General features: G+C 45.0%; 2 long non-coding RNA genes and 1 pseudogene across 3 annotated transcripts; 2 read left to right on the top strand and 1 right to left on the bottom strand.

The window, feature by feature from the left end:
- Window positions 1-27,667: 27,667 nt before the first annotated feature.
- LOC131515867 (G1/S-specific cyclin-D2-like) lies at window positions 27,668-28,823 on the bottom strand (annotated as a pseudogene).
- A 15,314-nt stretch (window positions 28,824-44,137) lies between these two features.
- Window positions 44,138-47,453, top strand: LOC131515868 (uncharacterized). The gene is made up of 2 exons (XR_009263717.1): window positions 44,138-46,510; window positions 46,564-47,453. It is a non-coding gene; the product is annotated as an uncharacterized LOC131515868 (long non-coding RNA).
- A 23,256-nt stretch (window positions 47,454-70,709) lies between these two features.
- LOC131515866 (uncharacterized) lies at window positions 70,710-98,568 on the top strand. Of its 2 annotated transcripts, XR_009263716.1 has the most exons (4): window positions 70,710-72,913; window positions 76,009-76,098; window positions 97,908-98,065; window positions 98,394-98,568. It is a non-coding gene; the product is annotated as an uncharacterized LOC131515866 (long non-coding RNA). The 2 variants fall into 2 exon arrangements; XR_009263715.1 differs by having other exon boundaries at window positions 97,908-98,568.
- Window positions 98,569-144,179: the final 45,611 nt, after the last annotated feature.

Genomic DNA, 144,179 nt, shown 5'->3' with positions numbered 1-144,179 from the left:
TCGGGCTCTGTGCTGACAGCTCGGAGCCTGGAGCCTGCTTCGGATTCTGTGTCTCCCTCTCTCTCTGCCCCTCCTGTGTTCATGCTCTGTCTCTCTCTGTCTCAAAAATAAATAAACGTTTCAAAAAAAAAGAAGCTCTGTGACTTCTGAGAGTCCCTGACTCTCTTTGGGCCTCAGCATCTCCATCTTGAGGCACAGAAGTTGGACCCCATCAATGACCTCCAGGCCCCTGCACCTCTCATCTAGCGCCCTCACGGAAGTCCATTGACCCAGCCCTGTGCGGGGGGGGGGGGGGGGGGGGATCCTAGGGGCCAGATGCTAGGAGGAAGCAGGAATGGGGAGCGGGAACCGCTGAGGGCTCCAGGCCCGGCCTGCTTGGCCACCGTTCAGCCCTGAGCCAACCCCATCCACATCAGCTTCCTGGCTGGTCCCAAAGCCCAGCCATCTCCTGTCGTAAGGCCTGCTCCGGGTGAGCCTTCCGGGGGCCTCCAGCAGTGGTCTACCTGGGCAAGGCAACACAGGGAATGCCTGAGGGGGCACAGGGAGGCACAGTAGTCAGGGCATGGCTGGGCTGCAGAATGGGGTGCCAAGGTCCTCATCAAAGGCTCCCTGGCCCTCCTTGCTTGTCCCTGCGCTCTCCCCCCAGGAGCCGGTCCTGGATCTTTGCAGGACCAGGCGGGGCTCGGTGCTGCCTGTGTAAAAAGGATCTTCAAGGAAGACAGTTACAACCATGTATCTATAGTCACCAACCCCCCCCCCCCCCCCGCCCCCAGCCCCTCTCTAAAGGAGGGTCCCTTGTGGGCTTTTGGTCACCTGGGAAAGTTGTGTAATGAAGGGAGAAGGGTCCAGAGGCAGAGTCATGGATGCACATGAGGAAAGATGGGGAAGCCCCTGGAGGGAGGAGGGGGCTCCCTGGGAGGGGGAGGGGAAGGGCAGGCTTCAGCCTCAGGGTGTGGAAGGAGCAAGAGAAAACTGGAACAGGGATTTGGGCAAGGACAGGAGGGACACATTGCAGGGACAAGTGCTTGGAGGGTGCTTGGGGACATTTGTCCTATGATGTAAGGGCTGCGTAAGCCCCTTCTCCACAGCCCCAAGATACCACCACTAATGGTTCATGTTCCATTTCAGGGCTTTTGCAGTGAGATTTTGTCTTTTTTTTTAAGTAATGTGTTGGCCTGGTTCCATTTGAATTACTCAGGGACAGACGTCTTTGGCAGGTTTTGTCTCTGCTTTATTAGCTGAATATTTGGTTTCCTGTTTTGTGGGTTGACTTGACCACTTTATAAGACCTTCTACAGTGGGAGGCTCTCGAATCACTTCTCTGACCTGCAGCTCTGTTCTCCTAGCCCTGGGGTCTCCTGGATGGGTGGCCCCATTCAGAGGGTCCTGTTTGAAGTTGGGTCCTGATCCTCCAGCTGAGGCAGCCAGCCTTCAACAGAGGCTCTCCTCACACCCCTCCCCTTGGGCTCTGCGGGGGCTGAGCTCCTACATCTTCTCGAAGTCTGCCTTGCACACACTGGAAAGTGGGCCTGATCCTTGAAGCCAGCGTGATGATCGCAGGGTATGGCCAGTGAAAGTGCTGTCAGGCCCAGCGCGGGAGAAGCACTTGGTACAAAAGTCCCTCCAAAGGGAAGTTTCCGGCAAGGGCGCAGAACCCGGGGAGGGCGTGTGATTGTGTGTCCACTCTTCCAGCTCTGGCCCATGGTGGCTTCTTGGATGCTGGTTGGTGCTGCCCTTGGAGGAGGGAGGGAGGGAGGCTCTCAGAACAGGTCCTTGGCCTGATCCCAGCCCAGCCTCCAGCTCCAGGTGCCTGCTTCTCCTTCGTCATCGTCACCTCACTGTGGCCTTGGACCCATCTGTGCCATGGGGGCTGCTGGGAGGACTAAGAATGGATGTGAAGCTCTTCACACGAGGCCCTGGTCCCAGTAGGTGCTCCCCAATGGGCCTTGAATCCCAGTCCAGGTCTCAGGTGCTCAAGAGTATCACTGGCCTTTATCTTCTCAAAGGCAGCCTTTGAGTTCTACAGCTCAACTTCCCATCCCTGTCTTGAGGTCTGTTGTGAGGTCAGGGGGCTTGGTTGGGGAGACACCTATCTATCCTTAGTCACCTTTCCACCCGGTTTGCCACCGAGACCTGCATTTTCTCTATCCATCGTTTCTGTGCGTGGCAAGCCCAGTGTGGCTGTGGAAGAGGCAAGTTGGGGGCTCGTCCTCCACTCTGCCAGACCCCTCCCATGGATGATGGGGGAATAGGGGAGACAGAAACATGAGTCAACATCTCGAAATGTGCTCCCTGCCACAGTCGTCTGTGCGTCTGCGTGTGGATCCTTCCTGGTGCTGCCCTTCTGCCACGGCAGCCGAGTCCGCAGGAGGCCGGAGGCATTTAGAAAGAGAGGAGTTCCCCGTGGGGAGAGAGATGAGGGCACCATCAGAGCCCGTCTGCCCAGTGTGCTCCCATGTCCCTGTGAGGACACAGGTGTGCGGCCCCCTCCCTAATTACTTTGCTGCCTTGAAGCCAATTAGCTGAATGGGGTAATGGGATTCCACAGCGGGGCTCCCCGGCCAGATGGCTCAGAGCCTCCCCGGGTGCCCTTTGGGAAGCTGGGGGCGACAGATGCCGTTGGTGACATTCAGGAAATGATGTAGACCTGCTGACTTGTGAACCCGGGCCCTGTTCCCAGGGGGCACGGGGAAGGCTGGGGCTGGGCGGATGGACAAGCGCGGATCAGCGATCCCAGGTGTGTGCTCTGCCCTCTGGCTTTGGACTCAAGGACCCTTTCAGTAAAGCAGAGGACAGATGTGTTTCCAGAGGGTTCACCACTCGGAGCTGCCTTGCCAAGGAAGTGGAGGAGAAACGGCCCTGGACGCGGGGTCAGAAGGTGTAGAGTGGAGCTGCTCTGTCACCTGCTTGGGCAGATCACTTCTCCGACTATGAGATGGAGAGAAAACTGCCTCCCCTGGCCGTGCGGGTTAAGTGCGATCCTGCGTGTAAATGCACCTGGCCATCACCTGGAACAAGCGTAAATGTTTAATATATGTTGGCTGCCGCTGTTGCCCTCGCTGCCCAGGGCAATGAAAGACACTCTGAAATGGAGACACCGGCGAGGGGCGATGGCAGGAGGAACCCGCTGCCCCTCACCCCTCAGGGCACTGTGCTGCAGGAGGTGGTGTTGCACAGCCTGGAACAGTGGGTGTCAAGAGGAAGAGAGTCGGGGAAGGCGGGCCTAGTGTCTGGAGCAGTCGGGCTGAGGTCCAGGGAATGGGCTTCTTGTACGTTGTGCGTGCGATTAGAACAAGCCCTTGGAGGGGCGCCTGGGTGGCTCAGTGAATTAAGCGTCTGAATCTTGATCTCGGGGTTGTGAGTTCAAGCCCTGAGTTGGGCTCCATGTTGGGCGTGAAGCGTACTTAAAAACAAAACAAATGAGCAAACAAACCCAAATACAAGTCCCGGGAGCCTCGTTAAGAAGGCAGACTTTATGTATGGGGTGCCTGGGAGGCTCGGTCGGTTAAACTTCTGACTCCTGCTCAGGTCATGATCTCATGGTTCATGAGTTCAAGCCCCGTGTTGGGTTCTGTGCTGACAGCTCAGAGCCTGGAGCCTGCTTTGGATTCAGTGTCCCCCTGTCTCTGCCCCTCCCCTGTTCATACTCTCTCAAAAATAAATAAACTTTAAAAAAAAAGTGGACTTTATTCTGTAGGCAATGGGGAAGTTTTTGAGGTGAAAGTAGGTGATCTGTGTGTGAGAAGCACACGTCTGGTGACATGTGGAGAGAGAGAAGCTGGAGAACGGAGTCAGGAAGGACATTCATGCGGGAGGGATGGCGGGATAGGAGAGGGGTCATGAGACACGTGGTGACAGGATCAGTGGGTCTTAAGCAGTGGGCCTGGCATAGGGTGAGAGGGGCTGGCTCGGGCAGCAGTTGGGCAGCTGGTGGGGTGGGTTTGGGGGGCTGTCATAGGTGGGATGCAGGTGACAGGGAGCGGCCTGTAGACGCAAGGTGCTGAGTTCGTATGTGGACATGGTGAGCTTGAGAAGGTAGTGGGCCAGCCAGGCAGTTACCAGCAGCAAATGTGGGTCTGCATCCGGGACATGTGTTCCGTTACCTGTTCGAGCCCCCACCTTCCTCGAGGGCAGGTGGTGGGGAGTGGGCATGCTGCTCCGTGGTCTTGGCCCCGGAGGCACCGGGGCAGCCCGGTCTGAAAGCTGCGTCCCCTGGCTGGGCTCCTTCCCCTTGCCTCCCAAGCTGGGTGTGGGGTGGGCTAGACAGGCAGCAGGGGATTTCCGAGGGGTGAGCTCAGCTCTCACCCTACTCTGTCACCCGCCAGGGCCTGGCACTGTTGCTGTGTTCCCTGAGACTCTGTGCTCTCACCCAGCCAGGGGCTCTCTGAGCTGCAGAGAGTATCCCTCAGGGGGTTTGGTCCCTACATTCTCATAAAAAAAAAAAAGCCCAATACTTTCAAATTTCAATTTCTTCCTCATTTCCATTAAGCAAAACAAAAGTCATTTAAAGGTAAATTTAATAATCTTTATTGAAGCCAGTTGGTAAAAAATGGAACTGGACTTTTGATTTTCATGGTCCCTGCTGACGTGAGTTGTGCAGAGTGTGGTGCAGAGTGGGGGGCGGCCTTCAGGCTTCCACCGGTGTTCCTGGCAGAAGCAAGCTGTTCTCTGGGAAAGGTGCAGGCCAACATCTGTAATTTGTGATTTTACTGAAGGGAGAATCTGGGAAATTACCACTTCCTGGGCAACCATTCAGAGAACGGTGACCCTTTTTTTTAAAAAAATGTTTATTTATTTTTGAGAAAGAGAGCGGGGGAGGGGCAGAGACAGAGGGGGACACAGAATCTGGAACAGGCTCCAGGCTCCGAGCTGTCAGCACAGAGCCCGATATGGGGCTCGAACTCACGGACCATGAGATCATGACCTGAGCCGAAGTCGGACGCTTAAGCCACTGGCCACCCAGGCGCCCCTGACCCGTTTTAACCACACACAACTGTCTCCTTCGGTTTTATAACCTCACTCACCTGTCCTCTTCCCTCCACAAGCTCTCACTGAGCACCCCTTGTGTCAAATGTACCAGGCTTTGGGGACATAAGTATGAAGAAGGCAGGATCCGACATGGGTGAGCCTAGACCTTAGGGTACTGAAGGGAATCACACCCTTCTGCCACCTGGGCCCAGGCCAGTCAGGGCAGAGTCTCTAGCCACAGCGATTATTTGGAAGTGGGTATTTGATCTCAAGTGTTATCATCAGAGTAAAATATAGGACTCTTGTTTGATGGTCAAAGAAAGAGAAACTTTCTTCCTCTGGAGGCTGTGAGGGTAGCTGTGAGATCTGGGACACAAGCAGTCATTTTATAGCCATGAGGGATGATGGACAGAAAAGGGAATCACACAGATGAGAGCAGAGCCTGGGGAATGCCAAGAGACAGTGCCAGGACCCTGATCAAACTCTGCCTGAAGTCTGACTGATTGCCAGACTTTGCCAGTCTGTCAGCCTACACATTCCTTTTATTTAAACCTATTTATGGACAAAAGAGTTCTCACTGAAATGGGCAGGCATTTTGTGCCTGCCATTTACATGACTAACTTAGTACCCACAGCAACCCTTTACCATACAGAATTGTAGCCCCACTTTACGGATGAAAGTAATGGAGCCAATGGTTGAGTGAGTTCCCGAGGTCACCCCATTAGCAAGTGAGGGAGTTTGTGTTCCAGCTCAAGAAGTTTGAGTCCAGAACCTCTTCTCTGCAAAACAAGGTTGACTGCTGTGCTGCAGGGGAAATGTCCTCAACTTCTCTCTCCCTCTCTGGGATCCTTTTGGAGCTGTTTTTCTGGCCTGTTTTTTTTTTTTTTTTTCCCCCTAGAAGTAGGGGTCTCTCAGCTGAGAGACTCAGCTGGGTCTCTCAGCTAATTGACCAAATCCAAAGGGGAGGCAGGTTTTAGGAGGAGAGGCCATGAGCTGCAGCCGTCAGACCTCTGTAGACCGCTTGGGAAAGGCTTTGGAGGGTGTGCAGGTGCAGGGCTGGAACCACGTCTGGCTAGACCTGAAGAGGCAGGGGGCCCAGATGGGCTCTGAGCTTTGTAGATGAGATGTCTGCCCCTTGTCACGGGGACAGGCTTTCTGCAATGATGAACATCCTCATTGTTGCTTACAGAGCAGGCTTGACATTTATATAGACTAATTCTAACTTGACATTTTGACCAAAGGAACTATTAACCACCCCCGCCCCCCAGGGGAAAACAGCTTGTGGAGCCTGACCGGCAGGTGACCCCGTCAGGCTGTCCCAGCCCGTTCTCTGGCTCAACATCTGGTGGGGGTATGGACGGACGGCTTCTCCGTGATTCTGGGAGTTACGGCCAACAGGAAGCACGGTTGGTCTTTCCTGGGCTCATTTGCAATCAGAGTTAAATCTCTATTTGTTGGGCAGGAGGGGCAGCTGGTGGCCAGCCTGCATCTGGGCTGTTAGATAAACCCCCACAGGGACTTTGGAAGCCAAATTCACATCTTAAAAGGCAAGAGCTAAATTTTGTTGACAATTGCTTTAGGATCCACTTAATAAAATGCTTTCCCTTTGTACAGAGCTTTGCACTTTCCCTCTCTTGTTCATCTGCTCCTGTCTACGGCCCTGCATGGGGACGGACACTGGCCATGATTTTCATCTCACACTGGGGATATGAAGCACAGAGAGGTGAGGTCAGTAGCCTTGGCACACAGCCGGTCCGTGGTCACATCAGTGCTCTCAGCCCCTGACAGCCAAGTGTCTTCCTACTACTCATTTTATAGCCGTGAGGCTATAGGGGGGCTCAGAGTCAGGGGGAGGCTTAAGGAATCTACCCGGCTTAAAATGTCACATGTCACACCGCCTGTCCTCTCCTCCCCCAGAAGCTCTGAATGCGCCCCCTGCTGCCTTACCACTCGCCCCTCTCCCCCCTAGGACCGTGGGCTGGTCTGGGAGGCAGGGTGTAGAGCAGGGCTGCCCCATGGGTCACTACTGATGTTCGCATTGGATCATCTTCTGTTTTATTGGCTGCCCTGCCCACTGCAGGACCCTAAACTGCTGTGGTGTCTGTCCGTTCAGTAATGTCACCCCCTCGACACTCCCCAGACATTTCAAATCTCCCAGGTAGGAGTGAGGACTGGGGAAGGGGTGGGCAGTACCTGGATGAGAACACAGCTTTTGGAATAAGATGGCCAAGTCTTGCCTCTGCTCCCCCTGGCACAATGAACTTAGGCCTGGCTTCCTGATCTGGAACATTCGCCCCAGAGAGTCATCACGAGCATGAAATGAGCTAATGGGCCAAATGCACAAAACTCTACGCCAACATGAGATATTTTTGTTAAGTAATTAATAAAAATAAGAAAATGATGTCTTGTCCTTTAAAGACCCAGCCCTACTGTGTGCATAGGAGGTGCTAAGTTAATGTGAGCTCCTTCTGCATTCTTATCTCAACAACCACATCAACCACAACGAACACTGGCTGCTTATTATGGGTAAGGCACGTGACACAGTAACCCACTTAACTCCCACAACAACCCTATCAGGTAGGTACAGCTATTGTCTCCAACTTACAAACGAAGGAACTAAGAACCGCAGAACGGAGGCTGGCAGATAACAGTGGGTCAAATCAGGCTGGCCTCTGCCATGAGAGCAGTCCATATCCCACCATGTCAGTAAAATCTCCTATGGACCCCCAAGCTAGTTTCTGCTTTCTTGATGTAACCCCCTGGCCATGGGACCACAGAGTCTGGAAGAGCTGGGGTGGAGAGACCCGATAATGAAGGTTAAGCCAAAGAACTTCCCTTTCGGGGTTGCTTGGGCAGCACTTGGAACTGGCCACCTCTCCTCTCCTGGGGCCGCCAGACCCTCTGGGGCAGGGTCTGGGTGGGAGTCAGGGAAGAGCCTTCTAAAGCGCCAGCTTCCAGCGAGTTGGGCCCTTTTCTGAGGGGAGTGAATTTGGACGGGCATTCACATTTATTTTTCTCTCCACGTTTTCCTTCATGGCCAGATCATTTGGTAAAAGCAAAGTTATTCCCGGTCCTTCCAAAAGGAGCTTTATCATGTAAATCGGGCGCCTGCAATTCGGTCTTGTGATGACTCATTTAGTCCTGGGATGGCTCCGCCTTTAACCCCGCTTCTCTCTCACTGCCTGGTGCCAGCAAACCCCCCACAGACCCCTCCCCGGCCTGGAGGGGTTCCCCTCGCTGTCACTGTCCCCTGTGCCCTCACCCACGGGCCCTGCTGCCTTCTGGGTGGTGGGGAGGGTTTGGCCCAGACCCTTCTGCGGAGGAACCAGGAGATGCTTCCCTAGGCAGTGCCTAGGAAGGCCCCACTGCGTTCGTTCACTGCGTTGTTCGTTCATTCACTCATCCAGTTTGTGTAGTGTCAGTGCTCTTCACGAGCCAGGCATTTCTCTTCTCGCTAGCACCTCGCAGTGGCTCTTTATGATCTAACAATAGGCGCTATTATTAGTCCCCATTTTGTGGATGCGGAAATTGGGGCTCCGAGGGATTAAGTAGCTGGGCCCGAGACTCATGGTTTGTGCTGTACCGAGACCTGGAGTCAGAATCCAGGCAAGCAGCTTCCCTGGCCACGCTCACACTGTGGGGCCGGTGCAGCCCCCAGGTCCACACTGAAAGCAGAGGAAGCTGGATTACGCGAACGCCGAGGGCTTCCTGGGGGTGCTATGTGATGCCAGGCCAGGAAGGCCCAGGAAGGAGGGCACCAACCGCCGACGGTCTGTGTGTTGGCCTCAGATCTTCAGCATCAGTATGACAGGAGGCTCTTCAGTGACCCCGGGGGGGTCTGGCTGCACTGTTGATTTTTGATCTCTTCCCACATGCCAGGTACAGCCCCGTCCTGATGTCCCTCCCTGTCCCCGGCTGCCACCGTGTGCCGTGTGGTCTGTGTGTCTGGGGCCCTTGGCTTGGGCTGCGCTGGCGTTGGTGGCCCATTTGGAGAGTCCCGGAGTCCCTGGGATGGCCAGCCACAAGACCGCAGTTGGGAGGGTCTCCCCTTCCCCTGCTCCCAGTCCCCGCCAGGATGGCTTCTGTTCACCTGGGTGTCCCCCTGTGCTCAGCTGAGGGCCAGCCCGGCGAGCTCTGAATGATACATCAAAGCCCTTCTCAGAGGATGGATCTGCTGAGGGGGCGGAGGAATCAGTGTGTTCCAGGAAGGGCATCAGAGACTCCTACAGGCTTTCCCAACCCTGGGTATGCATGGGGGTCCCGGAGGGCTCGGGGCCCAACGGTCCACAGGGCGGTGTGACCCAGTAAACGGTTGAACCAAGGCAGGCTTAGGGTAACTGCAAAACCAGTAAACCCTCCAAGAAAGGGCAAAGACGTTTAGCTTTCAACTATTTCTTCAGACTTTTGCAGTTGGAAAATTTAGAAGGAAGCCATTTTGTTTTCAGCATACATATAAATTGTGTGTTTTATGGTTTATAGTTTTGTTTTTTTATTTTGAATTCCTTCCTGGAGAGAAGTACCATAATACCTTCACTCTTTGGACCACTGAAGGTTGAAATTCAGCCTGGAGATCCAGTCACAACTATAGAACACGGAAGGGCAGGCAGAGCTGGGAGGGCCTGCAGAGGTGACCCCTTCCCCCCACCCCACGGCCCCACAGTCTGGACAATCCAGGCCAACTCAGGTACCCCTTTCTGATCTGTAGGGAAAGCTTCAAAGAGGGGGTGGAGAGCCTGAGCTTGAAGAAGAGAGAGGGGGTGAGTGGATGGCCAGGCCCAGGGAACTTTCGGCCCCTCCTGGAGCCATGGCCCCTCCCCCTGGGCCTGACCGGTCCCTCCCAGACCACCTGTGTGACTCAGCGACTGGCTCTCTGTGCTGGTTGTGCAGACACTGGGGGTCCTGGTTCTCTGCCTGTCTATACAGCTGCTCCTGCCCTTGTGAGCCTTTCTCCCTGTGGTCTGCAAGCTCTCAGCCCCCTATCCTTGGCCATCTTGTTCTTTCTCCTCACACCCCCTGGAATAAGCTTTTTCCCTCCTTTGGTGCCTGTTCCTGTCTGTGGCAATGGGTCTCAACCTCGGCAGGACCCTGCAGAGATTTTGAGTAATTGGTCTGGGGCACAGCCTGAGTAGTGAGCATTCTGAGAGCCCTCCAGGACATTCTAATATAGGCCACTGGGCAGGAAGGGCTCAGTGGGTCTGGGGTGCTCAGACTGCACATTCCAAAGAAGGCCTGGCCCTTGACCACCTCTGGGGAGGAAGCCTCTCTGAGCCTTGGAATATCCTGCTTGTTAAGGGTGCTTGTATGGCTGGGGCCCTGGGCCGTGCTGGACCAGTTGGACTTGTCCAGGGGCTGGAGATGGAGTAGTTAACGTTAGTCACCCAGGAGCCTTGTGCTCACATGACCCCCGCCCCCTACCCTGGCTGTCACAGCGCTTAGCCTGTGCATCACTGCTGGGAGAAGAATTCTCGTCCTTGTGATTGTGCTGGGAGGAAGGGGTACCTGGTTTCTCCTTTCGTCCCATGCTGCCTTCCCCGTTGCTGCTTTCAATCTGTATGTTTTTATTGTAATAAGCCGTGACCATGGGGATTATAGCTTTTCTGAGTCCTTTGAATCATGCTGGCAAATCACTGAACCTGTGGCTGGTCTCGGGGACCCCAACACGACCCCCAAAGCTGGAAATACCGACTACAGCATATTCACTGGTGGGCCCCACTCCCAGGTGTTCTGATGCAGGGAGCCTGTGTGCTTAATAAGCTCCCCCAAGAGGCTGGAACAGGCAGCCCGGACCGAGAAATGTGGATTATGTACTGGGGATTTCCGGTTGGTGTCTCAGGTTTTGGTCGGCCTGCTGTGCATGTCTGGTTGGGTTACCCCCATCCGCCCCCCCCCCCCCCCCCCCGCTAACCCTGCCCAGGCCCCTCTGCACATTTCAGTGAACACTCACTGCCATAGCTGTCTGTTCCCTTCGTTCCTCCCTCGTTCTTCGTTTTACCCCCAGTCCAGGCCACTTGCCATGTAGCAACCAAGTTGATCTTTCCTTTCTGCAAAGGCACTCAGTGGCTCCCTGTGTCCGTGGAGCCCGGAGTGTTGGCGGCTCTCAGGGTTTTTCTCGGCCTTTTCTGCCTCCCCTCTGGGTTCACAGAATTCCTTGTAGCCCCAGAGCAGGAGGCCTCTGTCTGTAATGCCCTTTGCCTCCCTCTGCACCCAGGGCACCCCGTGCAATCCCGTCCCTGTGTCCAGTCCCTTGTTGCCCACCTGCGCCCCTCCATCCTGGGCCATCTCAGGGCCTGGCATCTTCACATAAGTCCTTCAACAACTGTTTGCTTAAGCAGCGATGAGAATCTTGTTCACCTGAGTCCCAGGGCCCGCTGTGGTGCTTGGTGCACAGTAGGCTCAATTAACCAGAGCCGAAGGAGTGGATTCTGCCCTCCTCCGTTCCTTCTTTCCCCTCCTTCCTGTCCTTCTCCATTACTGAGAACCCTAGCTGTTGTTCATGCCCCATAATTCTGCGACCCAGGCCCCAGCTGCTTCCTGGTTGTTCTTTCATCTCTGGCCCCAGGAGCTGAGGAGCTGAGAGGCAGTAAGTGGAACTTTCTAGAGTTGGACTTTCATACGACCCTCCCCCAAGCCCAGAGAGGATGGTGGCCTTCTCTCCAACTTATACATGAGGAAACTGAGGTTCAGAGAGGTTGAATGATTTGCCCAGAGTCACACAGCAGCATGGTGGTAGTGTCGCCACGGGAACACAGCCCTTCATTCCTAAATCTTTGTACTGTCTCTGTCAGTCAGACACCAGGGACCTCCAAGGCCTCAAAAAGGACCTCGGTCTTTGCATGGGTCAGTGCTACATCCCCTCTGCCAGCCTTTCCTTCGTAAAGTGCTGTTTCTCTCTGCTGGCTGATCGCTGTGAGAGGAATGCAGTTTTATCGTTTGTAAAGGCAGAGACAAGCTCAGAGCTGGGAGAGGAAGTCAAAGTCTCCTCGGAAAAGGCCTGATGGGAGGTGGTCCTCTCAGCCCACCCGGATGTGGGAAGGAGGCCCTCTCCTCGGCCACCTGCCACAGGTCAGCTCCCTCACCAGCAGCTGGAGCTTCTCCAGGCCCTGCCTTCCTCTTCTCTCCAAAGACTTCCCTCTGTCTCAGGTCCAGCTCCCGGCAGGCATTCAAGGATTCTATGATGCCCACTGTGACCGTGGGTCAGATACACTCGAGATGGACAGAATGTAGCTGAAACCACCTCGAGTGTTTGTCGGGACTGTGGGGTTTGTGTCATGACCCTGTGGGAAAAGACCAAGGAAGCCGGTCCTGCCCCCTGCCGCCCCCAGACAAAGCAGTTAGCAGGGAGGCATGCGTCTCAGGAGCTCTGAGCCCTGGTCCTTCCTCCACTGTTGAGTTGCCTTCCCTTCTCTTGGCCTCAGTTGCTCCTTATGCCAGACAAGATGGTTGGACCAGATCACTTCACATTGTCTTATGTTGTGTTGTGTTGTATTGTAATGTACTGTATTTCATTTTAATTTTTCCTTTATTTTTTTTAAATAATAGCTTTTTAAAAAATGTTTATTTATTTTTGAGAGACAGAGACAGAATGTGAGTGGGTTAGGGGCAGAGAGAGAGGGAGACAGAATCTGAACCGGGCTCCAGGCTCCGAGCTGTCAGCACAGAGCCCAACACAGGGCTCAAACTCACGAGCTGTGAGACCATGACCTGAGCCAAAGTGGGACGCTCAACCGACTGAGCCACCCAAGCGCCCCTAAATAATAGCTTTATTGAGATATAATTCACGTGCCATAAGCACACTTTTCTTTCTGTCTTATTTCCTTTTTAAAAACATTTTTAATGCATTTATTTTTTAATTTACATCCAAGTTAGTTAGCATATAGTGCAACAATGATTTCAGGAGTAGATTCCTTAATGCCCCTTCCCCATTTAGCCCATCCCCCCTCCCACCACCCCTCCAGCAACCCTCAGTTTGTTCTTCATATTTAAGAGTCTCTTATGTTTTTGTCTCCCTCCCTGTTTTTATTTGCTCCCTGTTTTCTTTTTGCTTCACTTCCCTTGTGTTCATCTGTTTTGTATCTTAAAGTCCTCATATGAGTGAAGTCATAGGATATGTCTTTCTCTGACTGACTAATTTCGCTTAGCATAATGTCCTCTATTGCCATCCATATAGTTGCAAATGGCAAGATTTCATTCTTTTTGATTGCTGAGTAATACTTCATTGTGTGTGTGTGTATATATGTATATATATGTATGTATATATACGTATGTATATATATGTATATATATGTATATATATACATACACCACATCTTCTTTATCCATTCATCCATCGATGGACATTTGGGCTCTTTCCATATTTTAGCTATTGTTGATAGTGCTGCTATAAACATTGGGGTGCATGTGCCTGTTCAAAACAGGCACATACCTGTATCCTTGGATGTATCCCTTGGATAAATACTTAGTAGTGCAATTGCTGGGTCGTAGGTTAGTTCTCTTTTTAATTTTTTGAGGAACCTCCATACTGTTTTCCAGAGCGGCTGCACCAGCTTGCATTCCCACCAGCAGTGCAAAAGATCCTGTTTCTCCGCATCTTCGCCAATATCTATTGTTGCCTAAGTTGTTGATGTTAATGAGTTGTAGGGCTTAACCTACAATGAGTTGTAGGTTAATGTAATAATCATCTGTACTTCGTGACAGTGTCTTAAGGGTTCAGTAATATACATGACTCACATGACTCCTTGTGTCCCATCATGCTTTTTGACCCATGGAGCTGCCCTGGAGGTTTCGTTGTAAAGGCTTGGTTCTTACTATCAGTTTTGAATCATTATGTCGAAAGGTTACCAAGACCATCCTCTGCCTTTGGGACTGGCAATAGCAAATCTTCTCTCCAGTTTGCAAATATGGTCTTTTCTTGTTTTTCTGGGGAACCTCTGCTTTGGCCAGACTGGCTTTCTCATCACCCCCAACGTGCCTTTATGATCTCACTTCTGGGATCTTTTCTTTCCTTCCTTCTTTCTTTTTCTTTCTTCCTTCATTTCTTTCTTTCTTTCTTTCTTTCTTTCTTTCTTTCTTTCTTTCTTTCTTTCTTTCTTTCGTTTAATTTTTTATATTTAGAGAGAGAGAGCATGAGTGGGGGAGAGGGGAAGAGAGAGAGAGAATCCCAAGCAGGCCCCATGCTCAGCACGGAGCCTGATGTGGGGCTCAATCCCATGACCTTGGAATCATAACCTGAACTGAAATCAAGAGTTGGATGCTCAACCTACTGAACCACCCAGGCACCCTTGGGATCTTTCTAATCCCTCCCTTGCCTGTTCTGACCCTCCCTGTCTTCAAGGATTTCCATAACCATGGACACCAGGAGTGGGTCCTCTCCTCTGATCTCTCATGGCATTTATTATCTGTTTAACTCCATCCAGAAAGAGAGAGAGAGAGAGAGAGAGAGAGAGAAGAAGAAGAAGAAGAAGAAGAAGAAGAAGAAGAAGAAGAAGAAGAAGAAGGAGGAGGAGGAAGGAGGGGAGGAGGGGGAGGAGAAGGTCTTCTTTTAGGAGACAAAGTATTTATACCTGGTCCTTGGAGGATGGATATAGTTTGGTCTTGTAGAGAGGGAGGAAGAACGCATTTAGGGGAAAGTTGCAGTGTAAGTAAAGGCACTGGGGTGGTGAAGCCCAGTTTGCATGTGGGAAAAATTGGTCCAGTGTAGCAGGGCCAAGGGGAGGTGTAGTGGACTAGTGAGAGGTGAGGCTACATCAGGAAGAGCCTTGAATGCCAGGCTGAGCCTGGAGATATTTCCTGCAGAGTGGAAAGTGCCTTGGGTGGGAAGGGGGTTCCACAATGGAAAGGATATCTGGGGGAATGAATCTGGTGTCAGTGTGGGTAGGGGTGAGGAATGAGCAGGGCTGGAGGCTGAAATAAGCCAGGAAAATGGACATACGGCCCAGAGTGTGGTCTTGAGGCTGCTCAAGGGGCAGTCTGCACCCTGAGTTCTAACGTGGAGCATGGCATGGGGCGGACGATTTAAAAGATAAAAATACCCCTCCCCATTATGGCAGTGTTTCCCAACTGAGCTCGAAGCCAGAGTTCTAGAAGTGGGGCAGCCGGCTTGCCTCTGTCTCTTGTCTTAGCATCAGAAGGAAACTCAAAGACAGTTTCAGCTACTGAACGCTGATAATTTTTGTGAGAAAACTGTCGATTGCTTATGTTAATTCCTAAAGCTCACATGACTCCATGTATCCCAATCTAGGGAGAAAACCATCTTTCTTAAACTGAGTGTGCTGTAAGTGGCCTTCAACTCTGTCTTAGCCAGTTAGAACCCCACAAGCTTGTCTCCAGTTTTCCAGAGGAAGAAGGAAACCAGAATGAAATTTGATGATAAATTGTGCCTCTCACTGAGCCCATCTCCTCTCATTGAAGAGAAGGAAATGGGATTGGGCCTATTGCTGCCCTGTCAGCAAAAGTCACAAAGTAAGCAAATAATTACTGTTTGAAACCAGAGAGTCTTATAATTTATTCATGAATGGCACACATTACACATTAGGTCTCCCACTTCAATTTAGTTGTATTCTTTGAAACAAATTGATAAGATTTGAATTATTCAGAAACGCTACCAGGCTAATTAGAAGAAAATTTTCTCCAACTACAGGAAATATTCTACTACACACTGTGGTGTGGTGGGGAAGTGTGAGGGCCCTGAAACAGGGCCACCCGGCTTCGAGTCTTGGCTCTATGGCCTAGGGAAACTGATTTGGCCTATCTGTGACTCAACTTCCCCATCTGAAAAGTGGGGATGATAATAATCATCTGTACTTCATGATGGTGTCTTAAGGGTTCAATAATATACGTAAAGCACTTTGGATAATAGCAAGTGCTATATATTTGCTATATCTTGTTATTTCAACCCTTCAGGTTGTAAATGTTCTATTGTGTTGTCCAAGTGACAAACATCCCTGAGGTGGTGACACAATGAAGAACTTTAAAGTCCCTTAACCTTCTATCAACTTTGGGAGGAGGAGGGCCACAGATAGGAGATAGACTGAAACAGGCATGAGGAGGAAGCTTGCTTTAAGACTGGTTGGTTTAGGGTTCTTAGGTTTGTTTTGTCTTCTAAAGACTTCCTAAATTCCATTGAAAAGAAGGTTTTAAATATCAGTCTAGCCAAAAAGGACCGATAAACCCCACAAAGCATTACGTTAGACATAATGGGAGAGTAATGAACAAAACAGGGAAAGCTAGAGCAATGAAAAGTGACAACATGGATAAATCTCACACACATGCGGAGTGAAAGCAGCTAGCCACAAAAGGGCACATACAGTGTGATTTCAAATATGTGGAATCATAGATATCTCAAGAACAGGTAAAACTATGACAATAGAAGTCAGAATATTAGTTACGGAATGTTACTGGAAGGGGACATGAGGGAGCCTTCTAAAGGGTGATGGAAACTTTCTATATTCTGATTGGGGTGGTATTTTGCATGGGTTCATACACATGTAAAAAGTAACAGAGTTGTACACTTAAGATATGTGTGCCTTGCCCTATGTCAAACGGACTTCACTAATAAAGAAAAAAATAAACTGGACAATCATGTCACTGAAAATTACAGCTTAAGATTTTATATATTTAAAGACTAATTTTCCTGTTGCTAACACACATATGTGACCATGAATGAGATTCCTAGCTGAGAAAAGTTCCATGGAAACAATTTTATCTCTCACATTATCTACTCCATTTGGATAAATCCAAATTTCTAACTTCGATTTTAGGTGAGGACTGAAATTCGTAGCCTTTTGCAGCCAATGTGAATGGTCTAGAGAGCTCCATTAATAACTAGTAGAATGAATCGAACTATAAAAATAAATTTAAGGGCACGATTCTTTACTAATGACTTCCCCAGACAAATCCTATTACTTGGATGTCAATGAATCAACTGAAAACGGAAGCGAGGAAAATTTGAGCCCTTTTTGCAATGGAAGGATGTCTATGAGGCTAAGAAATAGGGATAAATGGCATGCTAACTTGGGGTTGAATGTAAAGGGATGATCTTGGAAATGTAAGAATACTGGGACTAATGGGACTGTTTGCAATTTAATAAACCAACACACTTAAAGTCAAACAGATAAAGGACATGGGCACTCAGAACAATGAGGGCCGCCGCTTTGGGCGGAGGTCCCCCGTCCCCGTCCGAGTCCTGGGAAGGGTGAGTCCTGGGAAGGGTATCTAGGGAAACACAGCATTTGATTGGAAGCTAAAGCCAGTGGTTGCAGCGGGTTCACAGAGGCTCCCGCTCACACTGGAGAAGCTAAAGCAGATGCTGCAACGTGTAAAATAAACCCGGTCCAGGGGCATCCTCCAAAACTGGTGCTCGGGAACAGAGAATAGCATGTTTGACACAAAAACGAATAAAAAAAAGAACGAAAACAACGAAGAGAAAATGGCCTGAAGATGCGGTGACAGAAGGTTCAGGTTTGCGGGGGTGGGTGAGTTTCAGCCTGTGGTCCCATGCGGTGAGTGACAGTGACCCCGTCACCCCACCATAGAGAGGGCATTAGCCAGAGGCCCCCTGTGCTGTTTCCGAAGGGTATGGATTTGCCCCCCCCCCCCCCCCCCGGCCCCCCAGTGTTGGAGTTGACCTGCACTACCCCCCTCCAGCCGCCCTGCTGAGCGGAGACCACCGCCCCCCTCCCCCCCACCCGCCAGCCACTTTGCTGAGCAGACAGCACCCCCCCCCCCCCCACCCCGCCTCCCACCCGGCACTCCACTCCCGCGCTGCTCTGCTGCCACCTGCAGGCCGTCTGGGGGACAGGCCTTGTCCTCCGTCGCAGCCTGGACTGCATCGTAGGCCACGGGGCGGGCTTGGACCCGGCAGCGAAGCCCAGTTACGGAATCACACGGGGCGCAGCTGCAACCAACAGAGCCAAGCTCCTCCTCTTACCCACCCCTGCCTGCGTGCCTGCCTGCCTAATTTGATAAAGTGGAGCCTGAGATCTAATTTAGAGACGGGATTGGATAGGGCTGTGAAGCATGTAGCTGGAGCCTTCCCATACTACTTTCCCCATCCCATTCCCCTTTAACAAATACTTTAGGATAGTGAGGAAGGAAGGGGTTTAAACTACTAAACTCCTGGGGCGCCTGGGTGGCGCAGTCGGTTAAGCGTCCGACTTCAGCCAGGTCACGATCTCGCGGTCCGTGAGTTCGAGCCCCGCGTCAGGCTCTGGGCTGATGGCTCAGAGCCTGGAGCCTGTTTCCGATTCTGTGTCTCCCTCTCTCTCTGCCCCTCCCCCGTTCATGCTCTGTCTCTCTCTGTCCCAGAAATAAATTAAAAATGTTGAAAAAAAAATTAAAAAAAAAACTACTAAACTCCTGTTATGTGCTGGGCATAGGGCAGGCACTTTACATACGTTACCGCCAGCCTCTCAAATCCTGGGAACCAGGTGATTATACAACAGAGACACAGGATCAGAGTGGGCTAGTCCCTTGCTCATGGGCCTTCAGCTGGAATTTGAAGGTAAGGATCTGGTACTCTATTCAGGTGTCTGAATCCAGCAATATCTGTAAAATTCACATTGTCCTATGGAAATCTAATATTGCTCCAGAGTAAGGCTGTATTGCAAACAGAAGCGTGGAGTGTCTCCTTAGGGCTGGAATGATCTCAACAAAAATTTTACTCGATGTAACATGGGATATCTCGTGGAAACTGAATGAAGCACGACTTTGAGAGCAGTTTGTTGGATAAACAAAATCTGTCCTTGTAGGTCCCGGGTAGTAGAGAAAAGAAACCATTTTGCTACACATTTTCTAAGATGATTTTTATTTTTAATTTAATTTTTTATTTTTTAAAATTTACATTCAAATTAGTTAGTATGTAGTGCAACGATTTCAGGAGTAGATTCCTTAGTGCCCCTTACCCATTTAGCCCATCCCCCCTCCCACACCCCCTCCAGCAACCCTCTGTTTGTTCTCCATATTTATGAGTCTCTTCTGTTTTGTCCCCCTCCCTGTTTTTATATTATTTTTGTTTCCCTTCCCTTATGTTCATCTGTTTTGTCTCTTAAAGTCCTCATATGAGTGAAGTCATATGATGTTTGTCTTTCGCTGACTAATTTCACTTAGCGTAATGCCCTCCAGTTCCATCCATATAGTTGCAAATGGCAGGATTTCATTCTTTTTGATTGCCGAGTAATACTCCATTGTATATACATACCACCTCTTCTTTATCCATTCATCCACAGATGGACATTTGGGCTCTTTCCATACTTTGGCTATTGTTGATAGTGCTGCTATAAACATTCGGGGGCATGTGCCTGTTCAAAACAGTACACCTGTATCCCTTGGATAAATACCTAGTGGTGCAATTGCTGGGTCATAGGGTAGTTCTATTTTTAGTTTTTTGAGGGACCTCCAAACTGTTTTTCCAGAGTGGCTGCACCAGTTTGCATTCCTACATCCCACCAGCAGTGCAAAAGAGATCCTCTTTCTCCACATCCTCGCCAACATGTGTTGTTGCCTGAGTTGTTAATGTTAGCCATTCTGACAGGTGTGAAGTGGTATCTCATTGTGGTTTTGATTTGTATTTCTCTGATGATGAGTGATGTTGAGCATTTTTTCATGTGTCAGTTGGCCATCTGGATGTCTTCTTTGGAGAAGTGTCTGTTCATGTCTTTTGCCCATTTCTTCACTGGATTATTTGTTTTTTGGGTGTTGAGTTTGATAAGTTCTTCATAGATTTTGGATACTAACCCTTTATCTGATATGTCATTTGCAAATATCTTCTCCCATTCTGTCGGTTGCCTTTTAGTTTTGCTGATTGTTTCTTTTGCTGTGCAGAAGCTTTTTATTTCAATGAGGGCCCAATAGTTCATTTTTGCTTTTGTTTCCCTTGCCTCCGGAGACGTGTTGAGTAAGAAGTTGCTGCGGCCAAAGTTAAAGAGGTTTTTGCCTGCTTTATTCTCTAGGATTTTTATGGCTTCCTGTCTTTCATCCATTTTGAATTTATTTTTGTGTATAGTGTAAGAAAGTGGTCCAGGTTCATTCTTCTGGATGTCGCTGTCCGGTTTTCCCAGCACCACTTGCTGAAGAGACTGTCTTTATTCCATTGGATATTCTTTCCTGCTTTGTCAAAGATTAGTTGGCCATATGTCTGTGGGTCCATTTCTGGGTTCTCTATTCTGTTCCACTGATCTGAGTTTTTATGCCAGTACCATACTGTCTTGATGATTACAGCTTTGTAATACAGCTTGGTGTCTGGGATTGTGATGCCTCCTGCTTTGGTCTTCTTTTTCAAGATTGCTTTGGCTATTTGGAGTCTTTTCTGGTTCCATACAAATTTTAGGATTATTTGTTCTAGCTCTGTGAAGAATGCTGGTGTTACTTTGATAGGTCTTGCATTGAATACGTAGATTGCTTTGGGTAGTATTGACATTTTAACAATATTTGTTCTTCCTGTCCAGGAGCATGGAATATTTTTCCATTTTTTTGTGTCTTCTTCGATTTCTCTCATAAGCTTTCTATAGTCTTCAGTGTATAGATTTTTCACCTCTTTAGTTAGATATATTCTTAGGTATTTTATGGTTTTTGGTGCAATTGTAAATGGGATCGATTCCTTGATTTCTCTTTCTGTTGCTTCATTGTTGGTGTATAGGAATGCAACCTATTTTTGTGCATTGATTTTATATCCTGCAACTTTGCTGAATTCATGAATCAGTTCTAGCAGTTTTTTGGTGGAATCTTTTGGGTTTTTCCATATAGAGTATCATGTCATCTGCGAAGAGTGAAAGTTTGACCTCCTCCTGGCTTATTTGGATGCCTTTTATTTCTTTGTGTTGTCTGATTGCAGAGGCTAAGACTTCCAATACTATGTTGAATAACAGTGGTGACAGTGTACATCCCTGTCTTGTTCCTGACCTCAGGGGGAAAGCTCTCAGTTTTTCCCCATTAAGGATGATACTAGCATCGGGTCGCTTGTATGTGGCTTTTATCATCTCACGATATGATTCTTCTATCCCTACCTTCTTGAGGGTTTTTATCAAGAAAGGATGCTGTATTTTGTCAAATCCTTTCTCTGCATCTATTGAGAGGATCATATGGTTCTCTTTTCTTTTATGGATGTGATGAATCACACTGATTGTTTTGCGGATATTGAACCAGCCCTGCATCCCAGGTATAAATCCCACTTGGTCGTGGTGAATAATTTTTTAAATGTATTGTTGGATCCAGTTGGTTAATATCTTATTGAGGATTTTTGCATCCATGTTCATCAATGAAATTGGTCTATAGTTCTCCTTTTTTGTGGGGTCTCTGTCTGGTTTTGGAATCAGGGTAATGCTGGCTTCATAGAAAAAATTTGGAAGTTTTCCTTCCATTTCTATTTTTTGGAACAGTTTCAAGGGAATAGGTATTAACTCTTCCTTAAATGCTTGGTAGAATTCCCCTGGAAAGCCATCTGTCCCTGGACTCTTGTTTTTTGGCCAATTTTTGATTACTAATTCAATTTCCTTACTGGTTATGGGTCTGTTCAAATGTTCTATTTCTTCCTGTTTCAGTTTTGGTAGTGTATATGTTTCTAGGAATTTGTCCATTTCTTCCAGATTGCTCATTTTGTTGGTGTATAATTGCTCATAATATTCTCTTATTATTGTTTTTATTTCTGTTGTGTTGGTTGTGATTTCTCCTTTTTCATTCTTGATTTTACTTATTTGGGTCCTTTCCTTTTTCTTCTTGATCAAACTGGCTAGCGGTTTATCAATTTTGTTAATTCTTTCAAAGAACCAGCTTCTGGTTTCATTGATCTGTTCTACTGTTTGTTTGTTTGTTTGTTTGTTTCAATAGCATTGGTTTCTGCTCTAATTTTTATTATTTCCTCTCTTCTGCTGTTTTTGGGTTTTATTTGCCGTTCTTTTTCCAGCTTTTTTTTTTTTTTTTTTTAAATTTTTTTTCAACATTTTTTATTTTATTTTTGGGACAGAGAGAGACAGAGCATGAACGGGGGAGGGGCAGAGAGAGAGGGAGACACAGAATCGGAAACAGGCTCCAGGCTCCGAGCCATCAGCCCAGAGCCTGACGTGGGGCTCGAACTCACGGACCGCGAGATCGTGACCTGGCTGAAGTCGGACGCTTAACCGACTGCGCCACCCAGGCGCCCCTTTTTCCAGCTTTTTAAGGAGTAAGGTTAGGTTGTGTATCTGAGATGTTTCTTCCTTCTTTAGGAAGGCCTGGATTGCTATATACTTTCCTCTTATGACCACCTTTGCTGCATCCCAGAGGTTTTGGGTTGTGGTGCTGTCATTTTCATTGACTTCCATATACTTTTTAATTTCTTCTTTAACTGCTTGGTTAGCCCATCCATTCTTTAGTAGGATGTTCTTCAGTCTCCAAGTCTTTGTTACCTTCCCAAATTTTTTCTTGTGGTTGATTTCGAGTTTCATAGCATTGTGGTCTGAATGCACGGTATGCATGGTATGATCTCGATCTTTTTGTACTTGTTGAGGGCTGATTTGTGTCCCAGTATGTGGTCTATTCTGGAGAACGTTCCATGTGCGCTGGAGAAGAATGTATGTTCTGCTGCTTTAGGATGAAATGTTCTGAATATATCTGTTAAGACCATCTGGTCCAATGTGTCATTCAAAGCCATTGTTTCCTTGTTGATTTTTTGATTAGATGATCTGTCCATTGTTGTGAGTGGGGTGTTGAAGTCTCCTACTATTATGGTATTACTATTGATGAGTTTCCTGATGTTCATGATTAATTGATGTATATATTTGGATGCTGCCACATTTGGCGAATAAATGTTTACAATTGTTAGGTCTTCTTGGTCTATAGACCCCTTGATTATGATATAATGCCCTTCTGCATCTCTTGATACAGTCTTTATTTTAAAGTCTAGATTGTCTGATATAAGTATGGGTACTCTGGCTTTCTTTTGTTGACCATTAGCATGATAGATGGTTCTCCATCCCCTTATTTTCAATCTGTAGGTATCTTTAGGTCTAAAGTGGGTCTCTTGTAAACAGCATATAGATGGGTCTTGTTTTCTTATCCATTCTGTTACCCTATGTCTTTTGATTGGAGCATTGAGTCCATTGACGTTTAAAGTGACTACTGAAAGATATGAATTTATTGGCATTGTGATGGTTGTAGAGTTGGAGTTTCTGGTGGTGTTCTCTGGTCCATTCTAATCTGTTGTTGCTTTTGGTGTGTGTGTGTGTGTGTGTATACACACATATATATATGTATGTATATATATATACACACACATATATATATATATATATATATATATATATATATATATATATATGTGTGTGTGTGTGTGTGTATATATATATTCATCTTTTCTCCCCTCAGAGAGTCCCCCTTAATATATTTCTTGAAGGGCTGGTTTAGTGGTCACAAACTCCTTTAATTTTTGTTTGTCTGGGAAACTTTTTATCTCTCCTTCTATTTTGAATGACAGCCTTGCTGGATAAAGAATTCTTGGCTGCATATTTTTCTGATTCAGCACACTGAATATATCCTGCCACTCCTTTCTGGCCTGCCAGGTTTCTGTAGATAGGTCTGCTGCAAACCTGATCTGTCTTCCCTTGTAGGTTAGGGACTTTTTTTCCCTTGCTGCTTTCATGATTGTCTTCTTGCCTGCGTATTTTGTGAATTTGACTATGATATGCCTTGTTGATGGCTGGTTTTTGTTGAATCTAATGGGAGTCCTCTGTGCTTCCTGGATTTTGATGTCTATGTCTTTCCCCAGGTTAGGAAAGATTTCTGCTATGATTTGCTCACATAACCCTTCTATCCCTATTTCTCTCTCTTCCTCCTCTGGGACCCCTATGATTCTGATGTTGTTCTTTTTTTTTTTTTTTTTCCAACGTTTTTAATTTATTTTTGGGACAGAGAGAGACAGAGCATGAACGGGGGAGGGGCAGAGAGAGAGGGAGACACAGAATCGGAAACAGGCTCCAGGCTCCGAGCCATCAGCCCAGAGCCTGACGCGGGGCTCGAACTCACGGACCGCGAGATCGTGACCTGGCTGAAGTCGGACGCTTAACCGACTGCGCCACCCAGGCGCCCCTGATGTTGTTCTTTTTTAATGAGTCACTGATTTCTCTAATTCTTAAATCGTGCTCTTTTGCCTTAATCTCCCTCTTTTTCTCTGCTTCATTAGTCTCTATAAGTTTGTCCTCTATATAGTTGATTCTCTGTTCTGCCTTGTCCATCCTTGCCACCGCTTCATCCATCCGTGATTGCAGCTTATTTGTAACATTTTAAATTTCATTCTGGCTATTTTTTACTTCTTTTATCTCTGCAGAAAGGGATTCAAATCTATTTTTGACTCCAGCTAGTATTCTTATTATTGTGATTCTAAATTCTGGTTCAGACGTCTTGCTTGTGTCTGTGTTGGTTAAGTCCCTGGCTGTCATTTCTTTGTGCTCTTTCTTTTGGTGTGAATTCTTTCATTTTGTCATTTTGAAGGGAGAAAAGGAATTAATGAGGTAGAAAAATTGAAATTAAAAACATTAAAATTAAAAAAATATTAAAATCAAAAATTAAAAACACACCCACACAAAAATTGAATAGATGATGCTAGATCCTAGGTGTGTTTTGGTCTGAGTGGAGGAAGTGGTTTGACAGATTAGGGAAACAAACAAAAAAAAAAGGGGGGAGGGAGAGAAAAAAAGGAAATTGTTTGAGAATTTGAAAAAATGAATGCACTAAAGTAGACTAAAATACACAAAAGTAGAGAATATAAAAAAAATTATAGAAAAATATTTTTAATAAAAATTAAAAAGAAATATGAATTTTTTCATTTTCTGTATTGAAGAAAAAAGAAAAGAAATGAAAAGGAGAAAAAAGATAAAAAGAGAAAAAAGGAAAAGACAAAAAGACCCAAATCGTTTGAAAATTTGAAAAAGTGAATACACTGTAGTAGACCGAAATAAAATGATGGGAGTAAGATAGAATTTGAAAAAATTTACATAAAAGTAAAAAATATAGTAATAAAAATTAAATAAAAATATTTTTAAAAGAAATTGAAAGTAAAAATGAAGTTTTTCTCTTTCTGCATTCAAGAAAAAGAAAAGAAATGAAAAAAAAAAGAAAAAGAAAGAAAAAAAGGAAATTGTTTGAAAATTTGAAAAGGTGAGTACACTGAAGTAGACTAAAATAAAATGATGGAAGTAAAGTAGAATTTGAAAAAATTTACACAAAAGTAAAAAATATAGTAATAAAAATTAAAGACAGATGTTTTTAATAAAAATTGAAAATAAAAATGAGTTTTTTCTCTTTCTGTATTCAAGAAAAAGAAAAGAATTGTAAAAGAGAAAAAGGAAAAAGAAAAAAAATTGAATAGATGAACCGGCTAACAGATTGAAGTAGGACTGAAATTGCTTTGTTTTCCCCTAGAGGCCAGTCCACGTAGCTCTTTATAGCCCATAGCTTAAGCCAGCGGTGAGGTTTGTGTTCTTGAAGAGCAAAGTTGGCCCAGTTGGGCAGGGCTCGGTGTAACAGCTCCACTCTCCCCTAGATGGCGCTGCTAGCCTACTGGGGTGGATTGTTGCGGTGCTCGTTGGTGCGCATGTGCATGTGCGGGAGCGGTGAAAAATGGCGCCATCCAGCCACCCAGTCTCTTCTCCTGGATCAGCAAATCGCGCTCCGTCCTCTGTCTTCACCTCTCATCCACTCCCCGCTTTTCGACTCTCCGTGACCAGGCCCCAGGCAGTACCTCTCTCCCGAGTTTTGTCTCAGATGCGGCTGTTTTCCCCGGCTCCTTTCTTCTGAGGGACTGAGGCTTTGACCCGCCCTGCCCTTTCTGCGGGAGGGTCTCACGAGCAATGGTGAATGAGCAATGGCTGAATGTTGGCTGCACCCAGGAACACCCGCTGGACCCTGCTGCTGCCGGTGCCCTGAGACTGCAGCCAGGTGCCAGCCTGCCTCCCAAAAAATCGCAAGACAGTGTAGCCTCAGTGTTTCAGGGACCATGGAAAATCGCAACACACATCTGGCACCAGGCTTCACCCTCAACAACCTTGCCCCAGCACCAGCGAATGTGTCTGCCTTCCGGAGTCTGCTGGGACCAGGTGGCTTCAACAGTCTCTACCAAATGTCCTTCCAGCAGTGGAACCGCTTTTCCCCGTGTGGCCCACGAACCTCCTGGACCCCACTCTGTTCCTGGGGATTCACCTTTCCCACCAGAGCACCTCCAGGTATCGAGCTGCGGAGTTGCAGCCTTTGTGCTCCCCTTGTTTACAGTCTTAATGGAATTTAAACCCTCTCCTTTCTCGTCTCTCCCTTTTTAGTTTAGTCCCTGAAGCTGTTTCCAATTTTCCACTTTCTCTCCAGCTGCTTTTGGGGAGGGGTGCTTTTCCCGTATGCTCCCCCCCCTCCCCAGTCTCTGTCCTCTCTCTTCCTGCAAAAGGGGTTCCCTACCTTTCAGGGCTTCTTGCTCCCCAAGTTCAGCTCTTCATGTTACATACCTGCTGAATTCTGTGGTTCAGGTTGTGCAGATTGTTGTGTTAATCTTCCAATCGGTTTTCTAGGTGTGTAGGATGGTTTAGTGTTGGTCTGGCTGTATTTCATGGATGTGAGACACACAAAAAGCTTCCATGCTGTTCCGCCATCTTGGCTCCTCCTGCATTCCTTTTTTTTTTTTTTTCAAACAAGAAAATAACAACAACAACAAAAGCAAGAGAACCAAAGCATGCACACAGGGGGAAAGGACAGCCCTGGGTGGCCACCACCCCCCTAGCTAGTTCTGGGTCGTGATGGCTCACACCTCCCTGTGCACCGCGTCTGCGCCTCCAAGCCAGCGCCTGGCACTTGTGGGACGACGTGGCACCTGCCCCAGAGGGGACCACTAGGCCTCCCTCACCTACTGCCCTGGGCTCCTCAGGCACTCCACCGGCAGCCCTAACCAGAGGGGTTCACTGGGAACGGGAAACACCATGACTGCTTAATCTGGGGCACCTGCGGAAGGACCTGGAGCCCTCCAGAGAGCCAGGGGTATGCATGGGAACAATTTTTTAAACTGCTTTTAGAATGGAATGGTTTATAACAATGCTAAGCTGTAGACGAGACATGCCAATCAGCACCAAAAATCAGTTTTTTTTTAAAAATAAAGGATGCCAAGATCACATCACCCTCTTCAATACATTAAGAGAAAAGATTCCATTCCAGATCCCACCCTTGGTCTCCATCTGCCTCCATTTATAGGAGTTTTGGTTATGGCCCAAAGCGAAACTGCCCCTTTTGATAAAAATATGGTGGTGTCTGCCATGAACCATGTTTGGAAGAAGAAGCATGATGTCAGAAAGACACGTGAAACCCAGGACCCAATCTCCTGTGTCCAGCCGACAAAATAAAACCTCTCTTTTAGGTAGCAGCTACCATAGACAGCAAGAGTTCGCAACTAGAGGTTCAGCTAAGCTCCTGACTTAGTAACAAACAGGTAGTCGAGAGCAAAGGTGCTTCCACATCCAAAATGGTTCAACCGCGTTGACAGATTGTTTCGTCCTCCCTCCCCCTTCACATCCCTTATTTCTAATTCTTTCTTGAGTTCATTGCTTCGCAATCTAACGATGCCATAAATGGCATATGCAGTTCCTTGAAATTATCCTAAAAGGGGTGTGTACATGCTAGTCATAACATGAAAAAAAAGCCTCCTCTAATTTGTTCCCATATTTGCAGCGTACATTTTCTTTAGCTAGTCTGCAGGGTCTCCTGTAAGCATTTTACTATTACTTTTAACATACTCAAACAATAACTGTTTGCATAGAGAAGGGATTCCCTTCCGTTGTACTTCAAATAGCCACCAAATGCTTTTAGTTATTCCATTTATATAGGACCTTTTTCTCTCTCTTCTAAAAGATCTTTCAATATGATCTAGGTGGGGGCAGAATTTTTTTTTTTTAAGTTTCATCCTAAAACACAAAGAACAAAACACAGCCAGAGAAAAGGAGAGAGCAAGTGTGAACACGTGCCTCCCATGCGGCCAGACTACATCCTCACAGGTCAATATCCCGCACGTCTGTAGGGGTGCTGGCCCGGCCCAGTTCATCCTCTGACGTGGACCCATCCCCCTGGTCCTGACGGAAATACTGCAGGCCGTTGAGCAGCACCACCTCGATCTGCTCCTGGCAGGCTTTGAGGCAGTCCACATCTGTGTTGGTGATCTTGACCAGCAGATCTACCAGGGCATCACTGGTGAGTGAGCTCACGTCCTCATCCTGCTGGAGCCCATAGATGGCAACTCCAACACTTCCAGTTACAATCATCGATGGCAGGTACATGGCGAGCTTAAAGTTGGTAGCACACAGAGCAACGGAAGTCTGCACATGCTTGCGGATCAGAGACAACTTCTCGCTGGGCTGGGGCAGCTTGCGAAGGATGTGCTAGATGAGGTCGTGAGGAGTGACAGCCGCCAGGTTTTACTTCAACTTCCCCAACACCACCAGCTCCCACTCCAGCAGCTCCTGAGGTTTGATGGAGTTGCTGGCGTAAATGCACAACTTCTCTGCTGTCAGAGGGGTGGTCTCTGAGCTTGGAGGCCAGGAACATGCAGACAGCACCCAGGAGTTGGGACCCCAGCCAAGAAGTGGTCCAGGCAATTCATGGCCAAAGGTAAGACCTCTTCTTCACACTTCTGTTCCTCACAGACCTCCAGCTCCAGGTGGCACCATCCTGCACATGTAGGGCTGGATGTCCTTCTGCACACATTTGAAGTAGGAACACTGGGAAGATAGTGCTCCTCGATGGTGAGCAAGTTCTGTAAAACGCAGTCACCGTAGAGCAGGTTGGCGTCCGGCATGGCCCTGAAGACGGGGTCCGCCTTGCAGCACAGCAGGTTCGTGGTCAGCTGGGTGCCCGCTCACTCCCTTGCTTTCTCTGGATTGGAAAAATTGGGGGGGAGTTCGGAGGGGGGAGGGGAGAGCGTTCCCCTTACCCCTTTCCTTTGGCTAAATAAGGGGTTTTCAGGAGAAAAGTTATGGGACAGAGAGAAAGAGGCTGGGGGAGAAGAGAAGAAAGGGATGAGCAGTGGGAGAGGAGAGCCTCGGGGGCTGCTAACTCTGCCTGCCCTCCCCTTCAAACTTTACAGTCTTTGTTTTAAAATCTAGTTTGTCTGATATAAATGTGGCTATTCCAGCTTTCCTTTGATGTCCATTAGCATGACAGATGATTTTCTGTTCCCTCACGTTCAATCTGCAGGTGTCTTTAGGTATAAAATGCGTCTTGTAGGAAGTATATGGATGGATCTAGGGTTGTTTTTTTTTTTTAAATCCATTCTGATATCCTATTTCTTTTGATTGGAGCTTTTAGTCCACTTACATTCAGGGTGATTATTGAAAGGTAGGAATTTAGTGCCATTGTATGACCTGAAGATTTGGTGTTTCTGGTGATGTCCTCTGGTCCTTTGTAGTCTTGTTGCTTTGGTCTTCCTGTTTTTTTTTTCCCCTCAGATCAGAGAGTCCCCTTTAAAATTTCTTGCAGGGCTGGTTGAGTGGTCACTAACTCCTTTAGATTTTGTTTGGGAAGCTCTTTTTCTGTCCTTCTATTCTGAACAACAGCCTTGCTGGATAAAGGATTCTTGGCTGCATATTTTCCCTATTCAGCACATTGAATATTTCCTGCCACTCCCTTCTGGCCTGCCAAGTTTCAGTGGACAGGTCTGCTGCAAACCTTATGTGTCTACCCTTATAGGGACCTTTTCTCCCTAGTTGCTTTCAGAGTTCTGTCTCTTTTAAAAATTTTTTTATTTAAAAATTTTTAATGTTTATTTATTTTTGAGAGAGAGAGAGAGAGAGAGAGAGAGAGAGAGAGAGAGAGGCAAAGGGAGATGGAGACACAGAATGTGAAGCAGGCTCCAGGCTCTGAGCTGTCAGCACAGAGCCTGACACAGGGCTCAAACTTATGAACTGTGAGATCATGACCTGAGCCGAAGTTGGATGCTTAACTGATTGAGCCACCCAGGCACCCTTCAGAGTTCTATCTTTATCTTTGTACTTTGCAAGTTTCTGTATGATATGTCATGATGTTGACCTGTTCTTGTTGATTTTGAGGGGAGTTCTCTGTGCCTCTTGGAGTTGAATGCCTGTTTCCTTCCCCAGATTAGGGACGTTCTCAGCTATAATTTGTTCAAATAAACCTTCTGCTCTTATTCCCTCTCTTCTTCTGAGACTCCTATGGTATGGATAGTGTTTCATTTCATGGAATCACTAAGTTCTCTAAGTTTCCCCTCATGATCTACTAACTGCCTTGCCCTCTTTTTTTTCAGCTTCATTATTTTCCATAATTTTATCTTCTATATCACCTACTCTCTCCTGTGCTTCTTCAATCCTCACTGTGACTGTATCCAGTTGGTTTTGCATCTCAGTTATAACATCTTTTATTTCAGCCTGACTAGTTTTTAGGTCTTTGATCTCTGCAGGAAAGGTTTCCCTTGTGCCTTCTATGCTTTTTGTTGAAGCACAGCTAGTAGTCTTATGACTGTTGTTATAAAGTCTTGTTCAGATATATGGCTTATATCTGTTTTGAGCAAATCTCTGGCTGTGATTTCTTCTTGACCTTTCTTTTGGGGAGAATTCCTCTGTCTTGTCATTTTGGCTAACTTTCTGCCTTTTGCATGTTTTAAAAGCATGTTATGTTTCCTGCCCCCAGGAGTACTGCTATATTAAAAAGGTGTCATACACTGTCCAGGGTCTGGCATTTCAGGAAGTGTTTCTGATGTATGCTGTGTGCACTCTGCTGTTGCATCCTGGCTGTCCTTCCCCACTGGTCAATTCTCTGCAGACTCCTCCTTGCTTGCCGTGGGGAGTGTTTGGACCTTTAAACTAGGTGTGCTTTGATTTGTTTGTTGAAGTAAGCCTGGAAAAAACAGTGGTGGGGTGGGGGAAGGCTGATCCCCAAAAAAGTGGAAAGAAAAGGGAACAACAATAAAAAAAACCCAAACAGAGAATCAAAAAACTGTAAGACTGACTCAAAAGAGAAAAGAAAGGATTTTTTTTCAAAGAAAAAAGAAAGAAAAAGAAATGACTTTTTTTTTTTTAATTTTTTTTTTTTTAACGTTTATTTATTTTTGAGACAGAGAGAGACAGAGCATGAATGGGGGAGGGTCAGAGAGAGGGAGACACAGAATCCGAAACAGGCTCCGGGCTCCGAGCCGTCAGCACAGGGGCCCGATGCGGGGCTCGAACTCACGGACCGCGAGATCGTGACCCGAGCCGAAGTCGGCGCTCAACCGACTGAGCCACCCAGGCGCCCCAGAAATGACTTTTTAAAAAGGCCTAATCCAAAAAAAAGAGAAAAGGAAAAAAAAAAAAAAAAAAGACAAGACACTGAGCCAGATTCCAAAAGAAAACAAGAAGAAGAAAATGAAAAAAACCGTAAGACTGGTCCTATTTCCAGCAGAACTGCAGGTGACACTTTGAAGCCCTGGATTTTCAGTGCATTTGGTGCATGGGGAGGTGCTGGGCATGCTGTTCTGGAGACCCAGAGCCAGTCTTGCCCCAGTAAATAAGCAGTTGCCAGGGATGGGGGGTTGGGTTTGGTGTGAGTGGGTCCCGCCTTCACTGGGGGCTGCTGTGTTGCTCTCTGAAGTCCCACTGTGTTGGTGTTGGGGGGAATATGGCACCTCCCCAGTCTCTTGTCCCTGGGCAGGGGATCTGACAACTTCACTGTTCAGGCAGCCCTCACAGAACAGCGAGGGCAGTCAGCTCATCCCGCACTACAACTCTTCCGTGTTTTTTCTTTGATGTGTGAGGGAGATTCTAAGCTTGAAATCTTTAAGGACCCGGCTCAGTGCAGATCTGCTCCCCTTCTCCAGAGTGGAGCCTCTTGACCTGTGTCTGAAGTCCTTTGTCCCTGAAATACAGTCTCATTCCTGCACAGTGCACAGAATCTGTGGTGTAGCGCCTCTAAAAGCAGCAAAGGTTATATTCCCTCTGGGGGTACCTCTGTCCCCTGCTGATGAAAGGCATTTGGCTGGTGCCTGCAAGGTCTTTTGTCCTTGGGGACGCAATATACCCTCTTCAAAAAGTGTCCAGGAAGGGGACTGTTCTCTCCCAGTGCACACCAGAGATCCCTACACCATGCTGTACAGTCAGAGGCCGGCTTCCTCCTCCCCAGGAGCCACGCCGTGGCTCTGCTCCAGAGAAAGTTGTGCACTTCCAAAACCTGAGAGTTCGAGCTCCAAACACTGTTTGCAAAAAAACTCCCTGCGACATTCAGTGTCTCTTGCTCCCCGGTCCATAGTCCAGAGAGATTTTCCTCCTGTGCAAACTCGATGCTGTGCTTTCTCAACCCCTCTCTTTCTCTGTCAGTCTTTGTGTGTCTTTAGTTCTGAAGTGAGTTGTTTTGTAGGCAGCATATAGATGAATCTTATATTTTAAAACTCTTCTTGTTTATCAAATTTGTGAGCATAGAATTATTTTTTTTTTCCAATGTTTTTTTTTTTTTTTTTTTTTTTTTTGGGACAGAGAGAGACAGAGCATGAACGGGGGAGGGGCAGAGAGAGAGAGGGAGACACAGAATCGGAAACAGGCTCCAGGCTCCGAGCCATCAGCCCAGAGCCTGACGCGGGGCTCGAACTCACGGACCGCGAGATCGTGACCTGGCTGAAGTCGGACGCTTAACCGACCGCGCCACCCAGGCGCCCCAAGCATAGAATTATTTAAAGTATTCCTTTATTATCTGTTTAATGTCTGTGTGATCTGTGTGTGTTGTCTCTTGTTTTATTCATATTAGTAATTTTTGTCTTCTCATTTTTTTTTCTTATTTAGCTTGGCTGGAGGCTTATCATTTTTATTGATCTTTCAAAAACCAACTTTTGGTTTTGTTCATTTTTTCCTCTTAATTTCCTGTTTATATTTTCATTGATCATACTCTCATTCTTTTTTCTCCCCTTTGAATACTGCTGATTTTTATTTGCTTTTACTTTTTAAAGTTGTCATAGGTATTTTCCCAGAATGCCTTACACCTAGCTTGGTAAAAAGATTTTATTTTTCATGCAAAGTATATGCAAACATTTGTTTGACCAAAGTTACACAGTAAATTATAACTGTAGTTGTGATAATACTACTAAGCTAACTTTTTCTTTTGTCTTGTTGTGTTAAAAATACACATAACGTAAAATTACCATCTTACCACTTTTTTAAAAAAATGTTTTTATTTATTTTTGAGAGATAGAAAGTCAGAGCACAAGCTAGGGAGGGAGAGAAAGAGGGAGACACAGAATCCGAAGCAGGCTCCAGGTTCTGAGCTGTCAGCACAGAGCCCAACATGGGATTTGAACTCACAAACCATGAGATCATGACCTGAGCTAAGTACCACACTTAACCAACTGAACCATCCAGATGCCCACATGTATATTTTATTTTAAAGCTACTGTTCTCTTGTAAATGTGTACCCAAGATAAAGTGTTCTTCACACTGAATATTTTAAGAAATGAGTGGTTGCCATTTATGAAAGTAGCAATTAAAATGAGATTTTTAATGAAACTTTTCAGAAAACATTTGTTCTTATGTCATGTTGAACATATGAGTCCAATGTTTTGATGAGCAGTGTGAAGAGGTAAATAAAAAACTCCATTTTAAGACAAATTCTTTCTTTCTGTATAAATCAGATCATAAAATATTTTCCTTGTGAAACTGCAAAATATATCTCCTCTTATAGTAATTTAATGCTTTAATATTATTATTAAAGAATCTTAAAGACAGTTTCCATCCCAGTAACATTTTTTTGCTTGATCTAAATATGTAGATTTTTAGGGGCGCCTGGGTGGCTCAGTCGGTTGAGCGTCTGACTTCGGCTCAGGTCATGATCTCACGGTCCGTGAATTCGAGCCCTGTGTCAGGCTCTGTGCTGACAGCTCAGAGCCTGGAGCCTGTTTCGGATTCTGTGTCTCCCTCTTTTTCTGACCCTCCCCTGTTCATGCTCTGTCTCTGTCTCAAAAAAATAAATAAACATTAAAAAAATTTTTTTAATTATGTAGATTTTTAAAGAGCATTAAAACATAATACTAATATGTCTTTCCTTTGACATAGGATTATTCTCTTTGCCAGGTCATAGACTGGATGTTTTGTTAACTGGATGTTTCCTAAATATGAGTAATTTATGCGGTTTCTAATTCTCTATTATTGCTTGGTTATTTAGGAAAATCCTTATCTCATACCCTCCAAAAAGATGTGCATGTGTATGTATGTGTGTTTTTCCTAAAGTGCTAAAGGTGTTCATATAAAATTAAAGATTTTGTATAATAATATTCTTACTCATTTAGTAATACTGTATATTAAACTGTCTCAATCTAAAAATGCTTGACATATCATGAATATTAAGGAATTAAATTACCATTTTCGACCCTATTTATATATTGAAGCTATTTCTTCTATGTTGAGAAGATTAGGCAGGGTTCAAAGAACTGATCAATTATTATACCAATATACATTTTGAGTCAAAAGTGTTTTCTTTGGGTTTTTAGTCTTCCTGCTCCAGAGAGTATTTCATTGTCTTTAGACTTATGGAATAAACTTGGATTAGATCCACATGATAAAATCTTAGAAAAGAAATTATCAGAATTTCCCAGATTTCCTAATCAGTGGTTATTAGTGAAGGCCTCCAGGCCTTGGTCATGGGCCCTAGGTCATCCAAGGCCCGTGAAGCAGAAGGGAGGCAGATATGCTGGACAGAGTCTGGGCTGTTTCCCAAATGTCTTTTCAGTATAAATGTTTAGAGTGGCCCATCAAGGGTGTCTTGTCTGATTCTTTTTGTCACCAAAGAAGAAACTAGTGGCTGAACCACACTGCTGTCTCTTAGGTTAATATTTTCTCATCTTATTTTTAAGACCTTATACCAAAATGAAATAATTTTTTAAAAAATGATTTCAGCTATGACTGAAAAACTGACAGGGTTATTGAAAATACCTGACAATTATAATATTAATAATAATTTTGTTTTGTGGTTAAATAGAAATTAATTCACTGGTTTAGGGTCAGTGTGTCTGTTATTTATTTTATGGCACAACATCCTCATCTTCTTGGTTTTTGCACTCTGCTTTTCCCTGAAAACTCCTTAAAAAATCAATATCCCTTACTTAGGAAACCATTAAATAAGAATCCAAATCCAAGTCCTAATAACCTGCATCCTGATGTCTTAAGATTTACTTTCAAGTGTTCACTGTGTATTTGCACATTAAACACACACACACACACACACACACAAATGACTGCAGTAGCCGAGGTTACTGTGAAAAGGTGCTTTTACAAAATTTTGGGCAGAAGTACTTGTGAGAGAGAGTTGGGGGTAAAGTTGCCATAAGTGAAGACATCATTTCCGTCAGAACCACCTGCCTTTGTTTCGGGAAGTTTACCTGGATGGATCTGATATTTTGCAATCCACCTTTTTGGTTTGTTTGTTTTGATTACGCTTATGCTCAAGGTGGGGTTGAACTCACAACCCAGAGATCAAGAGTCGCATGCTCTATGGACTGAGCCAGCCAGGCACCCCCACGATCTACCTTCCTTAGTAAAAACTTGGAGGTCTCCTAAAATCAGTGAGACTTTGCAGACTGAAATGACAAGTGCTTCATTTCTGTGCTCAGACATTGCTTCTGTCAAGTGGTCTTTCTGAGAGAGTTCTGTCAGGGCCTGTTGGGGTCTCCCTGGCTCATGCCAATGAGATTCAATGATATGATGCTGGTGCGATGTTTGGAAGAATGTGCTATTTACTAGCAAAATGCACACTGTAACCTTCCTCCTCCTGCCCTGTTTTTATTGGAGGAAATAGAGAAGCTACTTCAGCGTGGAAGGGGTCTCTCAGCTGACATGGTGAGGAACAGTAAATGGTCCCTGAGTTTCTCCCTCCAGGGCTGTCAGCTCGTCATCAGACTTCTGTTAGGCTGAGAGGTCACAGAAACCAAACGCTGGAGGTGAAAGTGTCCAGGCCTGAGAGTGGTTTTGGAAGCAATGTGGGAGAAGGGGGAAATGGAAGAAGAGGACAGGAGATGAAGGAAGGAGATGAATTTCAGAAAAACAACAGTCTGAAGGCGATATTAATGAAGTTCTGTGTTGGGTGTACCACAAACCTTTCTTCTCTTACCATGAAAACTGTAAAACCCGCCTCACTGGTTAGTGCATTGGAACTCTAATTTCAGGGTAGGATCAGACATCTTCTTCCTCAATAAGAAAGTTCAGAAATATCCTGGGCAGGTAACTGAGGTTCACACTTTAGGGAACACGGAACAGTTATGGTGGAATCACTTGATGTAGAAATTGGACAATGTGCAGCCCAACTGAATGTGCTCCCTTATGAATAATGAGTTGTCTGTCATTTGAGTTGGTGGCACAGAGACCAGATGGATTGCAGTGAAAACTCAAAGATCAAAAGAAAAGTTGTTCCTATTTAAGCTTGTAAATTGCAGGCATTTTGTGTTTTTATACTGTCTAAATACTGTCAGTAGTTTTGATAAACCTACCAGGTAGAAGCAAGCAAGTTAAAAAACATTGAAAGAAGATGCCTACTTTGTGCAAGGTGGTATATTAGCCCTTTCACACAGGTGTTGATACCCTAGGGAACTGAGGCACAGAAGCTGTAACTGATTTTTCCCAATTTACATAGTAAGAAGGTGCCAGAGCCAAGAGGTAAATTAACTTTTTTGACCTCAATCTAGTGCGTACTACGTAATATGCTGATTCTTAATCTGAAGCTATAGAAAGTAAACTTTCTGCTTTGAGTTGGCTGTGCATATTGCACAGGGAGATTGAAGATGGTGAATATGTTTGGATTTTTCTAGTTAATTCTCTGCTGTGTTGATTTACCATCTTCAAAACAGGGAGAGGGCCGTCCAAAAGCCATATTCATGACTCCAAATTCTGAGGCTCGTTCTGGAAAACACCATCTATGTGACCATTGCTGTCCTAGGTTATTGAGGCAGGGTGGTGAACAAAATAAGCAAGAGCTTTATACTCATGGAGCCTGCGTGCTAGCAGAGGAAAACAGAAAAGAGACATGGAGAAAGATAGGAAATACAATTTGAGATGATGGTAAGTGATGAGAAGAAAACAAGATAGTATAGTACAGTGAGCTAGGAAGTGAGTGAGGAAGGTGATGCTAAAACACTATGGAAATCATTATCATAAGTAGATGACTCATCTTCCCATTAACACTTTCCAGACCTCCTTGCCTTGATTTACCATTAATTTAACAACAGCTCTCTCTCTGGTGTGAGATATTTGCCTTGATAAGTTAAAATTTTCTTGGAAGATATATCTGTAAATATCTAAGTCATAAGTGAGATGATATATGGGGAAATTTTATAAATAAAATCCTATGCTTATGCTAAATAAAACACAATGTTGCTTTTTCCCTCCAGACTTTTATTGTGGCTTTCAACAATTAAAACCAATGTTATTAGATAGAGATACCCAGTCATAAAGGAAGAATGACTTTGACCCTGGGCAGCAACAGTATTTTCCAGTAGCACTTTATTCATTAGCTTCAACTGGATATTGCCTTTAGAAGGGGGATAATAAATGGTACTATCCCCATAGTCAGAGCAGGGACTAGTATTGGTTATTTTGTACTTCAATTAACACATATGTCTGTGATAAATATTTATGTATAGTGACCATTCACTTGGTAGTTATTCTTCAAAACCCTGTTAATTCTATGTATTCATACAGTATTGTAGAAGATTGCACTTTATACTCAATGGAAGAACACGTTTGTATCCTCCAAAGTCTTGCACAGGTTGGCTTTCAGTCAGTTATGTCTGTAGCCTGACACTAACCTCTTGATGATATTGCTTAGCTTTCCCATGCACAGGAAATTCTAGTATTTGCTAGCTTTGATTTGCTCTGATAGTAAGTCATTCAAATCAAAGAATTCAGCAAACCTCTTCCTAGAAGACTGTAACACTGACACATGTACTGGGAGTCTATGGTCTTAAGGGACGCTTTTCTTGTGCTATAGAGACAGGCTGTGTGCACTTCGATGATGAGTCGTCTGTTGAAGCAGTCTGTTGAAGTTTAGGCCTTTGGTAAGTACTGAACTGGATATCACAATATGTCAAACTTGTATACTGTATCATTTTCTCCTCCGTTTATTTTGCCCCATCCTGTGCAGAAAGCACTTAATCATTTTTGGTATGCCCCTAACATAACATGACTCTTTGAAAGAGTTTTGTGCTTTCCCCTCCTCCAGGAAGTTCTTTACTCAGTGAAATTAAATGGTGATTTCACTTCTGGCCGAATGTTAGAGTTAAAACCTGTCTGTGGGAGAACTTAACATAGGACGGTGGGTTGTGCTCTCTTGCTACTTCAGAATCTTCCTGGTGATAGAGATTAATTATAGTGAAAATACAAAATATCAGAACTTGTGGGATGGAGTGAAGGCAATACTTAGAGAAAAATTTATAGCTGTAAACCTCTACCTTAAAATAATGAGAAAGATCTCAAATCAATAACCTAACTGTTCACCTACCAGGAGGAAGGAAACATTGTAAGAGAGGCGAAGTATGCCTTTGATGGGCTAACCAGTAGGCTGAACTAAGCTAAGGAGAGAATCATGAGTCAGAAGAATAGTTAATAGAAAGTTTCAAAACTTAAATGCAAAAGACAAAAGAATTAAAACAGCAGAAGGGAATAGTCCCAAGAACCATGGGACAGTTTTGAAAGGTGTAATATATGCTCAATGGAAGCACCAGAAAGAGAAGAAAGAGAAAAAGAAAAATAAATATTTTAAGGTAATGCTTCGAATTGATTGACAATTTTCCAGGTTTAGTGATACTGTATTAGTTTGTTGGGTCTACCATAACAAAGTACTACAGGACAGAAACATGCAGAAGAATAAAACTTGACCACTTTATTATACCATATGCAAAAATAAATTCAAAATAGATGAAAGACCTAAATGTGAGACAAGAAATCATCAAAATCCTAGAGGAGAAAACAGGCAACAACCTCTTTGACCTCAGCCAGAGAAAATTCTTACTAGTCATGACACAAGAGGCAAGAGAAAAAAAGGAAACATGAACTATTGGGACTTCATCAAGATAAAATCTTCTGCACAGCAAAGAAAACAATCAACAAAACTAAAAGGCAACCTTCAGAATGGGAGAAGATATTTGCAAATGATATATCGGATAAAGGGTTAGTATTCAAAATATAGAAAGATCTTATAAAATTCCACACCCAGAAAACAAATAATGCAGTGAAGAAATGGACAGAAGACATTAATATATATATTTTCCCCCAAGAAGACATCCAGATGGCTAACAGACATGAAAAGATGCTCAACATTACTCATCATCAGGGAAGTATAAATCAAAGTCACGATGAGATACCACCTCACACCTATCAGAATGGCTAAAATTAACAACTCAGGAAACAACCGATTTTGGTGAGGATGTGGAAAACTCATCCTTGCACTGTTGCACGGGAACTCTTTTGCACTGTTGGTGGGAATGCAGACTTGTCAGAAACTGCGGAAAACAGTATGGAGGTGCCTCAAAAAGTTAAAAATAGAACTACCCCATGATCCAGCAATTATACTACTAGGCATTTACCCAAAGGATACAAAAATGCTGATTCGAAGGGGTACACGCACCTGGATGTTTATTGCAGTATTATCAACAATAGCCAAACTATGTAAAGAGCCCAAATGTCCATCAGCTGATGAATGGATAAAGAAGATGTGGTGTATATATACATTGAAATACTACTCAGCCATCAAAAACAATGAAATCTCGCCATTTGCAATGGCATGGATGGAGCTAGAATGTATTATGCTAAACGAAATGTCAGAGAAAGACAAATATGATTTCATTCATATGTGGAATTTAAGAAACAAAAGAGATGAACATATGGGAAAGGGGGAAAAAGAGGAGAGAGGGAAACAAACCGTAAGATATTCTTAATGATAGACTCTGATCCAGGCGAACAGCTTTATTATTCATGATGAGAACTTCCTGAAAGAACCCATTGACTCTTCAATGGAAGACACCCAGTTTGGATGCTAAGATTCTGAGGATCCTTCCGCTTGATGTTCCCTGGATCCCTCCCTTGATGTTCCTGGATCCCAGGAAGGGATTAGGGATCCAGTCCTAACCAAAGCCTCGTTTACCTGGATGTCTGATTCTCAGTGAAGTCTGACCTCACCGCCCCTTGGAGGCGCCTTTGAAGCTCTGGGGCAGCCTTCTCCAAGCAGGACACTTGGATCTCCCCACCCGCAGGTGGTGGTGGGACATCTGCGGGTCTGATCCTGACGCTCGCATGCATTTCAGGGGTGACCAAGCTTGTTTCAAATTTCGAAGTTTCTAGTAGATCAATATTACTTTTTAAATCATAAAACCACATGGATAAACATTACTAAGCACTGAAGTGCCCCCTAATGAAAATAAGTCAGAACATGGAGGCTGAGTTCCAGGAGCCATCAGAGAACAGAGATGCACCCAGAGAGCAGTGGCGAAATTGATTCCATAAATGTTCCGAAGGCAAAAAGCACACGAGGTTGGGAGGCTGTTAGGAATCGCTGGATGGAGTCATTTCAAGGGCCTGGCTCTGCCTCTGTTCCCCAATTTCCTCCCCTTGTTGGTTGTGTGGGGTTTTCTCTGAAACAAAGCTGCTGTTCCTGGCTGGATGGCTGTGTGTCATGCAAACCCCAGCCTGCCAGTGGAGGTACCACCATCAGAGGCCCAGCTGGCGCAGGGCTGCAGGATCCTTCCCACCCCCACCCTTCCAGGCACCAAGTCACAGACCCTCACTGAAGTGAAACCTACCTTGAGCATCTTATCAGCCTTCTGAGGTATCACCACTGATTTATCTGTCAGCATAGCAACTTGAAAGTTCTAGAAAAGCCAGCCTTGTGGTATCTCCCCATGCAAAGGCTCCATCTCCCAAATAGAGGTGCCTTACACTAACTATGCAGGCTACGGCTTGAAGGACCTGGGGATGCCACCAGCTGGCCGTGGCACCAGGGACGAGTTCCCTGGCCAGTCGGGCGACCCAGTGATGAAGATTAGACAGTGTCGCTTATGTCATGAGCAAGGAAAGGGACTGGCTGTGGCTGGCTGTCTTAGGATTCAGCATTGACACACTGGACTGCTGGGCATGGAGCATCGTGTACGCAACATGAAGGTGACCCACCCCACCCTCACACGCTGCATGGGGGTGGGACAGCCTCGGTGGTGCAGAGCAGCTCTTCTCTGATATCAGCTTTGCTAACAGCCCTCCGGGTATGTTCACGCCCATGGTAGGTGGTTGTGAAGATGATATGAACATGCCCACGCTCACAGCAAGCTTGTGTGCCAAACAAAATTCCGGGGTCAGAATTTGAATTATAAGTGCCTACCTATGCCACTAGCATTGTGACAAGTCAACCTGTGCCTTCTCAGTTCTTCCCCCAGCCCACTAAGATGGGCCATCACATTCTCCTCCCATGGACAACGGGATCCTGCCAGGAGCCCAGGCTCAGCCTGGACCTCCTCACCCATCCCCCGTGTTATCACCGTGACACGGAGCTCACGGAGCTCACGGAGCTCACGGAGCTCAGACAGGTGGGTGTTATCCTGCCCATTTTACAGACTGCAGATCTGAGTCTCAGGGTATTAGATCCTCCTTATTGGCAAGAAATAAAGTCTGGGACGATCCCAGGTCACCCCCTTTGCCAAAGACCATGACCAGAGACAGCAGACAGAAATCAGATCTCTGGGGATGTCCCACAGAGCACAGAGAAGAGCCACGCCAGCTTGCAGATCCCAGTGCTAGGGGCACAGTCTCATTGGCCAAATGTCTCCCCACCCCCACTGGGAGCCCAGCCCTCTACCTGCTTCTGGAGGCCAGGAGAGGCTGTTACCTCTGGGGCTGGGGAGTAACTGGACAGTGATCTGGCTGGTCGTCCAAACTAGTATGTGGAGACAGAATAATCACCCCAATAGGCATCTCTGGGGAGGACCTGCCGACCAGAGCTGGGGTGCACTTTGGATTTGGGGTGTGGGGGTGTAAGAGCTTCCTCTCTTGAGCTCTCCTACTTATAGTGGGGAGTTGGTAGTGATGGACAAAAGGGCACCAGCCTCCCCTTCATCTGGTCCTTAGGCTCTGTCATGTCCCTCCCACACAGAGCAGCACTGACCCGTGTCACAATAGGACCTTGCAGATGTGACTGTGCAGGTCACACACATCATCATAAAAGACATCATCCTGCCAGGCTGTCTCTGGGGGAAGCCAGCCACCACGCCCTGCGGATGCCCAAGCAGGCCTGCGAAGAGCCTCATATGGAGAGGAACCAGCTGTGGAGGGAGCCACCTGGGAAGAGAGTCCTCTGGCCCTTCAGATGAGACCACAGCCCAAACCACCCAGCCAACTTCTCCCAATTTGCAGACCCCCAGAAACACATGTTGATCATTGTATAACTGTAAGTCTCGGAGTACCTGGTTGCATAGGAGGAGGCAGCTAGTGGTTCTGCCCCCTGATGATGAGAAGGGACAATCCGTATTGTCACCTACGTGCACACACACACATGCAGAGGTTTTAAATGGGACTGTATGATGCCATGCATGTCATTTAAGCTGACACCAGCTGCTATCTTAAATAAATCCTAAAATCTGCACAGCTAAACAAGAGGGAGGACCTCGTGGAGGACACAATATGCCTGGTGGTTCTCCTCTAAGCAGGGATTCACTCGAGACCCCTGTCCTGCTGGCTCTCCAATTCACTTGGCCGGTGGGGACAGAGACCACGGGAGGGTCACACATACTTCTTGACCCTCCAGACCAGAAATGACACTTGCTGGACCCAGTCACATTCCACTGGCGAGAGGTGATTGCTGAGGACTGAGGTCCAGCTTTGGAGCCCCTGCTTGGCAACAGCAAGGTTCCATAGAATCTGTGTGGTCAGCTACCCATCTCTACTGTGTTCCTATTCTCTTGCTTCTGAAAATTAGAACCTATGCTATGGGCATTGTGGCAGACAGACCTCAAGGTGTGACTGGATCCCTGCCTCCTGATATCCATGGGAACACAACAGAGGTGATACACATATGTGATTATGTCCCGTGAGAGTGTCACAGCGTCTCCAGCAGACACATTCCCCCAGTTGGCCTGAGGAAGCCTGTGGCCATGTCGAGGAAGTCTGACTCACACAGGAACTGAGCAGCCAACAGGCCTGAGTGAGGAGGTAGGTCCTGCCTCGTGGGGGCCTCAATGGGCAGCCCAAGCTCACACCTTCCTCTCAGGGGACCCAGCTAAGCCTCACCTGGACTCCTGCCTACGGACACGATGAGATAGTAAATGTGCCTTGTTTCAAGATGCCTAGTCTGCTGTAATGTTGTTTATGCCAGGATCATGGAAGCCAGCGTCTGCCCATGTCTGGCCATATTTACATCCTTCTCTACGAAAGCCACGTGTGCCCCTGTGAAGAGGTGCCACATCGTGTATTGGTCCCTGTGGGCCACATGGAGACGGTCGCTGTGATTTCTCTGTCGCTCACAGCGGCCGAGCACATTCTATGAGGATCCTTGCAGGTGTTTGCAGGGATGACTCAACACAGGCTCAGTCACAGGCCTGCACCTGCACAATTCAGGTAGACAAACTGCCACACTGCTTCCCCAAAGGGGCATCGTGATGGGTAAAGTGTCAACAGTGGAGATGCCAAGAAGAACAGAAAGAGGATTTCACTGCCTTCACTCTGATCTGGATCTGTACTCTCTAATTGACTCATTCTTTTTTTTCCCAGCCAGCTGTGAAATCCAGCAAGAGACCCCGCAGCCAAAGCATCCCCTGCTGGAACCCACACCACACTCTCAAGCAGCAGGGACTGCCCTGAGCCAGCAAGACCTCTCCTGGGACTGACCCCAGGACAAGGATGGGCCTCACCTCAGTGCCCCCCCTACACACACCCACTGGCCTCCACTCCCCCCTGCACGCACCACCAGCCTCACTGCCTCCTTACATGCACCCCCTGCCCCCCTGCACGCACCCACCTGACCCCTGCATGCGACCCTCCCTGCAAGCACCTGTGGACCCCCGAGCACAAACCCACATGCTCCTGCATGCACCTCCCCCAGCATGCACCCACCTGACCCCCTGCATGCACCTGTGGACCTCCCTGCATGCACCCACCTGCCCCAATATATGCACCTGAGGGCCCTCTGGCACACACCCACCTGCCCCCTTGCCCCAATGCATGCACCTTTGTGGCCCCATGTATGCACCCACCTGCCCCCCTGCCTACCTTCACGCATCCACCTGGACTCCTGCATACACCCGCCTGCCCCCCTGGATGCAGTCACCCACCTTCACTCCCCCTGCACACACTCATCTGCCCCTCTGTATGCACCCATCTGCCCTCCTGCCCCTTCCACTCACCCACCTGTCCCCCTGCATGCATTCACTTGCCTTCATTCCCTCTGCAGGCACCCACCTACACCCTTGCACGGACCCACTTGTCCCCTGCTCACACCCACCTGCTCCTCTGCAAATACCCATCTGCCACCGCACACACCCACCTGGTCCCCTGCATGCACCCACCTTCCTCCGACCTTGCTGCACACACCCGCCTGTCCCAATACACCCATCCACCTGCCCTCTGCATGTACCCGCAAGCACCCCTGCAATCACCACATGCCCCTGCTCCCTTGCACACACCCACCTGCCCCATTGCACTCACCCAACAGTCCTCCTGCAGGTACCCAGCTGCCTTCATTCCCCCTGAAGGCACCCACCTTCCCCCTGCATGCAACCACCTGCCTCCCCTGGCCTTCTGTAAACACCCCTCCGCAAGCACACAACCGCTCCTGCACATATCCACCAGCCTCAATACACCCACCCACGCGCCCCCTGCATGCACTCAGGAGCCCCGCTGCAGTCACCCACCTGTCCCCTGCCCCAGTACACGTACTCACTCACTCCCTTGCATGCACCCACCTGCCCCCCTGTACTCATCAACCTGCTTCCCGGCATGCACCCACAAGCCTCCCTTGCCCCACTGCACACACGCACCTGCCCCCCTACATACACCCACCTGGCCCCCTATATGCACCCACCTACCCCCCTGGCCTCTGCACCACTCACCCTCCCCCTGCCTATCTTCATGCACCCACCTGCCCACCTGCAGCTACCCTCCTGACCCTCTGCATGCACCACCTGTCCCCCTGCATGCACTCACCCACCTTAACTTTCTGTGCACTCACCCACCTGCCCCCCTTGCATGATCTCACCTGTCTCCCTGACCCCTGCACCCACATGCCTGCCCCTTTGCCCCCCTGCATGCACCCATGAGCTCCTTGCACGCAGCCACCTGCCCCACTATACCTACCCACTGTCACTCCTCCCTTCACGCAGCCACCTGCCCCCTGCCCCTGGCAAGCACCCATGGGCACCCATGCACACACCTACATGCACCTCTCCATGCACCCACAGACCTTCACTCTCCCTGCACATACCCACTGGCCCCCCTTCACGCACCCTCCTGCCTCCGTACATGCACCCACTGGCCCCCTGCCCACACTCAGTTGCCCTCCTGCATGCACCCATCTGCCCCTCAGCATGCACTCACCCTCTTTCAACACCCCTGCACACACCCAGGGGCCGCTGTCCCACATCTTCCTCTGGGACCCCCTTGCCCTGGTTACAGGGTACTGCAGTTGGAGGGAAGAGACGAGGCTGAGCACTCCTGGGGAGACCAGGTGCACCTGCAGAAAAATTCTGGGGTGCCACTTCCCAGGGAGGATGGAGGGGAGCCCAGGCCTGCAGCAGGTGCAGCTGAGCCCCTGATGCCCTGAGAGGCTGCACGACAAGACTGGAGCCAGGGAAGCTCTCATCCAAGTTGGAACATGAAGAGGAGAGTTTCCCTTGGGATCTTTCTGGATTCAGATCCTACGTAGCTGGAAGTTTATCTCAGGGGAAAGCCCATGAGTGGAACTTTTGACTTATTGCCCTATAACATCCTCCCTGGAGGGAACGTCTGCATGGGTGGCAAGATGATTCTTCCACACGGCTGTGGACGGCTGTGGGCCTCCAGGCGGGGGCTGCTCTGCCCTCGGCAGTGTCCCTGCTCTGCTCTCACCCTGCATTCTCCCGGTGTCTGTGAAACAAGTAGAGAAATGGAAGAGAAAGTGAAACTTGGAAGAGGCTGCGTCCCCTTACGTGCTCAGGGCTGTCAGACCTGACATGCACGCAATCTACTGTGAGTGTGGACAGAGGAAACACCCACGGACACTCAAAGGCCATTGGCATGAGTCATTACTAACAGTCACAGCGGCTGCAGTTTCAAGGCCTGGATCAGGTCCTCCCGAGACACACCAACAGACCAGAGGGTCTAATGGCCCCTCTGCCCATAAACATTCACAGCAGCTGGGAAGGTGGTGGTCCCACATGATGGACTGTGACAGCGCCTCTGTGACCCTTCTGCTCAGAGTAGCCTGGGCTACAGGGACCCATTTCCAGCCTGGCCTCCTTGCCCTGCACAGCACCTTCTCTCCAGCATCTTCCCCGTTTCTGTGTCTCTCATCCCTTTCCGTCTGCCTTTCCGTCCCCTGTCCCTAACTTCCTGCGGAGTATTCCTACAAGCCAGCAGTTCAGGTTGGTGGAAAGTGGGTGGCCGGGAGAGGTTCGCCACACTCAATGAATTTCAGGACATTCTGGTTATTTCCTCCCAGGCTAAAAGACCACCCAGCTCCCCAGGTGCATCCTGGCTCTTTACTGGCAGTGAGGGCACTGTTGAAATCTTCATTATTTTAAAATAACAAGTGTTGGTGAGAATGTGGAGAAGAAGGAGCCCTCCTGAACTCTTGGTGGGAATGTAAACTGGTGCAGTCACTGTGGAGAACTGTATGGAGGTTCCTCAAAAAGTTAAAAATAGAACCACCCATAGATCCAGGAATTCCACTCCTGGGGATTTACCCAAGGGAAAGGAAATCACTGTCTGGAAGAGATCTCTGCACATCCACGTTCACGGCAGCATTGTTCACAGTGGCCAAGTCAGGAAAACAGGTTAAGTGTCCAACCAATGAGTGACGTATATACAAAGGAATATTGCTCAGCTGTAAAAAAGAATGGGCAGATCTGGAGGATGTTATGCTGAGTGAAATAAGCCAGCCACACAAAGAAGAGCCTGTGTGGTCCCACTTACATGTGGTATCTGAAGAACAGGCAGAAGCCAAGCACAGAACGGCGTGGGGTGGGGATGTGTCAGTCACAGGGCACACCGTGGCGGTGACGCAGGAGGAAGCCTGGAGACCTGGTGCCCAGCATGGTGACCTGCTGACAGCCCCAGACTGAGTGTGTGTGATCTCAGGTGCTACGGCACACACAGACGGTAACCGAGCAGGGAGAAGGCGGGTCCAGAGCTTGGCTCCAGCCATCATGTCACTGGTACGCGTGCCTCACATCACTGTGCTGAACACCCTAAGTAGATGCCGTTCTTACTAAAATGTTTTAAGTTTTAAAAGTAAAATAAAACAACCAGCCTGTGTGGAGATTTTAGGGACACTGGTGCAAAGTCCAAACATCAGGCCCACGAGAATCTGTCTCCAGTGCTCACTTTGATACCTAAAATGTCCCGAACCAATGGTGACATTGCCTGCCCTCCAGGGACTCCAGGTAGATGGATAGAGGTGGGTCAACAGAAGGGGCAGGGCCATCACCTCCTAGGACTGAAGCCCTCGTGAGCCTCTGTCTGCTAAGCTGGGGCCAATGGGAAGGAGTGGGCACCCCCATCCCATCCATCCAGGAGATCTCCCTGTGGTGGACCAGATGTGGACCAGATGTGCTGCAGATTCTGCCTCAGCTGGTATGTCACTTGTGCTCGTCTTTACACTGGCCTCTTCATTGGGAGGTGGCTGAGGTGACCCTGTCTGGACCCCTGGTGCTTGGGGAAGCTTGGAATTTGAGACCCTTTCTGGGGAGAGCCTTGGGATATCCCAACATGTGCAGAGCCTGTGGCACCCCACTCAGGCCTGCCGGGGCCCAGGGGAAATCAGGGGGGACCCACTTGCCACACACAGAATTGTGCAGAAACAATACATGTCTGTTGCTTCCATCTGGGCATTTTGGTGTTTTGGATAAAGTGGTGGGTGATCCTGCAGAGTTCACTTCGGTGGTTTGAGCTCAGCTGCCCTCAGCAGCATGCATCCCTCTGGCTCTCTCGCCAGCCCTGCCCTCCCCAGCCAGAGAAGCTTCTAGATGCTGGTTGGGCAGACTGAGGGCAGAGGGCCAGATGATGGGTCTGCTCTCTTTGCTCCACCAGGCCCCTAGACCTCCAACAGCCCAAGGTGATTCTCTGTACAGCTGCCTCAGTAGTCACCTGAGATGCAACGCAATGTCCCGGGTCAGCAGGGGCGGCCACCCTACTCCGAAGTGATCCAGTCTGGCCCCCCCACCCCTTGGCATGGCAGCCAAGATCCGGGCTGCAGAGGCTGGCAAATGGCCTCTGGATGACTTGAACACAGGTCAGGCTCTGTGTATCTCTTTCTCCCCATATGATCCCTCTGCTGGGTACCCTCAGAATCCAGCTTGTCACATGGATACTACCCAAGCAAGTATCCCATGAGAGGCAGGCACAGCAGCATGGCCTCCTCGATGAGAACCTCAGGAGTCTCATGGGCCACAGATCCCTTCTGGGGAGCTCTGGGGCCCCAGAAGAGATCGACTGTCCCAAGCCCCACTCCCTCTTTAGGACACAGCTGCCTGGCCATATCCTCCCCTGCCTGCACGCAGACTCCGTAATCCGCAGGACCAGGGGGCAGCTTCCCACCTCTCTCCCATCTGGAGCTGACACCCTCCAGCTCCCGTGCACCTGCTCTGTCTGCTGACAAATGACATTTACAGGGCAAAGGATGAAAAACACATCAGCCTGATTGGACAGGAATGAATGTGTCTGTGTGAAGTAATACCTACTCAGGCTGAGATTTGGTAAAGCTATTTCCAAACAGGAAGTATGGGCACATCCTGACCTTCTGTTTACATTCCCAGCACAAGGACTTTTAACCCTCATGCTTTCTGCTTCCTAGTTACAAAATAGCTACCAGCACTCCAGGCATGACACCAACATCCTGCACTCGAAGGAAGGGAAGTCTTGGGGATCTCCAGATTTCTGTTTTTTTTTTTTTTTTTTTTTTTTTTTTTTAGTACCTGTGTGTACTGTAAGGAATTGGCTCACACACTTATAGAGGCTGGGAACCCCCTGACTGCAGCCGGCCCGCTGCAGACCCGGGAACTGGTGGTGTGTGTGGTGTGTGTGTATGTGGTGTGTGGGTATGTGTGTGTGTGTGTACTATAAGGAATGGCTTGTGTGGCTGTGGAGGCTGGGAACCCCCTGACCTGCAGCCAGTCCACTGCAGTTGCAGGAGCTGGTGGTGGGGATCAGAACCCGAGCCAGGAGGCCAGAGACTCTGAGCACAGCAGGTGCACATTCTGGTCCAGGGGCAGAGAAGCCCGGGCACTGCTCAGCAGCCAGGTGGAGAGAGATTACTCCCCTTTCTGCTGTATTCAGGTCTGAGTGCACTGGATGAGGCCCACCCTCACTGGGGAGGGCAGATCAGGTGTGAACCTCACCCAGAAGCACCTCACAGATGCACCCAGAACTTGGTTTGGCACACAGCTTGGTGCCCGTGGTCCAGTCAAGCTGCCAGTGACATCAGCCCCTACAAGAGTCTCCCAACTCTCAGACTTCGGTGACACTGTCTTCAGCAGCCCTGTTTCCATAGGTGCCTCTGCTCTCGATTGACCAGAGGACTCTTCAGGCCTGGGATCCTCACAGTTTCAAAAGTTTTGTTCAGGAATGTTCTGATGTGGTGCCCACGTCTTCAGTTCAATAAAAAAGCTTGGTCACCCAGGGAATGTTTGTGGTGCTCTGCCCGGTCAGGGTGGGGTAGGCAGGATGGGGAACACATGCTGACTCAGGGCCCCCTCCATCTGCCAGGCCTGAGAAGATCGCACTCTCCCTGCAGCCTGCTCTTTGTGCCCCCCCACTGGGCCTGGGAGCCTGCACAATGGGGGTAGGAGTAAGTGGGCCCCCCTAACTTCTCGGCTGGGTTTGCTGGCTGCTCCTGTCCTGGGGCTGCCTGGCCTCCCCAGCTCCTGCCAGCTGAAATTCCTGGGGAGACTATCACCAAGGCCCTCCAGCTTCTCAGTCCCCAGTGCTGACCCCACAGTAGCCCTTGTACTTCCAACATTGCAGGGCCTGTGGGAGACTTAATGACCAGTTTGTACAGGGCATTGAAGGCCAGATGCCATGTGATGTGGGTGCTGTGGTTACAGGAGTCCTGAAGGTAGTACTTATCATTTTAGCAAATTCCCTTTTCCACTTGGCTAAATTCTATTTTTTTCCTTTGGATAGAGGTCAGGTCAAGCACTAACCACATGGTGGTTGGTTAGCAGCATTTAAATTCCAGGCTAACTTACTCAGAGTTTTCATGGCCTCTTCCTACAAGACTTCTTTCTGAGCTAGTTGCTTGTGTAGGCAATGTACATTCATTTAACTGTTTAGAAATATCAAGATACTAGTTAGAAATCTGGATAGAACAATCAGAAAATCTGCCCCTCGTGTCCAGTCAAATCACATCTTCTATTGCCTACTGTCTTACGTTATTCAGGGGCCTGCTCGCCTCTCTTTTAATGTATGTAATTAGGTTTTTATTTCTCCAACAGGTGAATAATTGCATTGTTAGCAGGATATGTAGTTGTGGTCTGGCTTGTTATGCAGTTGTGGAGATGGCTCAACCCCGATTTGATGTGTGTTGGTCACACTACATCTCGATGCAGGAAGTGGGTCATGAGCAGCTTTACTGTTCAACGAACCATGGCCTGGTCTTGCAGACATGTGTGCCAAAGCCCAAACGGGACCTGGGATTGCCCAGGCGTCTCTACTGTGTGCTCATCAACCATAACTCAAGCTTGTGTCCTTCTCACCTTCCGAGGAGCAAGGGGATCAGTGGTCCCTGCAAATTACATCCTAGATCCTCACAGTTGCAAAGGGGTGACACTGGGGACCTGGCTTCCCGATGCAATACTTTCAGACCTCAAGCTGTCTCCTCATTGGCAACCTGGTACATTTGGTAAATAGGGCCCATATTTGCTAATCTAGTTGCATCGAAGTTAAATAAGATCAAATAAGGTCCTTTTCTATTACATTAGTTGACATCAAATCCAATGAGATATTCCTGAAAATATGAGTTGCTGCCCCCACCACTGAATTTTCCAGAAAATGAGCTCTGACTCATAGAGCAGCAACTCAATGATTCGGCTTGTAGTTGAGACCCTCCTGTAAGCTCCCCTCCCATGGCTTGTGTCAGCTCTCCTGCTGCTGCCAAGCCCCAGGGTTGGCCACCTGTCCATGAACATTATACACGGTCTCAGCACAATCAGGTGGGCAGCTGGGATGGAGGCTGGAACCATGACCTGACAGCATCTGCTCCCGGATGTAACTTCTAAGGAGATCCAGTATGCTGAGCAGAGCCACCAGGTATGTGGTGCTGATGTAGAGAGATGTCCACGGTTGGAACAACCCCTGGAGAACACCCCACCCCCATCCCACCTCCTCCTGCCACCAGAAGATACTGAGAAATTCAATTACCAGGTGACTGAGGGACATCAGCCCAGGGACTTGGAGGGCAGCAAGTTGTCCCCAGCTCTGACTGCCCCCACCGTGGGCCCATCCATGGTGGCATTAAGACATCTTTGGCCCCAAAAACTGTTAGGAAAACACCTGAAAAAGCCAATCTAGCATTTACTTCCAAGGTTTCCAAGCCACAACTGAGGAAGTAAAGATCAACAACAATGCAAAGACAGCCTCTCAGCCCAGCCCAGCTCACCAGCCCTGAAGTCCAGGGATCCAGGGGTCCAGGGGTCCAGGGGCCTAGGGGTCCAGAGGGAAGTACTCATGGGGTTGGGGAAGACAGTCTCCTCAGCATTTCCCCCACCGGGGTGTCACTTTCTTGGCTTATCACTCTCCAGCTTGCAGATATCCAACAGAATATGTGGGCTTTCTGGAAACTTTAAGGCTGTACTGGGTGGTGGGGACACTCTAGGCCTGTGTTTTTCAGGAAAGATGCCCGTGGTTAAGACCCCAGGCCTGGGTTCTCTGGGGATGGGCTAGTTGTAGGTATGTTCAGAGGTCACAGGCAATGCTCAGGGCTCTGTGGTCAGTGGTGGGCTTGGGGTCAGTGGGCCCCCTGCAATGCCCCTCCTGCACAGAGTGGGGCTTTTCTGTCTCTGTAACCCCAGTGACTGACTGGGACCTGTGCCATGATAGGCACCAGGGAGATGTTAAAAATAGAATATTAGAACTAGTCCAGTCCAGTACCCTGCTCCCCTCTCCACCCTCCAACCCCCATGCTGCTCTGGTATTCCCCTTGAGGCCTGCTTGGCACCATGTATCTGGAGAACCAGTGCCTGGGAAGGAGCTGTGCCCACCAGTGGTCAACAAGTATTCCTTGAATGCCTGATGTGTTAAGGAACTTGTCTGATCCCAGTGTGAAGGCTGAGGAGACAGTTGCTGGGGTGGAGGGGTCAGGGTGAGCAGGGGAAGGGATTGAGTTCAGTTACTGGAACCCCCCAAGACTCTGACACTTGGAGAGGCCCAGAGATGGTATTTGTGGGTAGGGTGTGCACCTTCCCTCCCAGCCCATTTTATCCTTCTCTGGCACACCTCTCAGAAGTCTTCATGAGAGTGCCCCCTTGTAGGTAACCTTTGATGTGTCTGGTGACCAAAGTGTCATCTGGAGCACATGCTTGGGCAAGGGGTTCCCTATCAGGATTTTGACCCTAAACCATGAGATACATATGCAAACTTGGAACACCCCTCTCCAGGACAGCATCCTCAGTCAGGACTCAGAGAAGGAGCCCCTGGCATGCAAGCAGGTGCTTGGTCCTTGTGCCCTCACAATACGGCCTTTCCCATGTGCGAGGGAGGCACTTGGTGTGCTGTGTCCATCACTTCCCTGCTGTCTGGTCCTTGCTTCTCCCCACGGGGGCCCCTGCAGGATGAGGTCCTTGGGGTTCATCCCTTTCAATTTCCCTTGTCCTTCCTTCATTGAGGAAGGTTCTGAAGCACATTCTCTCATTCCCCTGTAAAGCCATTGTTTCAGAGTTGGAAACATCACCAGGAGACACTTGAGCCCAGTTTTGTCTTTGCTGGTACTTAATCAGGGATGCTTAGGAAGAAATCAGAACCACTGTAGATCCTGCCAATGTCTCAGATCCTGCCAATGTCCCCACTGGAAATGAATCCCATCAGGGCACCAGGGCTCACTGACTTCAGAGCAGCTCTGACCTCCATATGGGTGCTGCTCCTTCCTCCCAGCTGTTGTGGGTTTTTAGTTAGTTGTTGTGTGTGATGTGAGGTAGGGGTCTGGTGTTCTGCTTGGAGCTGTCCAGTTTTCCCAGCACCATTCATTGAAGAGACTGTCCTTTCACTATTGTGTATTCTTGGCTCCTTTCTTGTGAATTAATTGACCACGTATGTGTTGATTTGCTTCTGGGCTTTCCATTCTACTCCATTGGTTTTTCTGTCTCTTAGCCTGTAGCATCCTGTTTTGGTTACTATAGCTTTGTAATATAGTTTCAGATCAGGGAATTTGATGCCTCCTGGTTTGTTCTTTGTACAGATTCTTTTGCTCTTTGTGGTCCTCTGTGGTTTCATACAGCTTTAAGGATTTTTTTAGTTCTATGCAAAATGGTACTGGAATGTTGAACAGGAAGGATTACATTGAATCTGTACATCACGTTTTGGTAAAATGGATAATTTTATAATATTCATTTTTATAATACATGAGCACATAATATCTTTCCATTTATTTGTGTCTTTTTCAATTTCTTCATCAATGTCCTATCATTTTCAGGGTATAGTTTTTCCATGTCTGTGGTATAAAGTTTTTTCTCAATTGTTTTCTTAATTTCTCCTTGTGATGGTTCAGTATGAGTTTAACCAATGTAATAATTTTTGTATCTTGATTTTGTAGCCTACAATTTCGCTAAATTTGTTTATTTGTTTTAACTTTTTTTTTTTTTTTTTTTTTTGTGGAGTGATATGGTGGAAGAGTGGAAATCCAAAATGGCAAGTTTCTACCATATTCTCGGTCATCCACAACATCCACAGCATAGTGGCCACTAATATAATTCTACCACAGTGTCATTTAATAATATGTTGCATCTTGTGAACTGTGTCCAGGTAGGGTTTGGCCTCCATTGTGAAGTTTGATGTGTTCTATGCTTTTCTGGTGTGTTACTGATGTTTTGAGAAGTAATGCAGTTTCCATGAATTTCCAAAGTACAGAAATCCTGCAGTAGCAGTGGAAATCCTCTTGATCTCTATACTCAGCTTTACCAGCTGTTGTTTTACACAGTAGCCACTTCATATGACATGCTTGTTTGTTTTTTTACTCAAAGCCTTCCCCAGGAACTGTCATAGAACTCCTACACAGGGAAATCATTATGGTTTCCTCATTATAATGTAATCCAGAGACCACTTCAACTGTCATCACCTGCCCAAACTCTGTGACAATGACTTCTCCTGTTGTGACCCACTTTACTGTTCTCAAGACTTTCACTCACTTCACAACTGTGATGGATTTAAAGATCACAGAGGGCTCCAATCTGGGCAGCCTTTTCTGTGTCGCTTCTGTAATTTAGTATGTTTTCAATCTTCATTCATGGTATGACGTAGTACTTCAGTCATGACTTTAATTGTGGTTCAATTTACAAAACATAATAGTGACCATTTAAAAGCTTAAAAATTTTTTAAGTATTTATTTGAGAGAGAGAGAGAGAGAGCGAGAGAGAGCGCGCGGGTGCGTGAGAGTGAGCACATGAGTAGGGGAGGGGCAGAGAGAGGGAGACAGAATCTGAAGCAGGCTTCTGCCTCTGCGCTGTCAGCACAGAGCCCTACATGGGGCTGGAACCCAGGAACAATGAAATCATGACCTGAGCTGAAGTCGGACACTTGACCGACTGAGCTACCCAGGTGCCCCTAAAAGATTTTTTAAGTCTACAGTTGTATGCTACTAAATATATGCCCATTGTACACAAACCACCACCTTCCACGTTGAGAACGTTTAAAATTTGACTCAGTGAAAGTCTGTGTATATTAAACATTAAGTCCCCATTCCCTTTTCTCCTCTGCCTGACAACCATATTTTACTTTTTGTAGGTGAATTTGATTATTGTGGATACCTCAAACAAGTAGAATCTTATAATATTATTCTCTGTGATTGGATGAATTGCAGGTTCATCCATATTGTTATATGAATCAGTACTTGAGTCCTTTGCATGTCTGGGTAATATTCCTTTGTGTATACACCACCCATTCACCCTTCAATGGAAAATTTGGTCAGCTTACCCTCTGACTATTGTGCATGATGGTGCTATGAATTTGGGGGAAGAAATACAGAGTGAGTCCCTGCTTTCAAGTATTTAGGGTATATACCCTGAGGTACATTGTCTTTTTTGAAGATTTTGAGGAACCCCCATTCGGTTTCTCTCAGCAGCTACGCAAATTTATTTCATTTCTTGATATTTTGGAAGAACATTTCAGTTTATGCATGTATCCCATGTTGTATATTCATTTACCCTTTGTGGCATGTTTGCATATTTTGTACAATTTTCTGATTGTGAATAGAATTGCTATGAATATTTATGTTGGCTTTGGTTATGATTATGGTTCTGGTTCATGATGTGTGGATCATGATTATGGTTTATTCGTATGACTTACAGTATCTAGTTAGAGTTCATGGTGTATGGTTTATAGATTAAGGCATTAGGCTTGTATTGTTTAATGGTGTACAGTTTTGGGTTTATGGCATATGGCTTTTTCACACGCCCTTATGATTTGGGTGTTTTAGTGTGAGGAGGTGGGAAGAAGAGTGTTATTAGGTTTGAGACAAAAATATATTGGGGGGGGTGAGTGGATTAGGGGTTGAGTTGGTGGGTGTTTGTGGGGGGAGGGTTTAGGAGGTTCAGTGGGTGGTGTGTGAGGAGCTAGTGGGTTTAGAATTTGGAGGGTGATGGTTCAAGGTGAGTGAGTGAGGGTTTGGGAGGGTGATTGGTTAGGTGGTGAGGGGGTAACAGTATTGGGTGTGTGTTTAGAAGGCTTTGGGGATGATTATTAGTTGAGAGATTAGAGGTATCAGGTGGTAATGGTTTAGGTAATGAGGGTTTAGGAGATGAGGGTAGACATTAGGGTGAGCCTTGCGTCATTGGAGATAATGGTTAATGTGTTTAGGCTGGGGTGGTGGAAGATCCAAGGAGAACCCGGTTGTCCAGAGGACTCATTAGGGAGAGCACTTGACTGAGTAACTGGACTTTGTGGGTTCTAACCTAGAGGTAGAAGACCTTGAGAGAGCTAGGTTTAGGATCAGGGTACATTCTCAATACAGATCATTTATCAGATACATAGTTTGCAAATATTTTCTCCCAGTTTGTGGCTTGTATTTTGGTTCTTTGAACATTTATCAGAATACAAGTTTTAATTTTATAAAGTCTATATTATCAATTTTTCTCTTTTTTTGGATTGGTCTTTGTGTGTTTTATTTTTATTTTTTATGTTTATTTATTTTGAGAGACTGGTGCTATCTGCACAGAGCCCAACATGGGGCCACTCTCACAGATCTTGAGCAGAAATCAAGAATCAGATGCTTAACCGACTGAGCCACCCAGGCGCCCCTTGTGTTTGCATTTTATGTGGATTAATTAACTAATGCAAAAAGGTTATTTTATTAAAGCATGGGGACACGACCTGTGGACAGGGAGAGCTGCCCTGGGACCGAGAGGAAAGACTGCTTACATACTATGGAGTCGGGAGGTAAAGTCCAGGGGAAGTTTCCAGTGAGACTTTCATCTGCTAAAGAAGACTCACAGGATGTTGGAGGCCTAGCTGTTGTCAAGCTAAGGTTGTTTTCCCCCTAGCAAGGCATTAGCATTAAAACAGTAGGGAGTTCCTGGAGAAACATTTTACTCTGCCTGCCTCAAGTATTTGCCAATGGGCTTCAGGTTATAAGGAAATTTAATTGTATCTGCCATTTCCTTCTGCCTTTGTTTCCCACATCATTCCCCCCCTGAGCAATTTTGACCCACAAAATCTTTGAGGTTGGGGCACCTGGGTGGCTCAGTTGGCTAAGTGTCTGACTTCGGCTCAGGTCATAATCTTGAGGTCCGTGAGTTCGAGCCCCGCATCAGGCTCTGAGCTGTCAGCACTTAGCCTGTTTCGAATTCTGTGTCTCCCTTTCTCTCTGCCCCTCTCTCACTTGTGCTCTGTCTCTGTCTCTCAAAAAAATTTATACATTAAAAAAAATCTTTGAGGTTGCTGAGGGTGGAAGGTCTCATCTCTGTAACTTCTTCCTGCTGACTAGGGGCATAGAGATGTCCCTACCTGTGGGTCAACACTGGTCAGTTGGGGAATGTATTTATATATAGGAGTTACAGGCAGAGTATATAGGAGTATATATAGGAGTATACAGGCAGAGACAGGCAATCCAAGGTAGACAGCATATAAGAACCTCCTCGAGTAGAAAGGATCATCTGTCTCCTAGAAGTTATGGCTGTGGAGGAGCTTTGGCACCAGGCAGGAAGACACCAGAAAAGACAATAAAGTAAGTTTCGTATTATGGGAAAGAGAAGCCTAAATATAAAAAAACCTTTGGTAATTTTCCTTCAGTGCATTACTATCATTTGAAGAGAGATTCGAAGTCTTCCACTGGTTCACAGGAATTAGAACATGTGTCAGCTTGCATACTAGATTCCTGTGAGGAAGGTCCAGGTTTAATTCTTGATATGTGAGTCCATGAAGAATGACCTTCTAATTTTACTACAGTGGGAGTACATAATACAAACCAGTAAAGGGACCTTCCATTTTGGAGTTAAAACCCCTGCTGTATTAGACTTCCAATCCTTTAAGTACATCATGTCTCCTGAGTTTATATGGGGTGGGTTTCTAGTAACTGTCAGATCAGTTTCAGGAAAGCTATGACTTATATATTCATTTAGAGATGTATCAATTAACCCGGCATCAAGTGAATAATTAAGAAAACACTATCGTCTATCTATTGATAGGTCTACAGTGAGAAAAGACTTTCCATATGCAATTATTGATGGTGTCCAACCATTTTTAGTTGTTTGAACAATCATATGCCCATGGGGTCCTGTTACTATCTGCACAGAATAACAAGGAAGAAGATTGTCCATACCTGTGCTATTGTGACATTTTTTTTCCAAGTTTATCTCAAGTTGTCCAGCTTAGGGGCAAACAACATTTGTAGACTATCAGAATGAGAATTTTACATCCACAGAGGTGTGTTATTGAAACATAGTTTTTCTCTCTAAAAACCCTCATTTCTAGAGGAAGCCAAATCAAGACTAGTTTGTTTGTAAAACAAGTCCAGTTTTCACAAACTTGGCCTAATTATTTACATAAGCTCAGCAGGGCTAGTGATTGATTATATAAATCTTTGAAAGTTTGCTTTGCTGGAACCTTTCATAAGGAACCTCTAGATTGAAATTTTAGTAGCTTCTCTAGGCCAGAAGCCAAGCCAAATACTTGCCATCAGACCTGCCTGGAATACCTTCAGATTTGGGCACAATCCTCTTCATGATTACCCCAAGGTATCCTGAAGTTCCTGCAACTGCCAGGAAGTGACCTTTACGCACCTGGTAAGGCTGCTGGGAACTCTGTAAGCAAGGTGTCAGGCCAACATTTCTTTCTTTCTTTTTTAAACTGCTCAGAGTACTTTTAATGATCAAGAATGTGTTTCCATAGATAGTTTAGATATACTGCCTTAGATTACAGTCAGTAATTTTTTTCAATATATGAAGTTTATCGTCAAATTGGTTTCCATACAACACCCAGTGCTCATCCCAAAAGGTGCCCTCCTCAATACCCATCACCCACCCTCCCCTCCCTCCCACCCCCCATCAACCCTCAGTTTGTTCTCAGTTTTTAAGAATCTCTTATGCTTTGGCTCTCTCCCACTCTAACCTCTTTTTTTTTTTTTCTTCCCCTCCCCCATGGGTTTCTGTTAAGTTTCTCAGGATCCACATAAGAGTGAAAACATATGGTATCTGTCTTTATCTGTATGGCTTATTTCACTTAGCATAACACTCTCCAGTTCCATCCATGTTGCTACAAAGGGCCATATTTCATTCTTTCTCATTGCCACGTATACTCCATTGTGTATATAAACCACAATTTCTTTATCCATTCATCAGTTGATGGACATTTAGGCTCTTTCCATAATTTGGCTATTGTTGAGAGTGCTGCTATAAACATTGGGGTACAAGTGCCCCTATGCATCAGTACTCCCATATCCCTTGGGTAAATTCCTAGCAGTGCTATTGCTGGGTCATAGGGTAGGTCTATTTTTAATTTTCTGAGGAACCTCCACTGTTTTCCAGAGTGGCTGCACCAATTTGCATTCCCACCAACAGTGAAAGAGGGTTCCTGTTTCTCCACATCCTCTCCAGCATCTATAGTCTCCTGATTTCTTCATTTTGGCCACTCTGACTGGCGTGAGGTGATATCTGAGTGTGGTTTTGATTTGTATTTCCTGATGAGGAGCAACGTTGAGCATCTTTTCATGTGCCTGTTGGCCATCCGGATGTCTTCTTTAGAGAAGTGTCTATTCATGTTTTCTGCCCATTTCTTCACTGGGTTATTTGTTTTTTGGGTGTGGAGTTTGATGAGCTCTTTATAGATTTTGGATACTAGCCCTTTGTCCGATGTGTCATTTGCAAATATCTTTTCCCATTCCGTTGGTTGCCTTTTAGTTTTGTTGGTTGTTTCCTTTGCTGTGCAGAAGCTTTTTATCTTCATAAGGTCCCAGTAGTTCATTTTTGCTTTTAATTCCCTTGCCTTTGGGGATGTGTCGAGCAAGAGATTGCTACAGCTGAGGTCAGAGACGTCTTTTCCTGCTTTCTCCTCTAGGGTTTTGATGGTTTCCTGTCTCACATTCAGGTCCTTTATCCATTTTGAGTTTATTTTTGTGAATGGTGTGAGAAAGTGGTCTAGGCCAACATTTCTAAGGGGCTTTATTGGTGTCATGCTTCACAGTCAATCTTAGTTCCTCAAAGATGTTACCATCCTGGCCAGGGTACTAACTTCCAGCCATAAGGCAGGCTTTCTCTTCCCGGTAGAGTAGCCACAGTTGAAGGGATTGCAGCCTGAGTGATCGACATGAAAGTGTTCCACTAAGACCATACTTCTCAAAAGGCCCTGAAATGAGGGTAAAGGAAGGAAAGAGTACTCATCAAGTTTGCACCAGCTCAGAGTCCAGATGAAAAGACTCATCGCCCCACATGATGGGCGCCATATAAATGATGAAGTTTTTGGGGTGATAGTGGGGTTTGTGGGGTCCGGAGCCCACGCCAAGAAATGATTTTTGAAAACATTTTTGGAGCAAAAAGGTGATTTTATTAAAACACAGGGACAGGTCCCATGGGCCGGAAGAGCTGCCCCTTGTGTTTGCATTTTAAATTTATCTACAGTATCCAGTGAATTTTGGTGTAGGTTGTAAAGTTTGTGTGTACGTTCCACTTCATATGGTTTCCAATTAATTGTTCGTTAACTATTTTTGGCGAAGTTGGGGGATAGTGGGTTCCACTTCAGTTTCGATTTCCAAAATGTAATGGATTCAGCGGGCAGCCAGGAGGGGGCGCTGCCTCCACAGACCTGAGCCCAGCGTGTCCTGCACTACCGCCACCGTCTGCAGGGGGCGCCGGAGCTCCGCTCCCGGACGCCGGCGCGCGCACGCGCATTCAGCCCGCCTCCCGCGTGACAGGAGCTCCGCTTCCTCAGGCCCCGCGCGGTGGGGGATTCGGGAGGACGTGGGGCCGCGGCCACAGGGACAGGAATCGGGACCCCTGGGGACCCGCTGTGGGGGCTTCGGGAGGATGTGGAGCAGTGTCCACGCCGACAGGAGCCTCGTTTCCTCAGGACCCGCTGTGGGGGATTCTGGCGGACGCGGGCCCGTGTCCACACCGACAAGAACCCGGTCTCCTGAGGACCCGCTGTGGAGGCTTCGGGAGGATGTGGGGCCGCGTCCACGCCGACAAGAACCCGTCTCCTCAGGACCCGCCGCGGGAGGAGCAGGTGAGGAGGAGAAAGCGAGGCCCGCGGAGGAGGAGCTTCCGGAGCGGGGACGCTGAGGGGGTCGGTGTTCAGGGGACCCGGCGGGGGAAGGAACCGACGCCGCTTCGTGCGCGGTGACACCGTGTCCCCCGCGGGGCTGTGCGCGCGGCCGTCGGGTCTTCCCGCTCCAGGCTCCGGGGCGCGCTCGTCCGTGTTCCTGCTCCGCGCCGACTCCGTTCCCGCCGCGCCCTCACGCGGTTCGCGGTCTGGGAGCAGGTGCCCCGACGGTGCTCGCGCTCCCGCCGCTCCGGCCGCGCGCGGTCGGGGTGTCCGTCCCGTGTCTACGACGGCGTCGTGGGGAGTTCGGTGCGATGGCCCCGCGTCTGCAGATCGCTCCGGGCAGGACGGACGTGCTCGTGGTCGCAGTGTCGGTTCCTCTACGTCCAGGAGGCCCCGCCCCCGCCGCACGTCGTTCCTTCTGATGCGGTTGCAAGTGGGACCGTCTCTTCACTTCTTCCGACGGGTCGTCGGGAGTGTGTAGATGCGCACGTGGTGTTTGTGTGTTGATCTCGTGTCCTGCGGGTGTGCTTATTTATTACTTCTGCTGACCTGAGAAACAACACCGCCACTTTCTGCCGGCAGAAACGGGTGTGTTTGGCAGGAAGAGAGTATTCGTCCCCCTGTCACTGGCGTATTTCCCTGGGCACGAGGGCTGCAAGCTTCGGTCCGTGTCATAGCAGGTGTCAGAAGTCCCGCCCTTGGTGAGGCCGAGCCCATTCCGTCGCGTAGAGAGCGCATCTTGGTTATTTATTCGTCTGGCCGCGGTCGCTCCGGTTGCTTCCACGTGTGGGCTCCTGGGAAGAGGCCGCTATGAACCCGGAAACAGGAAATGTGGGCTCAAGGCTTCGCTTTCAATTTCCGGGCGTGTGTGCAGAGGTGGAGTCTGTGTCAGTTTCCTGAGGAACCGCGTACTGTTCTCTGCGGCCGCGCCGTGTTACTTCATTCCTTTGCAGGACAGAATGATACTGCCGTTCACGGGTCAGCCCCGGGTTGTTGATCCGTTCTCCCACCGCGGGGTTATTTGCGTAGTTTCTACCATTCGGCCGTTGTGAGCAGTGCTGCTGTGTATGTTTGTGCACACGCTGGTTTGTTAAACTACTGTTTGCAGTTCTTTGGGGTCTACATCCCGGGTCTACATCGAGGAGTAGAGTTGTTGACCCAAATGGTAATTCTGTGTTTTTATCTTTTTTTTTTTAGGTTTTTTTTTTTTTTTTAACATTTTTATTTATTTTTGAGACAGGGAGAGACACAGCATGAACAGGGGAGGGTCAGAGAGAGGGAGACACAGAATCCGAAACAGGCTCCAGGCTCTGAGCCGTCAGCACAGAGCCCAACGCGGGGCTCGAACTCACGGACCGGGAGATCGTGACCTGGCTGAAGTCGGCCGCTTAACCGACTGAACCACCCAGGCGCCCCCATGTGTTTTTATCTTTTTGAGGCAATGCCAAACTATTTTACACACAGGCTCCACCATTTTGCGTTTCCGCAAACACGTTTAAGGTTCCAATTTGTCAACATCTTTGCCAACAGTTGTTATTTTGTAGTTTTCTTGATGATAGCAATTTTAGTGTGTGTAAAAGGGTATCTAACTATGGTTTAAATCTTCGTTTCCGGGGCGCCTGGGTGGCGCAGTCGGTTAAGCGTCCGACTTCAGCCAGGTCACGATCTCGCGGTCCGTGAGTTCGAGCCCCGCGTCAGGCTCTGGGCCGATGGCTCGGAGCCTGGAGCCTGTTTCCGATTCTGTGTCTCCCTCTCTCTCTGCCCCTCCCCCATTCATGCTCTGTCTCTCTCTGTCCCAAAAATAAATAAAAAATGTTGAAAAAAAAAAAAATTAAATCTTCGTTTCCATAAGGACTAATGATGTTTAACACCTTTTCATGTCTAGTCACCATTGGTATGATCTCCCTGGGGAAAGGTATATCTGAATCCTTTGTCCATTTTAAAACTTGTTTTGTTGTTGTTGATGAGTTGTACAAGCCCTTTATATATTCTGTGTAACAGACTCTTACCAGACAAATAATGTGCAAATATTTTCTTCCATTCTGGGCATTGTCTTTTCACTTTTGGGATAGCACCTTTTGATCTACAAAGGTTTCTAATGTTGAGGAAACTAAATTTATCTATTTTTCCTTCCTTACTTGTGCTTTGGTGTCAGCTCTAAGAGCATTGTTAAACTCAATGCTCACGAAGATTTATCCCCATTTATGTCTTTTGGAGTTTACAAGTTTACCTCTTACATTGAAGCTTTTGATCCACTTTGAGTTAATGTTTGTATGTGGTGTGAGGGTAAGGGTTCACTTTCATTCCTCTGAGCATGAATTGTCTAGCACCCTTTGTTGCAAAGACCATTGTTTCCCCAATGTCGTGTTGTCCACCCTTGTCAAAATTCAGTTGACCGTTGATGAAAGGGTGTATTTCTGGGTTTTCAGTGAAATCCCACTGATCTGTATGTATATCTTTATGACAGTATCACAATGTTTATTTACTGTTGCATTGTTTGAAGATTTGAAATTGGGAAGTATGAGCTTCTACCTTTGATTTTTCCATTGTTTTGTTTATTTTGTGATCCCTTGACTTGCCATATGGCTGTTAGGATTAGCTTGTGCATTTCTTCTCAGAGGCCTTTGTGAATTTTCCTGGGAATCACATTGAATCTACATGTTGCATTGTGTACTATCACCACTTAGCTATAGTACATTTCAGATTGTCTTTAAGTTCTTTCAGCAGTGTTTTTTACATCTATTCCCAAGTATTTTATTGTTGTTGATGTTACCTAAAATGGAATCGTTTTCTTAAATTCTTCTTCATAAGATTCATTGCTAGGGTATACATATACGTGAGATATTTGTACATCAATATTTTGCCGTGTAACTTTCCAGAATTAGGTGACTAACTCCAATCATTTTTGTTGATTCTTTAGGAGATTCTTTACATAAGATGATGTCATCTTTGGTTTCTGAATAGATGTAGTTTTACCTTTTCCTTTTACACGTGTATGCCTTTTTCTTTCCTCATTGCTCAGGGTAGAACTTTCAGTACAATATTGACTAATGGTTGAAAAGCCTCCATCTTGGCCTTGTTGCCAAAATCAGGGGAAAGCCTGCAGTCTTCAGAATTGAGAATAATGTTTCCTATAGGTTTATTACATAAGTTACCCTTTATTCCTACTTTCTTGGGTGTATATCATGAACTAACATTGGATTTTGCTTAGAGCTTTTTCTGTGTCAATTAATATGATCACATGTTTTCACTTAAAAAATTGTGCTGCACAATACTGTTTGGTTTCAGTGTGTTGAATAATCCTTAAAAATCTGGAGGGAGATTTGCTTATGGTGCCCAGTACATTTATGTGCATTGGTTTTATATTGCTGTATTCTCTGGAGGATTCTTATATCTGTATTTAAAGGAATACAAGTAGGTTTTTTTCTGTTTTTAAGATATGGTGATGTGACATGAGTGGGAGAGGTATTAGAGTTAGGGTTTGGGGTTAGGGTTAGGGGTTGGGGTTAGGGTTAGGATTAGGGTTAGGGTTAAGGTTAGAGGGTTAGGGTTGGAAGGTTAGGGTTGCAGGGTTAGAGTTATAGGGTTAGGGTTAGGGTTAAATTAGTGTTAGGAGTAAGTTTTCGTCTGAGTAAGCCCTGGATCATAATCCCCAGAGGTGCAATAGTCCCCCCCCCGGAGGAATGCGTTGTGTTTCTATGGGAGACTTCCTGTCAGGATTAGCCTTTATCTTCCAGGGCCAGCCTCCGGTGTCAGCCACTCTCCTCTGTGCCTCAGGAACCCCCTCGTGCACTTCCATTTGGGCGTTGGAAATAATAGGGTGATGTTCCATGTTCTCTGCATAGTGATCATGCACCGCTACCTTTCCCCATGTGCATGGTGTTTTCAGAGTTAAGGACTGGGTCCTCACTGGGATACAGCCTTAGCTAGAGTTAGGGTTTAGTCCAGGGACGTCGGCACAGCCAAAGCATCTTCAGTCCTGTGATCTCCCTAGAGGGATGAAGTGAGGGCCCTTGTGAAGGTGCAGGTCAAGTGTACTGTTAGGTTTAGAGGTAGGATTAGGTTTAGGTTGAGGGTATGGTTAGGGTTACGGTATGGTTTCAGGTTGGGTGCCAGGAGGCTCCAGGTTCTGAACCCACAGCAGTGCAGTTAGGGTTAGGGTTACTGTTAGGGTTAGGGGTAGGGGTAGGGGTAGGGGTAGGTCTCAGGAGGCTCCTGGCACAGAATCGACAGCACTGCAGTTAGGGTTAGTGTTAGGGTTAGGGTTAGGTCCTAGGAGGCTCCAGGTGCTGAACCTGCAGTAATGCAGTTGTCTCCCTGAAGGGCTGAGTGGAGTGCACAATGGAGGCTGTCAGTCAGGATTAGTGTTTGGCTTCCAAGGCCACACAACTCTATGGGACACTTGTCGGGTAGGCCTGGGAATCCTATTGTGTAGCTGGCGGCGTGCTTTGTAAATCACATGGTGATGATCCTCGTTCCATGCCCAGCATTCTTGCACCACTTCTCATCCCCGTGTGCGTGCTGTTGTCAGACTTTGGAATTGGGTCCATATGGGGAGAGCCTTAGCCAGGTTTAGGGTTCAGTCCAGGGACATCTCTAGGGCCGACGTGACACAATTCCAGTGATCTCCCTGGATCGATGAAGTGAGGGCCCATGGGTGGTGTGGGTCAGGTGTAGAGTGAGGGTTATTGATGGGGTAAGGTTTAGGTTCACATTTATACTGAGGGTCACCGTTAAGATTACAGTTTGGTCACAGGAAGCTCCTGGCACTATACCCCCAGTAGGGCAGTGGTCTCCCTGCAGGGCTGAGCAGAGGGCTCTTGGGAGGGTCCCATTCAGGCTGAGTTTTGGGTGCTGGGGCCACTCCTCGGTTAGACCTCAAGAAGTCCCCTGTGGAGCTCCTTCTGGTCTTTGGAAATGACATGGTGATATTCCAGGTTCCAAGCCGAGTAATCCTACTCCGCTTCTGGGCCCCATGTCCGTGGTATCCTGAGACTTAGGAATTGGGTCCCCATTGGGAGAAAGCTTTAGCCAAAGTTCACGTTCAGTCCAGGGTCGTTGCCAGGGCTGAAGCGACAGCAGTGCTGTGATCACCCTGGAGGGCTGAATGAGGGTCCATGCATATGTGCAGGTCAGGTTGTAGTGTTAGGTTTAGGGTTGGGGTGAGGTTTAGTTTGAGCGGTATGCTTAGTGTCATGGTTAAGGTTAGGGTTAGGTCCCAGGAAGCTCCAAGCGCTGAACCTCCGCAGGGTAATGGTCTCCCCAGAGGATTGTGTGTGGGCCTCATCGGAATGGGCTGTTCAGGCTTAGTCTTTGTGAGCCAGGGCCAGCCTCGTGTATGTGCCATCTTCAGTTGGGCCTCAGCAACCCCCTGGTGCAGCGCCGTGCATTGGGCATTGGAAATGTCATGATGATGTTCCACGTTCCATGCTGAGTAATTCTGCAGCGCTTTGGGCCCTTTGTTTGTAGTGTTCGCAGAGGTAGGAATTGGGTCCCCATCCAAAGAGAGCCTTAACTAGGGTTAATGTTCAGTCCAGGGACTTAACCAGTGCTGAAGTGCCACCATTCCTGTGTGTTGTGAGCGTTGGGTTAGGGTTTGGGTTTGGGTTTGGTGTTAGGGGTTAGCGTTAGGGGTTAGACTTAGGTTTATGCATTAGGGTTGGGTTTAGGGTTATGGTTAGTGTTTAGGGTTATGGTTAGGGGTTAGGGTTGGAGTGAGATTTAGGTTTAGGCGTTAGGTTTGGGCTGGGGTTAGGTTTAGGTTTAGGGTTAGGGTTTGGGTTTAGGGTTATGGTAGAGGGCTAGGGTTAGGGTTAGGTGTTAGCATTAGTGCCAAGGTTTGCGTTAGGTTTAGGGTTAAGATAGGTCTAGGTCTGGGACTTGGGTTAGGGTTAGGGGTTAGGGGTGTGGATTAGGGATTATTGTTAGGGTTCATGTTAGAGTGTCATGGTTAGGGTTTGGGTTAGTTTTTGGTTGTATAGTTTTAGGGTTATCAGGTATAGTTAGAGCATTAAGGTTAGGGTTTTAGGGTTAGAGTTATAGGGTGAGGGTTAGTCCGTTAGGCTTAATGTTAGGGTTAGTTAGGATTAATTTTACCTTTATGGTTAGTTAGGGTTTGGTTTATGGGTAGGAATAGGTGCAGGGTTTAGCATTGTGGTTATGTTTGGGGTGCTCATGTGTGGGCACTGCCCTCCATCTGGGAGGGATTGTGTTCATGCTTTTGCCACGGTCTCTCTGCACTGGTGGTTGTTCTCACCTCGCCCCATTCCATCTTGGCTCTGTATTGTGTCCCATGTCGGCCCGCTCTCTCTTAGTGTGGTAGGATTTCACGTACCCCACTCCATCTGTTTTTGGTGCGTGGGGTGCGTTCACACATGCGACCTTCCACATCCTCTGCATGCGAGGGTATCTTCCATGGGCGTCGCCACTCCTTAGATTGGGATTGGTGATGCCTGTATTAAATGTGATGTTTCATGAATGGCTCTGTTCACTTTCACTTCTGAAGAAGCAGGGATCTCTTAAGGTAAGGGTTGTGGTTAGGATTAATATTAGGGTAAGTGCAAGGTTTAGGTCATGGTCAGAATCCCCCCTTGGTGCGGGAGGGCTTCATGAATGTGCCCCTTCTGCCCCCCTTTATCTGCAATGTAGTGGTGATATTCCTTTTAAATCAGATGTTTTCTTTGGCGCCTGGTGGCTCGTTGGGTTAAGCGTCCCACTTCGTCTTTGGTCATGGTTTCTCGGTTTCTGGTTTTGAGCCCTGGGTGGCCTCTGTGCTGATGGCTCTGAATCTGGAGACTGCTTCCACATACTGTCTGTATCTCTCTCTCTGCCCCTTCCCCACTTGTGTTCTGTCTTTGTCTCTTTCAAAAATTAATGTACCTAAAAGCATTTTCAATCAGGCATTTCTTGGATGGCTCTTTTCACTTTCATTCCTGAAGAAGCAGGCATCTGTCTCGTCCATTGTTCTTTTGTTATCTTTGGCATGGGTGACGACATATACGACATTTCCCCAGCCAGCATCGGGGATGTGCAGCATTTCTTCTACCAGCGGGACACCTCTCATCCACTGTAACACTGCATTCCTCTAGAGCATCCCACATGTTCCCGGAAACTGGACTATAACTGTGGACGGTAGCACTGTCCCATAGTCTTCTGATGGTATTTCAGGAGGCTCTTCATTCACATCTTTGGTTACCTGAGTGTCTTCTGACATCTCTCGTTTCCACTAGGCCGCTGCTACGACACCCAGCAGGGAACCCAAAGCAAAGAGGGATTCAGGAGCAGCCCAGCTACTGCTTGGTTCCCACAAAATGGTCACCTTGGAACTCTTTATGGAAGAGGAGAAAACACCACCACCACCACCACCACTGTTTCATAACCCTGCACTGAATGTGGACACAACAAGCAACCACCCCCAAAAGGAAACTCTGGCAGGGTACATGTATCAAACCTATGGCATTAGTCAGGTATTTTGGATCAGTAAGTGAGGTTGTACTTTTGACTGGTAAGTGTATATCTAAATCCCTCGGAGGGAATATGATTCTCTGAGGTCACCCCAACCTAAATTGTTGGCCCACGGGGATATGTGTTGTCCCTATTCGTTGTATTGATGTAGTCTCTTTGGGCCAGTGAAATAAAGCTCCATAGGGTCTTGTCCTATTCCCACCTCTTCACAGGAAAGTCCATTTCACCGATTGAAAGAGACAGTAAAACCCTCATGTGGCCATTCATGTGAGTCACTATTTAGGGAACAAGTGATTATGCTCCTTTGCACGGTCAGGAGACCACTGCCGTTTCACGAATGTCCCTGGGCAGGCAGGGGCTCTAAAACTAGAAATGCTAGAGGTAATTTTATTGATAAACAGTTGGGGCCTGTGTTCGCTGAGTTCCTTTTGCTTCTTTTCATCTTTCCTTGATTGCCTATCTTTGTTGGGTCAACAATTGGTTTGATATTGACTTTACAGTTAGGTTATTTTGATCTTATTGTTAACTATCCATGGTTATCTGCTCTGATAGAAGCTTATGCAAGGACAAATATTTCTTGCTGCACATACTAGCATTATTGCTTCTATTGTGAAATTCACCCAGTCGTAACTTAGGAGTTGGTTGTCTATTTTTGGTATTCTGGTCTTAAGGTCATGTACCAATGCCTGAGCCCTACTATGAACGCTCATCGCCACAGCCCTAACAGCCGCCTACAGTACACAAATCATATTGTTTTCCCTTCTAGGACAGCCTCGATACACCACCTCGGCGATGCAGGGCTGTAATGCTCGAACCCCTCACTGGCAATGGACAGGTGTCATGCTAGCACCCCCCATCGGCAAGGGAGTAGTGATGCCATCACTAAATCTGACATTTCGTGAATAGCTTTTTTCACTGTCAGAACTGAAGAAGAGTCTTATGTTACAGTTAGGGTTAGGGTTAGGATTAGAGTTAGAGTTAGGGGTTAGGGTAAAGGTTAGGTCATACTTACACCCCCCTCCCTCTTAGGTGCGGGAGGGAGGCACTCACGTACCTTGCCACCCCTCAGCATGGGAGGGGGTCATCCGTGTGCCGCCCCCCCCCCCTTTCACTGAGGGAGTGGTGATGCCACTATTAAATTTGACATGAATGGGTCTTTCACTTTCATAGCTGAAGAAGAAGCATCTCTTACGATAAGGGTTAGGGTTTGGAGCACCCTGAGTGTTAGGCTAAGGGTTAGGTCATGCTTGCAGCCCCCCGTTTGGCAAAGGAGGAAGGTCACACCTGACCCCCGCCACCCTCCTGAGGAAGGGTGTTCACGCGTGCACTCTGCTCCCCCTCCTGGAGGGAGTAGTGATGCCACTCTTTAATGTGTCGTTTTATGAATGGCTCTTTTCACTTTCACGGCTGAAGAAGCACGCATCTCTTAAGGAAGGGTTATGGTTAGCATTGCCGTTCGTGGTTAGGGTAAGGGTTAGGTCATGCTTGCACCCTCCCTTGAAGTGGGAGGGCGTTCACACATGCGCCATCCCCCCCCCCCCCCCCCGAGGGTGTTCACCATATGACCAGACCCCCTTCACCGGGGGTGCAGTTGACGTATGCGCCTGCACCCCTCTGCTGTGGGAGCGTGGTCACGCATGGGCACCACACCCCTGGGGGAGGGCGGGCATTTGCCCATGTGCCCTGCCCTCCTTGGCTCAGGAGGGTGTTCACGCATGCGCACAGTTCCTCCTCTGCTTGGGAGGGTGTTCATGTATGGCACGCACCCCCGCCCCCCCCAGGCTTGGGAGGTGGTTCACGCATGTGCCCTGCCCCCCTGCAGCGCTGGCGGCGGTCACCCGTGCACAGCGCCACCACTCAGCGAGGGAGTGGTGATGCCACTGTTAAATCTGACTTTCCATGGATGGCTGTTTTCACTTTCACAGCTGAAGAAGCATGCAACTCTTAAGGTAAGGGGTAGGGTTAGCATTACAGTTAGGGGTTAGGATAAGGGTTAGGTCATGCTTGCGCCTCCCCTCAGCACGGGAGGGTTTCACGCATTACCCGCCCCCCCCCCCCGCCCCCCCCCCCCCCCATCCTCAGCACAGGAGGGTGTTCACCCTTTCGCCCCACCCCGCCTCCTCAGCACGGTAAAATATTGAAGCTTGTGCCCTGCTGCACTTCTGCGGGGAGGGCATTCACACATGCGCAGATCCCCCACTTCAGGACGGAAGGTTGTTCACTCATGGGCACACCCCACCTCCGCAAGGGAGATTGTTCATGCATGTGTCCTGCCCACCTCAGCATGGGAGGGTGTTTACACATGCGCACAGCCCGCCCTTGGTGTGGGAGGAGGTTACCCATGCGGAGCGCCACCCTTCAATGAGGGAATAGTGATGCCCCTGTTAAATGTGATGTTTCATGAATGGTTCTTTTCACTTTCACAGCTGAAGTAGCAGATATAAGGGTTAGGGTTAGCATTACCGTTAACGGTTAAGGTAAGAGTTTGGTCATGCTTCCACACCCCCTCGTCACCAGAGTGTATTCACACAATAGCACCGCAGGAGAATATGCATGCATGTGCCCCGCCCTCTTCAGCCCGGGAGGGTGTCACACATGTGCCCTGTCCCCTTCCGCTTGGAAGTGCGTTCACGCATTCACACATTTGCACAGCGCCCTCCCCCGCATGGTGAGGGAGGGCGTTGGCACACGTGCCCTTGGCGTGGGAGGTGGTTCACACATGCTCCCCACCCACTCGGCGAGGGAGGGTGTCACCCATGAACAGCACCACCCCTGGGAGAGGGAGTAGTGTTGCCACTGTTAAATGTGACATTTCATGAGTGATTCTTTTCATTTTCACAGCTGAAGAAGCATGCATCACTTAAGGCAAGGGTTAGGGTTAGCATTCCATTTAGGGTTTAGGGTAAAGGTTGGGTCATGCTTGCTCCCCCTCTCTGCACGAGAGGTGTTTCACTCATGCTCCCTGCCCGCTCCGCACGTAAGGGTGTTCACCGATGCGCATAGCCCTCCCTGGGGGTGGAAGGGTGTTCTCACGCATAACCCTTCCCGGCGACGGAGGGCGTTTGCGGATGAACCCTGCCCCACTAGCGCGGGAGTTTGTTCACGTGTGTGTAAGGTCCCCCCTCCTGGCGGTAGGGCGTTCACCCATGTGCACCCCCCTTCCTCCCTCCCCCCTTTTGGCATGGGAAGGTGTTGACCTATGTGCCTTGACAGGTCAGCATGGGAGAATATTAACGCATGGACCCCGCCACCCTTGGGTGCAGGAGGGTGTTCGCGCATGCGCCCAATCCCCTTCTGCATAAGAGGTGGTTCCCGAATACGCTCCCCAACCTTCCGGAGTGGGTGGGTGTCCATGCACGTGGACAAATCCCCCTAGGTGAGGGAAGGCATTCGCCATGCGCACAGCCCCTCCTTGGTGTGGAAGGGTGTTCTCACTTACACAAAACCTCCCTCGCCAAGGCCTTTCATGCCTATGTCCCGCCCTCTTCAGCACATGAGGTGGTTCACGCATCTGTTCCGCCCCTCATGGTGCAGGAGGGTGTTCATGCACGCGCACAGCCCCAGGTCAGTGAGGGACGGTATTCACGCATGCACACAGCAGCCCCTCCATGAGGGAGGGCGTTCACGTATGTGCCATGCATCCCGCGGCAAGGGAGATGGTTCAAGCGTGTGCCCCATCCCCACTTTGGTATGGCAGTGTGTTGACCTATGCACTCCGCCCCCTCATCGTTGGAGGGTGTTCATAGATGTGCACAGCCCCCCTCATGGCCCAAGTGTGTTCATGCTTGGGAACACCCCCGGCTAAGGGAGGGATGGTGTTGGCGCATGGGCCCTGCGCCATACCGTGGGGGCCTGTTCATACATGTGCACAGCCCTTCCAACTGGAGGAAGTGTGTTCACGCATGCACACAACTCCTGCTCCCCGAAGTAGGACGTTTCACGTGCACACAACCCCCCTTGGCGAGGGAGGTCATTCATGCATGCTCCCTGCCCCCTACCGCAGGAGGCTGTACACGCATGCCCAACGGCCCCCTCTACTGGCAGGTGTCATGCATGCGCACAGCCCCCTTCAATGATGAAGTCATTTGCACATGCGCCCCAATCCCCTGGGAATAGAAGGGTGTGCAGGCATGCGCACAACCCCCACCTCAGTAAGGGAGGTTGGTTGCGCATGCGCCCTGCCCCACTTAGCAAAGGAGGTGGTCCAGGCTTCCCTTTGGCCCCCTGTCAACATGTGAGTGGGTCACCCATGCACAGTGCCACCCCTCAGGGAGGAAGTAGTGATGTCACTATTAAATGTGATGTTTCATGAATGGTTCTTTTCACTTTCACAGCTGGGGTATACGCAGGAAATAGGAGAGGTTGAAAGCAAGGGAAAAACATCAGAAAGCGTATGGTCTCATGAGGTGAGTATCTTGTGTTTGTCGCCAAGAGAAGCAGCTCCCCTGTGTGAGGAAAATAGTCTTACCCCACCCCCAGGACCCCTGGAGAAAAGGTTTCAATGGCTTCACCTAAGACAAACTGTCATGACCGAGAGCAGTGGTCTTCAGGCTCCACGTCTACCATCTGTGTTTACTTCCTGGAAAATAGCGCGATTCCAGTGTACTCCAAACGGAGGTGTGGGATCAGGTCCACGCATGATCAGGTGTCCATGCAGGGGAGTTGCAGGGTATTACCACTTCGCACTGGTAGGAGACGGGGGGACGAGTATGGGAGTGGGTTCAAAGAGTATTACACCCAAGAGGGTGACATACGATAGGCCAGACATGGATACACGGTTCTTCCTGCAGGAAATGTAATTCATTGTGTTGCCTGGAGAACTGGGAATGGTCGTAATAATGACTCAATGGCTGCCTGCAGTCAACTGGGTTGAAATGCCAGAGCTTCCCTGACTTTCTCAGAGTCCGAGGGAGATGGGAATGGGGACCTGTTGTGCGCACACCTGCTCTTTTACCACAAACTTGGTGGCTTATGAGAACAAAATCATGTTCTCTCACAGTTCTGGAGGCCAGGAACCCAAAATTCGCTTCACTGAGACTTAGTGTCAGTAGGGCTGTACTCCCTCTGGAGGCCCCAGGGCTCCAGGGGACAGTGTATCCCTTCCCTCTGGTAACTTCTGGTGGCCACCAACCTCCCTTGGCTTGTGACCACATCACCCCAGTCTGTCTCCATGGGCACAGTGCCTCGTCTTTTGTCAAGTCTCCCATTGCCTCTCTAAGGATGCTCATGATTCCATCTAGGGCTCACTCAGACAACTCAGAACTCAAGATCCTTAACTAGATCCCATCTATGGGAGTTAGACTCCAGGTATTAGGACTTGCTTTCTTTGAGGTCCATTGCCCAGCCTAGTACAACGTGTCCTTCCATAGGGAGACAGCCAAACCATGCTATCCCCATGTGGTGGGGTGCTCACCAGTGAGCTTTGCCAGGGCACGCACTGCTGACAGACACTGTAGCAGGACTGAATCTCTGGAGAATTATGCTCAGAGGGAAAAAGCGAATCCTAAAAAGATCACATGCTTTTCGATTCCATTTGTATAATATTCTCGACGTGACAAAATCATAGCAATGCAGAACGGATGAGGGATTGCCAGGCATCATAGAGGTGATGGGTGCAGGAAGGAGGTGGGAATGTCTGCTGTAAGAGCACAACATGGGAGTCCCTATGGAGGGCTCGATGCTCTGTTTTCTTGTGTGCATCAGTATTGAAATGCTGGCCATGATCTTGTTCTACAGGCAGAGAGAACGTAGGGCATATTTATCATGTTTCCCAATCACAGACCGTCCCGGCAACCTCACAGCCGCCCACCTTGCTACATCTATCCCCACGGCTCTGGCTGGTGTCCCGTTGCCACAGTTGAGTCGTGTTCCTAAGGGAGGAAGCCGTCTCTTGCCAATACGCCTCCCACACCGCTTCCCTCTCTCTTGCACACTGGGGGTTTCCTCGGGACCTGGCCATCTTGTGCACCCACAGCTGTTTCTCCCAGCCCAGAGGGAGCAATCGCTTCCCATCCAGCACCGCCTGTTTTGTCTTCCTACGCCTAGACTTACACGAGCTGGTGCCTGCAGACCTTCCTTCATTGTCTCTGTCAGCTGAGTCTGAGTGGGCTTCCTCTCCCACTCGTCCCTAGTTCTCATCTCATTAATGAATGACACTCACATCGCTGAAGCTCACAGTGAAGTCTCAACCCCCAGTATGTTGACTACGTGGCACCATTTTACAGACACATATGATTACTCCCTTTCTTTAAAAATTACTTCCTTTCTCCTCCCACCGTCCGGGCGCTGCTCACCAGTGTCTGTGTTGGTTGGTCCTCATCTTCTTCCTCCCCCCCTCCCCCATCTGCTTTCCGCCCGTCCTTACTCTGGGGTGACCTCCCCCAGCCTCAGGCTTCTGTATACCAGCAGCTGGAGCCTCCGAGTCATTATGCCCTGCCCCCAGCTCTTCATGTCTCCAGACGCCTGACTCCCAACTGTGTACCACACAGGTGCTACCCTCCCCAGCCTCTGCCACCTCCCTGAGGCCTCTCCTCTTCCCCTCCCCTTGTTTACTGGGATGCAGCCACACTGACCCCTCCTTGCTCCCTGAGCACGTCAGGCACATACTCCTGCTTCAGGTCTTTGCACTCACTTTGCCTCTCTTTGTCCGGAATGTTCTCCCACATGCCAACATGACATACTCCATCATTTTCGTCACCTCTTTGCTCTGACATCACCTGCCCAGTGGAGTCTCTTCTAGCTCTCTATCTAAAACTGAAAACTGCTCCTTCTCCGACCTGAACACCCGATATCCCTTCCCTGCATTCTTTTTCTTCCCGGCCCTTGGCATCATCTGTTTTTCTTACTTGATTGCTGTTTGTCGCCTGCTTCAGTCCCTGCCAGAATGTCGGCTCCATGGGGTCCAAGACCAAACTAGCTTTCTTTAGGGTTGTTTCCTTAGGGCCCTAGAACAGTGACTGACTCCTGCAAAGGCTCAAACACCATTTACTGAGTGAGTAAATGTTGAGATTTTGTCTTAATTTGCTGAGTCTGCCATCACAAAGTACCACAGACTGGGTGGCTTAAGCAACAGAAATTGATTGATTTATTTTCTCACACTTTAGATCAAGGTGTGGCCAGGGTGGGTCTGCTCTCCCCCTGACTGGTGGACGGCCACATTCCCACTGTCTTCAGGTGGTCTTCCTTCTGTGTGTGTAGGTGCCCACTCTCTTCCTATAGGACACCAGTTATCAGAGTAGGGTCCCTCCGCCAAATGAGCTCATTTGACCTCCACTTTACCTTTCAAGATCTGGTATCCACGTATAATCACATGGGTAGTTAGGACTTCAACGTGTGGATTTTGGGGGCAAATCCATTCCATAACAGGTTTCTGTCTGTTGTACCTAGTAACTACCTACATGGGTTTTTTTCCTTTATGCCCTTGTCCCCATATGTGCTCACACAGCGCTAATCCCAGTTTGCCCTTAGCCCAAGTTATAAGTCTGTTTATTTATTTGTATAGGCTTGCGTCTTCCCTCTACCTCTGTAGTCCAAGTTCATGGATGGCACTGGAAATACATCCTTAGCATGCGCATCATAACCTCCAGGTGAGGTAAGTATGATTAGTCTCATTTCTAAAATCTACAATCTGAAGCTTAAAAGAGAGTAGGTCATGTTTCTGAGATCACAGTACTAGTAAGTGCTGTCCTTTTGATAACTTTGTTCTCGTGGGCTCCAAAGCCCACTTTCTTTCATCTACCACACTGTCCCCAAGATGAACAGGGAAAAGCCATACTTCAGCCTGATATATTATAAGCAATGGTACCTGTAAGGCTGGTGTCACATTTCAGGAAATGGGATTAAGTTTAGAATCTGAGTAATGATACCCACAGGTTGAATTTGAATCTGACATCCTTTTATTTTTTACTGCTGCAATTTCTGTTATCCTTAATGATTTTCTAAATGTATTCTTCCCTTTGCAAAATTTAGCCACTAAGGATAGTAAGAGTTTGTTTCCTTTGTAAGAGGTCAGAATTATACAATGAATTCATAATGTCAAGGCAATAGCTGTTATTTTATTCTAAAATATAGAGGAAAGGGTATTGCCTTTATTGTAAGAGTTTGCCATGTGTTCTTGATAACATGCCTGAATTCTATTGGCGAAAAACTGTCGTAGACTTTGAAAGTCAGTTATTTATAGTTAAGAGAGTATCGTTCTCTCTTTGGGTGCCGCTGATTGTTTGAAATAGATCTTAGGATTTTTTCTCCATAGATTTTAAATTTTTTTTTTTTAAAGATTTAAAAATTTTTTTATTTATTTTTGAGACAGAGAGAGACAGAGCATGAACAGGGGAGGAGCAGAGAGAGAGGGAGACACAGAATCTGAAACAGGCTCCAGGCTCTGAGCTGTCAGCACAGAGCCCGACGCGGGGCTCGAACCCACGGACCGTGAGATCATGACCTGAGCCGAAGTCGGACGCTTAACCGACCAAGCCACCCAGGCGCCCCTCTCCATAGATTTTATATTTCAGAGTGAGCTTTGTTTTAAAAAGTATGTTATATATGCATTCATGCAAGCTGTGCAATCATTAAATTGACAGGAAAGCAGCTGTTAGTAGTTGTCATTTGGACATGTAGATGGAAATGCTAGAGGTCATCGTGTGACTCCTTACACGTGTTGAATTCTGGTTTCATTTGGCATTTCCAAACCATTGCCCTGAGCTTATGGATGTTGATCAAGTGGCCGTGTAATGGTTGTTTTAAATTCGTATCAGGGGTGTAGAGGTGATTCTTACGTTGTGTATGAGGAAGCTGTTGGTTTTCTGCTTCTATGTCTGTGTAGCTCCTAAAAAATAGAAGACTGGGGTATCTTATTGACATTAATTTTGTTCAAAGTAAATGCACCTTGTGAATTTGCTAAAGGCTTAGATAATAGTCAATACTTTTGGAGTCTGATACTAATTTGCGAGTTTAAAATAGGTCTAGGGACATCTGTGTGGCTCAGTTGGTTAAGCGTCTGACTTCAGCTCAGGTCATGATCTCACTGCTCATGACTTGGAGCTTTGTGTTGGGCTCTGTGCTGGCAGCTGGGAGCCTGGAGCCTGAAGCCTGTTTCAGATTCTGTGTCTCCCTCTCTCTGCCCCTCCCCGGCTCATTCTCTGTCTCTTTCTCTCTCAAATATAAACTAAAACATAGAAATTAGGTCTAGAATAAATCTGTAGACAGTAATATACTTATAATGACTGCTGATTAAAACAAAGAAATAGCCTGAATTTCCAAGCATAAATTACTGTTGTTTCCCTAGGAACCCATTATATATCAGGTTGAGGATTAAGCTGAATAATAGCATTAATCTTTTTTTTTTTTTTTTAACATTTTTTATTTATTTTTGGGACAGAGAGAGACAGAGCATGAACGGGGGAGGGGCAGAGAGAGAGGGAGACACAGAATCAGAAACAGGCTCCAGGCTCCGAGCCATCAGCCCAGAGCCTGACGCGGGGCTCGAACTCACGGACCGCGAGATCGTGACCTGGCTGAAGTCGGACGCTTAACCGACTGCGCCACCCAGGCGCCCCAATAGCATTAATCTTTTAGTAACTCGGAAGAGATAAGCATACTATGTTGGCTATATATAGGGTATATATAAGGCTATATATATAGGGTATATATATATAAGGTTTGGTATATATCATTGTGGTAGACCTATTTTCTTTAATGATCAAAAAATTAATTTGAGGTCTCTTTTATTTGGGTATTCAGCATTAAGGTAAGTAACTCAAGGCAAATGAATTAAGACCATTTTAGAACGCAGGTGGACTTAAAGAGCCAGAGACTGGAGTCATGATAAAGATAGTTTGAACATTCCAGCAATAAAAAAAATTACAGCTCCTGGATGGCAGTCAATCATATTGGAGGAGAGTTTCTGGGGTTCCCTACACAAATGGTACATGATTTTGAGTCAAGAATACAGCCTCACTGACTGTACTTTTACCGAAATGATGGTTCAGATACCAAAAATGTTGTCTGTTGGAATTGTCAGTTGCAAAACTGATATCCTTTCAGTTTTTGGCTTGGTTAATTTACTAAAGAGAAAAAAATGTTTCCCTCTTTCGGAAGCATAATCTCATTTGTATTTAGAATTATCATTAAACATAGTATTTCTAAAAATAGTTAATAAATTGGAAGTCAACATAAATTTGCTTGTGAAGTTATCAAATGGAAAACTTTTCCCAAAGCAGTTATTTTACATTTTATAGGAAAACTAATCTTTTATGTCCTTACTGTATTTATGTTATATCCTCTTCACTTTTGTTTCATGCTATTTGTGTGTGTGTGTGTGTGTGTGTGTGTGTTTGTGTGCGTGTGTGTTTTTGTGCATGTGTGTGACTAAGTGAAATGTGCAATATTTGGTCATTTAAAAAGTTTCACTAATTTAGGCAAAGTCAGCCTGAAACAAATGCAATACATTATGTCCATTGTAATCAAGCAGACTTTTAATCGTGTGTAATAGTTGATTTATCTCAAATGAATTTTCTTTCCTCTTTTCTTTTCTTTTTATCAAGCCAAGTCATAGGAGAATATTTTCTTTCTGCTAACCTTGAAGCAGGGCAAGAGCAGATTTGTGTCAGAGCACATTGTCTGTATTTGTGAGAAACTAGGGAAATTAAGAAATCCACTTAGGGGGCGCCTGGGTGGCGCAGTCGGTTAAGCATCCGACTTCAGTCAGGTCACGATCTCGCGGTCTGTGAGTTCGAGCCCCGCGTCAGGCTCTGGGCTGATGGCTCGGAGCCTGGAGCCTGTTTCCGATTCTGTGTCTCCCTCTCTCTCTGCCCCTCCCCCGTTCATGCTCTGTCTCTCTCTGTCCCAAAAATAAATAAAAAACGTTGAAAAAAATTAAAAAAAAAAAAAAAAAAAAAGAAAAAAGAAATCCACTTAGTTACAAAGCTTAGTGGGGACTCATGACTGACTTGGAATTTTCAACAGTATTCTGTTGGGATGTGTTTTATTTACTGGGTTAGTTTTTTTTTTTATTTTTACTTAATTTATTTTTCTAATTTACATCCAAATTAGTTAGCATAACGTGCAAAAATGATCTCAGGAGTAGATTCCTTAATGCCCCTTACCCATTTAGCACATCACCCCTCCCACAGTCCCTCCAATAACCCTCTGTTTGTTCTCCACATTTAAAAGTTTCTTATGGTTTTGTCCCCCTCCCTATTTTTGTATTTTTTTTGCTCCCCTTTCCTTATGTTCACCTGTTTTGTATCTTAAAGTCCTCATATGAGTGAGATCCTATGATATTTATCTTTCTCTGACTAATTTCGCTTAGAATAATACCCTCTAGTTCCATCCACGTAGTTTTAAATAGCAAGAATTCATTCTTTTTGATTGCTGAGTAATACTCCATGGTGTGTGTATGTATGTGTGTGTATGTGTGTGTGTGTGTGTGTGTGTGTGTGTGTATGTATATGTACCACATCTTCTTTATCCATTCATCCATCGATGGACATTTGGGCTTTTTCCATACTAGCTATTGTTGATAGTGCTGCTATAAACTTTGGGCTTCATGTGTCCCTTCAAAATAGCATATCTGTATCCCTTGGATAAATAACTAGTAGTGCAACTTCTGGGTTGTAAGGTAGTCCTCTTTTTCATTTTTTGAGGAACCTACACACTGTTTTCCAGAGTGGCTGCACCAGCTTCCATTCCACCACTCATTCTTTAGTAGGATGTTCTTTAGTCTTCAAGTATTTGTTATCTTTCCAAATTTTTTCTTGTGGTTGATTTCGAGTTTCATAGCATTGTGGTCTGAAAATATGCATGGTATGATCTCGATCTTTTTGTACTTGTTGAGGGCTGATTTGTGTTCCAGTATGTGATCAATTATGCAGAACATTCCATGTGCCTTGGAGAAGAATGTATATTCTGCTGCTTTAGGATGAAATGTTCTGAATATATCTGTTAAGTCCATCTGGTCCAGTGTCTCACTCAAAGCCATTGTTTGTTGATTTTCTGTTTAGATGATCTTTCCACTGCTATAAGTGGGGTGTTAAAGTCCCATACTATTATGGTTTTATTATCAGTGAGCTTGTTTATATTTGTGATTAATCGATTTATTTTTTTGGGTGCTCTCACGTTTGGAGCATAAATGTTTACAATTGTTAAGTCTTCTTGGTGGATAGACCCCCTTAATTATGATACAACAGCCTTCTTCGTCTCTTGTTAGAGTCTTTATTTTAATGCCTAGATTGTCTGATATGAGTATGGCTACTCTGGCTTTCTTTGTCGACCATTAGCATGATAGATGGTTCTCCATCCCCTTACTTTCAATCTGAAGGTGTCTTTAGGTCTAATGTGGGTTAATTGTAAACAGCATATAGATGGATCTTTTTTTTTTTCCCCCACTCTGTTACTCTGTGTCCTTTGATTGGAACATTTAGTCCATTGACGTTTAGAGTGAGTACTCAAAGATATAAGCTTATTGCCATTATGTGTCTTGTAGAGTTAGAGTTTGTGGTGGTGTTTTCTTGTCCTTTCCAGTCTTTGGTGCTTTGGTCTTTTTTTTCTTTTTTTTTTTAATCTTTTCTCCCCTCCGAGAGGCACCCTGAAAATTCTTTGAGGGCTTGTTTAGTGGCCACGAACTCCTTTAAATTTTGTCTGGGAAACTTTTAATCTCTCCTATTTTGAATGACAGACTTGCTGGATAAGGAATTCCTGGCTGCATATTTTTCTTATTCAGCACATTGAATATATCTTTCCACTCCTTTCTGGCTTGCCAAGTTTCTGTGGATAGGTCTGCTGCAAACCTGATCTGTCTTCCCTTGTAGGTTAAGGACTTTTTTCCCTTGCTGCTTTCATGATTCTTTCCTTGCCTGAGTATTTTGTGAATATGAATATGATATACCTTTTACTGGTCGGTTTTTGTTGAATCTTATGGGAGTCCTCTGTGCTTCCTGGATTTTGATGTCTGTGCTTTTCCCAGGTAAGGAAAGTTATCCACTATGATTTGCTGACATAACCCTTCTACCCCTTTTTCTCTCCCTTCATCTTCTGGGAACCCTATGATTCTGATGTTGTTCCTTTTTAATGAGTCACTGATTTCTCTAATTTTTAAATCATGCTCTTTTGCCTTAGTGTACCTCTTTTTTTCTGCTTCAGTATTCTCCATAAGTTTGTCCTGTCTATTGCTGATTTCCTGCTCTGCCTTATCCATCCTTGCTGCCGTGGCATTCATTCGAGATTGCATCTCAGTTATAGCATTTTTTGTTTCATCCCGACTAGCTTTTACTTCTTTTATCTCTGCAGAGAGGGATTCTAACCTATTCTCACCCCCAGCTGGTATTCTTATTATTGGGAATCTAAATTCTGGGTCAGACATCTTGCTTGTTCGTGTGTTGATTATGTTGCTGGCTGTCATTTGTTCCTGCTGTTTCTTTTAGGGTGAATTCCTGTTTCGTCATTTTGAAGGAAGAACAGGAATTAGTAAGGTAAGAAAGTAAAATAAAAAAAATTAAAAACAACACCCCTGCCCACACACACAAATCAAATAAATGATGCTAGATCCTAGGTGTGTTTTGGTCTGGCTATTAAAAAGAGCTTGATACATTAGATTAAAAATGGGGTGAAAAAGGAAAACGTTTGAAAATTTGAGAAAATAAATACAAGGAAATGGAATAAAATGAAATGAGGGATGTAACATAGAATTTGAAGAAAAACTACAAAAAATTTAAAAATATAGCAAAAAAAAACCAGAAAAACATTTTAATAAAAATTGACAATAAAAATAAATTTTTCTCTTTCTATATTCAAGAAAAATAAAAGAAATTAAAAAAAAAAGAAAATTGAATAGATGGACCAGTGAACAGACTGAAATATAAGTGAAATTCCATTGCTTTCCCCTAGAAGTCAATCAATGAAGCACTTTGTAGTCCATAAACTAAGCAGGCAGAGAGATTTGTGGTGTTCCTGAACAGCGAGTTTGGCCCAGTCAGGCGTGGCTTAGTGTAACGGCTCTGTTCTCCACTAGATGGTGCTGCTTATATTACTGGGGTGGAGTGCTGTAGTGCTTTGTGGTGTGTATGCACATGCAAGGGAATGGTGAAAATGGTGTCACTCAACTACTCAGTCTCTAGTATCAGAACTCTGTGCTCTCTCCGACCAGCAATCGCACACCCATCCTTTGTCTGGTTTCTGTCTACCTTAACACTGTCCATGACCAAGCCTTCAAGTTTCCAAGAGCCACCTCCCTGTTGAGTTTTATCTAACATGCGGCTGTGTTTCCCAACCCCTCACTTCTGAGGGACTGTGGCTTTGACCTGCTCAGATCCTCTGGGGGAGGGTCTCACTGATCAATTCCCGGGTTCCAGCCTCACCCAGGACCATGCTGCTACCAATGCTGAGAACTGAGGCTGGGTGCCAGCCCGCTGCAGAAAAAGTTTACCCGATCTTGCAGCAGTGGCATTTCAGGGATTATGGCAAATCACAACACACATCTGGTCCCAGACTTCATCCGCAATGACCTTGTTCCAGCACCAGCGAATGTGGTTTTTCTCTGGGGTCTGCTGGGACCAGTTGGCTCCACAGTCTCTACCAAATGTTCTTCCAGCAGTGGAACCACTTCTCCCTGGTGGCCCAAGGACCTCCCGGGCCCCACTCTGTTCCTGGGGGTTCGCATTCCCACCAGAACACTGCCAGGTATTGAGCTGTGGAGGTTCAGACTCTGTACTCCCCCTGTTGATAGAGTCGTAATGGAATTTAAGTCCCCTCCTTTCTCCCTTTATAGCTTAGTCCCTGCAACTGTTTCCAACTTTCCACTTTCTCTCTGGCTGCTTTTGAGGGGGCTGCTTTTCCCATACTGTCCCCCTACCTCTGTCCTCTCTCCACAAGCAAAAACAGCTCCCAGCCCTCTGCGGCTTCTCTCTCCCCTGTTCACCTGTCTGTGCTGTGTATCTACAGAGTTCTGTGGTTCAGGTTAAGCGGATCATTGTGTTAATCTTCAAAGAAGTTTTCTAGGTGTGCAGGATGGTTCAGTGTTGATCTGGCTGTATTTCATGAATGTGAGATGCAAAAAAAAACTTCCATGCTATTCTGCCATCTTGGCTTCTCCCCTATCGGGTTAGGTTTATAGAGCAAAATATATCTATTTTTTGGTCCTAAGAATGAGTTTGAGATACCAAAGACCTCATATCTTCACTAAAATCTTTTAGCCCATCATGTTCTTACCGACCAGAATTTTGTCAATGGCAAGCCCAATTAAATTATGCCATTGCCCTGCTTGACAAGCAGGATTAGCTTCCCTTTATCTTGTAGGTTGGAGGGCAAAATCCTTAATAGGGTTTTTATACTGTTCAACAAACCTTCCAACTCTTCACTCTCGCCTCCTCTGCCCCTGTCTTTTCCAGCTGCTTGGTCTCATTGAAATTCCTAAGTGCTAATATTAAATGGGTGGTGGTGCTGCCCTGCCATCCTACTGTGTTTCTCTGGTCTGCTCACCTACATGACTGCTCCATAGCTTTCATTCACTCCTCCAATCCCTAGTACATAATTCTTTTTTGAAAAAATTTTTAATGTTTATTCATTTTTTTTTGAGAGAGAGAGCACAAGCAGGAGAGGGTCAAAGAGAGAGGAAGACACAGGATTTGAAGCAGACTCCAGGCTCTGGGCTGTCAGCTCAGAGCCCGACACAGGGCTCGAACCCATGGACCATGAGATCATGACCTGAGCCAAAGTCGGTCTCTTAACCAAATGAGCCACCCAGGTGCCCCTCTGAGACATCAGTTTTAATCATTTGTCTCAGCTGATTCCTTTGTTCTCTATTCCGTTGAAAAAGCAGAAGTAGTTAGGATATATGTCTTGTTACTCCTAGAGAGGAATTGTCCACACTCCTGCCCGAGGCCAGCCCCTACAGCCTTACATTAGATCCCGTTAGATTCACGACCTTCAATTTCTTCCCCCTTCCTTAGGATGTTGGCAACTCTCACCTCCTTCGCATGGTCAATTTCCCCCTGTTGACTGCATCATCCCCCAAAGCATATAAACATGTTGTTCCTTTTCCCCTAAGAAAAATATTCCTCTCCTGATCCCATTGGTCATTCTTAGATACCATTCCATGTTTCTGTTCCTCTTTCTCTGCCGAAACCAGAGATACATTCATTTTTTCCAGTTTCTCTCATCCATGACCTCTAGAAGCTACTCAAATTAGGCTTCTTTTTTTCAACGTCACCAAAGACCTCCATATTGCTAAGTCCCTTGGGCAATACTAGACTTCTTTCTTTATTCTTAGTCTTCATCTTACTTGACCTATCAATATTTAGATCCATGCAAATGTTCACTGTTAGGGACTGAATGTTTATGTCCTACCCTAAATTTATATGTTAAAACTCTCCTCCCCAATATGATGGTATTAGGAGGTGGGACGTTTGGGAAGTAATTAGGATTAGATGCGGTCATGAGGATGATGTCCTTCGGGATGGGATTAGTGCTCTTGTAATGAGTCATGAGAGAGCCTGCCTCCTTTCTCTGTTTCTGCCACATGAGGATACAAAGAGAAATCCGCACCCCAGAAGACAGCTCTCACCAGAACCTGACCAACATGCTCCTTGATCTTGGACTCGTAGACTCCAGAACTTTGAGAAGTAAGTTTGTATTGTTTATAAACCACCCAGGTGTGGTATTTCTGTTATATTAATCAGAACTGACTAAGACACTCTCCTTGATACAGCTTTATCACTTGGCTTGCAATATACCACATCGATCAAGTCTCTTCTTCCTCAGTATTTTCTTTGCTGGTTCCTGTTGTCTCCCCAAACCCTAAATATGGGAGGCTCCCTGTCTCAATCCTTACATCTCTTCTTTTCACTGTTAACACTCTCCTAAATACCTTTTCCCCTGATGACCCTCAAATTTAAATCACCAGCCCAGACCTCCCCCGGAACTCCCATCTCCTATTTCTCCACTTGATGCCCTTGCTTGTATATCTAACAAACGTCTCAAACACATTATATTGAAAACCAAAATCATGATCCTTTTACAACCTCATTCCACAGTCCTCTTCCCATAGTAAATATAAATTGTGGGGCACCTGGGTGGCTCAGTTGGTTAGGCGTCCGACTTCAGCTCAGGACATGATCTGGTGGTTCTGAGTTCAAGCCCCACATTGGGCTCTGTGCTGACAGCTCAGAGCCTGGAACCTGATTTGGAGTCTGTGTCTCCATGTCTCTGCATCTCCCCCACTCACACTCTGTCTTTCATTCTGTCTCTTTCTCAAAAATAAATAAGCATTAAAAATTTTAAAAAATTGGGGCGCCTGGGTGGCGCAGTCGGTTAAGCGTCCGACTTCAGCCAGGTCACGATCTCGCGCTCCGTGAGTTCGAGCCCCGCGTCAGGCTCTGGGCTGATGGCTCGGAGCCTGGAGCCTGTTTCTGATTCTGTGTCTCCCTCTCTCTCTGCCCCTCCCCCGTTCATGCTCTGTCTCTCTCTGTCCCAAAAATAAAAAATAAAAAATGTTGAAAAAAAAATTTTTAAAAATATATAAATTCTATTTTTCCAGGTGTTAAGTTTAATATCTTGGAGTTTTTTTGACTCCCCACTTTGTTTTATACCCTACCCTTATATCCAGCCTGTCAGCAGGTACTGTTTGCCATACCTTTATAATATATCTAAATCATACTCCTTTTCATCCTCTCTGAAATGACCACCCTGGTCCAAGATACCATCATTCTTCATCTAAAGCATTGTAGCTGCTTTCTCATTGTTATCCTGCTTTATCCCTCTTTGACTCATAATTTTATTATTATTATTTTAACCCAGAAGCCAAATTGGTCCTTTAAAAACTGAAGTATGACTATGTGACTCTTCCACTCACAATTCTGCATTATCTTCCAGCTCTCTTGGAGTAAAACCCAAAGTCATTACCCTGTGGCTTACGAGATCTTATATTATCTGCCCCCATCCTTGCTAGTCTTTGACCTTAGATGCTTGACCTGATTTTTTTTCTTGCTTTATTGAGATATAATTGACAAATAACATTATGTAGGTTCAAGACATACAATGTGATGATTTATTATGTACACATATATATTGTGAAATATATATTACCATAGTAAGTTTGGTTAACACATCCAACACCTCACATTGTTACCTGTTTGTGTATGTGGGGTTGGAGGTGGTAAAAATACTCTATTAGCAACTCTCATGTACACAGTACAGTATTGTTAACCTTTGTCACCATGTGGCACAATCCTCAGAACTTACTCATCTTATACTTGAAGGTTTGTCCGTTTTGACTGACATCTTTCCATCCCTAGCCCTTGGCAATCACCAATTTGCTCTCTGTTTGCTTATTTCACTTAGCATAATGCTCTCAAGGTCCATCCATGTTGTCACATATAGGAGGACTTCTTTTGTTATGCCTGAAGAATATTTCATTATATATATGATTTTCATATTACATATCATATATCCATATTATATATCACATATATGATACATATCATATATATGTATATAAAACACACAGACGTACACACATATGTATACACACACACACACACACACACACACATATACACACACACAGACACATCACATCTTTATATATTCATGTCTTGGCTATTTTGAGTAATGCTGCAGTGAACATAAAGGGGTGGATATCTCTTTGAGGTAGTGATTTTGTTTCCCAAGACAATAAACAGATTTGGTTGTATATCCAGAGTGGGTTTGCTGGATCATATGGTAGTTCTATTTTTTTTTTAATTTGTTTGTTTGTTTATGCCATCTCTACAGCCAGCATGGGACTCAAACTCATGACCCTGAGATCAAGAGTTGGGTGCTCCACTGATCGAGTCAGCCAAGTGCCTTGGTAGTTCTATTTTCAAGATTCGGAGGATCCTCCACACTGTTTGCCATAGTGGTCATACTAATTTCTATTCTTAGCAGCAGTGCACACAGTTTCTCTTTTCTGTACATTCTCACCAACACTTGTTATCGCTTGTCTTTTTTTATAATAAGAATCCTAACAGGTGTGAGACAATATCTCATTATGATTTTGATTTGCACTTTCCTGATGTTAGTGATGTGGAGCACCTTTTATATACCTGTAGGCCATTGTGTGCATTTGGAAACATCTTTGGGAAAATGTCTATTTGAGTTCTTTGCCCATTTTTAAAATGCATTATTTGTGGGTTCTTCTATTGAGTGATATGAGTTTTTTATATATCTTGGATATTAACCCCTAGTTGGACATATGATTTGCAAATATTTTCTCTTGTTCTTTAGGTTTACATTGATTTTGTTGACTATTTCCTTTGCTGTGAGATGCTTCTTAGTTTCATGTAGTTCCACTTGTTAATTTGATTTTTATTGGTTGTACTTTTGCTGTCACATCCAAAAAATGTTGTCAAGACCATTATTAAGGGGCTTTTCCTGTTGGTGTTCTTCTAGGAGGTTTACAGTTTCATGTGCAACATTTAAGTACTTTGAGTTAATGTTTGTCACTAGTATAAAATGTGAGTTCAATTTCATTCTTCTTCATGAAGCTACTCAGTTTTTCCAGCACGATTTATGGACGAGACTGTCCTTTACCCATTGTATATTCTTGCCTTCTTTGTTACAAATTAATTGACTTCATATGCATGGGGGTCATTATTTTGGGGGTCTTTATTGTATTGGCCTATGTGTCTTTTTTTATGGCAGTACCATAATGTTTTGATTGCTATAACTTTGCGATACAATTTCAATCAGCATGATGCCTCTAGCTTTATATAGTTCCTCAAATTGATTTGGCTATTTGGAATCTTTTTTGGTTCCATACTATTACGGAACCAGGCTGGAATCCTGGAGGAAAAACCAAGCAGCACTCGGAGATCTTGGTGGATTGGAGATTTATTTAACACCAGTGGGCTCAGAGGAGACAGTTTCTCCAAAGATCTGAGCACTGAATTCAAGTGGGGAGGGTAAAATTACCCTATAAATATAGTCATCAGTTTCCATATCTGTGGGGGCTTTCCTGGGCACAGCAAACAAAGGAAAAAGAACACAGAGGAGGGGTCTCCAAGCAAGAGACCAGAGTCTGTTTTAGCCCCAACAGCCATCTTTGGCATACTTTATTCACTTCTGCAATAATACAAATTTTAGAGCTGTTTTTTTCTACTTACGTGACAATGCCATTTGAACCTTGATAGAGATTACATTGACCTACAGATGGCTTTAGGTACTATGGACATTTCAGTGATATTAATTCTTCTGATCCATGAACATAGGATATCTTTTCATTTGTTTCTGTCTTCGTTAATTTTTCATTGAAGTTTTATAAGTTTCCGTGTACAGCCCACTGTTTCCAGAAATGTGGGTGCTACTAGGTCCTATAGAATATGTAGATCCTTCAAATGCCCCCACTCTTATTCATGTTGTGGCCCCTGTGGCCTATAGAGGAAATGGGGGAAATTCCCTCTGATGCCTAATATACAGACAGGTCTAGTTGGGGAAACCCCATACACAGAGGAACTCAAGTTGCGATTCAACCCAATACTGACTCCATCTGGATGGAAACAGGCAAAAGCTAAGCAGTCACTGGGCTGAACTCAGAGGGTTTTCACTGGTGATCACTCATGAGCTCTGGTATTTAGCAGTTTGCACTGACAGGTAGACTGTTTTAAAGAGATTAACCTAGAATTTAGACACTGGGAAGCCAAAGGGCATATTATCATAACTAAGTCCTATGGTATCAGGATAAGGTATCAGGACATTTGGGCTCACCTACAAGAGCCTGAGGTGATCCTCACTGTTTTCTGAGTCCTGGGTGATAAAGCCCTGGTTGTTAGAAAGGAAAAACAGAATATTAAAGGAGCAGGTTAAATTATTAATGGGGAAAACCACCTTGCTCTGGTGTACTAATGTGCTGTCACAGGCTTTAATGCATTTGAATGATCAAAGAGTAGGGTCTGTGTCCCCATATGCCAGACTGGGGACCCCTGCTGAGGCATCCAATATAAAGATATAGAAGTCTAGGGAGATAGTTATGGCTCCCACTCTCACTGTGGATTAATATGCCATGCTGCTGAGAACACCAAAAGGTGTTGTCTACTGGAATTTTCCATGGGATGTCCCATAGGACAGGTGAGTTATTTTGTACCCCTGGGTGAGGGGGATCTACTCAATCTCTACTGGGATCCTGTTCTGCTGAAATTCAGACCTGTGGAAATTCACTATACCTGTAATGGAGCATACCCCCACATGTGTGGGGGTTTTCATGCGCACAGCAAAAAAAGGAAGAAGAAACCAGAGGAGGAGGTCTCGAAGCTAGAGATCAGAGTTTGTTTTAGTCCAATCAGCCATCTTTGGTGTACTTTATCCACTTCTCCAACTTTCCTACTTTGATGCCTTTGAAAAAAAACAACTTTTAGTGGGTATCACCTTTCAGTTTTACAGGTTTGTACTCTCAGAAGACTAAGATATGTGCAGTAGTTTGGTGAGAACCAGTGTTTTCAATAAAACATACCATGGCATTCAGTATACAAGGTCGATGGATAAAAGTAAAATTATGGAGAGGAGGGGCCCCAAGAGGGCACGAAGCCAGGATGCCCAATGGTGAGATCCCATCCTTTCCATTGATTGATATTCTCCTGTTGTCTATGTTGAATTTTTTCCTCTAGTTCATTAACCTTAGTTGTAATTCCCGACTGGTTTCCCAAATAGCAACATTACTCCCCCAGAAAGATGCAAGTCCTTTCTTTTTCTGATGAGAGGAGGTTGAGGGCTCGCCTACTTGGGAGGGTCACTGCCGCCAGAGAGTTTATTTGGCTTTGTAAGGTTACCAGCGAATCTGCCACCTGTTCCATGTCTTCATTTAGCTCTTGAGGTAGTCTATGGTATAGTCCTACGGATGAACCTATGCCCCCCTCTTCCAGTTCCTCTTCCCACCGCAATGCCTGCTCCTATCAGAACAGGTAGCAGGATTGCCCATTTAGCCCAGGACTTGGGGCTAAAGGCTGTTAGGAGCTGATCTTCAGTATACACGGATATCTCTGGGGTTAGGAAGATGGGCTGAGTCCAGTTGACCTCTAAGCATCAGTAGGCCAAATTAGAACATAGATAGAACACCCCAGGAGTTGAACATACGGTTGTATTCCTTTTTAAGGTTATATTTCTTCCCTATAGAGAGGTACCATTCATACCTTCAGGGACTGTACAGATTCGATTGTTGGCATTTGTGAGACAGATCCCAGTGGCCAAGGGTCCAGTTAAGACAGAGGTGTTGGTTTTGAGATTTTCAGGAGCTTCCCAGGTCAAAGGGAGAGGAACGGCTAAGTAAGTCTTCTGGCTGAGGGGCAAGCACATCCAGCAGGTTTGGATGTGATTATCTATTTCATGGAGGACTTGTAGAATAGTGTTAGTCCAACGCTGGAGTGGGGAATTGGTAAGCATCTGATTGAGGTCTGAAAGGTTCAAACCCTGGTAGGCTGCCAGAGGAGCCTTTATGGCTTATATTACCATTATGGCTTATATTACCCTGTCCTGAGTATCCTTTATCACCATTTGAAGGGCCCTGTCTTGCATCCCTTACCCATCCGAGATCCCCCACTGAGGAAGATAAGTGTAGCAAGCTTCCCTCTCTGGAGGCCCTTCTTGGGACATTTTGGGTTATCTCTATGGTCCAAACCTTAGTCCTTGGGGCACCGGGTGACTGACAGAGAGTGTGTTTTTCCCTTGTAGCAGTCTTTGTGGAGGGAGGTGAAGGCACTGAACGCTCTTGACCCACTTATTGTTATATAACTCCAGGGGGCAAGGTGGGTAAGCGGCATTTGTGAAGTTGAGAGAGGTTATCATAATATACAGGCAAAACTTAATAATCCTCCCATCTAGAGGAGGCATGTGAGATCCATCATGCATCTTTTGTCCCATGTCCAGCTTGTTGGTGCAGTCGCTATCAGCCCAACAGTAAGAAGTAACATCAGGGCTATGACGCCAGTGACGGGCAAGGGCTGGCAGAGTTACATCCAAACCCCTGGGCTCAGTCCACATGTTGATTCCTCAAGCTTCTTCCATGCACAGGCCAGCCAGCTTCTGGGGTGTGGCTGGATCAGGGCTGGAGATCTCAGGGGCCAGTGTCTTTTTGAGGGTCAGTTTAAGTGGGTTGACTGGATCTGGATCATTTCACCAGGTTGAGGGTTCCTCTGAGTTGGCCTTCTTAGCTCTGGAGTGATGGACCCATGGGGTGATACCTGAAACTGAATCCTCTATTTGGTTGTATGTCTGTAAAGTCCATCTCCAAGTCTTCAAAAGGTGCGGGTTTCTGGTAACTGTGAGATCAGGTTTAGGGAAGATATGGTTTGCGTATTTAGAGATCCATCCTGTTTTCTAGTTGTTTAAATAATCATATGTCCCTGGGGTCTTATTATTATCCCCATAGTATAACAAGCACAGAAGATTGCCTATATACGAAATACTGTGACAATTTTCTGAAGTTTATCTCAAGTTGTCTAGTTTAGACAAACAAACATTTAAAGTCAATCATAACTAGAATTTAACATCCATAATGGCGCATTGTTGAAACATAGTTGTTCTCTTTAAACTACCACCCCCATCTTTCCAGAGATAGTGAAATTGAGACAAATGCATCTGTAGAACAAATCCAGTCTTAACAAATCTGGCCTAATTATTTACATAAGCTCAGCAAGAATAGCGACTGATCATGAAGATCTTTTAAAGTTTGCTTTGTTGGAACCTTTTATAAGGAATCTCCGGGTTGAACTTTTAGTAGCCTCTCTAGGCCAGAATCCAAGCCAAATACTTGCCATCAGACAGGCCTGCAATACCTGTAGAATTGGGTGAATTCCTCTTCATGAGGTCCCCAGGATATCCTGAGGTTCCTGCACCTGCCAGGAAAATGACCTTCTTTACTTACCTGGTGAGGCTGCTGGGAGCTCTATAAGCAAGGCACCAGGCCAACATTTCCAAGGGGCTTTATGGCTCCATCTTTTATAAAGCCAACCCTAATTCCTTGAAGCTGTCTGGTCATATCTGAGTCTATGAATGTCATCCTCAAATATGACATTCCAGTCAAAGCCTTGGTAAAATAACCAGTATTTCCAAATGGTGACCTGTTATAAAATGAACAGATTCTTATTGAACTTATGCAAACAATTGTAATTGCCATGAAAGAAAGAATACTCATTGAGAGTTTTGAATTTCAGGGGAATTATATAGAGAGAAAAGATAAATGCTTCAGTTTACAAATGCATAATTTATGACATTTTAGTATATCATAGATATCTTAAGAGAAAATTTCCTTAATCTGGCAGAGGAAACATTAGGGAACCAGCAATGTTTTCAACAAGAATCACAAAACTATAATCTTCCTTAGTTCATTTAATCCCATGTTCGTAATTCTTGTTCATTTTGAATACAGCTTTTAAGTTCTGGAAATTTTTACCCATTTTAGTATTAACCTTAAAGATGTCGAATACCTGTATATATCCCTAAAGTCCTTTTTATAAATCTCCTTGAAGAAAAAACACGTTTTGTGAGAGAATAAAAACAATTATAAATGGTCCAATCTCAGAAATAGACATCATTAAAAATCTGATGAGAGTTCATTATGATGCAATTGACAAAGAAATTCGGTCATTTCTGTGACAAATAACATCTCAAGTAAGCAGAATATTAAGTGGTCACCTTATATCAAAACATTAAAATTTCAGGAATTGCATATATTCGGGCATTTACAGCATTTACCTGTGCAATACAATCTAAGGTTTACCATTGTATGACAGAGCTTTTCCAAGTAGCTTAACATCCCGAATAAAAGGGCCTAATTGGTCAAGAAGATTTCATTCACCATTTAAATCCTGAGAAGTTTGTTAAAACCCCAGAAGTCCTAAGTGCATCCTAAATAGGATTACAGATCATTACAAATCTTACCATTTTTTATATTCGACCAAAGTGGCAAGAAAAGATCCAAAAGGTGAATGTATGGCATTATACAGTTGTCATCAAAACCTACCTCCTTTAACATTCAGAGGTTTTAACTAAGTAATCAAAGACCTGAAAACAGATGAGACCTAAAACTTTGATTTTCCCAGAGGATAAACCTTCGTTTGCATTGTCTTATTAAAAGCAGATCAACAGTTCAAGAAAACTTTGTCATTTGAGCAGATTGAAAAGCAGGCTTTCAACCTTATACTAGTGTACTTTTAAAATTCCCTTCATCTCAACCTTCTATAACATTCTTTTGCTTCTAAATTTTGTCCCAAAACCATTTCTTTCCAAATAACCAGTCTCATTTAGGACAAAATTACTTTCTTCTACCCTCAACAAAACTGTATTTCCATTCCATATATCTTTCTTATATACCTCCTATTTTCCTACATACAGAGTAGCTTTCTTTATTTTCATCAGTCTTAAGTAGATTTAGCAGAATGTTAGCTCTTAGGAAACCTCAGTCTCCAATTGAGGACTTGGTAACCAATTGAGAGGTGTTTACATCAGAATTTTTTTAGATGATAAATTCATGAACCAATTAAGTACAAAGCATGTTTTCCAATAGGTCCGAATAGGCTTAGATTCTCAGCAATAAAAAGTTAAAAACACAGACCTATGTTCAATAATCAAAGCTTTAGCATTCCATCCTATTTGGAAAGTTTCAGGTTACCAAGGACCTTGAAACTTACCTTTACCCATGAAAACTTTGGGACAGACAAAATTAACCATATCATTAAGAAATTGCAACAGAGATAACATGGAGCTTATCTGACCTTTGCCAATAACTTTAAAGACAGGTCCAATAAACTTAAATTAGTTTAAACATCGAATATGTTTCACCTGCCTCCACCTAAAATCAATCAATTTTTCTCCATTGTCAATTTTCATTTGGGGCACCAGTGGAGGTATCTGAAATGGGTGGTCCAAGGAGGGTGCACTTTGCTCCTTAACTTGGAGGGTGGGACGAGGAGCCAATGGTGCCCGAGACACCGAGGATGGTATAGGACCACACCCAAGTTGGTGCAGAAACATGAGGGGGAGGGGAAGGCAGAAGCAGCAACTGCTTGGGAATATTCCTTGAAGTCCCTGTCCCAAGGTAGACTAACCACAGTTGACTCCAATTATAGATGTAAACCTGGGAAGTGAGGGAGAGTCCCTCACATCTATTAAGCAGGGGAATAGGGAGAGAGAGTCAGTGTGCCCTTTTAGTCACGTTCTATCTTGGCTAGACTAATAAGGTCCCCTTCTCGAGGTTCCTCCTGATTTCCGCCGGGTTTTGGGGTCCTTCCCTGGTTTGCCCCAAGGCATTTATTTTTTTAATGTCCTTTCCCCCTTGCAGCTGTCATATTTATGGCCTTCTCAGCCCCTTGCTCTGATCCCCTTGAGGGCCTCTTGATATCAGCAGATGTGGACCAGCATCTGGAGAGTGCCTGCGCCTGGCCAAGGGTGCAATCTGCCTGCAGGGCCTTGTGGGGAAGGGTTTTCTGGCCTGGAAGGGGAGGAGAAATGGGTGGCTGCCAAGGCAGCGCCCTGGCTGCAGCTGCTCCAGCAGTGGCAGCAGCGAGTTGGCTGGGGGGAAGAGTTTCAAGCTCAGAGGAGGAGGAAGGGAGCCTAAAGAGTCATTAAGAGGGAAACATTAGGGGAGCGGTGGGTGGCTTCTTTGGCTCCCTGGCTGAGTCTCCGGATAAAGCAGCTAAAATCTTTGCCTGACCCTTGTGGCTCTGTCCTGACTCCACAATGCTCTAGTGAGGCGGAGTCACAAAGACAGAGGGACAGGGGCACCTCTTCCAATGAGGACACCAGCCAGATGCCTGCCTGGCTATGTCCTGAAGGAACCCAGGTGACGCTCAGCCCCACAGGTCCCATCCCTGTGACACACGATCAGAAACCATTCTGATATCACCACAGACTGAGTGCCATGCATCATGGAATCATGGACAGTCCTCCTCAGCCTCCATGGGTCCCTGGGGACTCCAGGGGTGCCTGTCTGTGGAGCCACAGAATTGAACTCGGCAGGCAAGCTAGACCGAATTGCACATTCATATTCACATACACGCCAGAGGTTATTATATTCCCTAGCATAGAATCCCCACCTGTGAGACTTCTGAAGTCTTGGGGAGTGATCAAATCCCCCTTCCACTCTTGCCATTAGGCCTGACATGTTGGGCCCCAGCCTTACCGGTTCCGACATTGGGTCCAGGTCCTCACCTGCCAACTCTCCTTGAGTCTGGCGGGAAAGGCAGAGTGGGGCCGGCCCTAGGGGACAGAGAAGGAAACTGCTGAAATTCAGGCAGGGTACACACTCTGTTGTGATCCCTCATTTCGTCACCGCCTTGCTGTTCTCCCAAACTGGTGGCCACCATGGGCCAGCGTGGTTGGATATCCCGGTCAGGGAACCAAATTTGTTATGGAACCAGGCTGGAACGCTGGCGGAAAAATCAAGAGTCACTCAGAGATCGTGGTGGATTGGAGATTTATGTAACACTGGCAGGCTCAGAGGAGACCACGTTTCTCCAAAGATCTGAGCCCCGAATGCAAGCAGGAAGGGTAATTTATAGTTGTCGGCCTCCATATTTGTGTGTTTAGGGGGGTAGTTTTCACATGTGCAGTAAACAAAGGAAGAAGAACCCGGAGGAGGGGTCTCTAAGCTAGAGACCAGAGTTTGTGTTAGTCCAATCAGCCACCTTTAGTGTCCTTTCTCCACTTCTCCAACAGAACTGGTTATGTGCAACATGATAGTGCATTGCTGTTCTTACATCTACTGCTGATCTCTGGATTCTGGATTGTAAGTGAGCAGTTTAAAACACCACCCCCTTCTCTTACATGAAAAGAGAAACCTCTGTCTTCACCTAGCCTTCCTCTGATTGTGAAGACATGGCAATTACTATTTGAAGGCACAATTATCTACCTATGAGTCTGATGGAAATTATTTCATCCATCTTCATCCCTAAAGCACTTTTCATTGAAAATATTACCCATGTAGGGGCGCCTGGGTGGCGCAGTCGGTTAAGCGTCCGACTTCAGCCAGGTCACGATCTCGCGGTCTGTGAGTTCGAGCCCCGCGTCAGGCTCTGGGCTGATGGCTCGGAGCCTGGAGCCTGTTTCCGATTCTGTGTCTCCCTCTCTCTCTGCCCCTCCCCCATTCATGCTCTGTCTCTCTCTGTCCCAAAAATAAATAAAAAACGTTGAAAAAAAAAATTAAAAAAAAAAAAGAAAATATTACCCATGTAGAGGCAGGAAATTCATAACACATGTGTAGCTCCCTCTAGGTATGCATTCTGACCTTGTCACATTTGTGTGATCAAACACATTACCGACAACGTGAAAAATAAGCTCTCATCATCAAGATGGTGACATTAGAGAATGTGGTAGAAAAGGAATTTCATATGTTCTCAATTAGAAATAAATTTTAATGGTGAAAGAGAAGGTTAAAGTATTGTCAAATTTTATTGACATATAGTAGACATACCATGTTGTATTAGTTTCAGGCATATATCACAGTGATTCCGTGTGTATACGATATGCTCTCCATATACCTAGACAAGTGTAGCTATCATGTGAAAGCATGCAACACTTTGTTACAGGATTGACTATATTCCATAATCTGTACCTTGTATCTCAATGACGTATTCATTCCATAGCTGGAAGCCTGTATCTCTTTCTCAAGGGTGTCAATTTTTTATTCAACCCAAGTATTTTCATGGTGAACACCACTGCCTGTGGTTCATTCAGCATGTGTCAATTTGCAGTCTGTATTTCTGGCAATGCTGCTTAAAGCATTACAAATTATATCATTATATCAATAAATTCGGTTTCATTCTTCATTCAGTAAAAAGGAGAAGGAAAAGACTTCTTTGTGCCCCGGGCCCTGTCGCTAAGACCCTTCCCAATCTGGAGGACAAGCTTAACTAGACCAGCTGCACCCTCAGTACCTCCAGCTGAGTGGCTGTGTCCTTGAACATTGCAGGAATTCCCACGGTGGCCAGCAGAGGGTGCGCACACTGCACACCCAGTGAGGGGCTGGTCCTCTGCAGGTGCAGTGATGGCCAGTGAAGGCACCTATCAGGCTTTTCTGATCCAGGGTGCCTCAGAGCTGGAAAGGCTTCCTTGCTTCTGAGGACCCAGTGCCTCTGAGTGTGGGCAAAGAGCCAGAGCTGGGTTTCCAGCAGGCTCTGCCCCCGGGCCTGGGGGGGACTCTGGAGGCTTCACAGCCACTTGGTTTCTCCTCACTGTGGGGCTGAGTACTGAGGCGGGGTGCTGGGCAGCTTTCAGGAACGGCCGGATGGTCAGTGAGTAGCACAGTCCCTTGCATCTTCTGGGCTGTTCCGTGGTTTTTTCTCATTTCCCCTGCCGGTATGTGAACAAGATGTATTTCACTCAAAGATGTATGGATTAGGGGTCCCACGATGCCATATCAGAGAGTCTGGGGTTGGTTTGTTCCAGGTTCAGGCTTGTTTTGGGGGAGAAATCCTGTCACAAATTCGGAGGAACAAGAGTCGCATTCAGATGGGAAGTCAAGACACCAAATGTTGACTCTCAGGACCTTCTAGAAGAATCAGCTGGGACCCACTCTCTGAGTCCTGCTGGAACCAGAGCCAGAGGTAAAAACACAATGTGCCGTCCACATCATACATGCTTTTATTAATTTTCAGTGGGTATTTTCCTCCAAACAATGTTGTAGTCACTGAAAACATCTGAAAACCTGACAGGTACCTTGTGTCAGGCACCTCCCATTATTTGAATGTTCAATATTGTTCCTGCGACAGAATTTGTTACAGTTATCCTTTCTTGTCTTCGTTGGAAGGAATCTCATCAATAATATCTTAAAAACATACTAGTTGCCTTATCTCTTTTTCAGTTGAGATTTAGCATGTTTTCTAATTTCTCATGAACTCGTGAAAAACTGAAATACTTTTAAATTGGTTGCAGTTTTTACTAAAAGCTGATTCACGGCATCCCTCTGAGACTGCTGCTGGTCCAGACACTAACTATAAATAGCAAACGGAGGGTTACTAGAAGGGAGGTGGGAAGGGGGTGTGTTAAATGAGTGATGGGCTTGGTGAGGAACACTGGGTGTTGTATGTAAGTGATGGATGACTACATTCTATACCTGAAACTAATATTACACTGTATGTTAACCAACTGGAATTTAAATAAAAACTTGAAAAAATAAATACTAAAGAAATATGTAAATAAATTTAAAATAAAATATAATAAATACATTTTAAAATTAAAAAGAAAACTCACGTGACAATGTCAATAGACACAGAAAAAAAGTTCTGAGAAAATTTGGTATCCATTTGCGCTAAAAAAACTCTTTAAAATTCAGTGTAGAAAGAACATAAGAAAGGCCGTGTATGTGAAGCCCACAGCTAATATCATACTCAATGGTGAAATTGTGGAAGATTTTCCTCTAAGATCAGGCAAAGACAAGGATTCCCCAGGTATGTGAAGGGGATTGGGTGATGCAGGCTTCTGGTTATGGAATGAATAAATCACAGATAGAAGATATAGCATAGGGAGCATAGAGAATGGTACTGGAGTAGTGATGCATGGGGACAGATGATAGCTACACCTGTGTTAGTGTAGCAGCATGTATACACTTGTCCAATCACTATGTGGTTCATCTGAAACTAATGTAACATAGTGTTTCAGCTATTCCCAAATAAAATGATTTTTTTAAAATAAGGTAAAGGAATGAAGTAAAAAGTTTAATGTAAAAGAACCAATTAATATCTTATCAAGAAATATAGTAAAGTTCCAAAATAGAAGGTCAGCATATCAAATTCTGTAGCATTCCTATACACTAACCAAATTATCTAAGAAGTAAAGAAAACAATCCCATTTACAATAGCATCAAAAACAATAAAATTTATAGGAATAAATTTAGCCAAGGAAGTGAAAGATCTCTCTACAGAAAACTATAAAACCTGTGTGCAGGGGCGCCTGGGTGGCGCAGTCGGTTAAGCGTCTGACTTCAGCCAGGTCACGATCTCGCGGTCCGTGAGTTCGAGCCCCGCGTCAGGCTCTGGGCTGATGGCTCGGAGCCTGGAGCCTGCTTCCGATTCTGTGTCTCCCTCTCTCTGCCCCTCCCCCGTTCATGCTCTGTCTCTCTCTGTCCCAAAAATAAATTAAAAAAAAAATAAATAAAAAATAAAACCTGTGTGCAGAAATGGAAGAAATTCAATTCGGATGAAAGAAACAGGAGAACACACAAGTCAGTGAAAAGCCATCCCATGCCCATCTTTTGGAGGAATTAATACAGATACAATGTCCATACTACCCAAAGCCATCTAGAGATTCAGTGCAATCTGTATCAAGACTCCGATGTAATTTTTATGCAATTAGAAAAAACATATCCTAAAATGTATTTGGAACCACAAAAAGACCCCAAGTAGCCAATGCAAGAAAACAAAACAGGAGGCATCACACTTCTTGATTTCAAGTTGCATTCTAACACAAAGAAATCAGTTATGCCACTGGCATAAGCACACACACACAAGACAATGGAACGGAAATTGAGAGCCCAAACTAAACCCATGCATGCACAGTCAACTAGTATTTGACAAGGGAGTCAAGAATAGACAGTGGAGAAGAGTAGTCTCTTGAATAACTGGTGCTGGGAAAAATGGATATTCACATGTGTAAGAGTAAAGTTTAGCACCTTATGTTATACCACTGCAAGAATTAAATTGAAATGGATTAAAGATGTAAATGAATGGTGCAGAAACAAAATGCTTCCTCATCATTTCAGCTCTTATTATGCCAAGAGGAAGCTGTTGGGGTGGTGAGGGCTGGGTGGCGAGTAGTCCTGGAAATAGAAGCCTGTGTGTGTGAAACAGACTTTCTTTAGTAGTCTGGAATTACCCCTCTGATCGTTTAAGACCAGCCACTTCCTTCCCTACATTTGCAGACACAGCTAGTACCCTGCATGCTGCCAGCAATGCACTGCTTTGTCTCCCCCAACTCCTAGAAATTCTAGGTGGGACCCAGTGGGAAGGGTGGAGTTTAGTGGCACTGATGCTGCCCTGTTGAAACCAGGTGGAGAGGGAGGAGACAGGTGCCATTCCGGCTTCATTGGGGTTCAGGTATGTTAGTGTTGGTGTTGGTGTTGGATTTTCACCTTTTACCCTAACACATCTCAAAAGTTTAATTTCTGTCCTGCAGGTCCACGTGGTTTCCAGGATATTTCCTCCTTTCCCAGAAGTGCCCTCCATGTCATACCCCATGGGCTGCCCTTTATCACTATCTGTGGGCTTCGGGCCACCCCCACCTCCAAACTGGGGTCCTCTGGAACCTCACCTTCCTCCTCCACCATGTAGAAGATGATATGACCAGTATGAGTTGACTTATAAAACACGTTTTGTCTGTTACTTGTTACGTGTTTGGAGAAGATGCAGTGATGGCACCACAGGGCTTTCAGGTCAGCCTGAGTGAGGACGTTGTAATGTTCTTCAATTTTCTCAGGACATGCATGAAATGGGCAGTCATTTCCACGTAGTGAGCTGGGCAATACGTGTCTCTGATAGAGAAGGAAAGAGGCCTTATACATGCTGACAGACAAAGCACTACCTAGGATGTAGCTTATACAGAGACCATGTGCTGGGCTCTCTGAGGGATGAGACACACCTCTAACTTATTTTCTAGTGAGTTGGGACCTGAGCTGTTCACGGCTGCTTGATTAGTTATAAAAACACCTGAGCCAAGGCTCTGTAAACCTTCCTCAAGAGACAGGATCAGATCTCCCTCTTGTCCTCAAGTGTCACCCGAGGCACATGAAAAGCCCTCTGCCCCTAGTAAGGGACCCGAGAGTGTGAATGAATTGAATATAATGAAACGTGGCGGATGGCTTGTTTTTCTTCCACACAGTCTATGCAAGTCAGAATCAACCTCCACCCACCTCCAGCCTTTATGAGACCCAGGATGTGGTGCAGCTCCCATGGGGAATATTAGTTGTGTCTCTACCACGTATGCAGAGAAAGACAAGGCAAATTCTGTTGCCCATTTCAGTTGCAGTGCTTTCTGGAAACTTTATCTGGCCTTGTCTGGTTTTCTATGTCCTCTGGTATCTTTACTGTTTGATTTACGTCCTCACAAGCCTCTAGGCTTCTCCAGTTTAACATCATCATGTTAGCTAGCACCTCTGGAAGCCACAAGTGCATGGAGGCTGAGGACCACGTGGCTCTCACTTTGTGTTTGTGGAAATAACTTGAGGCAGATGACACTTTACTGCACCCTCAAGTCTTCTGGAGCGTCTGACTCCTTCCGCACCTTCTTTACATGGGATTATCCTTATTATTTTCATTTTTTCCTATTTCAGTGTAGGTGATGAATTTTTTCAGAATGTCTGGTATGAGCCTCGTGACTGGAAAAGATAAAAACTCTTTCCAACATTATATTGTGTGCTTTGTGCAGTGCTGAGGGTTCTTAGATAAATTTCAGAATTCATTATGGTCCTTCTGTGTTGGTAAATGTGCGATAGAGAATTTCTCCAGCTGTCCCCTAGGTGGAAACACTCCGAATTTTCAGAAGCGGCATGTGTACTCGAAAATGTACATGGAACTGCAGTCGTGAAGGAAGAGAATCAGTGATTACCTCCAGGGCCAGTACCTCACAGAGTTCTTCAGTTGTGTTTATATGAGCAGGTTCTCTTGTGTCCCGGGAGCAGTTGTAACTGGTACTTTGTCTCATGATATCTTATGGGAGTTTTACACCTGAAATGGATACATGTTTCTGTTCATTCTTTTATGTAGAATTTCGACTTCCCTTTTACAATGGGACAAAATAGCTCTGTAACTCATATTGTATATAAAAGCTGAATTATCTGTGAATTAAGATAAACATACTTAAGACCAATGAATGTGCACAGGTAACCTGTTTCTCTCAGAAAACACATTTCCAGGCCCCCTGAAGGACTCCAGGAATCCCCATCTCCTCAGAGGTCTCTGTGGCCTTGCACAGAAGATGTCTTTGTCAGGGAGGGAAGCAGAGTGAGGACAGGCATGGGACGGCAGGTAGAGCTTTGACCTTGGGGTGGCCCTGGATCTCTGTGTGGTTCTGGTAATTTCTTTCATTCCTTCATGTTCTGTCTGTTCTCAATGTGCAAGTAAAAAGTCTTCAGATCTGGTGGAAGAGGACACCAGAAGGGTCCAGGACACAGATAGGCATCTGGAATACATTCCTTTATTAGACTGGCATTACTGCCATCAATCTTCTAGAATAGGACTCCTTGGCTTTCCGCGTTTGTAAACATGGGCAATGATGTGTGGCAACAGTAGTTTTTCCTTGTGGCATCTGGTACCTTCAGGCTGTAGGTGGGACCTCATAGGAGGTCCTTGTGAGACCTTCAGGCTGTAGGTGGGACCTCGTGGGAGGGTAGAGTTTTCTGGCACTGATGCTCTGTTCTACTAGAACCCGTGAATGAACAAGGGGCCAGGTGCCAACACCTGCTTCATTGTGTTTCAGCTCCTGTGGGTGTTCTGCTCCTGTGGTCTGTCATACCAACATACCTGTCACTTCTGTTCTTTAGGTCTCTATGGATGGAAGAGGACCTCCCCTGTTACCAGGTCCACCCTCCAGGCCCTTCCCCACAGATACCCTTTATCACTGTTCATGGGCTCTATGAGCCACCTCCAGCTCCTTGGTGTTTTCAGGGACTGGACCCACCACCTCCACCTCGACTATTTGTGAGATGATCTGAACAGTATGAGTTGACATGTTCAGCATGTTCAGCTTCTGTGTTGTTGTGTCTTTGAGAAGATGTAGAGATGGCCTCACAGGCTTTGAGATGCAAGGGTGCTGCTGGATGAGGACACTGTTAAGATTCCTCAAGTTTCTCAGGACATGCACATGTTGGGCTGTGTCATTTTCCATTCCTGGGCTGGGCTGCATGTGTCTCTTGTGGAGAAGGAAAGAGTCTTCTAATACAAAAGCAGACATATCAGTTCCACAGATGTGCCTTGTATACAGTCCATGTTTCTGGCTCTGTGAGAGATAAGGCAAATCCCTACCATCAGGGGCTTCAAGTGTCCTAACGGGAAGAGAGTCACATGCATCAAATGACATGGAGCTTCTGATCTACAATAGTGGAAGCTCCAGTAATGGGTCCTCAAGTACCAGAAACGGAGACAGGTATCTCATGGGAATGAATTGGAGGAAGAACTGAGATGGTGCAGAGGGGAGGGTGTTGGACTCAGTGAGATGGAGTTGGAGGCCATTTCTGGCAGGGCCCACAACCTGGTCAGGGAGAGTGAGCACAGCGTGAGGTCCACACAGAGCTGCTGCATGGGTTCAAGGACAGTTCATGCAGGTATCATCTCTGAAATGTCATTGTGGCCAGTGTGCACCTAGTTCATTATCTAAATAAGGACTGTTGTTTCCCTTGGTTTTCTGAAGGTTCTGGATCTGTGTGAAAGAATGCCCTGGAGACTTGTAGTTTAACTTGGTTCTTATGGGATGCTTTTCTGCCTAAGTTTGTGTGCCTCTGTGAGACTAAATGCAATGAAAATTGTAGATCAGGTGTGTGGCTTCCTTGGCCTTCAGCCTGAGTCAGACTCTTAGTGGGGAATTCAGGGTTGACCAGGCCCTGCTGGACTCCTGTCACTTCAACCCTGAACCTGCTTTCACCACCCTGCCTGAAGGTGTATCTCCGAAACTTCCCTCACAATTTCCTGAGGCTTTGTGTGTGTTCTTGTTGTCTCAGACCTAATGCCAGCTCTCAGTGGGGAGAGCCTCAGCTCAGAGCCTCAGCTTTGTAATCTGAGAAGCAGGGATAATGTTGATCTCTGAGGTCAGTGCGATGAAGAGGTGGTTAAGCACACAGGAATTTGTAAAATATATGGGATGAGTGGTCACTCACCCTTCTCAGGGTGGAAATGAATGTATCTGCACACAGAAGATCATCAACAGATGTTCATTCAATTTCATGAGACTAAGGGTATAATGCCTGAGGCTGGGAGATTGGCAATTCCTGTTTCAACAGATACAACAAAGACCCCTGTGTTTTTTCTGTTAAAATTCAGGTCCTACTTTACAAAGAAGGAAAAGATAAGTATGAGAACATGGACATTTAGGGATCTGAAGATAATCCTCTTCCATTACAGGTAGACACACAAATGCACCCATACAAATATGTCCTCATCCAAGGCCACAGATGTATTGAAGAAGAAAAAATGCATAGAGAAGAACAGAAGATCCCTTTGCAATAACTCAAAATCACTTTGACATAGAGGGCAATCAGTGTGAAATTTGAAGAGCACACTGAACCATTACAAACCAGCTGTGGTTATTATATATTTAGAGATGGTGTCTAATCTGCCCCTTGGTCTGAATGCTTTCCCTGTCCACCCCATCCCCTCCACTTTGTCCTTCCTAATGTCCCCTAATACACTTGTCACAGTTATGTTTCTTTGTCAGCGTCTGCTTCCAGGAAAATCGACACTCATTCCCCATCAAGTGTACACTTTGGGGTTCCTGTACACGCAGTTAACCAACAGGTAGAATGTATAGTATTGGTGGAAGAAGACAGATCATTCTTTGGGGTTGTATTGCCTGGAAGGGACCTATAGTTCCATCTGAGGGGTTGGATACATACTTTAGGGAGCTCTGGTGGTAGTGGTTAATTCTGTACATAGATACTCATGAGCACATGGCGCACGTGCTAGTTGATGGGATTTGTGCTGTTGAGCAGGGCAGGTATCTGTCTCCAGGAAAGGGTCTACTCTGATGGTGAGGAATGGATTCAGGAGACCAGTAAGAAGGCCCTGCATTAATTCAGCTCTTGTGCCCTTGTGCACCTTACCAGCTGCCCCCAATAGCACCAATCCAGGTGGCCTCCAAGGGGGTAAATGGTGCAATTTTTGTGGCGAGTCACCTGATGTCCCATAAAGCTCCCCCTGTTGCCATATTGAGGCATGGGGACGGCAGAGGTCCATGGTCTGAGATAGGTTCCTTCGACACCACCCAGGAGAGTTGGGTGTAAGCATATAGCTCCTTTTACATCAGCCCATCTTTTACACTTTGCCCCAGGGACCCTGAACCCTGTGAGTCCTTTTTCCTCCCAGCTTAGGGAAGCAGCCAGCCCTCCAGCAGCTTTTGGGTCATGGCTGGGCCACCAAGGGTAAATGTCTGGCTGTCCACATGCTGCCAGCATTGCTTTAGCAAATGTCAATATGTGCAGCTGCTGTATAGGGGATTCTCCTCCATTGTGATCAGGGCCTGGGACAAAACATGACAGGAGAGAGGGAGAGACAGGAGTGCCCTGTGCTCCTGGACAGGGCTGCATGCACAGAGCAGATAGCCTGAAGCCTGGGGAGAGGTGGAGAAAGAGACAGGTAAGGAGAGAGAAACTGGATGAGTGATAGGGGAATTGGGCAAGACCGAGAGAGTGAAGGGAAGAAACAGAGAGAGATGTGGTTAGAGAGAAACAGAGACAAAGAGGAAGTACAAGGAGGAAAGTAGAGACCTGGTCCAGGAATGTGGACGGGGTGAGATGGGCCAGGGGAGAGGGGATGTATGAAGTGTCTCTGAGTGCTGGGACAGAAAGGGCTGGTATCATGGGCATCAGAGTTCCGTGACTCCAAGACTCCAACATCCCTGGGGCCAAGCTTTGCAGAGGCTATTGCATTTGAAATGGTGGGTATCCCTCATTTCTCTTGGAATTGTGGGGCTCCACCTCATGTTCTGTCATGGAGAAGGATGTCTTGAGGGAGAGTGTGCTGCTCTTTGGCAGGTAAACTCCAGAGAGTGCCCTGTGGGGAGGTGACCCAGAGCCATCTCCCTCACTGCCCCAGGCCCTGTTGGATTTTCTTCCCGCCCCCCACCTGCTGGCCTTCCTCATGTTCTGAACCCAGGCATCAGACATTATGTTGCCCCCAGATCCTGCAGTCTGGATCTGGCAGACATGGACTGCTGATATTGATAAAAAAATATTTGACAGTAAGGTCCATATTCTCCCTCTGGAACTAGTGATGTGCATCAAAATCGTGGGTTGCTATCCTCCTGTCCACAACCAATCTGAGGATTCCAGAAGGTAGGTGAACCCTCTAAAACACTATAGTCTTCTCTTACATCAAATTCAAAGACATTTCTTGTCCCAGCTGTCTTTTAATTCTGAAGAGATGGCAATTAGTAAAGAAGGCATAATGGTTCTATAGGAAATTGACCTATATGACTGATAGACATTATTTCATCCATCTGTATCCCTAAAGCACATTTCATTGGAAATATTAGCCAAGGATACATACCGTAAAGTTCATAACAGATGTGGAGCTCCCTGTAAGTTGCATTCTGACCTTGTCACATATGTGTCACCAAAGATGTTATTAGCGACTATTCAGATAAGCTCTAAACATCAAGATGGTGATGTTAGAGAATCTGGTATAAATGGAATATCACAGATTCAAAGTTAGGAATGATTTTTCATTTTTAATGTTTCCTTTTTTCTTTTTTTGAGAGAGCCTGAGCTGGGGAGGGGGGAGAGAGTGGGAAACACTGAATCTGAGGCAGGCCCCAGGCTCTGAGCTCTCAGGACAGAGCCTGACGCGGGGCTCAAACTCATGGACTGCAAAATCATGACTTGAATCAACGTCGGACGCTTAACCGACTAAGCCACCCAAGCGCCCCAGGAATGATAGTTTATTGGCAAAGAAGGAGAAGTTAAAGATAGTGTAAAGGATGTCTATTTTTAATTGAACTATTGTTCACACATTTGTTGTGTTAGTTTTAGGCATACATTGTAGTCATTCCATATGTCTATAAATTATGTTGTACTTAAGCACAAGTGTAGCTATCCTGTGAAAGCATGCAACAGTATTATTACAGGATTGACTCTATTCCATTGGCTGTCGCTTGTATCCCTAGGACTCATTCATTCCATAGCTGGAAGCAGTTATCTCTCTCTCAAAGGTGTCAATTCTTTATCTACCCTAAGTATTTTGGTGGTAAACACAATTACCTCTTGCTCAGCAAGTGTAAATTGGCAGTCTATTTTTCTGTGAACCTTGCTTAAAACATTCCAAATGATGTCATTACGTTAATAAATTTGGTTTCATTCTTCACTCACAAGAAAGGAGAAGGAAAAGATTTCTTTGTGTCCCAGGCCTTGTCATTAAAACCTTTCACAATGTGGAGAACAGGCTTAGTTGCCCAGAGCAACTTCAGTCTCTCAGCTGAGTGACCACGGCCTTCCACATTGCAGGAATTCCCATGATGACCAGCAGAGAGAGCTCGAGCACCACAGACCCGGATGGGCGGGTTCCTCTGCCTAGGCAGTGATGGCCAGCAGAGGGCGCACCATTGGCTTTTCTGATCCAGGGCACCTCAGAGCAGGAAGGGCTTCTGTTGCTTCCAGAGGACTCAGGGCCTCTGCCACTGCCTCAGTACAGAGAGCAAGGCTGCATTTCCAGCAGGTTCTGCCGCCCACCCCAGGGGAGACTTTGATAGCTTAGCAGCAACTTGGCATGTCCTGAGTCGCCAGAGTGTATCTGCCTTCTTGTACTGAGTGCTGAGGAGGGGGCGCTGGGTGGCTTCCCTGGGCAAGCTGGTTGCTGAGCTGCACAGGCCCTTGCATTTTCTGGGCTGTTCCCGTGTTTCATTCCACCCCTTCCCGGGCAGTATTTGAACAAGACGTATTTTACTAAAGGACTCGTGGATTGCGGGGTCCCATGACATCACCTCATCAATGCAGTCGATGGTTTGTTCCAGATTCAGGCTAGTGTCCTGGGAAGAAACCCTGACAGAAATTCAGAAGAATGGGAGCTGCATTCAGTTAGGACGTGAATACATGAAATGCTCATCTCACGACCTCCTAGAAGAATGAGTTGGGATCCACTTTCAGAGTCCTGCTGGAATCAGAGACCGAGGTAAGGGCACAAACTGTCCCCCACATCATACATGCTTTTTTTTTTTTTAATTTTTTTTCAACGTTTTTTATTTATTTTTGGGACAGAGAGAGACAGAGCATGAACGGGGGAGGGGCAGAGAGAGAGGGAGACACAGAATCGGAAACAGGCTCCAGGCTCCGAGCCATCAGCCCAGAGCCTGACGCGGGGCTCGAACTCACGGAGCGCGAGATCGTGACCTGGCTGAAGTCGGACGCTTAACCGACTGCGCCACCCAGGCGCCCCCATACATGCTTTTTAAAAAAATTTATGGTTATTTTCCCAACCTAGTGAAGTGATTGAAAACTACAGAAAACCTTATAGGTTCCTGTCATTAACCTTATGTGATCTTTTAATTTAAATTCCAGTGAGTAAAGACACAGTGTAATATTGGTTTCAGGTGTCCAATATAGAGCAACACTTCCACACGTCACCCGGTGCTCATCCCAGGTACACTTCTTAATCCCCATCAGCTGTTTCACCCATTCCCCACCTCGCTGTGGAAGCCCTCAGTTTGTTTCCTGGTTAAGAGTCTGTTTGTTTGTCACTGTGTCCTTCCCCCCACTTTGTTTTGTTTTATTTCCATGTGTTAGTGAAATCATCTGGTATTTGTCTTTCTCTGACAGGCTTTTTTCACCAAGCATAACATCCTGTCTCTCCTGCACCTCGTGGCAAATGACAAGATTTCATGTTTTTATGGCTAAATAATATTACATTCCATATACTACATCTCAATTTATTCATCAGTTGATGGATGCTTGGGAAGTTTCTGTAATTTGGTTGTTGTAGAAAATGCTTCTGTAAACATCATGGTGCATGTATCCCTTTGAAGATTTATTTTTGTATTCTTTGTGTAAATACCTCATAGTGAAATTGCTGAATCTTAAGGTAGTTCCATTTCCATTTTTTTTTTTGATGAATCTCCATGATGTTTTCCAATGCGGCTGCACCAGTTTGCATTCTTACCCACAGTGCAAGAGGGTTATTCTTTCCCCACATCCTTGGCAACACCTGCTGTTTCATCCTTCATTGATTTTCGTCATTCTGACAGATGTGGTGTATTATCTCATTGTGGTTTTGAATTGTATTTCCTTGAAGATCAGTATTATTGAGCATCTTTTCATGTGTCTCTTGGCCATGTGTATGTCTTCCTTGGAAAAATATCCATTTGTGTCTTCTGCCCATTTTTAATCGGATCTCCTTTTTTGGGTGCTGTATAACTGTACATGTTTTGGACACTAACCCTTTATCAGATGTCGTTTGCAAATAGTATTCTGTAGGTGTTTTAGTTTTGTTGATTATTTCCTTGGTGACAGAAGCTTTTTATTTTTACGAAGTCCCATTATTTTTGCTTGTGTTTCCCTTAACTCAGAAGATATATGTACAAAGACGTTTGTACAGCCAGTGTCAAATAAGATACTGCCTGTGTTAATTATCCTCTGGGATTTTTATGGTTTCAGGTTTCACACATAGGTCTTTATCCATGTTGGATTTATTTTTGTGTGTGTTGTAAGAAAGTGGTCCATTGTTGGTCTTGTTTCGTTTTGCAGTTTGCTGTCTAGTTTTTCCAAAACCACATGTTGAGGAGACTTTTTTTTAAGTTTATTTATTTATTTTTGAGAGAGAGAGAGAGAGAGAGAGAGAGAGAGCGAGCGCGAGCATGCAGAAGAGGGGCAGAGAGAAATGGAGAGAGTCACATACATGCTCTGCACTGCCCTGAGATCATGACCTGAGCTGAATCCACAATCACATGCTTTGGTGACTGACCCACCCATGTGTCCCAAGACTATCTTTTTTTCCCATTGGATATCCTTTCCTGCATTGTTGATAATTAATTGACCATATAGGTGTGAGTTCATTTCTGGGTTTCCATTCTATTGATCTATGCCTCTGTGTTTTGTTGTTGATGCTGCTGTTGTTGTTGTTGTTGTTGTTGTTGTTGTTGTTGTTTTGCCAGTACCATACTGTTCTGATCAGTAGAGTTTTGTAATATAACCTAAAGTCTGGAATTGTGATGTCCCCAGCTTTGCTTTTCTTCTTCAAGTTTGTTTTGGCTGTTTGGGGACTTTTGTCATTCCATACAAATTTTGAGATTATTTGTTGTAGTTCTGTGACAAATGTTTTTGTTAGTGTGATAGGGATTTCATTACATGTGTAGATTGTTTTGAGGAGTGTAGACATTTTAACAGTATTTTGTGCTTCCCATTCATCAACATAAAATGTATTTCCATTTCTTTGTGTCCTCTTCCATTTCTTTCATCAGTGTTTTATAGACTTTAGAGTACAGTTCTTTCACCTCTTTGGTTAGATTTATTCCTGGTATTTTGGGGTATTTGTGCAGCTGTCAATGGGATTGATCCCTTACTTTCTCTCTCTGTTAATTCATGACTCATCTATAGAAATGCAATAGATTTATGTACATTGATTTCTGTATATTGTGACTTTTTGAGTTCATATATCAATTCTAGCAATTTTTAAGGGAGTCTTTCATGTTCTTTATAGAGCACATCATGTTAGTTCCAAATAGCAAAAGTTCTACCTCTTCCTTGCTGATTTGGATGCCTCTTATTTCTTTTTGTTTTCTGATTGCTGTGGCTAGGACTTCTAGTACTATGTGGAATAACAGTGGTGAGAGGGGTCATCCCTGTCTTGTCCCTGACCTTGGAGAAAAAAGTTTGAATTTTTCCCCATTGAGGATGAGATTAGCTGTGGGTTTTTCCTAGATGACCTTATCATGTGCAGATAGGTTGAGTCTAAATGTACTTTGCTGAGGGTTTTTATCATGAATGGATGTGACATTTTGTCAAATGGTTTTCCTGCATCGGTTGAAAGCATCATATTGTCTTATCCTTTCTTCTATTACTGTGGTGCATCATGTTCATTGATCTGTGAATGTGGAACGACCCTTGGAGCCCAGGAATATATCCCACTTGATTATTGTAAATGATTCTATTAATGTATTGTTGACTTTAATTTGAAGGTATTTTAATGAGAAGTTCTGCATACATACTCATCAGGCTATTGGTCTGCAGTTTTATTTAAAAAATTTTTAACATTTTTTAAATGTTTATTTCTTTCCTTAGAGTACATAAAAGTGAGGGAGGGGCAGAGAGACAGGGAGAGAGATAATTCTGGCCATGCCCCACACTGTCATGGCAGGGTCCAACGTGGGACTCGAACGCACACACTGCCAGATAATGTCCTAATCCGAAATTAAGAGTTGGACAGTAAACCGACTGAGCCACACAGACACCCTGGCAGTTTTCGGTTTTAGTGGAGGCTTTATCTGGTTTTGGTATCAGGGCAATGATGGCCTCATAAGATGAATTTGTAAGTTTTCCTTCTTTGTATTTTTTGTAATAATTCGAGGAGAATACATATTACCTCTTCCTTAAATGGATGGTAGAATTCATCAGTGAAGCCCTCTGGCCCCGAACTCTTGTGTTGGGGGCAGATTTTTTTATTACTGATTTGATTTCTTTCTGTTTTCAGATTTTATGTATCTTCCTATTTCAGTTTTGATAGTTTGTTTCTAGGAATTTGTCCATTTTTCTCAGAGTGTCCAATTTGTTGCATATAGTTGTTCATAATATTATCTTCTAAATGTATTTTTCTGGTGTTGACTGTTGTTTCTCCTTTCTTATTTGTGATTTTATTTATTTGAGTCCTTTCTGTCTTCTTTGTGAAAAGTCTGTCTAGGAGGTTTTCAAATTAATTACTGCTTTCAAAGAACTAGCCCCTGGTTTCATTGATTTGGTCTAGTGTCTTTTTGGTTTCTATATTCCTTATTTCTCCCCTAATACCTATTATTTCCTCCCTTCTGCTGTTCTTTTTCTCATTCCTTTGGTTGTAAGTTAGGATTGTTTGAGATTTTTTCTGCTCTTTAAGGTAGGCTTGTATTGCTATGTACTTCCATCGTAGACTGCTTTTACCACATTCCAAAGGTTTTGACCAGTATATTTTCATTTTCATTTGTTTCAGTGTATTTTCCCATTGATTTCCTGTTTGACCCACTTATTTAGTAGCAAGTAATTTAACCTCCCTTTATTTGTGGCCTTGTACCCCACCCCCCCTGCTTTTTTGTTGTTTACTTCCAGTTTTCTAGCTTTGTGGTCAGAAAGATGCTTGGTCTGTTCTCTGTCTTTGGGTACCTGTTGAGGCCTGATTTGTGACCTAGAATATGATCAGTTCTGGAGAATGTCCCATGTGGGCTTGAAAAGAATGTGTACTCTGCCATTTTAGTATGGAGTGTTCTGAACATATCGGTTAAACGCATCTGGTCCAGTGTGTCATTGTTTCTTTGTTGATTTTCTGTTTACAGGTTCTGTCCATTGATGTGAGTGATGTGTTAAAGTCCTCTACTATCGTTATATTATTATAAATGAGTTCCTTTATGGTTGTTTTTAAATGTTTTATATACTTGGTGACCACATGTTGGGTGCATCAAAATTTACAATTATTGGATACTCTTGTTTGGCTGTCCCCTTTAGTATGAGATAGTGTCTGTCTTCATCTCTCGTTATAGCTTTATTTATTTATTATTTATTTATTTATTTATTTTTAATTTAAGTCTAGTTGTCATACAGTGCATTCTCAGATTTTGGAGTAGGATTCGGTGATTCATCCGTTACATACAACACCCAGTGCTCATCACAACAAGTGCTCTTCTTAATACTCATCCCACATCTAGCCCAGTGCTGACCCATCTCCCTCCATCAACCTTCAATTTTTTTCTCTAACATTAAGAGACTCATGTGGTTTGTTACCACTCTCCTCTTCCTGGCCCCTTCCCATGTTTTCATCTGTTTTGTTTCTTCAATTCCACGTGAGTGAAATCATATATTTGTCTTTCTCTGATTGACATATTTCAAGTAGCATAATACATTCTAGCTCCATCCACATCGTTGCAAATGGTAAGATTTCATTCTTCTTGAAGTTGGGTTATATTTCATTGTATATATGCATGTATGTATATATGAACATACATATGCGTATACATATGTATACACACACACACACACACACACACACACACACACACACACACACTACAACTTCTTTATACCTTAATCAGTTGATGGATACTTGGACTTTCTCCATAGTTTGGCTACTGTTGATAATGCTGCTACAAATACTGGGTGCATGCAATGTCACTATTAGATATTTACCCAATTTGCCACGTTGTTGCAAACAGCAAGAATTCATTCTTTTTGATCTCCGAGTAATATTCCATTGCATGAATATACTCCATCTTTATCCATTCATCTGTCATTGGTCATTTGTGCTGTTTGCATAATTTAGCTATTGTTGATAATGCTGCTATAAACATTAGAGTGAATGTACCACTTTGAGTCAGCGTTAGTGCATCTTTTGGATAAATACTTAGTAGTGCAATTGCTGGGTCTTAGTGTAGTTCTATTTTTAGTTTTTGTGACAATTCTCCATACTATTTCCCAGGGTGGCTACACCACTTTGCATTCCCACCAGCATTGCAAAAGACTTCCCTTTCTCTCCATCCTTGCCAACATCTGTTGTTTCCGGAGATGTTAATTTTAGCCATTCTGATAAGTGTGAGGGGATATCTCATTGTGGTTTCGAGTTGTATTTCAATGATGATGAGTGAGATTGAACAACTTTTCCTGTGTGACCAATCTGGATGTCATCTTTGTTAAAGTGTCTCTTCATGTCTTTTGCCCATTTCTTCACTTGATTATTTTGTTTTTGGGTGTTGAGTGTGATAAGTTCTTTATAGATTTTTGATACTAACCTTTATCTGATATGTCACCTGCAAATATCTTCTCCCATTTCATTCAGTTGCCTTTTAGTTTTGCTGATTGTGTCCTCTGCTGTGCAGAAGCTTTTTATCTTGAGGTCCCAATAGTTCATTTTGGTTTTTATTGCCCTTGCTTCAGAGACATGACAAGCCAAAAGTTGCTGTGGCCAGGATCAAGGAGGTAGATTGCCTGTTTTCTCCTCTAGGATTCTTTGGTCCCTTTCTTACATTTAGATCTTTCATCCATTTTGAGGTGTGTGTGTGTGTGTGTGGTTTAAGAACATAGTCCAGGTTCATTCTTCTCACTGTCCAGTTTTCCCAGTACCATTTGCTGAAGAGACTTTTGTTTTTCCATTGGATATTCTTTCCTGTATTGTCAAAGATTACTAGGCCATATGTCTGAGGGTCCATTTATGGGTTCCCTATTCCGTTCTATTGATGTCTGTGTCCATTTTTGTGCCCGTACCATACTGTCTTGAGGATTGGGGCTTTCTAATACAGCAAAAAGTCCAGAATTGTAATGTCTCCAGCTTTGTTTTCTTTTTCAACATGTCTTTGGCTATTTGGGGTCTTTTCTGGCTCCCTACAAATTTTAGGGTTGTTTGTTCTAGCTCTGTGAAGAATGCTGGTGTTATTTTGATAGGGATTGCATTGAATGTGTCAATTGTTTTGGGTAGTATTCACATATTAACAATACTTGTTCTTCTCATCCATGAGCATGGAATGTTTTTCCATTTCTTTGTGTTTCTTCAATTTCTTTCATAGACATTGTATGGTTTGTTCCTTTATTTTTTTAATGCTTGTTTATTTTTGAGAGAGAGAGAAAGAGAGAGCACATGAGCAGGGAAGGGGCAGAAAGAGAAAGAGAGGGAGACACTGAAGCAGGCCCCAGTCTCCGAGCTGTCAGCACAGAGCTCATCGTGGTACTCAAACCCACAAACGCAGGATCATGACCTGAGCCGAAGTCAGCGCTTAACGGACTGAGCCACCCAGGCGCCCGTCTATTGTTTTAAGTGTACTGATCTTTTACCTCTTTGGTTAGGTTTACCCCTGGGTATTTGATGGTTTTCAGTGCAGTTGTAAAGTACATCAATCCTTGATTTCTCTCTGCTGACTCATTATTGGTGTATAGAAATGCAATCAACTTCCGTATATTGATTTTATATCTTGAGACTTTCCTGAATTCCTGTATCAGTCCTAACAGTTTTTACGTGGAGTCTTTTGGATTTCCATGGAAAGTATCATGTCTGCAAAGAGGGAAAGTTTGACCCCTCCTTGCCAATTTGGACACCTTGCGTTTCTTTTTGTTGTCTGATTGCTGAAGCTAGGACTTCCAACAGTTTGTTGAATAACAGTGGTGAGAGTGGACATCCCAGTCGTGTTCCTGACCTTAGGGGGAAAGCTCTCAGTTTTTCTTCATTGAAGTCAATAATAGCTGTGGGACTTTCGTATCTGGACATACTGATATTGAGGCAAGATCCTTGTATCCCTCCTTTCATGAGTGCTTTTTTTTTTTTTTCATCAAGAAAGGATGCTGCATTTTATCGAAGCTTTTTCTGCATCTATTGAGAGGAACATGTGGTTGTTATCCTTTCTTTTACCAATGTGATGTATCACATCAGTTGATTTGCAGATATTGAATTCATTGTGCATCCCAGGAATAAATCCAATTCATTGTGGTGAATAATTATTTGTATGTATTGTTGGACCCCGTATACTAATTTTTGTTGAGAATTTTTGCATCCAGGTTTCATCAGGGAAATTGGTCTGTAGTTTTCCTTTTTAGTGGGGTCTTTGTCCAGTTTGGACTGAAGGCCATGCTGGCCTCATAGAATGAGTTTGGAAGTGTTCCTTCCATTTCTCTGACCATGACCTTATCTTGTTCTTTCATTTGGGATGTATTCCTCTTGTCTTGGCATTTTGGCTGAGTATTTGCCTTCTCTCTGTTACCAACCTCATTGTGTTACCTTCCTGTGAGATGAATGGCTTTATGAAGAGGAGATCATCTAGTGTCCAGGGCCTGACACATCGGGGAGTGTATGTGGTGTGCGTTGCGTGCACTGTTTTGTGCTCTGTCTGCACTATCCTTCAGGCCAGTTGTATGGGAAATGTATGGTCATTGGCCAGAATGTGCTGAGTTTTATCTAGGTCTGTTCTGATCTGCTTGTGAAACGACTGCCACTCGAAGTGAAGCCCTGCAGAACTGTCTGGTCAAGAGAGGTGCTGTGGTCATGGGCTTCAGCTGGTCTTCTGGGGAAGGGGACACCTCCATTGGGACTGAGGGAAGCCTGATTGACCTAGAAGGCCAGTCTCTTCAGAGAACAGGAAGGTGGCGTTGGTGTAAGCAGCTTAGGCAGCCAGTGTGGGGATGACCTTGTTTCCAGCAGATGGCTCTGTGTTTATGCTATGGGGAAGAGGAGGAAAATGGCGTTACCCAGCTCCTCTGTCCTAGCTCCTTTGTCCCCTTGTGAACACTGCCTCTCAGGGATGCTCTCCATGATGAGTGTATAATCTCCCCACTGTGTGCACCAGGCTTTGTACAGATCACTGTTTCCATACCATCTGCCTGCAAGTAGTTTGCTGCCTCCTCTCAAGGAGTAGGCCAGTGCCCTCAGGGCTGTATCCCAGCCAAGCCTGCTAAATTTTGTAACTCCACATTCTCGGGGTGCCTGGATGGCTTGGTTAAGTGTCCGAGTCTTGATCCTGGCCCAGATTATGACTTCGTGGTCGTGGGATTCTCTCTATCCCTCTATTCCTGCCCCTCCCTTGCATGTGCTCTCTTTCTCTCTCTCTCAAAATAAATAAACTTAAAACAAATTTAGTGGCATGGAATACCTTATTTAGGCAAGATTTCCTCCCTGAGGGGAATGGCAGGGGTCTATCAGTTAAGTTTCCAGCACTGACTAGGAAATTCTTTGCTGACTGGTTAAAGGTTACATTCTCGCAGGAATGAAATTAGGTTTGGTGACGTGGGGCCTTAACGTAAGTAACTCCGTGATGGTCCTGTGAGTTTTCTTAACATTCCAAACCCATATTTTTACACATAGATTTTTTTTATTAAAAATATAGCCCTAAATAATATTTTAGCCATCTATTGCTGGTCCGATGATCATATCCTATAAAACTGTAACCATCTCCTAATCATAGATGAAGATCAACTCCGTGGCTCTAAGATTTTTGTGACTGTAAGTGACATTGATGTATGTTACTAAGATCTTTGTGAGTCTAGTTTACTGCTGGCCTTCTGAAATCTTTGACTCAGGGACTCCAGCCAGATTGCTGAGCCATCACTTACGCACAGAAGCACCCTTTCCATGTCACCTCTTCCTAAAGCGTTGTCTTTCCCTTTTGTACTTCTGGGTCTTACCCTTTTGCAGATCACATGCTGTGATGGACATCCCCTCATGAAAACCTGTCAAGGTGGACAAGAGAAAGCTGCTTGCCTGTGACTGCCACTTCATTGTCACATCTTTTCCTTCTGAAACCCCTTGAACACCCTACCATTCTTTCAAGCCTTTGAATATCTCTTTGATTTGGAAGTACTTCATTCTCTTTTATTCCTGCTAAAAATATGCTTGAAAATATTAAAGGAAGGATTCTTTGCAATAAGTGAGCCAGTCACAATGATCCATCTGTCCGTGTATACATATGTTTTTTTTTTTTTGACACTGTTCAGGCATGATGTGAAGTACATCCTGTAAAATCTGAGTATCATTCATTATCTAGGATAACCGCCTTTATGGAAAGCCATTCAATGACATGCTCGTTAAAGATCAGAAAAACATTTAATTAACATACCACATAATACAGTGATATATACATACGTTATTATCTTAAAATATGTAAAGTAGATGTTTCTATGAAGTGTATATCATGCATTCAGTTTTCTGTACCATGAATGCTATTATTTAAATTAAACAATAGTAAGAACAACAAGAATAGGTGTATGGCCATCACTAGTAACTAATACTAGAACGAGTCATATAATATTATGTGTTGAAAACATAAAACCATGATTATTAATAATCTTTTCATTCGTGATGGGTTTCTAGTTACCAGAAAAATTGGGAAGATATTATTGAGTCTCCAGATACATCAGACTGTTTTCTGACTATTGGTGTCCTATGAGTTGATACATGATCACAATCAATATCCCGAAGAGATATGGTAGTATAAATTAAAGTTTATATTTGTATTCAGATTGCTTCGGGTTTAACCTCTTCTGTCCCAGACTCATCCTAGCTGGCACATTACAGTCATCCTGTCTCCTTAGGCTCCACTGGCCATGACAATTTTTAGATTTTTCCATATTTTTCATAATCTGCAAAGTTTTGAGGGTACGTTTGTAGAATGTATTTTGTCAAATGATCCTTGGTTGGGATATGTCTAATGTTTGTTCAAATGCTTAGGCCAGAGTTACTGTGTTTTGGAGCATAAGATCCAGAGGCATAGTGCCATCCACAATTATCACTTACATAAAGGTTGTTCACTCTGAAGATTGGGGTCTTTTGTGGTCCCGTACAAATTTAGGACTGTTCTAGTTCTATGAAAAATGTTGTTGCTATTTTGATGTCGATTGCTTTAATTGTGTCAGTTGTTTTGGGACGTATAGACATTTCCATGAAATTTGTACTTCCCATCCATGAGTATGGAATATCCTTCCATTTCTTTGTGTCATCTTGAATTTCTTTCATCACTGTTTTATAGTTTTCAGAGTATAGGTCACTCACTACTTTGGTTAGATTTATTCATAGATATGTTATTATTTGGTGTACAACTGCAAGTGGGACTGTTTTCTTAATTTCTCTTTCTACTGCTTCATTATTGTTGTCTAGAATTGCAACAGATTACTGTACAATGCTGTTGTATCCTGTGACACTGCTGAATGCATTGATCAGTTCTAGCAGTTATTGGGTGGACTCTTTAGGGTTTTCTATATATACTGTCATGTAATCTACAAAGTGTGAAAGATTCACTTCTTCCACATTTGGATTTGTTTTATTTTATTTTATTTTATTTTATTTTATTTTATTTTATTTATTTTATTTTTATTTTTATTTATTTATTTTATTTTATTTTATTTTATTTTACTTTACTTTACTTTACTTTACTTTACTTTTTACTTTACTTTACGTTGTTCTGTTTCATTTCGTTTGGTTTCATTTTGTTTCGTTTATCTGCTAGCTGTGACTTGGACTTCCAGTGCTGTTTATTCAAAGTGGTAAGAATAAACATCCTTGTCTTCTTCCTGACCTTATAGGAAAAGCTCTCAGATTTTCTCCATTAAGGTCGATTATAGCTGCGGGATTTTCACAGAAAACATTTATTACATTGATATATGTTCTCTGTAAACCTACTTTAGGGGGTTATAATCATGAATGGAGGTTGTACTATGTCAAATTTTTTTTTCTTCATGTATTGAAATGACCGTATGGTTCTTTCCCTTAACGTTTATTAATTTTGAGAGAGACAGAGTGTGAGCAGGGGAGGGGCAGAAAGAGAGTGGGAGACACAGAATTCAATGGAGGCTCTAGCCTCTGAGCTTTCAGCACAGAGTCCCATGTGGGACTTGAACTCATGAATCATGGGGTCATGATCTGAGCTCATGTCGGACTGTTAAGGGATTGAGCCACCCAGGTGCCCCGATCATATGATTCTTACCCTTTCTCCTGTTGATATATTGTATCACATTGATTGGTTTGCAAATATTGAACCACCTTGCAGCTTGAGAATAAATCCCACTTAATTGTGGGATATATTTACAGTTGTTATGTCTTCTTTTGGGATTGTACCGTTTACTGTTATATAGTGTCCTCCTCTGTCTCTTGTTATATGCTTTTTTTTAAGTGTATTTTTTTCTGATACAAGTATTGCTACTCCAGCTTTTGTTTTTACATCCGTTCTTACACCCTACGTCTCTAGATTGGAGCATTAATTACATTTACCTTCAAAGAAATGATTGATATGTATGTATGTATTGCCATTTTATTACCTTTTCTTGTGGTTTCTAATGATTTTCTCCGATCCTTTCTTGTCTGTCTTTCATGTTTTGCTTATTTTCTTTAGTATATTCTTAGTATATTTGTGACTGGTTTTTGATATATGGTTACTGCTGGGTGTTTGTATAACCTCTTCTGCATTTAGCAGTTTGTATTAAGCTGATGGTCATTTACCTTGGAACCCATTATTTTCTCCTCCCTAGGTTTTTGGTAGATGTTATGATATTTCAAATCCATTTCTCTGAGTTCCTTAACTGATTTTTTACAGAAATATTCATGTTTTACTTGATTTGTGTCTTTTATCTCTATACTGTCACTTTTGGTCTCTTCTTTCCACTCAAAGAGTCCCTCTTAATATTTCTGGCAGGACTGGTTTAGTGGTACAGACACCTTTAGGTTTTGTTTGGGAAAGCCTGTCTCCTTCCATTCTGAATGATAGCCTTGCTGGATAGAGTATTCTTGGCTGCTGATTTTTCCATTCAGTACTTTGAATATGTGATATCACTCGCTTATGGCTTGCCAAGTTTCTGTTCAGAAATATGTAGCTAGCCTTATGGGTCTTCCCTTCTAAGTGAAGTTCTCTTTGTCTTGCTGCTTTTAAGAGTTTTTCTTTATTGTCACTGTAATTTGCAAGTTTGCTTACAATATGTCTGGGTGTTGGGCTGATCTTGTTGATTTTGATGTGAATTCTGTAGTCTCCCGGATGTGGATGTTTGTTTCCCTCCCCCAGTTAGGGAAGTTTTCAGCTATTGTTTCCACAAATAAATTTTCCGCCCCATTTTCTCTTTCTTCTGGGACTCCTACAATATGAATATTATTATGTTTTCTGTAGTCACTGAGTTCCCTTAGTCTCATCTCACATTGCAGAATTCTGTTCTCTCTTTGGTTCAGTGGGATAAATTTCCATTATTCAGTCTTTGAGGTCACAGTTTTGTTCCTCTACTTCTTCCATCCCTCTGTTTGTTCCAGCAAGCGTGTTTCTCCTTTATTGTGTTCTCAATGTCTACTGTATTATTTCTTAACTCTAGTCAGGGGTCTCACTCTCTACTCATTTCGCAAGTCTAACGAGTATCCTTATGATCATTGCTTTCAATTCTGTATCAAGTATGTTACTCATATCTCTTTGGCTTATCTCTGGCTATGGCTTTGACTAGGTTTATCATTGTGGATAAACATCTCTGTGTGTCCATTTTGTCTGTCTCTCTGGCTCTATTTCTCTGTGTTAAGAAAGTCAGCTGTGCCTTCTGATCTTGAAACTAATAACGTTTTGAAGAAGAGGTCCTGGATACGTCAGTAGTTCACGTCTCCATTTATAGGTCCTGGAACTTCAGGAGGATATCGTATGGGTAATGCTCACGGCCTGCTGTTGTCTGGGTTATTTTCCTTTCAATGCAGGTGTCTGCACTGATTGCCTGCCTGTTGTGGGTTTTGCTTACTCTCAGTGGTGTCAGTGGGACCCAGGCAGGCCAGTTGGTATGCCCGCTGGGTAACTTGGGAGCAGGGCAGGAGTGTTAGCAAAATTGCACAGGGCTATTATTCTTATGCCAGATTTCCCGATGTCCTTTGGCGCCTGGGGGCTGTGGACCAGCGGTGAAAGCTAGGGGCTTGAGGATATGCACAGAGCATGTCTGTGCCTGGGGACATGTGGCTGGTTGAGACAGATGAGGGTGCTTGGATATGTACAGCTGGGTGAGGTGCAGATGTGCACAGCGTGCTGTGGCAGCTATGCATGCAGCTCTTCAGACAGGGTGCCCTAGCGGTTTGAAAAATGTTTGCTTGGTGTGCTGAGTCACCTAGTGAACCCTTGGGACTGGCGCACTACTAACGGGTTAGGTAGCAAGTGTCTGTGCAGCCTCACCCTCTGGTGGGTGCTTCTATGCTTATTCTGGGAGGCTGGGGGAGAAGAGTGGTGCCTGTGAGTTCCCTCATTGTTAGAAATGTCCTCCAACACACTCAGGAATCAGCATGAATACATCTGTCTCCTGTTGCCTCCGCATTGTGTAAAATGCCATGTTTACATTGCCTCTCTACATAGGCAAGGACCTGGCTATCACTCATCCTCCTGGATCTCCCAGTGCTGGGTCAGCTGACCTCCAAAGTTCCAGGATCTAAACTCAAGAGAATTCAGCCCCTCTAGGTTTTAATGCCAAATGTTATGGTGATTAGTCTTCCCTATGTGAGCTCCCTGGTGTGAGGGCTCACTTTTTCAACCCTTTCTGCAGGCAGACAGCCTCCACCTTTCTGACCTTCCTAATCTTTCTGATGCAGCTTCTCTCTACTTAGTGGTGGAGTTTGTTCTGCCAGTCTTTGGATCGCTCTCTGCTTCATGGACTTGGACGTGGATGTCATGTAGTTGAAAACATGGGACAGGGTGAGCTCAGGGTCCTTTTACTCTGCTATTATTAATTTTTTAAATGTCTTGCTATTTTGGATTTTTGAGACATGGGCAGACAGATCCATATCACCCATGCACTTCAGGATTAGAAAGGAAATTTCCCACATTTGTTTCTAGTATTTTATGTTTTGAAACTCTCTTTAATGAGGTATGATTACATATAACAAATAGCCTCAAGGTAAAGGGTATAATTTGATGAGACTTGAGGGTACAGGACCATGGGTACAGCACCATGAAATCATATGGTTTCTCCCTAAACCTTCCATCATGGTCCCTTTGTGTCTAATGCTAATGTTGCTTTTGAAATAAGGACTACTTTCTTTCCCCACGTTTTCAGATATTGCCCAGGTGTCGGAAAGCCTGCATTGGCATATCTCCTTTTCCGAAAGTCTATATTCCCAGAAGTATTGCAGTCGGTCTACTTTTGGACTTTTGCTTCTATTGTATCTCTCTGTATGTTCACATACTTTTGTTGCACTACTTTAATGATGAGGTCTTTATCATTGCTTTAATATTCACTAAATGATATTAGCGGCAGTTCCACTTGTGACAGAAGGCACAGGTTTCCTGTGATAAGTATTCAAGAGCAAGGCAGATATCCTGAGCACTTGAACTGAGAATATCACTCTGTCTTTTTGCCAGCCCTCTTCCCTTCCCTGAGAGACAAGAATCTTCTTTTGCTCACTCAGAAATGTGGGGGAATTCAGTAGAAAACATTCCCCTCCCTCGTCTTCCCTTTCTCTCTCAAAATCCTTGTCGCAACCTTCTGCCTTTCCCTTTCTCTGACTCAATCTCCCAGGCCCACTGTTCTACTCCAGCCATGATCAGGGTGTCCTCCAGCTGCTGGCCTCTGCCCTGTCCATTCCTCAGTGAGAAATCTGGGGTAGGATTATGCAGTTCACAGGTGATCAAGAAATATTTGACCCTCAGAGCCCTCCTGCACAAGGTTGCTGTCGTGGAGACATGGCATCCTGGGGGAGGATCTGACTCCATGTGTGGCCTCTTCCCTCATCTCCCACAGTCACTGCTGGTTCCTGATCCTTACCCACCATTAGAAATCAGCCATATGAGTCCAGGACCAGATGGCTTCCCAGGGGAGTTCTACCAGACGTTTAAAGCAGAGATAATACCTATCCTTCTCAAGCTATTCCAAGAAATAGAAAGGGAAGGAAAACTTCCAGACTCATTCTATGAAGCCAGTATTACTTTGATTCCTAAACCAGACAGAGACCCAGTAAAAAAAGAGAACTACAGGCCAATATCTCTGATGAATATGGATGCAAAAATTCTCAATAAGATACTAGCAAATCGAATTCAACAGCATATAAAAAGAATTATTCACCGTGATCAAGTGGGATTCATTCCTGGGATGCAGGGCTGGTTCAACATTCGCAAATCGATCAACGTGATACATCACATTAACAAAAAAAAAAAAAAGAGAAGAACCATATGATCCTGTCAATCGATGCAGAAAAGGCCTTTGACAAAATCCAGCACCCTATCTTAATAAAAACCCTGGAGAAAGTCGGGATAGAAGGAACATACTTAAAGATCATAAAAGCTATTTATGAAAAGCCCACAGCTAACATCATCCTCAACGGGGAAAAACTGAGAGCTTTTTCTCTGAGATCAGGAACACGACAGGGATGCCCACTCTCACCGCTGTTGTTTAATATAGTGCTGGAAGTTCTAGCATCAGCAATCAGACAACAAAAGGAAATCAAAGGCATCAAAATTGGCAAAGATGAAGTCAAGCTTTCGCTTTTTGCAGATGACATGATATTATACATGGAAAATCCAATAGACTCCACCAAAGTCTGCTAGAACTGATACATGAATTCAGCAAAGTTGCAGGATACAAAATCAATGTACAGAAATCAGTTGCATTCTTATACACTAACAATGAAGCAACAGAAAGACAAATAAAGAAACTGATCCCATTCACAATTACACCAAGAAGCATAAAATACCTAGGAATAAATCTAACCAAAGATGTAAAAGATCTGTATGCTGAAAACTATAGAAAGCTTATGCAGGTAATTGAAGAAGATATAAAGAAATGGAAAGACATTCCCTGCTCATGGATTGGAAGAATAAATATTGTCAAAATGTCAATACTACCCAAAGCTATCTACACATTCAATGCAATCCCAATCAAAATTGCACCAGCATTCTTCTCGAAACTAGAACAAGCAATCCTAAAATTCATATGGAACCACAAAAGGCCCGAATAGCAAAAGTAATTTTGAAGAAGAAGACCAAAGCAGGAGGCATCACAATCCCAGACTTTAGCCTCTACTACAAAGCTGTAATCATCAAGACAGCATGGTATTGGCATAAAAACAGACACATAGACCAATGGAATAGAATAGAAACGCCAGAACTAGACCCACAAACGTATGGCCAACTCATCTTTGACAAAGCAGGAAAGAACATCCAATGGAAAAAAGACAGTCTCTTTAACAAATGGTGCTGGGAGAACTGGACAGCAACATGCAGAAGGTTGAAACTAGACCACTTTCTCACACCATTCACAAAAATAAACTCAAAATGGATAAAGGACCTGAATGTGAGACAGGAAACCATCAAAACCTTAGAGGAGAAAGCAGGAAAAGACCTCTCTGACCTCAGCCGTAGCAATCTCTTACTCGGCACATCCCCAAAGGCAAGGGAATTAAAAGCAAAAGTGAATTACTGGGACCTTATGAAGATAAAAAGCTTCTGCACAGCAAAGGAAACAACCAACAAAACTAAAAGGCAAACAACGGAATGGGAAAAGATATTTGCAAATGACACATCGGACAAAGGGCTAGTATCCAAAATCTATAAAGAGCTCATCAAACTCCACACCCAAAAAACAAATAACCCAGTGAAGAAATGGGCAGAAAACATGAATAGACACTTCTCTAAAGAAGACATCCGGATGGCCAACAGGCACATGAAAAGATGTTCAACGTCGCTCCTCATCAGGGAAATACAAATCAAAACCACACTCAGATACCACCTCACGCCAGTCAGAGTGGCCAAAATGAAGAAATCAGGAGACTATAGATGCTGGAGAGGATGTGGAGAAACAGGAACCCTCTTGCACTGTTGGTGGGAATACAAATTGGTGCAGCCGCTCTGGAAAGCAGTGTGGAGGTTCCTCAGAAAATTAAAAATAGACCTACCCTATGACCCAGCAATAGCACTGCTAGGAATTTATCCAAGGGATACAGGGGTACTGATGCATAGGGGCACTTGTACCCCAATGTTTATAGCAGCACTCTCAACAATAGCCAAATTATGGAAAGAGCCTAAATGTCCATCAATTGATGAATGGATAAAGAAATTGTGGTTTATATACACAATGGAATACTACGTGGCAATGAGAAAAAATGAAATATGGCCTTTTGTAGCAACGTGGATGGAACTGGAGAGTGTGATGCTAAGTGAAATAAGCCATACAGAGAAAGACAGATACCATATGGTTTCACTCTTATGTGGATCCTGAGAAACGTAACAGAAACCCATGGGGGAGGGGAAGGAAAAAAAAAAAGAGGTTAGAGTGGAAGAGAGCCAAAGCATAAGAGACTGTTAAAAACTGAGAACAAACTGAGGGTTGATGGGGGGTGGGAGGGAGGGCAGGGTGGGTGATGGGTATTGAGGAGGGCACCTTTTGGGATGAGCACTGGGTGTTGTATGGAAACCAATTTAAGAGTAAATTTCATATATTAAAAAATAAAAAAAATAAATGCTTTAAAAAAAAAAAAGAAATCAGCCATATGCTAGGGTCAGGTACCTGTCTATCTGACCCCAAGCACCAGGAGTCAGTGAATATTTCTAAAATAAATGAGCACAAGCACACCATGCATCTAGATATAGGAAGTTACCATCACCCCAGAAAACTCTCTCGGGCTCCTTTGCACAAAGGGCGATCTTGCTGCTATCCTCCATCACCGCAATTTCTGCTAGTTTGTTACCTGTGTGTATAGGAACCACACTGTGTGCATTCCATGGGGGGTGAAAGTAGGTCCTCCTAGAAGCAAACACTGAAACAGAGACAGAACAGTAAAAGTACTATTAAGGGATACTAAGAAAAACAAAGTGGAGAGCGCAGGGCGGGCAGAGAAAGCATGCAGGCAGATCTGACACATTTTTAAGATATATAATCACCATAGTCTGTCACCTCACACAGTCCTCTTCAAATTTCAAAATAGTTGTTGTATAAGGCAGTGAGATATATGAGATTTGGGGTTATTTCCCTATGGTCTTATATTTTCCTACATGCATTCCCTCTTCAGTAGTTTATCTGTGGCCTCAGATGAACACTTTAGTGTGTGGATGCATCTGCGAGTCTGTATGTAATGGAATATGATTGACTTCAGATCTCAGATGTAGAGCTCTGATATACACATTCTCGTAATTATCTTTTTCTTTCTTTGTCTGGTAGGACCTGAATCTTAATAGAATAAGCGTGTCTTTGTCTTATTGTTTAAAGTGGCGATCCCCAATCCCTGAGCTGAGGTGTTAACAGTCTTAGTTTAATGAACTTTTGTGACCATCTTTTTTTGATGATCTTTTGTGAGGAGATATCTTAATTGAAACTGTGAGAAGGGGGACATTTCCCAGACATTTTGCAGATACATTCTGTATTCAATGTCTTTTTTTTGTTATGTCCTTAGAAACAAATATTACCCCTTTTTCACAGATAACCCAGCTCAGCTCAGGCTCTATGTAGGTCCCACTGAGAATTGGTATTCTGGCTGAGACAGCAGGAACACAGGCAAAACCTCGGGATATTGTGAGAGAAGTTTAAGGAGATAGATGAAAAGCTGTAGTCAGGGTGATGACAGGGGTCCAGCAGGGGTGGCAACTGGCCATCCCTGAATTGTAGGTTGACCCAGGCTGAAGGCCAATGCAGGCACTCAGCTGATGTAGATCCTGTCTTCACTTTTAGTCTCACTGAGGGATATGAACTTAGGCAGACAAGCATTTCCTTAAGACCAAGTTAAATTTCCTATATATCCAGGGCATTTTTCACCCATAAATATCCAGAACCTTCAGACAACGCAGGGAGACAATAACCTTTTAGATGATCGCCTAGGTGCACTTTGACAAATATGACATTTCGGAGAGTAACCCTGCATTGTGCACTGAGAGTGATCCCACATAGCAGCTCCGTGTGGAACTCATGATCCCTGCTGAGGTTGTGGTCAGGAATGGCCTGCAACTGCATCTCACTGAACCCAGGACCCACCCTCTGCACCTCCTCAAACTCTTCTTTCTGTCCTCAAATTCCCTTCTATTCCTGCGTGATTCAAGTTTCCCCCATTCCTTCACTGGTGCACCAAGGTCACCATTATGGTGACCACAAGGCCTGTGTCATATAATGCATGTGCCCCATTTCACACAGGACACCTGAGGCACCTACACTTAGGGGTGCATCTCATCCTTCACAGAACTCAAAACATTGTGTCGATAAAATATGCACCAGTACTCCCGATACATCTGCCTTTGTGTAAAATCTTCTTTCTTTTTGACAAGAGAAACCTACAGCTGACTTCATTACATGGAAATGACACAGTCCATTGTACATATGTCCTGAGAAACTTTAGATGTTACAAAGTCCTCAGGCAGTTTTGCAGTTGAATTGCCAAGCCCTAACAACCATCTCTACATTTTTCCCACAAAGTGTTTCTCGAAGAAGATGAATATGCTTTACAAATCCCTCATCCAGTTCAGGTTATCTTACCAAATGGAGGAGGTGGGGGTGGGGTGGTTCATAGCCCATGACTGGTGATGAAGGACTGTCTGTGGGGTTAGGGTTGGGGGTTAATGTTAATGATGAGGGGTTAGGGTTAGGTTTTGATGGTTAGAGTTAGAGGGTTAGGATAGGGTGAAGGTTAAGGTTAGGGTTAAGGTTTAGGCATTAGGGTTGGGGTGACAGGGTTAGGGTAGGACTTACTGGTTAGGGTTAGGGTCAGCGTTAGCATCAGGGTTAGGGTCACAGTCAGGGTCAGTGTCAGGTTCAGGGGATAGGGTTTAGGGTTTGGGTTTAGTGGTTATGTTTTCGGGGTTAGGGGTTAGGATTTAGGGTTAGACTCAGGGTCACTGTTCCATTTAGGGTTCGGGTTTAGGGATTAATGTTTAGGGGTTAAGGTTAGGGTTTAGTGTTATGGTTTAGGGTTTACGGTTATGGTTATGGTTTGGATTACGTTGGGATTAGGGTTCAGGGTTATGGTGTATGGTATTAGGGTTAGGATTATGGTTGGGATTGTGGTTGTGTCTAGGTTAGGGTTCGTGATATGGTTTGGTTTAGAGATAGAATTTAGGGCTAGGGTTAGTGTTATGGTTAGTGTTAAGGTTAGGGTTATGTTCCAGGAGTCACCAATCGTTGAACCCAGAGCAGTGCAGTCGTCTCCCCAAAGAGCTAACTTGAAGGCACAAGGGAGGTTTTCGGTTATATTAGTCTTTGGGTTCCTAGGTTAGATAACTATGGGCCATTGTTTGGGTAGGCCTCTGGAATCCTCTCGGGAGCTTCAGCTGAACCTTTGAAAGGACATAGTGATATTCCAGGTTCTATGTCGAGTGATTCTGCACCGTTTCTGTTCCCAAGGCGTGTGGTGTTGTCATTCGTTGGTATTGTGTCAAATGGGGAAAGAGCCTTATCTAGGGATACGGTTCAGTCCAGGGATGTTTCCAGCTCCAAGCTAATGCAGTCTCGTTATCTCCCTTGAGGTCTGTAATGAGTGCCAATACGATGGTGCGGGTCAAGTGTAGGGTTAGGGTTCGAGTTAGGTTTAGGTTTCAGTTGAGGTTTCTGATTAGGGTTAGGGGTAAGGTTCGGTATTTGTTCCGAGAGGGATCAAGGTGCTGAACTCACAGCAGTGCAGTTGTCTCCCCAAAAGACTGAGTCGAGGGCTCCAGGGAGGGTGCAGTTCGGGATTAATTTTGGGTTCCAAGGCCATACAACTGTATGTGCCACTAGTCGTGGAGACCTCTGTAATTCTTTCGGGCAGCTGCAGCCGGGCCTTGGAAATGACATGGTGATATTTCAGGTTCTATGCCAAGTGATCCTGCACCACTTCTGGACCCCAGGCGCGTGGTGTTGTCAGACTTTGTTATTGGGTCCCCATGAGGAGAGTCCCCTAGCTAGCATTATGGTTCAGTCCAAGGACGTTGCCCAGCCTGAAGCGACTCCAGTCTCCTGATCTCCCTCAAGGGTTGAAGTGAGGTCCCATGCGAAGGTGTGGTTCAAGTGCAGGGTTAGGGTTGGAGATAGGTAGGTTTCTGTTGAGGGTTCTTGTTAAATTTAGGGTTAGGTTTAGGGTTTGTCCCCAGGACGTTCCAGGGGTGAACACACGGCAGTGCAGTTGTCCCCCTGAAGGGCTGAGTTGAGGGCACAAGGGAGGGTACCGGTCAGGATTTGTCTTTGGGTTCCAAGTCCTGTCAAATGTATGGGTCACCCTTCGAGTAGGCCTCAGAATCTGTTCCTGCAGCTGCAGTCATGCTTTGGAAATGACATAGTGATCTTCCAGGTTCTTTGCCAAGTATTTCTGTACCGAGTTTCCAACCCGTGTGCGTGCTGTTGTCAGACTTTGGAATTGGGTCCCCATGGGGAGAGAACCTTAGCTAGGAGTGAGAGATCGGTCCAGGGTCGTCGCCAGGGCCAATGCGACTCCAGTTTCGCAATCTCCCTCGAGAGCTGAATTGAGGGCCCATGCGAGGGTGCAGGTCAAGTCTAGGGTTAGGGTTAGAGATAGGGTTATGTGGAGGTTGCGGGATATGTTTAGGGTTACAGTCAGGGTTAGGTTTAGGTCCCAGGAGGCTGCCTGCACTGAACCCACAGCAGAGCAGATTTCTCCACCAAAGGCTGAGTGGAGTTCACAAGGGAGGGTCCTAGTCAGGAGTAGTCTTTGGGTTCCAAGTCCAGATAAGTGTGTGCGCCACCCTTCGCGTAGTCCTCCGGAATCCTCTTGTGCGGCTGCAGTCACGCTTTGGAAATTACTTGGTGATTGTCCAGTTTCCATGCCGAGAATTTTGCATCGATTCCACAGTCCGTGTGCGTGCTTTTGTCAGAGTTTAGAATTGGGCCCCCATGGGGAGAGAGCCTTAACTAGGGTTAGAGTTCATTCCAGGGAAGTCGTCAGGGCCGAAGCAACACCAGGATTTTGATTTCCATGAAAGGCTGAAGTGAGGGCACATGCCCAGCTGTGGTCTGGTGTAGACTTAGTGAGATAGATAGGTTAGGTGTAGGTTGAGGGTTATAGTTTAGGGTTATGTCCCAGGAGCCTCCAGGTCCTGACCCCACAGCAGAGCATTTGTCTCCCCAAAGGGCTCACTCTAGTTCACTAGGGAGGGTGCCAGAGAAGTTTAGACTTTGGGTTGCAAGGCCAGACAAATATTTGGGCCACCCTTCGGGTAGGCCTCAGGAGTCCTCTTGTGCAGCTGCAGTCGTGCTTTGGAAATGACATGGTGATGTTCCAGCTTCCATGCCGAGTATTTCTGCACCGATTCTTGACCCCATGTGCATGCTGTTGTCAGACTTTGGAATGGGTCCCCATGGGAAGAGAGACTTAGCTAGGGTTGGGATTCAGTCCAGGGATGTCGCCTGGGCCAAAGCGACAACAGTGTTGTGAATTCCATGGAGGGCTTAAGTGAGGGCACACACGCAGCTGTGGGCCTGGTGTAGACATATGAGGTAGATAGGGTTAGGTGTAGATTGAGGGTTATAGGTTTAGGTTTATGGTTAGGGTTAGGTTTAGGTCCCAGAGTCTCCAGGCACTGAACTCACAACAGTGCAGTTGTCTCCCTGAGGGGCTGAGTGGGGTACACAGGGGAGGGTGCTGGTCAGGATTAGAGTTGGGTTCAAAGACCAGAAAAATATATGGGCCACCCTTCTTGTAGGCCTCAGGAATCCTCTCATGCAGCTGCAGTTGCACTTTGGAAATGACATGGTGATGTTCCAGATTGTATGTCGTGTATTTCTGCACCGATTCTCAGACCTGTGTGTGTGCTGTTGTCAGACTTTTGTATCGGATACCGATTAGGAGAGAGCCTTACGTAGGGTTAGGGTTCAGTCCAGGGAAGTCAGCAGGGCCGAAGCGATACCAGTGTTGTGAATTCCATGGAGGCCTGAAGTGGAGGGCTCATGCGGGGCTGTGGGTGTCGTGTAGACTTAGTGAGAAAGATAGGGTTACATGTACGTTGAGGGTTATGGTTATGATTAGGGTTAGGGTTACGTTTAGGGTTAGGTCCCAGGAGGCTCCAGACACTGACCCCACAGCCGAACAGTTGTCTCCAAAAAGGGCTGAGTGGAGTACACAAAGGAGGGTGCCAGTCAGGAATAGTGTTTGGGTTACAAGCCTAGACAAATGTGTGGGCCACCCTTCAGGTAGCCCTCAGGAATCCTACCGTGCACCTGCAGTTGCGGTTTGTAAATGACATGGTGATGTTCCGGGTTCCATGCCGAGTATCTCTGCACCGATTCTCCAACCCGTTTGCATGCTGTTGTCAGACTTCGGAATTGGGTCCCCAAGGTGACAGAGCCTTAGCTAAGGTTAAGGTTCCGTCCTGGGACGTCGCCAGGGTCACAGTGACTCCGGTTTCGTGATCTCCTTTGAGGTCTGAAATGAGGGCCCATGAGAGGGTGCAGGTCATATGTAAGGTTAGGTTTAGAGATACAGTATGTGTATGTTGCAGGTTATGGTTAGGGTTACAGTTAGGGTTAGGGCTAAGTCCCAGAGGCTCCAGGCACTGAACTCACAAGAGTGCAGTTGTCTCCCTGAAGGGCTGAGTGGGGTACACAAGTGAAGGTGCTGGTCAGGATTAGTCTTTGGGTTCCAAAGCAAGACAAATGTATGGGTAAGCCTTCTTGTAGGCCTCAGGAATCCTCTCGTGCAGCTGCAGTCGTGCTTTGGAAATGACATGGTGATGTTCCATGTTCCAAGCCCAGTATTTATGTATCGATTCTCCAACCCGTGTGCTTGTTGTTGCCACACTGTGAAATTGGTTCCCCATGGGCAGAGACCCTTAGCTGGGGTTAGGTTTTGGTCCAGGGAAGTTTCCAGCACTGAAGCGACACCAGTGTTGTGAATTCCATAGAGGGCTGAAGTGAGGACACATGGGCAGCTGTGGGTCTGGTGTAGACTTAGTGAGATAGATAGGGTTAGGTGTAGGTTGAGGGTTATACATTAGGGTTATGGTTAGGGTTATGGTTAGGTCCCAGGAGACTCCAGGCCTTGACCCCACCGCTGAGCAGTGGTCTCCCCGAAGGGCTGAGTGGAGTATACATGGGTGGGTGCTGGTCAGGATTAGTCTTTGGTTTCCAAACCCGAAAAATATATGGGCCACCCTTTGTTTAGGCCTCAGAATCCTCTAGTGCAGCTGTAGTCGCGCTTTGCAAATGACATGGTGATGTTCCAGTTTCCATGCCAAGTATTTCTGTACTGATATTCGAACCCATGTGCATGCTATTGTGACACTTTTGAATTGGGTCTCCATGCGGAGAGAGCCTTAACTAGGGTTAGGGATCAATCCAGAGAAGTCGCCAGGGTTGAAGCGACACCAGTGTTGTGAATTCCATGAAGGGCTGAAGTGAGGGCACATGCGTGGTTGTGGGTCTGGTGTAGACTTAGTGAGATAGATAGGGTTATGTGTAGGTTGAGGGATATGGTTAGGGTTACGGTTAGTGTTAGGGTTAGGTCCCAGGAGGCTCCAGGCACTGACCCCACAGAAGAGCATTTGTCTCTGGGAAGGGCTGAGAGGAGTACACAAATGAGGGTGCTGGTCAGGAGTAGTTAACAATCACACACACACGCTCACCCCACAACTTCTTTATACCTTCATCAGTTGATGGAATCTTGGACTTGCCCCATAATTTGGCTACTGGTGATAATGCTGGTATAAATATCTGGTGCATGCAAATTTATTACTAGGTATTGACCCAAAGGGTACCAAACTACACTCTCGATTTTAAAGTTTATTTTGCCTGATATAAGTATTGCTACTGGGTTTCTTTTGACATTATTGTAAGGAAAAATATTTTTTCATTCCCTCAATTAAAATCTGCAGGTGACTTATTCCGAATAAGGCTTTGTAGGCAGCATCTAGATAGGCCTTGTTTTTTGTTTTTTTCTTTTTTCTTTTGTTGTCCATTCTGACATCCTATCCAATGACTTTTGATTGGAGCATTTAGTCGGTTTATGTTCAGAGTAATATTATTTCATTCAGGTATATATTTAGTGTCATTCTACTAGTTGTTTTGCCATTGTTTCTTGATGTTTTCTCTGATCCTTTCTTTTTTTTTTTTTTTTTTTAATTTTTTTTCAACGTTTTTTATTTATTTTTGGGACAGAGAGAGACATAGCATGAACGGGGGAGGGGCAGAGAGAGAGGGAGACACAGAACCGGAAACAGGCTCCAGGCTCCGAGCCATCAGCCCAGAGCCTGACGCGGGGCTCGAACTCACGGACCGCGAGATCGTGACCTGGCTGAAGTCGGACGCTTAACCGACTGCGCCACCCAGGCGCCCCTCTCTGATCCTTTCTTGTCTGTAACACTTTTGGTCTTTCATTTCCACTCCAAGAGTCTGATTTAAATAATATTTTCTTTTGACTGGTAGTACATTCTTTACTTTTTAAAACTATTTCTTCTTTTTTAAAATTTAAGCCCAAGTTAGTTACCTTATAGTGGAATACAGTTTCAAGATTAGAGTTTAATGATCCATCAATTACAATATATATCCAGTACTCATCCCGATTGCCCTCCCCAATTCCCATCACCCATTTAGCCCATACCCCTATTCAGTAACCCTCAAGGAACCCTGAGCTTCTTCCCTCTACTTAACAGTCTCTTATTGTTTGACTCCCTCTCTGTTTGTATCTTATTTTTGCTTTCATTTCACTATGTTCATCAGTGTTATTAAATTCCACAGATGAGAGAAATCATATGATGTTTGTCTTTATCTGACATATTTTGCTTAGCATAATAAAGTCTGGTTCCATCCACTTTGTTGCAAATAGCAAGATTTCACTCCTTTTGATCGCCAAGTAATTTTCATTGCATGAATATATCACAACTTCTTTATCCATTCATCTGTCAATGGTCATTTGGGCTTTTTGCATAATTTAGCTATTGTTGATAATGCTGCTATAAACATTGGAGTGCATGTGTCATTTTGAGTCAGAGTTAGTGTATCCTTTGGATAAATACCTAGTTGTGCAATTGCTGGGGCCTAGTGTAGTTCTATTTTTGGTTTTTGAAACGAATCTCCATGCTATTTTCCAGAGTAGCTACACCACTTTGCATTCCCACCAGCACTGCCAAAGCGTTCTCTTTCTCTGCATCCTTGCCAACATCTGTCATTTCCTGAGATGTTAATTTTAGCCATTCTGATACGTGTGAGGGGATATCTCATCATAGTTTTGATTTGTATTTCACTTATGATGAGTGAGGTTGAGCATCTTTTCATGTGTGACCAATTTGGATGTCATCTTTCTTAAAGTGTCTCTTCGTGTTTTTTGCCCACTTCTTCACTGGATTATTTGGTTTTTGGATGTTGAGTGTGATAATTTTTTATAGATTTTTGATACTAACCCTTTATCTGATGTGTCACCTGCAAATATCTTCTCCCATTCCATTCAGTTGCCTTTTAGTTTTGCTGATTGTGTTCTCTGCTGTGCAGAAGCTTTTTATCTTGAGGTCCCAATAGTTTATTTTGGTTTTTATTGTCCTTGCTTCTGGAACATAACAAGCAAGAAGAAGCTGCGGTCAGGATCAAAGAGGTAGGTTGTCTGTTTTCTCCTCTAGGACTTAGATGGTTTCCTGTCTTACACTTAGATCTTTCATCCATTTTCAGGTGTGTGTGTGTGTGTGGGGGGGTGGTTTAAGAACATAGTCCAGGTTCATTCTTCTCACTGTCCAGTTTTGCCAGTACCATTTGCTGAAGAGACTCTTTTTTTTCCTTTGGATATTCTTTCCTGCTTTGTCAAAGATTACTCAGCCATATATTTGAGGGTCCATTTCTGCATTCCCTATTCTGTTCCTTTGATCTATGTGTCCGTTTTTGTGCCGTACCATACTGTCTTGATGATTGAGGCTTTCTAATGCACCATAAAGTCCAGAATTATAATGTCTCCATCTTTGTTTTTCTTTTTCAACATTACTTTGGCTCTTTGAGGTCTTTTCTGGTTCCATACAAATTTTAGGATTGTTGGTTCTAGCTCTGTGAAGAATGCTGGTGTTATTTTGATAGGAATTGCATTGAATGTGTCCATTGCTTTGGGTAGTATTGGCATTTTAACAATATTTGTTCTTCTAATCCATGAGCATGGGATGTTTTTTTTTCATTTCTTTGTGTCTTCTTCAACTTCTTTTATAGACGTTGTATGGTTTGTTCTTTTAGTTTTTTTTAATGTTTATTTATTTTTGAGAGAGAGAGTGAGCAAGGGAGCGAGAGTGCATGAGCATGGGAGGGGCAGAGAGAGAGAGGGAGACACAGACGCTAAGGCAGGCTCCAGACTCCAAGCTGTCAGCACAGAGCCCGTTGTGGGACTCCATCCCACAAATGCAGGATGATTTCCTGAACCGAAGTCGGCACTTAACCGACTGAGCCACCCAGGCACCCCTCTATTGTTTTAAGTGTACAGATCTTTTACCTCTTTCGTTAGATTTTTCCCTGGGTATTTTATGGTTTTCAGTGCAGTTTAAATGAGGTCAATTCCTTGATTTCTCTTTCTTCCGATTTATTATTGGTGTATAGAAATGCAATCAATTTCTGTACATTGATTTTACATTCTGAGACTTTCCTGAATTCCTGTATCAGTCCTAGAAGTTTTTTTGGTGGAGTCTTTTGGATTTTCCACGGAGAGTATCATGTCTGTGAGCAGAGAAGTTTGACTCCTCCTTGCCAACTTGGACACCTTGTATTTCTTTTTTTTTGTCTGATTGCTGAGGCTAGGACTTCCAACAGAATGGTGAATAACAGTGCTGAGAGTGGACATCCCTGTTGTGTTCCTGACCTTAGGGGGAAAGTTCTCAGTTATTCACCATTGAAGATGATATTAGCTGTGGAAGGTGATATTAGCTGTTTCATATCTGGACATTCTCATGTTGAGGCATGATACTTCTATCCCTCCTTTCATGAAGTTTTTTTTTTTTTCATCAAGAAAGGATGCTGCTGCATTTTGTCAAACGTTTTTCTGCACCTATTGAGAGGAACCTGTGGTTGCTATCCTTTTTTTTTTTTAATCAATGTGATGTATCAGTTGATTTGCAGATATTGAATCAGTTGTGCATCCCAGGAATAAATTCTACTTCATTGTGCTGAATAATTCTTTTTTATGTATTTTTGGATCCAGTTTGCTACTTTCTGTTGAGAATTTTTGCATCCATGTTCATCAGGGAAATTGGTCTGTAGTTTTCCTTTTTAGTGGGGCCTTTGTCCAGTTTGGACTGAAGGCCATGCTGGCCTCATAGAATGAGTTTGGAAGTGTTCCTTCCATTTCTCTGGCCATGATCTTATCTTGTTCTTTCACTTCAGATGCATTCCTCTTGTCTTGGCATTTTAGCTGAGTAGTTGTCTTCTCTGTGTTACCAAAGCTCATCTCAAAGCCTGTGAGATGAATGGCTTTATGAAGAGGAGATCATCTAGTGTCCAGGGCCTGTCACATCAGGGATTGTCTTTGGTGTGTGTTGAATGCACTGTTTTGTGTTCTGGCTGAACTATCCTTCAGGCCAGTTGTATGGGCAATGTATGGTCCTTGGCCAGAATGTGGTGAGACTTATCTAGGTCTGCTCTGATCTGTTTGTTAAATGAGACTTGAAACGACTGCCACTCAAAGTGAAGTCCTGCATAAGTGTCTGGTCAAGAGAGGTGGTCTGGTGATGCGCTTCCACTGGTCTTCTGGGGAATGGGCCAGCTCCATTGGGACCGAGGCAATCTTGAATGACCTAGAAGGCCAGTCTCTCCAGAGCACAGGAATGTGGGGTTGGTGTAAGCAGCTTGGGCAGACAGTGTGGGAATTGCTTTGCTTCCAGCAGACGGCTCTGTGTTTATGCCAGGGGAGGGCGGGGGCAGAGCAGGGAAATGGCACCACGCAGCTCCTCTGTCCTAGCTCTTTGTCCCCTCATTGTGAACACTGCTTCTCAGGGATGCTCTCCATGATGAGTGTATAGTCTCCCCACTGTGTGCACCAGGCGTTGTATAGATCACTGGTTCCATGCCATCTGCCTGCAAGTCGTTTGCTGCCTTCTCCTCAGGAGTAGGCAAGTGCCCTAGGGGCTCTATCCCAGCAAGCCTGCTAACCTTTAAAACCTCACAATCTTGGGGTGCCCTGATGGCTTGGTTAAGTGTGTGACTCTTGATCCTGGATCAGATCATGACCTCATGGTTGTGGGATTCTCTCTTTCCCTCTTGTCCTGCCCCTCCCTTGCATGTGCTCTCTTTCTCTTGCTCTAAAAATAAATAAACTTTAAAAAACTTAGTGGCATGGAATACCTTATTTAGGCAAGACTGCCTCTGAGGGGAATGGCAGGGATCTATGAGTTAAATTTCCAGCACTGGCTAGGAAATTCTTTGATGACTGGTTAAAGGTTACATTCCTGCAGGAATGAAATTAGGTTTAGTGACATGGGGTCTTAACATAAGTAATGTTGGGCCTGTGGTTTTTGTTAACATTCCAAACCCAAATTTTTACACATACATTTTTTTATAAATGTATAGCCCTAAATAATATTTTAGCCATCTACTGCCAGCCCAATGGTCATATCCTGTGAAACTGTGGCCATGTCCCAATCATAGATGAAGATCAACTCTGTGGCTCTAAGATCTTTGGGGCTCTAAGTTACATTGATCTATGTTACTAAGATCTTCGTGAGTCTAGGTTACTGCTGGTCTTTTGAAGTCTTTGACCCAGGGACCCCCAGCGAGGTTGCTGAGCCATCATTTAGGCACAGGAGCACCCTTTCCAAGTCACCTCTTCTTAAAGCATTGTCTTTCCCTCTTGTAATTCTGGGTCTTACCCTTTGGAAAGTCACATGTCCTCATGCAAACATGTCAGAGTGGCCCACAGAAAGCTGCTTGACTGTGACTCCCCATTCATGGTCACATCTCTTCCTTCTGAAACCCCTTGAACTCCCTATCATTATTCCAGTATTTGAATATCTCTTTGATTTGGAAATATTTGATTCTCTTGTATTCCTGCCAAAAATATTCGTGAAAATATTAAAGCAAGGATTCTTTACAATAAGTAAGCCAGTCACAATGATTCATCTGGCTGTGTGTATATTTTTATTTTTGACAATGTTCAGGCATGATGTGAAGTACATCCTGTAAAATCTGAGTATCATTCATTATCTAGGATAACCACCTTTATGGAAAGCCATTCAATGACATGCTCATTAAAGATCAGAAAAACACTTAATTTACATACCACATAATACAGTGATATATACATACGTTATTATCTTAAAATATGTAAAGTAGATGTTTCTATGAATTGTATATCATGCATTCAGTTTTCTGTACCATGAATGCTATTATTTAAACAATAGTAAGAACAACAAGAATAGGTACATGGCCATCACTAGTAGCTAATAGAAGTATTCATATAATATCATGTGTTGAAAACATAAAACCATGATTACTAATAACCTTTTCATTCATGATGGGTTTCTAGTTACCAGAAAAATTGGGAAGATATTATTGAGTCTCCAGATACATCAGACTGTTTTCTGACTATTGATGTCTTATGAGTTGATACATGATCACAATCAATATCCCAAAGAGATATGGTAGTATTAACTAAAGTTTATACTTGTAATCAAATTGCTTCGGTTTTAACCTCTTCTGTCCCAGACTCATCCCAGCTGGCACATTACAGTCATCCTGTCTCCTTAGGCTCCACTTGGCCATGACGACTTTTAGATTTTTCCATATGTTTCATAATCTGCAAAGTTTTGAGGGTACATTTGTAGAATGTGTTTTGTAGAATGATCCTTGGTGGGGATATGTCTAATGTTTGTTCAAATGCTTAGGCCAGAGTTACTGTGTTTTGGAGCAAAAGATCCAGAGGCATAATGCCATCCATAATTATCACTTCACATGAAGGTTGTTTACTATGAAGATTGGGGTCTTTTGTGGGTCCATACAAATTTTAGGACTGTTCTCGTTCTGTGAAAACTGCTGTGGTATTTTGTTGGAAATTGCATTAATTGTGTCAATTGCTTTGGGAAGTATAGACAATTTCACTATATTTGTACTTCTGATCCATAAGTATGGAATATCCTTCCATTTCTTTGTGTCACCTTGAATTTCTTTCATCACTGTTTTACAGTTTTCAGAGTATAGGTCGCTCACCACTTTGGTTAGATTTATTCATATATCTTATTTGGTGTACAACTGTAAATGGGACAGTTTTCTTAATTTCTCTTTCTACTGATTCAGTATTGTCTACAAATGCAACAGATTTCTGTACAATGATGTTGTATCCTGTGACATTGCTGAATTCATTTATCAGTTCATTTATCTAGTTATTGGGTGTACTCTTTAGGGTTTTCTATATATAGTGTCATGTAATCTACAAAGTATGAAAGATTCACTTCTTCCAGATTTGTATTTGTTTTTATTTTATTTTGTTTTGTTTTGTTTCGTTTCGTTTCGTTTCGTTTCGTTTGTCTGCTGGCTGTGGCTTGGACTTCCAGCACTATGTTTATTAAAAGTGGTAAGAGTAAACATCCTAGTCTTCTTCCTGACCTTACAGGAAAAGTTCTCAGATTTCCCCATTAAGGTTGATTATAACTGCAGCGTTTTCATAGATAACCTTTATTAAGTTGATGTATGCTCCCTGTAAACCTATTTAGGGGGTTGCAATCATGAATGGATGTTGTACTTTGTCAAAAGCTCCTTTCTGCATGTATTGAAATGACCGTATGGTTCTTTTTTTTTAACGTTTATTAATTTTGAGAGAGAGCGTGAGCAGGGGAGGGGTAGAGAGAGAGGGGGAGACACAGAATTCGAAGGAGGATCTTGGCTCTGAGCTTTCAACACAGAGTCTGACGTGGGACTTGAACTCAGGAATAATGAAGTCATGACCTGAGCTGATGTCAGACTGTTAAAGAATGAGCCACCCAGATGCCCCGATCATCTGTTTCTTATCCTTTCTCCTCTTGATGTATTGTATCACATTGATTGATTTGCGAATATTGAACCACCTTTGCAGCTTGGGAATAAATCCCACTTTATTGTGGGATATATTTACAGTTGTTATATCTTCTTTTTGGATTGTACCATTTACTGTCATATAGTGTCCTCCTCCATCTCTTGTTATGTACTTTTTAAAGTGTATTTTTTCTGATACAAGTATTGCTAATCCAGCTTTCTTTTGACATTCATTTGTGTGGTGTTTCTCTATCATCTCACTATCATTCTTGAGGTGTAAAGTGGGTCACTTGTAGGCATCTAAATCTGTTTTGTTTTTTCATCCATTCTTACACCCTATGTCTCTAGATTGGAGCATTCACTCCATTTGCCTTCAAAGTAAGGATTGATATGTATGTACATTTTGCCATTTTATTGCCTGTTCTGTTGTGGTTTCTAATGATTTTCTCTGATCCTTTCTTGCTTTCCTTTCATGTTTGGCTTATTTTCTTTAGTGATATATTTTGATTTCTTTATCTCTATTCTTAGCATATTTATGACGGGTTTTCATATATACTTACTGTCAGGTGTTTATATAACCTCTTCTGCATTTAGCAGTTTGTATTAAGCTGATGGTCATTTACCTTTGCACCCATTATTTTCTCCTCCCTAGGTTTTTGGTAGAGGTTATTATATTTCAAATCCATTTCTCTGAGTTCCTTAACTGATATTTTTCCAGAAATATTCATTTTTTACTTGATGTGTCTTCTACCTCTATACTGTCACTGTTGGTCTCTCCTTTCCACTCAAAGAATCCCTCTTAATATTTCTTGCAGGAATGGTTTAGTGGTACAAACTCCTTTAGTTTTTGTTTGGGAAAGTCTGTGTCTCCTTCATCCTGAATGATAGCTTTGCTGGATAGAGTATTCTTGGCTGCTGATTTTTCCATTCAGCACTTTGAATATGTGATGTCACTCGCTTCTGGCTTGACAAGTTTCTGTTCAGAAAAATGTAGCTAGCCTTATGGGTCTTGCCTTCTAAGTTAAGGACTCTTTTGCTGCTTTTAAGAGTTTTTCTTTATTGTCACTGTAATTCGCAAGTTTGCTTACAATATGTTTGTGTGTTGGCCTGATAGTGTTGATTTTGATAGGAGTTCTCTAGTCTCCCGGATGTGGATGTTTGTTTCCCTCCCCCAATTAGGGACGTTTTCAGCTATTATTTCCTCAAATAAATTTTCTGCCCCAAATTGTCTTCCTTCTGGGAGTCCTAAAATATGAATATTATTACCTTTCCTGTAGTCACTGAGTTCCCTTAGTCTCATCTCACATTGCAGAATTCTGTTCTCTCTTTGGTTCAGTGGGATTAATTTCCATCACTCAGTCTTCGAGGTCACTAGTTTGTTCTGCTGCTTCTTCCATCCCTCTGTTCATTCCAGCAAGTGTGTTTTTCCTTTATTGTGTCCTCAATGTCTACTGTGTTATTTCTTATCTCTATGTCAGGGGTCTCACTCTTTTACTCATTTCACAACTCCAGTGAGTATCCTTATGATCATTGCTTTAAATTCTGTATCAAGTATGTTACTTATATCTCTTTGGCTTAGATCTCTGACTGTGGCTTTGACTAGGTCTTTCCTTGTGGATAAACATCTCTGTGTGTCCATTTTGTCTGTCTCTCTGGTTCTATTTCTCTGTGTTAAGAAAGTCAGCTGTGCCTTCTGACGTTGAAATTAAGGACGTTTTGAAGAAGAGGTCCTGGAGTCCTCACCAGTGCACGTCTCAATTTATAGGACCTGGACCGTCAGAAGGATATCGTATGGGTATTGCTCATGGCCTGCTGTTGTGTCTGGGTTACTTTTCCTTTCAGTGCAGGTGTCTTCACTGAATGTGTGCCTGTGGTGGGCTGTGTTTGCTCTCAGTGGTCTTAGAGGGACCCAGGCAAGCCAGCTGTGGGGTGTTATGCCCACTGGGTAACTTGGGAGCAGGGCAGGAGTATTAGCAAAATTGCACAGGGCTACTAGTCCTATGCCATGTTTCCTGATATCCTTTGGTGGCTGGGGGCTGTGGACCAGCGGTGGAATCTAGGGGCTTGAGGATATGCACAGAGCTTGTCAGTGCCTGGGGACATGTGGCTGGGTGATACAGATGAGGGTGCCTGGATGTGCACAGCTGGGTGAGGTGCAGATGTGCACAGCATGCTGTGGCAGCTATGGATGCTGCTTGTCGGACAAGGTGCCCTTGTGGTTTTAAAATGTTTGCTCTGAGACCAGTAGGCTTGGTGTCATGAGTCCCCCAGTGAACCCTTGGGACTGTGTGCACTGCTAACAGGTTAGGTAGCAAGTGTCTGTGCAGCCTCACCCTCTGGTGGGTGCTTCTGTGCTTATTCTGGGAGGCTGGGGGAGAAGAATGGTGACTGTGAGCTCCCTCATTGTTGGAGAAGTCCTCCAACACTGTCAGGAATCAGCCTGAATACATCTGTCTCCTGCTCCCTCGGCATTGTGTAAAATGCCATGTTTACATTGCCTCTCTACACAGGCAAGGACCTGGCTATCACTCATCCTCCTGGATCTCCCAGTGCTGGGTCAGCTGACCTCCAAAGCTCCAGGATCTAAACTCAAGAGAATTCAGCCCCTCTACGTTTTAATGCCAAATGTTATGGAGATTAGTCTTCCCTGTGTCAGCTCCCTGGTGTGAGGGCTCACTTTCTTGCTGCTTCTGCAGGCAGCCAGCCTCCACCTTTCTGACCTTCCTAACCTTTCTGATGCAGCTTCTCTCTGTTTAGGTGTGGAGTTTGTTCTGCCAATCTTTGGATCGCTCTCTGGCTCATGGACTTGGATGTGGAAGTTATGTAGTTGAAAACACGGGACAGGGTGAGCTCAGGGTCTGCTTGCTCTGATATTATTAATTTTTTAAGTGTCTTATTATTTTGGATTTTTGAGACATGGGCAGACAGACTCATATCACCCGTGCACTTCATGATTAGAAAGGAATGTTCCCACATTTGCTTCTAGTATTTTGTGCTTTGAAACTCTCTTTAATGAGGTATAATTTACATATAACATAAGCCTCAAATTAAAGGGTATGATTTGATGAGACTTGATCTCATGGGTACAGCACCATGAAGTCATATGGTTTCTCTCTAAACCTTAAATCATGATCCCTCTGTCTCTAGTGCTAATGTTGCTTTTGAAGGAAGGACTACATTTTTTTTTTTTTTACATTTTCAGATATTGCCCAGTGTCTGAATGCCTGCACTAGGGTACCTACCTCCTTTTCTGATAGACTGTATTCCTGTAAGTATTGCAGTCTACCTTTGGACTTTATCCTGTGTTGTATCTTTCAGTCTGTTCACTTAATTTTGTTGCAGTACTTTAATGCTGAGGGATTCATAATTGGATTGATTTTCACTAAATGATACGAGTAGCAGTTCCAATCATGACAGAAAGCACGTGCCTCCTGTGTTAGGTACTCAAGAGCAAGGCAGATATCTTGGGCACTTGAGCTGAGTATGTCACTCTTTTTGCCAGCCCTCTTCCCTTCCCTGTGAGACAA

Source organism: Neofelis nebulosa, chromosome 7, assembly GCF_028018385.1.
Source record: "Neofelis nebulosa isolate mNeoNeb1 chromosome 7, mNeoNeb1.pri, whole genome shotgun sequence".
Lineage (NCBI taxonomy): Eukaryota > Metazoa > Chordata > Mammalia > Carnivora > Felidae > Neofelis > Neofelis nebulosa.
The sequence above is the reverse complement of the archived record's forward strand: the minus strand, read 5'-3'. Positions and strand labels throughout refer to the sequence as shown.